The sequence below is a fragment of the Neoarius graeffei genome, chromosome 25 (genome assembly GCF_027579695.1).
Source record: "Neoarius graeffei isolate fNeoGra1 chromosome 25, fNeoGra1.pri, whole genome shotgun sequence".
NCBI lineage: Eukaryota > Metazoa > Chordata > Actinopteri > Siluriformes > Ariidae > Neoarius > Neoarius graeffei.
This window is the reverse complement of record NC_083593.1, coordinates 56,461,039-56,603,087: the sequence shown is the minus strand read 5'-3', so window position 1 is coordinate 56,603,087 and position 142,049 is coordinate 56,461,039. Positions and strand designations below refer to the sequence as shown.

General features: G+C 42.1%; 5 protein-coding genes across 5 annotated transcripts; 2 read left to right on the top strand and 3 right to left on the bottom strand.

Moving 5' to 3' along the window:
• The first annotated feature begins 21,497 nt into the window (after window positions 1-21,497).
• On the top strand, window positions 21,498-37,943 carry LOC132873373 (annexin A3-like). The gene is made up of 14 exons (XM_060908862.1): window positions 21,498-21,599; window positions 21,813-21,853; window positions 23,027-23,062; window positions 26,458-26,539; window positions 26,661-26,755; window positions 26,978-27,091; window positions 27,715-27,805; window positions 27,892-27,971; window positions 28,064-28,120; window positions 33,711-33,804; window positions 33,920-34,015; window positions 34,153-34,211; window positions 34,827-34,949; window positions 37,608-37,943. The coding sequence occupies exons 2-14, from the start codon at window positions 21,839-21,841 to the stop codon at window positions 37,665-37,667; spliced, it is 1,002 nt and encodes a 333-aa protein (XP_060764845.1). The 5' UTR covers window positions 21,498-21,599; window positions 21,813-21,838; the 3' UTR covers window positions 37,668-37,943.
• A 6,017-nt stretch (window positions 37,944-43,960) lies between these two features.
• anxa3b (annexin A3b) lies at window positions 43,961-51,832 on the top strand. Its single transcript, XM_060908861.1, has 14 exons — window positions 43,961-44,044; window positions 44,359-44,404; window positions 45,724-45,771; window positions 45,862-45,943; window positions 46,062-46,156; window positions 46,947-47,060; window positions 47,244-47,334; window positions 47,420-47,499; window positions 47,599-47,655; window positions 48,230-48,323; window positions 48,446-48,541; window positions 48,875-48,933; window positions 50,462-50,584; window positions 51,503-51,832. Exons 2-14 carry the CDS (start codon window positions 44,390-44,392, stop codon window positions 51,560-51,562), a joined length of 1,014 nt encoding a protein of 337 aa, XP_060764844.1. The 5' UTR covers window positions 43,961-44,044; window positions 44,359-44,389; the 3' UTR covers window positions 51,563-51,832.
• Window positions 51,833-58,881: 7,049 nt separating this feature from the next.
• On the bottom strand, window positions 58,882-64,017 carry paqr3b (progestin and adipoQ receptor family member IIIb). Its single transcript, XM_060908860.1, has 7 exons — window positions 63,922-64,017; window positions 62,961-63,172; window positions 62,602-62,764; window positions 61,403-61,558; window positions 60,713-60,910; window positions 60,508-60,598; window positions 58,882-60,044 (listed from the first exon to the last, which is right to left on the bottom strand). Exons 2-7 carry the CDS (start codon window positions 63,143-63,145, stop codon window positions 59,911-59,913), a joined length of 927 nt encoding a protein of 308 aa, XP_060764843.1. The 5' UTR covers window positions 63,146-63,172; window positions 63,922-64,017; the 3' UTR covers window positions 58,882-59,910.
• Window positions 64,018-68,363: 4,346 nt separating this feature from the next.
• On the bottom strand, window positions 68,364-100,810 carry antxr2b (ANTXR cell adhesion molecule 2b). The gene is made up of 17 exons (XM_060908858.1): window positions 100,393-100,810; window positions 95,161-95,232; window positions 94,733-94,804; window positions 92,516-92,597; window positions 90,946-91,050; window positions 88,920-88,988; window positions 84,023-84,103; window positions 83,765-83,825; window positions 83,581-83,679; window positions 81,984-82,053; window positions 78,156-78,234; window positions 77,056-77,151; window positions 76,902-76,958; window positions 75,989-76,081; window positions 75,513-75,689; window positions 74,081-74,161; window positions 68,364-68,923 (listed from the first exon to the last, which is right to left on the bottom strand). The coding sequence occupies exons 1-17, from the start codon at window positions 100,518-100,520 to the stop codon at window positions 68,885-68,887; spliced, it is 1,461 nt and encodes a 486-aa protein (XP_060764841.1). The 5' UTR covers window positions 100,521-100,810; the 3' UTR covers window positions 68,364-68,884.
• Window positions 100,811-110,018: 9,208 nt separating this feature from the next.
• On the bottom strand, window positions 110,019-127,110 carry rasgef1bb (RasGEF domain family, member 1Bb). The gene is made up of 14 exons (XM_060908855.1): window positions 126,844-127,110; window positions 124,179-124,370; window positions 122,497-122,619; window positions 121,330-121,467; window positions 119,056-119,310; window positions 118,362-118,436; window positions 118,053-118,145; window positions 117,756-117,858; window positions 117,584-117,663; window positions 117,377-117,472; window positions 112,050-112,145; window positions 111,824-111,947; window positions 111,000-111,072; window positions 110,019-110,472 (listed from the first exon to the last, which is right to left on the bottom strand). Exons 2-14 carry the CDS (start codon window positions 124,359-124,361, stop codon window positions 110,451-110,453), a joined length of 1,461 nt encoding a protein of 486 aa, XP_060764838.1. The 5' UTR covers window positions 124,362-124,370; window positions 126,844-127,110; the 3' UTR covers window positions 110,019-110,450.
• Between the last annotated feature and the right edge of the window lie 14,939 nt (window positions 127,111-142,049).

The following is a 142,049-nucleotide window of genomic DNA, read 5'->3' as shown; positions in this document are numbered from 1 at the left end:
GTCATTTACTGTACCTATAGGTACCTGTAGTGTGACATTAAAGCTTTTAAAGGGAATTATGATCCATTTTTGGACTTTTAAATGTCACGAGAAAGACATTTCACCAGATAAGGGTTCTATAGGTTCGTACTCGATCCTATAAGCAAGTAAAACTCTTGATCAGTGAAGACATGATGCAGGCTCAGAGTCGCTCAGGTGAGTCGTCTAATCCAGGTACAGTGTGGTCACTTCCTGCTTCTCGCTGCTGGAGAGGAGACGTAAAGCCCGCCTTCGAAAGGTGCAGCATTTTGAGGTCGGAGTGCTTTAAGTCTGATGTTTCAAATCGTCCGGTCGTCGTGATTATCGACACGGGACAAATTATACTTTTAGCTTTTATGTCCAAGATGATTTCCTGGCCTCGTCTTGATCCTAAGTGAGTAGACACCCACCCCTACCCCCCACCCCACAACCCCGCCGTCTCAGAGGGGCCGCACTCGGGTCTCATGGGAAGGCTGTAATCAGCGTGTGAGGAGAATGGGATGAGGAGCAGCATGTGGGTGGGGCTGCATATCTACCACATGTTATTTATGTGTTATCAAACCACACACAGATCCTCGTGTAGAAGAACCTCCAGATTTCCTCGTACTCGCCTGGGGTCAAGATAGTAATGAGCTCACTTTTTTTTGTTTTCATAACAACGATCTCAAAACACATATAATCAAACAGCTTTCAAATATAAGAAAAGTAACGTGTAATAGTGCATCTCATATAACCCCCTCAACTCAATTTCCACACGTACCACTGCACAACGTGAAAAACGTGCAATGAGAATGAATTTCCTCGACGACGGTATGCTTTCGGTGTTTGATCCGCGGGCAAGCGCCGTCTGAATGGCTTATAGCTAAAGAAATGTCATTATTTGTGTAGAATTTTGTCTGGACTTTTACGCACTGTTATGAAACTACGATTAGAAAGAAAGACACGCCCACAGGGGCGGGGTATAGGTACATTATACGACCTGTTCTATAATTGCGGGTACATTTCAAGCGTCGACTCTGTTAGTCATCATCAACTCTGTTATCGTCAAACTGGACACTCCATTAACAGAACTGACGATAACAGAGTTGACGTTTTCCCACCATTTTGTGTCTTAACTCCACATGCTAACCTCAAACTAGCTACCACACGGCATGTATAAAAAAAAAACAGAATGGATTTTAATCATATTATTGGGGTTTTTTTTAAATAAGCAAGAGATTCACTCCAATATCACAATAACAGAGTTGATGAATAATTAATCTGCTGGTGTAAAATCCTCAACATTTTGTTCAAATTAATATGAGAAGAAGCCAAACACACCTCACTGCCTTTCTGAAGTTTCCCGCCAGAGGAAGTGACATCACCCGGTGCAGGTGTCATGTGCATTATTAAAAGTCCTTGTGGATTTTAGGTGGTTTTATAACAGAGTTGACAAGAAAGTTGGAACAGATCAAAAAAATATATTTTTTATGCCTGAAATTTCACATAATACAGAAACTAGACTTTCTATGCAATTGATTTTATCACAGTTAATAGAATAAACCCCCCAAAAAACAGACTGTGAGACCGAATCACTTCCTGTTTATTGGAGTTGAATGGATGAATCAGGAGTTGAAGACAGCCGATAATGTGGGGGGAGGGGAGGGGTGGGGGTCGTTTAGTTAATATTTTATGGATAAATTGGATCTAAAATGTACATCAAGCATCGCTACTGGTGAAAGTTTGTCATAATTTGTTCAAAACTGATTCAGTAAAGTTTTCTTTTGTGGAAAATAACAAAAGGTTTATCTCAGAGACGCAGAATGTACTGTGAATTCTAGAATGACCCGTGTGTTCTAGAGAGCATTTCATTGGACGGAGATAAGATGAATACAAAATGAGTCAGAGAATAATTTCAGTTGTTTTCCCTGAAAGTGAGAACACGTCCAAAATGATTTATTTATTGATTTATTTTTAATTTGAGATTCGGTTTTATTCCACCATTAAAGCTCTGAAAGTCCTTTTGATTAAAGCTGTACAAGTCTGTCAGTCAGAGCTCTCGAGGTTGGTAAGTATGTGAGTTAATAATAATAATGAAGAAGAAGAAGAATCAGGGCGGTTCCTGACATTCAGATAAAGATGTGAGGGTTCAGTCAGGAGTCAGTGGTTCGATTTATCATCCAATGACGTTTTGCAAAAAGCGAACAACTGCACCAGCATTCCGAGGCTTTAAAACGGTGTCTCATATTACACACACCACCAATATTTATTATGTCAGCGTGAACATGATTCAAGTGTGCCATATGCTGGGCTTATCTCTCTCTCTCTCTCTCTCTTTCTCTCTTTTTTTAAGAGCTATAGGATTAAAAACACTCGCCTGGTACCACTTTGTAGAAATGGGAAGATTTGAAGTGAGACTCGCTCGGATGCCAGCAGTCAGGGGGAAAAACGGCTGTTGCATTACAAACTAATACATGATAACCTTTGTAATAAAGAAGTATCATTTGGAGTACAAACGCGCAGCGCGGACAGGAAGTCTGCTAATCTGAAACTCGATGCGAGAGGAAGGAAGGACTCAGGAACCAGCCTTCAGAGCTTTCACCGATCATATTCATCACAGGGCTGAGGGCCCAGACTCATTAGGCCACAGCACTGCACTTAACTAAACATCTTTTCCATAAAATAAATGCTTCCAGGTTAGGCCTCAGCGCAGGCCGCGCTCGCATCTGATCCCAATTAGCTGTGCGAGATGGCGAAGGCCTGAGCACAAGCAGTGGCGATGATGAGGGTGATGATGATGATGGTGGAACATTTTCTCTCCAAGCTGTTTTGTTCCACTGATGTGATCTTTTCTTCTTCTTCTTTTTTCTTAAACAGGGTGAGACTCATGTATATTAGGGGCGTGTCCCAATAACGAATATATTATTCAGAATGAACAGATGCGTTCTAAAGAGTCACAGATAAGAAGCACATTAATCTTTTTTTTTCAAGACTGGAGGTTTTTACTTTTATGTGAATGTCAAAGAGTGAAATAAACACCATGCTGATGTGAATGAAAATTAAGCCTTCCTCTCCTTTAGTAACATCCTGATGTAAATTACACGGCGAGTTGGGAAACAGAACCAAATAAATTTGTTATATCATGAGCAGCTGACAAAAATAATAATGTTGCATTTGCCTAGAAGTTGTAACTCATAATTCCCAACCTCCGACCAGGAAAAACCAAAGAAAACGCCCTCTGGACTCGGAATTCTTCGTTTTCCGTGTTCTTGTGAGTTCAGGAAGTGACGTCAAATCAGTATGGCTGCTCACAGCATCAGCAGTAAATACAGCAGCACGTCTTCCCTGTAAATGACAACGTATTAACTTCAGATCAACCAACATACAGACGGATTCGGTTGTTAAAGCTGTGAGATAGCTGGCGAGCTCGTTGCTAACAAAAGATGAACATGGAGGCGTCTGTGGGTTTTTTCCCCCCTCACTTTATTACTTGAATGCATGGAGGTCAGAAATGACACAATTAATGCAGCATTCATTCAGGAAAAAAACCTGATTTAGGCCACACCCACTTCTCATTTATGCTACACTGCTTTGTTTACTGTTCACGCTGTCAGCGGCCATTTTGATTTGACGTCACTTGCTGAACTCAGCCTTGAGGATATCATCAGGAGTTTTCAGTTATTCATCCCAACAACTCAACTTTTCAATCCCATAATTCCCAGCTTTGGGTACTGAACCAAATTTGAGTGTGATTAGAGCATACACTTTATGTATTGTGGTTGTAGTGGTGCTTGAAAGTTTGCGAACCCTTTAGAATTGTCTATATTTCTGCATAAATATGACCGAAAACATCATCAGATTTTCACAAAGTCTTAAAAGTAGATAAAGAGAACCCAGTTAAACAAATGAGACAAAAATATTATACTTGGTCATTTATTTATTGAGGAAAATGATCCAACATTACATATCTGTGAGTGGCAAAAGTATGTGAACCTCTAGGATTAGCAGTTAATTTGAAGGTGAAATTAGAGTCAGGTGTTTTCAAATCAATGGGATGACAATCAGGTGTGAGTGGGCACCCTGTTTTATTTAAAGAACAGGGATCTATCAAAGTCTGATCTTCACAACACATGTTTGTGGAAGTGTATCATGGCATGAGCAAAGGAGATTTCTGAGGACCTCAGAAAAAGTGTTGTTGATGCTCATCAGGCTGGAAAAGGTTACAAAACCATCTCTAAAGAGTTTGGACTCCACCAATCCACAGTCAGACAGATTGTGTACAAATTGAGGAAATTCAACACCATTGTTACCCTCCCCAGGAGCGGTCGACCAACAAAGATCACTCCAAGAGCAAGGCGTGTAATAGTTGGCGAGGTCACAAAGGACCCCAGGGTAACTTCTAAGCAACTGAAGGCCTTTTTAACATTGGTTAATGTTCATGAGTCCACCATCAGGAGAACACTGAACAACAATGGTGTGCATGGCAGGGTTACAAGGAGAAAGCCACTGCTCTCCAAAAAGAACATTGCTGCTCATCTGCAGTTTGCTAAAGATCACGAGGACAAGTCAGAAGGCTATTGGAAAAATGTTTTGTGGACGGATGAGACCAAAATAGAACTTTTTGGTTTAAATGAGCAGCATTATGTTTGGAGAAAGGAAAACACTGCATTCCAGCATAAGAACCTTATCCCATCTGTGAAACATGGTGGTGGTAGTATCATGGTTTGGGCCTGTTTTGCTGCATCTGGGCCAGGACGGCTTGCCATCATTGATGGAACAATGAATTCTGAATTATACCAGTGAATTCTAAAGGAAAATGTCAGGACATCTGTCCATGAACTCAAGAGAAGGTGGGTCATGCAGCAAGACAACGACCCTAAGCACACAAGTCGTTCTACCAAAGAATGGTTAAAGAAGAATAAAGTTAATGTTTTGGAATGGCCAAGTCAAAGTCCTGACCTTAATCCAATGGAAATGTTGTGGAAGGACCTGAAGTGAGCAGTTCATGTGAGGAAACCCACCAACATCCCAGAGTTGAAGCTGTTCTGTATGGAGGAATGGGCTAAAATTCCTCCAAGCCGGTGTGCAGGACTGATCAACAGTTACCGCAAACGTTTAGTTGCAGTTATTGCTGCACAAGGGGGTCACACCAGATACTGAAAGCAAAGGGTCAAATACTTTTGCCACTCACAGATATGCAATATTGGATCATTTTCCTCAATAAATAAATGACCAAGTATAATATTTTTGTCTCATTTGTTTAACTGGGTTCTCTTTATCTACTCTTAGGACTTGTGTGAAAATCTGATGATGTTTTAGGTCATATTTATACAGAAATATAGAAAATTCTAAAGGGTTCACAAACTTTCAAGCACCACTGTGTGATCCTGATGTGAACTGAAAATATTTTCTAAAGGTCCAGGACTGTCTTTATGTCACCAGGTGAAAGATTCATCTGAAAGGTTCAACAGAGAAAAGTGGCAAGGAAAGGTCAAGTTTACCTCTCTCTCTCTCCCTCTCTCTCTTAGTCTCTAGAGTTCTAAAGAAGTTCTGTTTGGAAATGTTCCTGAAGAAGTAGTATGTTACTGAAGGGTACTAACTGGATCCTCGGCTCTGAACTGTATGACGGTGTGGTGAATGTATTTTATATTTTTGTCTTTTTCTCGTAAAGAAGAAAAGAATTTTCAGAAAAGGACACATGCTGAATTTTGTTTCTTTATTTTATTGAATGTTTCTATGAATCAAAGAAGGAGAAATAAACCTATATTCATTCTTTCTTTATTTTTAAAAAAGTTAATTATTTTTCCATATTCATGGTCATGGCGACTTGTCCAGGGTGTACCCCGCCTTTCGCCCATAGTCAGCTGGGATAGGCTCCAGCTTGCCTGCGACCCTGTAGAAGGATAAAGCGGGCTAGAGATAATGAGATGAGATGAGATATTCATGGTCATTTGTTCTATTAATGTCTTGACCAAAATTCCCCACCAAAATGTATTTATTTATTTAGGTAGGTAGTTAGCTAGCTTTTGGGGCGGCATGGTGGTGTAGTGGTTAGCGCTGTCACCTCACAGCAAGAAGGTCCGGGTTCGAGCCCCGTGGCCGGTGAGGGCCTTTCTGTGCGGAGTTTGCATGTTCTCCCCGTGTCCGCGTGGGTTTCCTCCGGGTGCTCCGGTTTCCCCCACAGTCCAAAGACATGCAGGTTAGGTTAACTGGTGACTCTAAATTGAGCGTAGGTGTGAATGTGAGTGTGAATGGTTGTCTATGTCTATGTGTCAGCCCTGTGATGACCTGGCGACTTGTCCAGGGTGTACCCCGCCTTTCGCCCGTAGTCAGCTGGGATAGGCTCCAGCTTGCCTGCGACCCTGTAGAAGGATAAAGCGGCTAGAGATAATGAGATGAGATGAGATCTTGACATAGTTTTTAAAAATGTTTAAGGATAAAATATCCTTAATTAAGTGGGATTTGGGGGAAGCCATGGCTTAATGGTTAGAGAAACAGTTTTGGGACCAAAAGGTTGCTGGTTTGATTCCCTAGAGTAGCAGGATTGGCTTAAGTGCCCTTGAGCAAGGCACCTAACCCCCAACCACTCTGGCAAGAGTGCTGGTGTACCTCGTGTCTGATTAGCCAAAGAAAAACTGATGTGATTATCAGTTTGGGCATTGAACCGGACCAACTGAATTAATTAGGTCAGTTAGTTTGTTAAAAGACACTTTATTTTTTCATATTCATGGTCATTTTTCTGATTAATATCGACATTTAAAAAACATTTCTATGGATTGCATTTTTTATCTATCTATCTATCTATCTATCTATCTATCTATCTATCTATCTATCTATCTATCTATTTGCAGTGTAATTCTCCCTTCATATTCCTGATCATTTTTCCTGTAAACATTTATTGAAGGTGCTCTGTGATATTTCTGTATAATGATGAATCATTTCCTATAAAAGCAAGCAGTGATGTGACACCGAGGTGAATGTTGAGATCCTGCAGGATGCTTGGTGCTGAAGGTTCATGGCTCAGATGTTCCCCGGGCTGCAGGAGGAACAGAAGGGGAGCTGATCGCTGTAATAAAGTCAGGAGAGACGAATCCTGCTGCCGGACAGCGTCATGTCGGAGGGCTGGAGCTCAGTTACTCACTAATTGTTTCCTGATGTGTTTCTCGGCCTCAGAATTATTAATTACACGCTGATGGAGATCTTTCTCTGGTCTTGCGGTTGGAGCAGTGAGAGGAGGTGAGACCCGGTGGACACCAGCGTCTCGTCTGAGAGGTTTAACCCTCATTACAGCAGAGGATCCAGGGTTCGGGCCCCAACAGCACTGTGAGGGATGGAGACGCTCAGCAGAGTTTCACACGTGGAGAAGAGCCGTTTCCTCTTCACATGTCACAAACAAGCTACTGTGTGTGTGTGTGTGTGTGTGTGTGTGTGTGAAGAACAGGACAGGATTTTAAAAAAGGACATCAGAATGGAAAAGTACAGAAGGGGACAAAGAGATAAAAGAACAAGAGAACATAAAACAGACCAAAATAAAGACAGAATGAAAGAAGACAGGAGGGCATAAGAGGACAGAGGAAGACAGACACAAAACAAATGAAAACTGAACACAGCAAAAGAGGACAGTCAGAATGAAAGACGACAAAAGCATGCAAAAAAGGACAGAACAAAAAAGTATCAACGAGGACAGAAAAGAACAAAAAACACAGTGAAAGACGGCAGAACAGGAGAAAGGAAGAAAGCAGAGACTCAAAGTGGACAAAAGAGGAAAGACCAAAACACAAGAAGAACTAAAGAGAGTAGGACAGGAGAGAATGGAGACAAGAAAGAAGGGGACGGGAGAGAATGAGGAGAGGGCAGAATGAAAACAAGAGAGAATGATGACAGGAGAGAATGTGGACAAAACAGAAAACAGCAGAAGAAGGAGGTCATTATTTATTGTCTGATTCACGTCATTTCTTTTCAGATGTATTTTTTTCTGAGTAATCAGTAGGACATGTTCACCATCTCCATCCAGTCTGCTGCTGCTTCTCCATGGCAACAGAGGAAAAGTTCATCCTGTGCTGGAAAATGTGGAGAAGACGCCATCATGTGGCGGTAAAGCAGCAGAACAGAAATCTGAAAAGAATTAGTTTAGAATTGCACATTGATTTAATTCCAGCTGAATGTTGGTTATGCAGGAAAATGCAGTATTTCGTGTGTGTGTGTGTGTGTGTGTGTGTGTGTGTGAGAGAGAGAGAGAGAGAGAGAGAGAGCGCATTCCTGAGCAAGGATGTTGTTCCAAAATCAAATGAAACACACACACACACACACACACACACACACACACACACACACACACCCCATATGCTTTCACGATAGAAATGTATAAAATCGCCCTGAGCTCATGGAGTTGGAGTTGTAATCCTAAATAACAGCCAGCAGAGGGAGACAAATCACACAGAATTAAAACACTTATGTATTTTATTTGTTACACATAAAGCCCTTCTCTGATGCTGCAGCTGCTGGTGATGTAAGAAACCTCTACAGGAACTGACTGATGAACATGAAACGAAACTTTAAATAAACAGTGAGGAACGAATCCACTGCACTCGTGTTTATTCCACCTGGACTCCCTCAATCTGCTGCTGATTGTGTTCCGAAGCGTCAGTAGCTTCCAGAGTGAAAGGGGGCGTGTCACTCGCAGTTACGGTATGACTGTCACTGATTGGCTGAGTGAATCTTCAGTCTGGATGGAAAAAAAAATCCTAAGCCTTACAGAAAAGTCACATGACCCTTACACGGTATGTGTCATACCCTGAGAACACTGTTCCTGCACTGAAGCATGGTGGTGGGAGCATCATCAGCTTCTCAATCATTTCTCTGACTCCTCCCCCCTTTATCCCCTCACTGACTGAGTGGGCAAGCTCTATCTATCTATCTATCTATCTATCTATCTATCTGTCTTGTTTATATTCCTACTTTATTTTTCCTCTTTATTTTTCCTTTCTTTTACTATTTGTCTTTCCTTCCTGCATTCATTCATTATCTATCTATCTATCTATCTATCTATCTGTCTGTCTGTCTGTCTGTCTGTCTTGTTTATATTCCTACTTTATTTTTCCTTTCTTTTACTATTTGTCTTTCCTTCCTGCATTCATTCATTATCTATCTGATGCTGTAATTGTTTATTTTTCTTTCTTTTCCCCTTAATTTCTTCTTTCTTTCTTGTTTATGTTCTGTCTTTTTCCTCTTTCTACTATTTCTTTCATTCTTTTTCTTTACCCATTTATTTGTTTTCTTTCTTTCTTTCTTTCTTTATTGTTTACATTCCTCCTTTCTATTTTCCTTTCTTTTTACTCTTTTACAATTTGTCTTCCCGTCCTGTATTCATTAATTTCTTTATTCTTTATCTATCTATCTATCTATCTATCTATCTATCTATCTAATGTTTGTTGTTATTGTTTGATTTTCTTTCTTTTTTGTTTATATTTTTTTCTTTTCCTTCTTTCTTTATTTGTTCATTTGCTTTTTTTCTTTCTTTTTTTCTCTCATTCTACTCTTTTATACTTTGTATCTGATTTTGTAGTTGTTGTATGTTACACGTTGTTGTTGTTGTGTACAGTACATTACACATTTCTTCCTTCTTTATGCCTGTTATTCTCTGTTCTACACTCACCAGCCACTTTAATAGGAACCTGTTCTTGGCTGAAGGAGTAGTAGAGTAGCAGAGTAACTTTATTGATCCCCAGAGGGAAATTAAAGTGTCAAGTAGCTTACACAAATGTACAAAAAACACATATTAAGATACAGAGAGGGAAGAAATTACACTAGATCAACATTACACTAAATTACACTAAATCAACACTAAATTACACTAATTCAACAAAGAGCAAAAACTTCTGGTATGGTGCAAAGAAAGTTATTAAAGGGAAACATTAAGTGAACAAATAAGTGAACAAATAGCAAGTGTCAGCCATGATAGGGGGGATGCTTCTCAATTGTCACAACAAAAAGTCCAGTGAAGAAAGTATTGCACAGTCAAACCCCCCCCCCCCCCCCCCCCACACACACACACACACTCACACCCACATACATACACACCACACGTGCACACACACACACATGCACACGCACACACACACACACACAGAGGGATTACAGTGAACAAGAACAGACTTATAAATTTTCACAGTGAGAAATCCAGTGAAAAATGTATTGCACAGTACACACACACACGCGCACACACACACACACACACACACACACACAAGCATAGAAGCTGGAATAAATGGAGGACATGGGTGTTAGGCAGTCCAGTCCCCAATGATGATGTCCTTGTTATCCTTCTGTGTGCTATGGAACAGTTGAATGGCCCGTGGGACAAAGGACCGCCATAGCCTGTCTGTCCTGCATGAGGGGGCACGGAATCTGTGGCTAAAAAGACTCATTTGGTTGGTGAAAATGGTGTGAAGGGGGTGGTTTGGATTGTCCATTACAGAATCCAGTCTGTTCAGAGTTCTGTTCTCTGCTGTTGAGGTGAGGGTCTCTAGCTCCATGCCCACCACCGAACTTGCCTTCCTCACCAATCTGTCCAGGTGTCCAGCGTCCCTCCTCCTAATGCTACCACCCCAGCATGCCACAGCGTGGAAGAGCACGCTGGCCATGACAGACTGGTAAAACATCAGCAGAAGTCGGTTGCAGACATTGAAGGACCTCAGCCTCTTGAGGAAGTAGAGTCTGCTTTGGCCCTTCTTGTAGAGTGCCTCGGAGTTTGTAGACCAGTCCAGCTTATTGTCTAGGTGCACCCCCAAGTACTTGTAAGTGGAGACAATCTCCACATTCTCTCCCTCAATAGAGACCGGCACCACAGGCGGGGTGGATCTCCTGAAATCCACCACCATTTCCTTGGTTTTGGTGGTGTTCAGGTGCAGCTGATTGGTCCGGCACCATCCCACAAAGTCCTCCACCAGACCCCTGTACTCCTCTTCCTGACCCTCCTTGATACAACCAACAATTGCAGTGTCATCTGAAAACTTCTGCATGTGGCATATCGCAGAGTTGTAGCTGAAATCAGTTGTGTACAGAGTGAAGAGCACCGGGGAGAGCACCGTTCCTTGTGGCGCTCCTATGCTGCTGACCACCGTCTCAGATGTAATGCCTCCCAGTCTAACAAACTGGGGCCGCTCGGTGAGGTAGTCTGTGATCCAGGTTACCAGGCCAGGCTCCACTCCCATCTGCACCAGTTTATCTCTCAGCAGCAGTGGTTGGATGGTGTTGAAAGCACTGGAGAAGTCAAAAAACATGATTCTCACAGCACATCCACCCTTGTCCAAGTGAGAGTGCACCCTGTGAAGAAGATACAGAATAGCATCCTCCACTCCTACGTTCTCTTGGTAGGCAAACTGCAGAGGATCCAGTGCATGTTGTACCTGGGGTTTGAGATGGTTGCGCAGCAGCACACATTCTAATGTTTTCATTAGGTGAGAGGTGAGGGCAACCGGTCTGTAATCATTGAGTTCTTTGGGATGTGCTTTCTTTGGGATCGGTATAAGATACGAAGTTTTCCACAATGTAGGTACCTTGCCTTCCTGCAGACTCCTATTGAACAGGTGATGGAGTGGTTTGGCTAGTGACTCTGCACATGACTTTAGCAGTCTTGCACAGATGCCATCAGGCCCAGCCGCCTTGGACTTCAGTCCTTTCAGTGCCCCCCTCACTTGGCCTCTGGTGACTGTAGGTGGTGGGTGTGCTGGGTTTGGGTGTGGGGAGGTGGGTGGTGGGTAGGTTGTTTCTGATAGCAGAGATGAGAGGGCAAGGTGGAAAATGGAGGCAGTGGGAGTTGGTGAGCCAGTTGTGTGAGCTTGGGGACGGGGGGATGTAATATCCATGTCCACACTGGGGGTGGGGGGTAGTGAGTGAGGGGGATGGGAGCTGGCTGAGCAGCCGATGTCCGGGTCATTGTCTGAGTCGTTATCACATGGGGGTAGCGGGGGTGGGGGGGCTATAGGGGTGACAATAGAATTGGCTACCCCCATCACAGAGTTGCCAAACCGGTTGTAGAAGTGGTTTAGGTCGTTGGCCATAGACAGGTCACCATCAGCCATGCCTCTCTTCTTCCCACAACCAGTGATGTTTTTGATCCCCTGCCATGCCTCTTTAGTGCTGTTTTTCATTTTCAATTCCACCTTCCTCCCATATGCCACCCTGGCCTCCCTCCGGCTGCTTTTGAGATCCTGCTGTACATCCCTCAGCTCCGTCAGGTTGCCCTCCTTGAAGAATTTCTTTTTCTTGTTGAGGAGTTGTTTGACATCCCTGGTTATCCAGGGTTTATTATTGGGGTAGCAGCGCACAGTCTTATGGCCCTTTTCCACTACCCTTTTTCAGCTCACTTCAGCTCGCTTCAGCTCACTTCAGCCCGACACGGCTCGCGTTTCGACTACCAAAAACCAACACGACTCAGCTCGTTTCAGCCCTGCTTAGCCCCTAAAACTCGCACCGTTTTGGAGTGGGGCTGAAGCGAGCCAAGCCGTGCCGAGTGAGGTTGGGGGCGTGAGCAGACACTCCCCTGTGCACTGATTGGTGAGGAGGAGTGTCCTCACATGCCCACACACACCCCGTGAGCGCGCTGGGATCTGTAAACACCGCAAACCCGGAAGGAGAATAATTACGAATTACGAGAATTTCTGAAGCCTTATGCGCCTCGCCTCATCTATACGCTCTTGCCAGTATCTGTCCGCGTTGTCGGTGACAAGAAGCCACAGCACCAAGACCAGCCACACTAACGACTCCATGTCCTCCATGTTTATTGTTTACTATTCGGGTCGTGAGACTACCGCTTAAAAGCTCACTGATGTCACTGTTTGCGCTGCTTAACGACATCACGTGACGTCCACCCACTTTCGCTAACTCCACCCAATGTGTCCACCCACTTCCAGCCAGCACGGTTCAGCGCGGTTGTAGTCGAAATGCAACTCCAACAGCCCCGCTCAGCCCGACTCAGCCGCATTTGTAGTGGAAAAGCGGCATTAGTTGGTGCAACAATGTCCATGCAGAAGTTTATGTAATCCGTCGTACATGCTGTGGCCTCCTCCAGGTCATCACTGCCCTGTAGTAAACTCCAGTCAGTGGTGTCGAAGCAGTCTCTCAGCGCCTCCTCTGCTCTGGCTTCTGGTGAAGCCCAATGTGTTCTTCTGCTGTTACTGAGATGCTGAGATGCTTTTCTGCTCACTACGGTTGTAAAGAGTGATTATCTCATCTCATTATCTCTAGCCGCTTTATCCTGTTCTACAGGGTCACAGGCAAGCTGGAGCCTATATCCTGTCTGGCAGCTTGAACTGCTCAATCTGTCCATTTCCCTCTGACCCTCTCTTATCAACAAGGCGTTTGTTTCCACCCACAGAACTGTCGCTCACTCACTCTTCAGTTTTTCGCACCATTCTGTGTAAACTCTAGAGACTGTTGTGTGTGAAAACCCCAGGAGATCAGCAGTTTCTGAAATACTCAAACCTTCATGCTCCACCTGGCTCAAACCAACACCCATACCACAGTGAAAGAAAGTCATACAAAAATTGAGATCACAGTTTTTCCCATTCTGATGTTTGAACATTGTGAACATTAACTGACGCTCTTGATTTGGATCTGCGTGATTTGGTGCATCGTGATTGGCTGATTAGAGAACTGCATCAAGCAGCTGCAGGCGGATTGGTGGGTGTTCCTAATAAAGTGGCCAGCGAGTGTGTATACAGTACGTTATGATCTCTGTATCATTTCCTTTGTATGGCCTCGTTCTCTTTTCATTTCCTGCATGTGACTCAGCCGAGACGACCGAAGGTCATTAACCAACAGATCCTCTCTGATTGCCTTCACACAGGAGACAAAATGATATTGTGATGTTTGAACAGGACTGAAACTATCATTACGCTATTACACACACGTTTACTTTAGTGACGACTGGACAAACGTGTGCTGTCTCTGTCTCCGTGTGTGTGTAGTCAGTAGAGATGGACGAGAACCTGCTGTGCGTGGCCATGTTCAGCGCTGTGGTGTGGCTCGTCGTGGCTCTCTATCTGCTCGTCTGCACCTATCTGCTGTGCACCATGTGTAAGAGGATGAAGAGGAGCGAGGAAGAGGTGGAAAGCTCTGGAACTGAACTGGCAGATGTCTTATAACACTCTTCTGTATCTCGTGGAGGACGACGTGACTTAGTGAGCAGCGAAACTCATTCTGTAAGATGAAAAGGACTCAATAAGAACCGGAGAACTGAAGTCTCTGCTTTCAACTCCAGGTCAGACAACATCCAGGAAACACTTTACACATCTTTACAAACATGAGAGGCGATGAACAAAGGTATACAGGAGTGAAGAGAGAAGAGTCACAAGGTCACTGTGCATGTTATTTTATTTTTTGGTCATTTTGTGAAAATGTGGCTGGATTAGATCTGTGTCCAGATTGGATTCATCCAATTTTATGGCGGATGTTCTCCTGGACATTGTGTGTATCTCATCCCATACTCTCAGCATCATAAGGTTAATGTATATGTTTAGATTAGATTAGATAAAACTTTATTGATCCCTTTGGGAGGGTTCCCTCAGGGAAATTAAGATTCCAGCAGCATCATTACAGATAAACAGAGAAAAGAAATAGAGAACTTCTAGATAAATTAAAATAAATTAAGTATTTACATATATGTTTTATATTTTAAAGCTAGACTGCCTTTCAGATTTTTCAAGTGTAGGTCATGAAAAGAATTTTCCCGACACCCAATTATTTTTGTTTAGTGGACTGAAATCTACTGAATTTGAATCACTGACTTCCATCTCATCTCATCTCATCTCATTATCTGTAGCCGCTTTATCCTGTTCTACAGGGTCGCAGGCAAGCTGGATCCTATCCCAGCTGACTACGGGCGAAAGGCGGGGTACACCCTGGACAAGTCGCCAGGTCATCACAGGGCTGACACATAGACACAGACAACCATTCACACTCACATTCACACCTACGCTCAATTTAGAGTCACCAGTTAACCTAACCTGCATGTCTTTGGACTGTGGGGGAAACCGGAGCACCCGGAGGAAACCCACGCGGACACGGGGAGAACATGCAAACTCCGCACAGAAAGGCCCTCGCCAGCCACGGGGCTCGAACCCAGGACCTTCTTGCTGTGAGGCGACAGCGCTAACCACTACACCACCGTGCCGCCCACTGACTTCCAATTTTATTAAATTAAATGTTGCAGGAAAAAATGTTTATCTGAGCAGCAGGGTTTTTTTCAGTAGAACAATTAATGAATTTAGAGCCACGTGGGAAAAAATTATATATAATATACACAGTTTTTCATCTTTAAACATTTTCCCCCAAAAAATGTCATCACAGAGCCTGAGTGATGAATCAAATGAATCAAATCACTGAAGTGATTCATAACACTGTTTAAAAGGCTGTAGTGTCACGGAAGCTTCAATTAATGAACACGACGTAATTGTCTTTGTGAACTTTTACTGAACACAATGCTGCAGCATTACAAAGAGGAAAAATATAATTGGGCAATACAAACAACCCACATCGGCATATTTTACTTCGGAGATTCATTTCCTAAAAAAAAGACGTCAATGCACACAAGCATTTCCTTAAATCGGGCTTCAAAATAAAAGCACTTCCTGTTCACGTAAATAAAACAAATCAATCAAAATTTAACTAACATTCATTTACATAATTTCTACAACAAAATATAATGACTGCTTGTCTAATATTAGCCTCAATAATTTACAACATCCTCCCGCCCGATGAACAGGTGTTCATATCGATTCACTTATTACTTAACTTATCTCTAATGGATATATCAACTGAATAGGTCTCCGCAACAGACTGCCTGTAGATGTACGAACAGTGCAGGAACGAACAAGTCCATCTCTGCCTGAAAACAACTCAACAATCCTGCCCATTTTCCAGGTTTGCCTGGGCATATTGTCCTCTCCAATCAGTATGACATCTCCCACCTTCAGCGTGGTGGGTGTGGGTGTGTCACACTGGTGAGCTGATTTTAAGTCCATCAAGTAGTCCTTCCGCCAGCTGTTCCAAAGGCTGGTTAACAGCCTCTGCCGGTACCTCCATCTCTTGCCCATGTCCTCTCTGCTTACATTAGTTGCCTTAGATGAAGATATCATAGTCTGTGGTGGCAGAGAGGTGAGTCTTTTCCCAACCAGGAAATGTGAGGGTGAAAGCGGCTGGGGCTCTGATGCGTCATTATGGACATAGGAGAGAGGCCGGGAATTCAGCACAGCCTCTACCTCTGCAAGCATGGTTGTCAGCTCCTCAAAGGTGAGTGAAGCTTTCCCTAGGACCCTCTTCAAACATGTTTTTACAGATCTCACAAGTCTTTCCCAGAAGCCGCCCCACCAAGCAGCTCTCTCCACAATAAACTTCCAGGTGATCCCCTTGTCCGTGAAAAAGTCAGTGAGCTCTGATTTTCTGAATGACCTCCACAACTCCTTCAGGTCTTGGTCTGCTCTTTTGAACGTTTTAGCATTGTCTGAGTAAATAAATTTACACAGCCCTCGCCTTGCAATAAATCTTCTTAAGGCTAACAGAAAGTTTTCAGTAGTCTGATCTGAAACTAGCTCTAAATGCACTGCTCTGGTAACAGCACAAGTAAATAGTGCAATGTATGCCTTCTTAGGCTGACCACTACATTTAACATAGAGCGGCCCTGCAAAATCTACCCCAGTTACTTCAAAGGGTGGGGACTCTGTGACTCTGTCTCTTGGTAATGGAGCTGTAACTTGCTGCACTGGCTTAAGCTTAAGTCTCCTGCAGATGTGACAATGTGCTACCACTTGCTTGACCAGCTGTCTCCCCCTCAAAACCCAGTATCTTTCCCTCATTTGCACCAGAGTGTCTCTAATCCCAGAGTGCATCACTCTCATGACAGTCCTGAGCTAGCAACTCAGAGAATTTGTGATTTGCAGGCAGCACCCATGGGTGCTGCTCCCTGAAGCTGAAATCAGTGTGCTGTAGCCTGCCTCCCACACTAACAAGGCCATTTTCATCAAAAAACGGCTTCAAGTCTCTGATTTTTGAGTCTTTCTTGATATCTCTTCCAGACTTCAGCTGACAGATTTCTTGACTGAAACTCTGGTTTTGTGTCACTTTTACCCAGTACACTTCTGCTGCAGTGAGCTCCTCAGTAGTTAACTCTCCTTGAGTTCTTGGAGAGGAGCGGGCATTAGTTATGAACCTTCGCACCCATGCAGTTATTCTCAGTACTGTTTTCAACCTGCTGTATTTTCCTAGGTCTAACAATGGCTCAGCCTGCTCAATGGTGCTAAGCTGTACTACTGTCTGAAACTTAGACCTAAGCTCCCTGCTTACCTCATCTGCAATGCAGTCCTCATCAATGCTTTCTACTTCTTCTGCAGATGACAGTGAGATGGGTCCACTCCACCATAACTGGCTTTGCAGGAGGTTCTCTACACTCTGCCCTCTGGTGGGCAAGTCAGCAGGATTGTTTTTGCCATTGCAGTGAGACCACAGTTCAGGATTTGTGAGACCTTGTATCTCAGCCACTCTGTTGGCCACAAACGGCTTCCACCTTTGTGCTGTGCTGCGTATCCAGTGAAGAACAATCATTGAGTCTGTCCACATGTTTAACTGATTTATTTTCATGTTGAGTGGCTTGAGAAGATTATTACCTAGCCTTGCTCCAATCAGTGCTCCCATAAGTTCCAAGTGTGGTAATGTCATTTTCTTTAAGGGGGCTACCTTTGATTTGGATGCCACAAAACTTGTCACAATCTCCTTTTCTTTGTTCTCTCCTTGCAAATAGGCAACAGCACTGTACGCCCTTTCGCTGGCATCACAGAAAACGTGTAGCTTGACAGTCTGTGAGTCTGGGTTAATGTCTATTTGGTACCATCTTGGTATGTCCAGCTGGTGGAGCTGTGGCAACTCTGCACACCACCGGTCCCATTTTTCAGCCAGGTCTGAAGGCAGCTGATCATCCCAACCAACTCCCCTCTCCCACAGTTCCTGGAACAGGCACTTGGCTCTGATGGTGAAGGGGGTGAGAAACCCGATTGGGTCAAAGACACGAGCTGATGTCTGTAGTACATTTCTCTTTGTGTTTTCCTTGCCTTTCATAATGTCTAGCAGTCCCTTTAGGTCAAACACAAAGTCATCCTTCTCTGATCTCCATACTAGTCCCAACACCTTCAGTACATTTCCACAAGTGGCTGTTTCTGTTGTGTGCTCCATTCCACTTTCTGTCCACTTAGCTCTCAGTTCTGGTGAATTAGTTATCCATTTGCATAGGTTCATGCCAGCATGGGACAGAATCTCTTTTGCCTTTGTAGTGACTGAAAGTGCTTCATCCACATTACTTGCGCTGGCAATGAAATCATCTACATAAAGACACTCCCTCAGTGCCTCCACTGTCTTGGGCTGCTCTGCTTCATACTGCTTGATATGTTTTCTGATTGTTGCAGCTAACAAGAAAGGGCTGGGTGACACTCCAAATACTACTCTGCTCATTCTCAAGATGCGCAGATCATTTTCACTGTCTTGGGTTGGGGGCCCCTGCAGCCACAGGAACCTCACAGCATCTTTATCTTTCTCTGCTAAAGCTATCTGCAAGAAGGCCTTGGTAATATCAGCAGTAAAGGCTATCTGGTGAAGTCTGAACTTGATCAGCACATCTAGTAAATTAGGGTTGAGATTTGGCCCAGTCAGTAAACAGTCATTGAGTGAGGGGCTACCATCTTCATGTGATGATGCATCAAAAACCACCCTCAGTTTAGTAGTTATCTTATCTTCTCGAAGAACAGCATGATGTGGCATGTAATATATTACAGACTCTGGATTTTCTTGTTTTAAAGTGTTAGCTGGTACATCCTCACAGATGCCTTGCTGCAGGTAATCTTTAATGACGTCGCTGTACCTTGTGTACAGGGTCGTGTCCGTCTTTAGTCTCCTCTTGAGGCCTTCAAACCTTCCCTTTGCGACCCTGAAGTTGTCTGGGAGATCTGGTTTATCAGGTCGCCATGGTAACTCCACTTGGTAGCGGCCATTGTTATGTGTTACTGTCTGTTCAAAGTTCTGGAGTGCCTCTGCTTCTTCTGGGCTCCTAGCTTTCTCGTGGACAATGCCCAGAGACTCCACCTCCCAAAAGGCATGCAACTGTTTCACAATCTGAGTGTCCTCTTCTAGACTGATGTGCATACAGGTCGCATCAGTTACACTGGATGTTGATACTGGTCCTTGCAAAGCCCACCCAAAGCTGCTCTCTATGGCCACTAATGAATTAGTCAATCTCTGGACCTTGCCTGACACAACCTTCCAGTAGAAGTCTCCGCCTATTAACACTGAGAGTTCTGGATCATCACAGCCATCTAGTGAGAAATCAGCTAGTTGTAGACCCTTTCTCTCCATCTCTTCTTGTAAGGGTTTGCCAGGGACCTTTATCACAGCACTGCACACTTGGGGGGTTTCCACAGCTTCAATCTCGATTCTTTGCTGTGAATCCCACACATTTTCCATCCACACCTTCACGACGTTGCGCTGTACTGTTGCAGGTGTGGTGGATCCAAAGGTATGTAGATTTAGTGTCTCCTGTCTTACCACTGGTAATCTTAGTGCCTTTGCCACATCCTCACGAATGAAGCTTCTCTGACTCCCTCCGTCTAACAGGCAGCGCACTATCTTTCTCCCTGCTGGACCACCTGCCCATGCCTTCACAGTTTGGAGCAACACTGTGTTCCGGATGTCAGCTTTCAGTTTTACTGTACTGGACACCGATAATACAACAGTCTCTGTATTGTTATTGCTAGTGTCTGTCTTAGCTTCATTTAGCTCACAAACTGACTGATGATGTCTGCGACCACACAGAGCACATATAACACCTTTAGCTCTGCAAAATTTGGCTATGTGTTTTGGGCCAAGGCAAACATAACATCTTCCCATCTTCCTCAGTTTCTCCTTGTGAGCAGACACAGACTTATCTGGACAATGTTCTGGTTTGTGGTTCTCACTGTCACAATACACACAGGTCTGAGGGGCATTACTAGCTGTGTGCAGTGCCGTTGCTGAAGGTACACTCCACTTCTTTGGTTTGTTCTCACAGAAAGGAGCTGCTTTGCCAAGCGATCTGTTATTGGTCCGAATGTCCCTTTGTGTGATACCTGGTCTTGTAAGCTGTAGTGCTCTCTCTCTGCTTTGGACTTCATTTTACAGGAAACGGATGAGTTCAAACACCTTCCATTCACCACTGGAGTCTGTCTGGCGGGTGTAAGCCAATGCGATGTCTTCAGGTATAAGTTGTAATAGCACTGGGCATAACAAACAGCCATATGTGTCACTATGAACTCCTAATGATTCTAGACTGCGAATTTGTATTTCACATTCATCATAGAGGTGTCTGAGAGCTACTACATCTGCTGATCTCTTCACTGGAGCCAGGTTCAACAGTTTTGACATGTGTGCACTGATTACAATATCCTTTCTTCCAAAACGGCTCTCAAGCAATTCCACTGCTGCATCATAATTTCCATCAGTCATAGTAAGTCCTGCTGCAGCTCTTGCTGCTGCTCCAGTCAAGTAGGACTTCAGGTAAATGAACTTTTCTCTCTTAGACAGGGCATCATTGTTATGAATTGCTGTTTCATATTGAGACCAGAATTCTTGCCACTGGCTTATTTCTCCACTGTATTTCTCTATGATTAGCTTGGGCAGTTTAACAGTCTGTGTACCTGGCGATTTGACTGAATTGATACTTGCATCGCTCACCCGCACACTCACTGGGTCACGTGCCTTCTGAATCAGTCTGGTGGCGCGAGCCTTCCACGTGAGAATGCGGTCCTGGTACTCCTGAGTGTTTGCAACTTCCGTCTCCAGTTCGTCAGTGGCCGTTTCGTCCTCAATGCCTTTGTCCAAGTCTATTAAACTTTCCTCCTTTGTTGACAGTACTGACAGCATTTCACGGAGTTTATCACAGTCGGGTACATCCTTGCTCACCTCCTCCTCAATGCGAGTCAACAGCTTTGTTGTTGAGGCGCGGATTGTCCCCCGCTTCTTCTTCATCCTTTCCATGTGCTCCGTCATTTCTGCATCCAGCTAGCATTAGCTTCCCACTTCAGTAAAGCTCAAAGTGAGAAAAAAAAATATTCCCGGGTTTCGGCACCAAAATGTAGTGTCACGGAAGCTTCAATTAATGAACACGACGTAATTGTCTTTGTGAACTTTTACTGAACACAATGCTGCAGCATTACAAAGAGGAAAAATATAAATGGGCAATACAAACAACCCACATCGGCATCTTTTACTTCGGAGATTCATTTCCTAAAAAAAAAGACGTCAATGCACACAAGCATTTCCTTAAATCGGGCTTCAAAATAAAAGCACTTCCTGTTCACGTAAATAAAACAAATCAATCAAAATTTAACTAACATTCATTTACATAATTTCTACAACAAAATATAATGACTGCTTGTCTAATATTAGCCTCAATAATTTACAACAAAGGCATGCTCATTTCAGAAGGTGATTCACTTCGTGCCTTGGTCGGGTGTTCACCTGGTGTCTAAACATCAACCTGGAAAAGACTATCGTGTGTTTCAGGAGATTATCATCGAGATAAGGTAATAATATGGACTTTTCATGTTCTGGAGTGTAACAGAAGCTCCAGTGCAATCTTTTCTCACTATAGAGAGCTCCAGGTGATCTAATAAATGAATAATGAGCAGAACCTGGTGTTTTTGTGCACATACCAAATCTGAGAAAGTCTTAATTGTTGCCCTGTTAGAAATTTAAAATGTGTCCATCTGTAACGAGTGTCTAATCTCTCACTGCAGGTGTAAAACCCAGCCTCACATCTGGAATGGCTTCTCCATGGGTGAGTTGAAAAATTATTCTGAATTAACACAGCAGTATAGATCAGGGATCTTCAGTCTTATCCAGAAAGAGCTGATTTTCCATCAAAAAACTGAAGAGAAATTAAAGTATATGCGACAGAAAGAACCTTTTTGCCTCTTAGTGGCTGTAGATTTCTTTAAAATCTGATCACTGAAGCAAGATTCTGGTATTTGAAGAAATATAATGTCCCACGTTGGTGGTATTGTTGTTCAGTGAATAACAGGTTCTGTTAGTTATAGTCATATTGTTAAAATGCAAAAGTTTATACACCCTTAAGATAAGAGACATTTTGTGTTTTCAGGATTGCATAAGTTTAAAAAAAAAGAAAAGAAAAACCCATCTTTGAGATCCTTTCAAGATTACATTCATTCATTCATTCATTCATTTAAAACACAGGTTTCAAACCTTGGTGGTGGAGAACCCACTTTCCTGCACCCTTTAATTCCTGTTTTTCTGCTCACACACCTGATCCAGTTAATCAGCATTAAAGTGGGTGTGTTACAGCAAAGGAATGAATGTAATACACAGTTAAGTGGATCAGGTGTGTGTGTGTGTGAAAGAGAGAAAACTTTTGCACACAGCATTTACACTGTACACAATTAAAATCTGTGTGTATTTTTTAAAAGAAAATTTTGAAAACATTTCGTTATTTGTGATAATGAAGGAATATGTGTGAAAGTGAACACTAAATGTCTTGTTGCCGTAAACTTGTTCGACTTCTTTGTCATCGTTTGTTTTGTATGAAGGGGTGGGAACCTCTGATTTAACCCAATGGCATTTGAGGAATGTGTGGCATGGCACTGAATTTAAGTGTTGACTAAAATCTGCATTTCGAATTATTTTTATTTATTTATTTTTTTAATGAAAAGCCAAACCACAGATTCATGTTTGCTTACCTGGGACATCCTGCCATTTTTTTTCAGCTCAATCACCATAGCAGTAAATGTTTAACTTCAGGATCATTTTAAAAAGAATCACAAAGACAAACGCATGATGAGAAAGTAGAAAATATGAAATTGAAGTGATATAAAAATGTTTTACATCACAAACCAAGGATGTGAGGGTACAAACATGAACTGATATAAACATCAGTGTGTCACACATTCAGTCTTGAGGATTCAGATTATACACTCGTGTGTGTTCTGTGTTTCAGGATTTGAGCCTCTGTTTGGACTCGCCATCCGTCTCTGTAAGGACTTCCTTGTGTTTTCTTCATCTTCATTTTTTACTCACAAGCAGGTTATTAAAGGTGCCATAAGTAAAATTTGGCCACTTGTCAAATTCATACTCCACACTCCAAACAGATAGGGGGCAGTATATCAACACTACCGCTGTCATATAATTAGAATTATCACTCACTGAATCCAACGTAAAGCTTTTTAAGTTGACCCATTACCGGGTTTACTGTGAGTTGGTCTAGTGGTTAGCATGTCTGCCTCTTGACCAGGAGATCGTGAGTTCTATCAAAGACCATCAAAAAATGGTACCTACTGCCATCTGGCAAGGCACACTGCAATACAGATGTGAGTAGGGAGTCAAACTCTCATAGTTTGATATGTAGGCAAACTGAAGGGTATTTAAGGTGTCAGGGAGGGAGAAGCAGATGTGAGTTTTTACCAGCTGCTCAAAACACTTCATGATGGCTGATGTCAGCGCAACGGGGTGGTAATCATTCAGACAGGTGACCTCTGACTTCTTAAGGACAGGAATGACAGTGGATGTCTTGAGGGAGGTGGGGACCACAGACTGTCTCAGGGAGAGGTTGACGATCTTAGTGAACACCTCCGCCAGCTGGTTGGCGCAAGCCCTGAGAGCACAACCTGGAATGCCAGAGCTTTGTGAAGGTTGATCCTTTTGCAGGACCATCTCACATTAGCTGTTTCTAGGATCAGCGTAGCCGCCTCCCTGCTCACATGAGGACATATGGTGGGTTCTTTGTTGGCCATATTGAAATGAGTATAGAAGGTGTCAAGCTCTTTCAGGAGAGACGCAGTAGGCTGGACACTAACTCTGTTTTTGGGGCGGCACAGTGGTGTAGTGGTTAGCACTGTCGCATCACAGCAAGAAGGTTCTGGGTTTGAGGCCAGCAGCCAACAGGGGCCTTTCTGTGTGGAGTTTGTATGTTCTCCCTGTGTCTGCATGGGTTTCCTCTGGGTGCTCCGGTTTCCCCCACAGTCTAAACACATATGGTTAGATTAACATGGGGTGGCCTTAGGGTGAAGGTTGGGCTGAAGTGCCCTTGAGCAAGACATCTAACCCCCAACTGCTCCCTGGGTGCTGTAGTATAGCTGCCCACTGCTCTGGGTATGTGTGTGTGCTCATTGCTCACTTGTGTGTGCATGCATGTGTTCACTGCTTCAGATGGGTTAAATGCAGAGGAGGAATTTCACTGTGCTCGAGTGTACATGTGACAGATAAAGGCTTCTTTTTCTTGTCCTTTTTGCAGTGTAATCCACTCCACATGAGTTTGAGGTCAGAGCTGTGGAAGTTGGATTCCACTTTGTCCCTGTAGTCCCTCTTAGCATTTCTAATGGACTTCCGGAGGTCGTATCTGGCTGCTTTGTAGGCATCAGGGTCACCTGAGATGAAGGCAGAAGTCCACGCTTTGCGCTTAGTGTGAATCTCACTGTTAACCCAGGGTGTCTGGTGTGGATATGTGCAGACGGTGGCTTTTGGAACAACATTGTCATTGCACTTCCTTGTACAGCCTGTGACAGAGTCAGTAAATTCATCAATGTTGACATCAGCTACATTCTCAAACATCTGCCACTCAGTTATCTCAAAGCAGTTCTGTCAGACCCGCATCAGCCTTGCTGTCCCATTTGTAGATGTTCTTGGAAACTGTTTTTTCCTGTTTGAGTTTCTGCCTGTATGTGGGCAGCAAGAATACAGAACAATGGTCTGCCTTTCCAAAAGCTGGTTTGTAACAGTCTTTGAATGGGGTGTAACACTGATCCAGTGTCTGATAACCTCTGGTAGGAAAAGTAATGTGCTGGTGGTATTTTGGGAGGACCTTCTTCATGTTGACTTTGTTGAAGTCTCCCAACAGAATAAATGCTGCCTCTGGGTGTGTTCTTTATTCCGTTAATAACACCATACAGTTCATTTAGCGCCGAAGATTTTCCAGCTTGTGGGGGATATAACCAGCTGAGAAGAGCACGGAGCTGAACTCTCTAGGGAGGTAAAAGGATCTAAATTTAATGGTCAGCAGCTCCAGAGACTGGACCAGTGCATTGCTAAGATGGAAACATCCATGACCCATGAATAGTTAACCATAAAGCACATACCCCCTCCCTGTCCCCTTGACTTGCCTGAGCCCTTTGTTCTGTTTTGCTGGTAAACAGTGAAGCCGTCCGACGTGATGACACAGTTGGGCACACAGGGCTCCAACCATCTCTCTGTAAACACCAAAACACAGCAGTTTCTGATGTCCCTTTGGTGATTAATCCATGCGTGCAGCTCATCCAGTTTGTTGTCCAATGACTGAACATTAGCGAGCAGAATGCTGGGCAGAGGAGGCTTGTTGTTTCTCTGTCATGAGTGGCACAAAACTCCAGCACGCTTCCCGCTCTTTGTTTTCCTCAGGTGACACGGGAGTAAACAAAAGACCCAAGGGAGTGCAGCGTCTGTGATATCAAAAGTCAGTTTAAAGTCCAAACTGGCTAACGGTCGTGACTCAAAAAGTGTTTGTCGGTCATACTGAATGTTGTCAGCTGTCCATTGCTAGCAATGATGACTGCTTCATTAGGATGCACAGAAACGCAGATGGGCTGCGAGGCCCACACCAGAGCGACAGAGTCGTCCGCAGCGGTGGCATGAATGGCCTGGTTGAGCTACTATGGAATGTCTGGTTTCATGAGCTCTCGTATACTATTCTCCTCTCCTAATGAAGCGCCTTGCCACAGTAAGGTAAGACAAACAGCGTTGTGCCCCCATCGTGTTGTCTCTCTGGACCTCCAGACCTGATGCCAAGTGGTGCACACAAGTGCCACAGACCTGACGGGTATGTAAGTTGCCCCACAGTGATAATTGACTTGCTGAGTGATGCCATCCATTGGCCATTTGAGTGGCTCTTCCACGTCATCTGGTGGTGTGCCATTGACCCAGTTGGGTTCATCTGCCGCACTGCAACGAAAAGCGCCCTGCTGCCAGCACCTTATTGGCGATGTACTATTAAACCCATAGCTGGAACCCAGGCAGGTGCTACCACTCCAGGTCAGAGCAGACCTGGGAGCAATGGTGATTAAGGAGTAACTCCACTTTCCCCAATAATCAAGTCCTCCCGGACCTGAGACTCACCACCGGTTGCAGTTTAAAGTCACACCCAGGACTATCATCCTGAATGTATGATGGCTCTGTATGTGCAAAAAGAGCCAATAATAAAAAGTAAATAAACACTAAACACATCTTTGTATCTCGGCAAAACAATACACAGATGTCTTTTCACATAATGTCAAAACTGTGATTTCTTCACGTCCTGCTGATAATTTTGTTTACTTTTTGAATGTTTTGAACTAAAATTCTTACCTGTTCTTACATATAGCACCTTTAATGTGCTGCTTGTTGTTCTGTTCTGTGTCTCAGAGTCAAGGAACCGTTAAGGATAAATCGAGTTTTAATGCAGATGAAGATGCTGCTGCTTTAAGGAAGGCCATGAAGGGAATCGGTGAGAGGAATGCTTCAGAAATCCTCCATTATTATGATGTTTGCAGTCACTTCCTGAGTAAATATAGGTGAAGAACCACCGATATTGTCTCAAAGATTTTGTGTGTGTGTGTGTGTGTAAGGTGTCAAAGAGCAGACGCTGATCGACATTCTGACTCAGAGAAGCTGCGCTCAGCGTCAGCAGATCTGTAAAGCGTACGAGGACGCAACTGGAAAGGTACAAACTTTTATCCCTTTTGTAAAAGTAACTGGTGATGGGTTGCTGTGGTACAAGAGGAATAAAACACTCAGGAACATTGTGTTATAGAAAAATCATTAACTTCAGCATGGTAACAGTAACTCCGCTCCATCACACCATCCCATCTTTCAGTACTTTAACAATGTTCATCCAGGACTGTCATTTCCAGTGATTCAGCTTTTCTGTGATGTTGATTTGTAGTCTCTTGCGGACGATCTGGAGGGAGAAACTTGGGGACAATTTGAGAACATCATAGTGGCTCTTGTCACCCCGCCGGCGCATTTCGACATGCAGGAAGTGAAAAAGGCAATTAATGTAAGACCTTTACATTTTTATATTCTCTGTATTGTCTTGTTCTGTGGTTTTTAACAGTAATCAAATACAGTCAGATATATTTACGATCCGGGGCGGCACGGTGGTGTAGTGGTTAGCGCTGTCACCTCACAGCAAGATGGTCCAGGTTCGAGCCCCGTGGCCGGCGAGGGCCTTTCTGTGCGGAGTTTGCATGTTCTCCCCGTGTCCGCGTGGGTTTCCTCCGGGTGCTCCGGTTTCCCCCACAGTCCAAAGACATGCAGGTTAGGTTAACTGGTGACTCTAAATTGAGCGTAGGTGTGAATGTGAGTGTGAATGGTTGTCTGTGTCTATGTGTCAGCCCTGTGATGACCTGGCGACTTGTCCAGGGTGTACCCCGCCTTTTGCCCGTAGTCAGCTGGGATAGGCTCCAGCTTGCCTGCGACCCTGTAGAACAGGATAAAGCGGCTAGAAATAATGAGATGAGATATTTACAATCCTGTTTTCTCTAATTTAATCATGGCATCAATTAAAACATACATTTTCACACACACCAGTAAAAGTGTGTGTATTCCTGATAGTCTCTGTGACTTCACACACTTGTGCACTCTCACTCTCTCTCTCTCTCTCTCTCTCTGCCATCTCAGGGAGTTGGAACCACAGAGAAAATTCTGACCGAGATCCTCGCATCCCGATCTAACCAACAGATCAAGGCTCTGTCTGACGCATATTTACAGGGTCTGTAGTCTGATTTCTTCTTGATTAGATCGTGTGATTATCACACGCTGAAATGTTGATGTAATGTTCATGGCGGTGTGTTCCAGACACAGGGAGAGCACTGATTCACGATCTGAAGTCAGAGGTTTCAGGGGATTTGGGGGAAACTCTGCTCATCCTCGCTGAGGTTGGTGCATTCTGGGAAGTTTTGCATCACTGTCTGATGAAGTTGAATGAAAACGAGTAACGTGTAACGTGAACACTTTGTTTAACTCACAGGGCAAAAGGGACGATAATAAAAACGTGGACGCTGCTCAAGCCAAAGATGATGCGAAGGTAAAGTGAAAGAGAAACTGCAGATATTTGTTTAAATGCTCTTTTCATGTGTTGGAAGCAGGAAATGATGAGGGGTGTAAATCAGGGCAACACCGTGGTGGAGTGGTTAGCACGGTCATCTCACAGGAAGAAGGTTCTGGGTTCAAGCCCAGTAGACGACGGGGGCCTTTCTGTATGGAGTTTGCATGTTCTCCCCATGTCTGCGTGGGTTTCCTCCTGATGCTCCAGTTTCCTCCCACATGAGATGAGGTTCACATGGGGCAGCCACATTAGGCTGAAGTGCCCTTGAGCAAGGCACTGAACCTCCAACTGCTCCCCGGGCGCTGTAGTATAGCTGCCCACTGCTCTGTGTGTGTGTGTGTGTGTGTGAGAGAGAGAGAGATTGTGTGTGTGTAGCACAGGGTGTGTAGCACAGGGTGTGTGTTGTGATGCGTCAGTGCAGTAGTACTGAGGTAGTAGTGCTTGTAGTTAGTGCATGCTACATGCTGTTTCAGCTTGCTACTTTCTGCTTTCAGCTTCTGCCACCAGCTAGCCCCCTTTCAAGGGCGAAAAGAGGAGCCGAGTGCGTAAGTCTCCTCTTGCTGGTACATGGCCTCTCCACCGCCAAGACTCCTACAGTGCCTCCTCTTGGCCACACATGGTAACTGGGTCCTTGCAGGCCCAGGCTATACTGTGGGGGATCTCGGAGCAGCAGTGGGCCCCAGAGGCGCGGTGTGCAGGCCCACCTTAGGGTGGATACGCCCTGACCTCGCCAGCCACAGCCCCAGTTATGGGTAAATAGCCCCACTGCCGTGTGGGTCAGCCTTTTCAGGCACGGCTAAGGGAGCACACCCCGACAGAAAAGCAAAAGTCTTCAATGGTAGAACAGGCAGATGATGGTGGCTGACCTGTGGGGGGCATCACAACGGCTGGGAAGGCGGATGAAGGCTGCAGCAGAGCTGGGTCCCCAGTCATCTTGGTTTCCATGCCACTGGATTTTGCCCCAGATCTGCCAAGGACCGTGTGGTGGCTGTCCGTGCACCAGCCTCCCCACGTTAAACAGCATCACGCACAAGCATCCTCTACAGAAAGGGATTCCACCCTACCATCCAGGATTAAAGTCCTATGGCGATCAGCAAATGGTGACGGGGGCAGGATTGTGTAATCTGGAAGCCCCTAGTCATGAGCTGGCACATCAGGCAGTGGGTGCCAGATACAGTTGCCGGGCTCCTGGACCAAGGCAAAGGAGCCCCTTGGCAGCTGCACCCACGACTGAGCAGCCCTATTTAGGATCCACTCTGCTCACCCCTCATGGGGAAGGGGCTAGAAAAGGTGCCCTAAAAATAGCTTGCCTTACACCACCCGACTGGATTACCGCGTCCAGAGGGAACACCATACTACGGTCAGAAACACAAGCAAATAAACTTTGGAGCCTGGAATGTGCGCACACTGATGGACTACACCTCCAGTGATAGACCTGTGAGACAGACTGCCATCATCGCTAGAGAACTACGAAGATGTCAGATTGACATAGCAGCCCTTTTGGAAACCCGGCGGGCAGACGAAGGGCAACTGAAGGAGGAGAAGGGAGGTTACACTTTCTTCTGGAAAGGAAAACATGCTGATGAGCCTAGGATCCATGGGGTTGGTTTTGCCATTAAGAACCAGCTCATCAGGCACCTCTCTGAGCTTCCTGTGGGGATCAGTGAGCGCCTCATGACCATCCGCCTGGCCTTGACCAACAACCAAACAGCGACTATAATGAGTGCTTATGCTCTTACCCAAGACTCTGATGTGGAAGAAAAAGAGACCTTCTATGCCTGCCTAGACCAAATCCTGTCTAAAATCTCCAGGGTGGACAAGATCATCTTCCTCAGGGACTTCAATGCCAGGGTTGGCCGGAATCAACATCTTTGGAAAGGCACAATAGGAAAGGAGGGCATGGGGAACATAAACTCTAATGGAGTGCTGCTTCTAAGTACATGCGCTCAGCACAACCTCGTAGTCATCAACACTCTGTTTCGGCAGAAAAACAAGCTCAAAGCATCTTGGAGACACCCCCGCTCTAAGCAATGGCATCTCATTGACTATGTCATTGTAAGAGCCAGGGATCGCAGTGACGTGAACATCACAGGGCCATGATCAACTCGGACAGCTGCTGGACTGACCACCGCCTTATCCGTTCCACAATGTCCATCAAACTTAGAAAAACAAGGTGGGTTCAAAAGAAGCAGATCAAACGAAGGCTGAACCTTGACAACCTGAATGATACTGCCATCCAACAGCAACTTCAGGACTACCTTGGGAAAAGCCTTCAGCAAGAGTACCCCGACAACATCGAAGAGCACTGGGGCCTTCTCAAATCCACCATCCTTGACTCCTGTGAATCCACCCTTGGCTATAAGTCTAGAAAACACCAAGACTGGTTCGATGAGCATGACACAGAGATAGAAGATCTTATCTCCAAAAAACGAAAAACCTTCCAGGCCTGGCAAAATGACACAACAAGTGAGGTCAAAAGGATAGCTCACTCTAGGGCTAAGGCTGAAGTTCAGAGTCGGGTGAGGGAACTAAAAAACACCTGGTGGACTGAAAAGGCTCTGGAACTCCAAAGACTTGCAGACTCTGGAGATACAAGAGGATTTTTCAGTGCTATGAGAGCTGTTTATGGCCCCAGCCACCACGGCTTAAATCCCCTGCGCTCAAAGGATGGGAAGACACTTTTAAAAGACAACTCAGCCATCAACACACGCTGGAAAGAGCATTTCCAAGAGCTCTTGAACCGGGACAGCTCAGCTGCACCAGACATCTTGAGCCAGATCCCCCAAATGCCCATCAGAGAAGACCTGGGTGTTCCTCTCACCGTAACTGAGGTTGTCAAATCCATTAGGAGCCTAAAGAACAACAAGGCCGCTGGTCCTGTTGGGATCTCCTCAGAAATCTTAAAGGAAGGGGGACCAAAGCTCTGGCACCACATCCACCAGCTGCTTCTCAAGGTCTGGGAGAGAGAGGAGCTACCCTCAGAGCTCCGTGATGCCCAGATTGTCACCATTTTCAAGAAAGGGGACAAAGCTGAATGTGGAAACTACAGGGGCATCTCACTTCTATCAACAACTGACAAAGTCCTCGCCCGCATACTTGCCAACCGCCTACTTCCACTGTCTGAGGAATTACTCCCAGAATCTCAATGTGGTTTCCGCCCATCCAGAGGAACAACAGACGTGATCTTCACTGCCCACCAGCTACAAGAAAAGTGCTGCGAACAAGGGCTGCCCCTGTACATGGCCTTCATAGATCTGACAAAGGCTTTTGACTCTGTTGACCGCCAGGCTCTATGGAGCTTACTATCAAAGTATGGATGCCATGACAAATACATCTGCATACTGAGGCTCCTTCATGATGGCATGTCAGCTACAGTGCTTAGCAATGGTGGCTCTGAATCTGAGCCTTTCCCTGTGGAGACAGGAGTAAAACAGGGCTGCATCATTGCACCTACCCTGTTTGCCATTTTCATTGCTGACATACTCCATCTCATTGGCCAAGAACTGCCACAAGGGATCCCAATCCTCTATAGAACAGATGGCAGGCTGTTCAATCTAAACAGATTCAAAGCCTAAAGTAAAATCAGGAACACCACCATCATGGAACTTCAGTATGCAGATGATAATGCCATTGTATCACACTCCCCAGATGAACTCCAGAGCATCCTGAATGCCTTTGCCAAGGCATACACAGCCCTGGGTTTGGCATTAAACATCAAGAAGACACAGGTCCTGTTCTAACCATCACCCAACCAGCCCTTAACCCAGCCTACCATCAAAGTACAGGATGCTACACTGGAGAGTGTGGACCACTTCCCCTACCTTGGCAGTCTGCTCTCCTCCAAAGCTGACATAGACTCTGAGGTCAATCACCGCCTGAGCTGTGCCAGTGGAGTTTACGCCAAACTCAGAAAAAGAGTCTTTGATGACAGAGACCTGAGACCCCAAACTAAAATCCTGGTTTACAAAGCTGTAGTTCTTCCCTCGCTGTTGTACGGAGCAGAAATATGGACCACATACAGCAGACACCTAAAAGCTCTAGAACAATTCCATCAAAGGTCCCTGCGAAAAATCCTGAAGATCAACTGGCAGGACAAACGCACCAACATCAGCATCCTGGAGGAGGCAAATATACCCAGTATCACAACTATCATACTGGGTATATTTGCCTCCTCCAGGATGCTGATATCATAATGAAGCACCAACTCCGCTGGACAGGCCACGTCATCCGCATGCCAGACACCCATCTCCCAAAGCAGATCCTGTACTCCCAGCTAGAAGCAGGTCAGCGTGCCCCTGGTGGCCCAAAGAAACGCTACAAAGACAACATCAAGACCAATCTAAAGAAGTTCAACATAACATCTAGTAACTGGGAGGATTTGGCTATGGACAGACATAGCTGGAGGAAAGCAGTGCATGAGGGTGCAGCACACCATGAAAACGAACTCCACCGTGCCACACAAGCAATGCGGCAGCGCCGAAGGGATCACATGGAAAAGGCTCCAGCAGTACCCACCACCTCCACTTTCCCGTGCCCACACTGCACCAAAATATGTGGATCAAGGATTGGTCTCTATAGCCACCTGAAGATCCACAAGTAGAAAACCCTACTGAGAGGACAGTCATACTTGTTTCGAGTGACCGCTGATGATGATGATGATGGTGTGTGTGATTGCTCACTTGTGTGTGTGCATGCACGTGCTACCTGCTTCAGATGGGTTAAATGCAGAGGAATTTCACAGTGTGCTTAAATCTGTGCTTGCGTGTATGTGTGATAAATAAAGACTTCTTTAAAAAAGGGTTAAACTGGGCAGGAGTGCAGGGAGGCAGAGCTTTTACACCATAATTAATTTAATTTAAATATTTAATGTGATGAATGCTACAGAAAAACATATTAAACAACTAAAAGTGAGCTAAAGTCCCACCCCTCCCATTCTAATAGTTCAGGATATAGGAGGCATGACTTCTGTGCTCATTCCTAACAAAAGAGGTGTGGCCTCTGCATCTATTTGACCTAATGAGGAGGTGTGGTTTCTGTGCTTATTATTCCTAATGAAGGAGGCATGGTCTCTATGCTTATTATTCCTAATGAAGGGGGTGTGACCTCTATGCTTATTATTCCTAATGAAGGAGGCTTAGCCTCTGTGCATAATTTTCCTAATGAAGGAGGTGTAGCATCTGTGCTTATCATGAATGACGGAGGTGCACTTTCTATGGTTATTATTTCTAATGAAGGACGCATGGCCTCTGGGCTTATTTCTAATGAAGGAGGCGTGGCCTCTTGGCTTATTATTTCTAATGAAGGAGGCGTGGCCTCTGGGCTTATTATTCCTAATGAAGGGAATGAAAACCCTACTGTATGTTTATTTGTCCTAATGAAAGAGGTGTGGCCTCAGTGCCTGTCAATCCTAATGAAGGAAGTGTGGCCTCCCACTTCTCAATGCCAACACCCTTTTTTCTGAATGAACTGAATAATTTGTGCAATATTAAACCACGTGTATTGTCTTGCATCATATCATAAACCTGCGTGTGTCCGTCTTCCACACTGACCCTGAGGCTTCCCTGCACAGGCCCTGTACGAGGCCGGAGAGAAGAAATGGGGGACAGACGAGGACAAGTTCATCGATATCCTCTGTCACAGGAGCGTTCCTCAGCTCCGACAAAGTGAGAGTCAGACTGGAGACACAAATCTAATTCTGTCCTGGAACAGAACTTGTACAGAAATCTGAAGTGTGTGTGTGTGTGTGTGTGTGTGTGTGTGTGTGTGTGTGATTTAAAGCCCTGGTGGAATATCAGAACCTGAGCACAAAAACCCTGCATCAGAGCATCAAAAGCGAGATGTCTGGAAGTACAGAGGAGGTTTTACTGGCCATAGGTACGACATGGTTTTATCTTTTTGTAAACGTTGCGTTTCGTGTCGATCTTACATGAATATTTTTTTAAACATTAATTTCATGAAACAAGTGTTTTTACTGATAATTGTTTTGAATGTGAATGTGTGTGTCCTTGCAGTGAAATGTGTGACGAATGCTGCAGCTTACATGGCAGAGCTTCTCCATGAGAGTATGACGGTAAAGAACATAAACAGATCACACAGCAGATATAGAGAAAGAAAAATAAATTAAGAAAAAAGAATAAAAAATAAAAATTATATATATTTACAAAAGTACTAAGAAAGTGAGAAAAAATAATCTGGTCAGAACCAGAGAGGGAGAGAGACTCACACACTTCAAAATAATAAGTGAAGAAAATTTCTAACAGAATGTGAAAAAAGCAAAGAAAGAGATTCAGAGGAAAAGGCAAAAGACCAACAGAAAATTAAAGCAAAAAAGAAAGAACAAAATAGTGAGAAATAAAGTGAATGAAGTAGAAAGATAAGTAAACCTTAGAGACACGCCCGTCTGTCCAGCTCAGAGGACACACCCGTCTGTCCAGCTCAGAGGGACACGCCCGTCTGTCCAGCTCAAAGAGACACGCCCGTCTGTCCAGCTCAAAGAGACACGCCCATCTGTCCAGCTCAAAGAGACACGCCCATCTGTCCAGCTCAAAGAGACACGCCCATCTGTCCAGCTCAAAGAGACATGCCAATCTGTCCAGCTCACACTCTCATACAAAGCCAGTAGTGTATCTATACGGCGAGTTGAGACTTGACGTCCCCTGGTTAATTTGTTTTGGTTATTTTTCAGGGTTTCGGCACCGATGAGGCCACGCTGACTCGGATCATGGTGAGCCGCTCTGAGATCGATTTGAAGGACATCAAGCTCGAGTATGAGAAACTGTACGGTCGCTCCTTGTACTCCGATATCGAGGTACATTAGAGCAAAGAGTTTACACAAACACTCACACAAACACTGTGTGTGTAATTCTCTGCCATGACTTCCTACTTTGTCTGAATTTTGATTTAAGGGGCGACTCACCCTTCCCAGAATCCAGTTCATCCATTTTGAAGTCACATGGCTGTTACTCTGTTCATTCCCTGTACAGCAAAACCTCTGCAAATTCATGGTTAATGATCCCTCTGGAGTCCACCTCAAACCTTTTCTTCATTTACATGTCACATGGAAGTTTAGAGTAGAATACTCCTGATATTTTCTTTCCTTTGTGGCCGATTCTGACCGGTTCTGGTCCATTACAGCAGAAAAACCATACAGAAACAGAACGGATCGGTCGAAAGAATTTAAAATAAAACTACTTTGACAAAATATCTATAGTTTCACATTACAGTTTATGATCTACTGAGAAGAGAGTGGACTCAGATTGAAAATTTAAGAGTGCCTCTTCCAGGTCCCTCCCCCTCCACTGTGCTTCAGCCCCGCCTCCAAAGCCCCTCCCTTCAGAGTAGGCTGGCCTGCATGTAGAGGACAGCAAGCACCATGACTGAGGTTGTCTGATAACAGGGCCTGTCCTTAGATGGAGTTAAATACGCAGTAAAGCGCTCGTGAGATGATTTATCTGTACAGACCCATCAATATCAGGACAAACAACCAAACCTGGGCACTTCACACACACACACACACACACACACACACTCTTACAGCAACTCAACAACAACTCAAACCAGAAGCCTTAGCGTCAGAAACAAGCTAACGTTAGCCCGACTGCAGTGTCGCTGTAGCGTCAGATCTGTGTTACGGTGTTACTGTAACCAGTACAGCTGAGATTTGTGGTTAATTATTTTTTTTTAATTAGAAGCGAGGTAATTACTGACCTGTCAAACCGGAACATGGCGAACTTGGCAGCGGGGGGAGGGGCTGCCCGGAGCGTGTGCACGAGCAGTAATGGACACTGTCAGACACTCCTCCTCCTGCCTCTGATTGGTTGTTGTGATTCGGTCGCGGTGGATTCATGCACGTGGCATTCAGAGCACTGGGTGGAGTCAGAAGAGCTCCACCCCCTTTTCACAGATTATCTGTCTCATGTCGGACCGTGAACACAGTGACGGTTTTATAAATACAGTTTTAAAGAGTTATTTTATACGAGTTCCATACTGCAGGGGAAGAGAAAACAATAACGACACAAACAGCTGAATGAAAGGAGAGAACAGAAAGGAGTTAAGAGGAAAAATAAAAAAGAAAGAAAATGAATGAAAAGGGCAAGAAAGGAAAAAGTAAGAATGGAAAGAAAGAAAGAAAGAAAGAAAGAAAGAAAGAAAGAAGATGAATGAATAAATTAATGAAATGAAAAGGGGAAAAAAGGAAGAAAGAAAGGACAGATGGAAGGAAAGAAAAAAGTGAATGAATGAATGAATGAATGAATGAAAGGGCAAGAAAGATGGAATGAATGAATTAATGAAAAGGGCAAGAAAGAAAGACTGATGGAAAGAAAGAAAGAAAGAAAGAAAGAAAGAAAGAAAGAAAGAAAGAAAGATGAATGAATGAAATGGGTGAATGAAAAGGGCAAGAACGAAAGATGGAAAGAAATGAATGAAAAGGGCAAGAAAGAAAGAAAGAAAGAAAGAAAGAAAGAAAGAAAAGGGCAAGAAAGAAAGATGGAAAGAAAAATGAATGAATGGAAGGGCAAGGAAGAAAGAAAGAATTAATGAAAGGGCAAGAAAGGAAGAAAGAAAGAAAGATCAAGAAAGATGAAATGAATTAATTAATTAATGAAAAGGGCAAGAAAGAAAGATTGATGGAAAGAAAGAAAGAATGATAGGGCAAGAAAGAAACAAAGAAAGAAAGAGAAAGATGGAATGAATGAGTGAATGAATGAAAAGGGAAAGAAAGAAAGAAAGAAAGAAAGAAAGAAAGAAAGAAAGAAAGATGGAATGAATGAATTAATTAATGAAAAGGGCAAGAAAGAAAGATTGATGGAAAGAAAGAATGAATGATAGGGCAAGAACGGGAAACGTAAGGAAGTTTGGAAAGGAAGAAAACGAAAAGGACCAGAAAGGGAAAAGGAAAGAAATTAAAGGAAATTTTTAAGAGTCGAATGGGTCTGATTCAGTGAATCGAGTGTCTGATTTGATCTGTCTGATTCCACCTGGATGAATCAGCTTACTGTATTTGACTCTGATAGTGACGATGAAATCCAGCTTCAGTTATTAGATTGTTAATTATAGAATTTTTAATCCTGTAACTCTGTAAAACTTCACACACAGATTCAGATGAACCGGATCGAACCGTTCATTAAAAGCAGTTGATTCATGAAAAAGAAATGACTCGTACCCAAACGATTCCTCTCCAGAGCCGCAGTGATCTTTTCATCCTCCAGTGTGAATCAGATTCAGCAGCGTGAAGCTTCCACACGGTTTCTCTTACAGGAGCAAATCTTTTCATTTGCACTTAAGAATGAATCCAGTGATTGAGAGGAGAAAAGATCTGATTTTTTTTAAACGGAACATAAATCCCTGAAGTACTGAGGCTGATTGAAGGTGTTTATGGAGTGTAAAGTCTCCTGCTGTTTGTCTGATGTATTATTTCTGTGATAGTGTGTGTTGTGTAAAAGCTGTATAAACCTGTGTGTTCCAGTCTGAAACCTCAGGAGATTATCAGAAAACCCTGCTGGGGCTCTGCGGAGCGGACGATTAGGCCTGAGCTCAGAACCGAGCTCAGAACCCACCTCATCACCCTGAAAAACATGGAGGAGCCGAGATGAAGTGATGAAACCACAACACGGTGCTGCTTCCTCAATCTTCACCACAATTCTTTACATTTTTACTCACAAACGATCTGAAAACTCTTGATGTTAGATTATAGATATTACAGATCCTATATGAAGTATGATGTGTGGATGGAACTGATGGATTTAACCCTTTATATTCTCTGCAGTGAAGTATTTTACACTGGGAAGATTCTGAGAAATAAATAAACAAAATTTAAAAACTAATTATTGACTCTGAATTTGTTTACAGCAGACAACAAAAACTGAACAAAATTAGACAAAATGACGGCAAATTAATTTCTTACTCTAATTAACCACAGACTTTTAATCACTTTTCAATCAGCAAATAAGCTCCACTTTTTCTTTCTTTCTCTTTATTTATTTGTTATTATGACTTTAATGGGGCAGCACGGTGGTGTAGTGGTTAGCGCTGTCGCCTCACAGCAAGAAGGTCCTGGGTTCGAGCCCCGGGGCCGGCGAGGGCCCTTCTGTGCGGAGTTTGCATGTTCTCCCCGTGTCCGCGTGGGTTTCCTCCGGGTGCTCCGGTTTCCCCCACAGTCCAAAGACATGCAGGTTAGGTTAACTGGTGACTCTAAATTGAGTGTAGGTGTGAATGTGAGTGTGAATGGTTGTCTGTGTCTATGTGTCAGCCCTGTGATGACCTGGCGACTTGTCCAGGGTGAACCCCGCCTTTCACCCGTAGTCAGCTGGAATAGGATCCAGCTCGCCTGCGACCCTGTAGAAGGATAAAGCGGCTAGAGATAATGAGATGAGACTTTAATGGATTCTTTAGTATCAAACCAAATCAATAAAAATTTGCCAAAAGAGAAAGAAATGGGTAAAAAGAACAAATGAGGATAAAATTCAGAAAAGAAAACAAAAAAATGGCAACATGATAAAATAGAAGGACCAGAGCAGACAGAACACAGTCGTTATTATTTGTTTTCTTTATTATCACATCATTTCTTTTCAGTTTTATTTTTACAAGTAATCAGTAGGACTTGTCCAGCATCAACGTCCAGTCTGCCGCTGCTTCTCCATGGCAACAGAGGAAAAGCTGATGTTGGAAAGTGTTGAGAAGACGCCATCATGCATACAGTCTCACACCCCTCCCATCATGCATACAGTCTCACACCCCTCCCATCATGCATACAGAGTCACACCCCTCCCATCGTGCATACAGTCTCACACCCCTCCCATCATGCATACAGAGTCACACCCCTCCCCCCACTAGGGAAGTCTGACCACAACCTGGTTCTTCTACAGCCAAAGTACACCCCCCCGGTTCAAAGGCAGCCTGCAACAACTAGCTCCATCAGGAGGTGGTCCCCTGAAATGGAAGATGCCCTCAGAGACTGCTATGACATCACGGACTGGGATGTGCTGTTTAGCCCACACTGTGAGGACATAGAGAGGCTGACACACTGTCTGACAGATTACCTTAACTTCTGTGTAGACGTGGTCTCCCCCGCTAAGACTGTACAGTGTTACCCTAATAACAAGCCATGGGTAACACAGGAAGTCAAAGCTGTCCTCAACAGGAAGAAGGCCGCCTTCATGAGCAGGGATAGGGAGGCAATGAAAGCAGCACAGCAGGAGGTAAAACGCTGCATGAGGGAAGCTAAGGACAGCTACAGGAGAAAGGTGGAGCAGAAGGAGAACAGCATGAGGGAGGTCTGGGAAGGTGTGAAAACCATCACAGGCCACAATACAAAGACCAGAGTCGTTGAGGGGACAGTGGAGAGGGCAAACGAGTTGAATGACTTCTTCAATCGGTTCAACCAGCCCACGTCCCCCCCCTCACTGCAGCCATCTCTCCTTCTTCCCTCAACACACCTCCACCCAGTCATCACAGCAGCCCCCTCCTCCCCCACCTCAACACAGACTCCTCTATGCATTACTGCAGACCAGGTCAGAGGTCAGCTGAGGAAGCTCCACTCCAGGAAAGCAGCAGGCCCGGACAAGGTGTGTCCACGACTACCTGTGCTGCTGAACTGGGTGAACCACTCCAACGCATCTTCAACCTCAGCCTGCAGCTGGGGAGAGTGCCCACCCTCTGGAAGACATAATGTATCGTTCCAGTTCCCAAAAAGAATTGGCCCAGCAAGCTGAACGACTTCCGACCGGTGGCACTCACTTCACATCTGATGAAGACGTTGGAGCGGCTCTTCCTCAGCCTTCTCAGACCCCAGGTACAACATGCCCAGGACTGTCTGCAGTCTGCGTACCAGGCAGGTGTTGGTGTGGAAGACGCCATCCTCTACCTGCTACACCGAGCCCACTTGCATCTGGATAAGGGAAATGGCACAGTGAGGATCCTCTTCTTGGATTTCTCAAGTGCCTTCAACACCATCCAGCCCCTATTGCTTCAGGACAAACTGAACAGGATGCGAGTGGACCCCTGCCTGGTCACCTGGATCTCCAGCTACCTCACTGACAGGCCGCAGTATGTCAGGCTGAAGGACATCACGTCTGACACTGTGATTAGCAGCACTGGAGCACGCCAGGGCACGGTGCTGGCCCCTCTTCTCTTCACCCTGTACACCGCGGACTTCTGCTACAACTCGGAGCTGTGTCACATTCAGAAGTTTGCCGATGGCACAGCCATCGTTGGGTGTATCAGTGACGACAGAGAGGAGGAGTATAGGAGCCTGGTGAGGGACTTTGCTGTGTGGTGCAACAAGAACCATCTGCAGCTCAACACCTCGAAGACCAAGGAGCTGGTCATTGACTTTGGGAGGTCCAGACCAAGGTCACGACCAGTTCTGATCGAGGGAGTCGAGGTGGAGGCTGTGGATTCCTACAAGTACCTCGGGCTGTGGCTGGACAGCAAGCTGGACTGGACTTGCAACACCAGACACTTATACAGGAAGGGACAGAGCAGGCTATGCTTCGTTAGGAGGCTGCGGTCCTTTAACATCTGCAGGAAACTCCTGTGGCTGTTCTAACAGTCCGTGGTCGCCAGTGTCCTGTTTTACACCGTGGTGTGCTGGGGGGGCAGCACATCCAAGAAGGACGCATCCAGGCTGGACAAACTGATCAGGTGGGCCGGCTCTGTGGTCGGCATGAAGCTGGACTCTCTGGTGACGGTGGCAGAGAGGAGGTCTATGGACAAACTATTGAACATCATGGATGATGCCAGTCACCCTCTGCACACCGTCATCAGCAACCAGAGGAGCCTGTTCAGTGACAGAATGCTCCTTCCCAAGTGCAGGACGAACAGACTCAAAAACTCCTTTGTCCCTCACGCCAACAGACTGTACAACTCCTCTCTGGGGGGGAGGAGGGGTAACAGGACGACAGAGGATGGGAAGGAGCAGTAGCCTAGCCTAACAATAAGCAATACCGGACAATGTGCAATATAATGTACAATATAAAGTGCAATATCTCTCCTGCCCCCCCCCCCCCCCCCCACACACACACACACACACTTACCCTAACCCCACTTCTCCCCCCCTCTCCCCTTCCTCTCTTCCCCATATCTTATTCTTTTATATTTGGACATGTAAATACTCAATTTTATTTTAATTTATCTAGAAGTTTTCTCTCTTTCTTTTCTCTGTTTATCTGTAATGATGTTGCTGGAATCTTAATTTCCCTGAGGGAACCCTCCCAAAGGGATCGGATCGGTCTAGTCTCGTCTAGTGGCAGTAGAACAGAAATCTGGAAAGAATAAAGAAGCTGTAGTTGTAATACTGAATAACGGCCAGCGGATGGAGACAAATCACACACATAAACCCTTGTTTATAGTTACTGAGAACTTGTTAATATGGATGATTGTCTATACAGAAGCTGATCTCCAACAGTCTTGTACTTATCCTGCAAAGGAACTTCCCAAGAAACTTCTGGACCACCAGGGATAAACATCAATGACCATGCTCCAGGAGTCGTGGATAAATTACTCATATTTGGGCTCCAGAGTAACTCGGAACAAGTCACTGGATGGTTGTCACACTGGAAAGGTGTCCAGAACTTTTAGCAAGCTGCGTGAAAGATTTTGGAGCAACAATGTTCTGAGTACAGAACTAAAGATGTGTATCTATCTACACTTCATGTATGCTCAGAATTCTGTTGTACTGTCGCTGTGTTTGAGATCAGTACTAGGGGAATCATGGGAAGGCAAAGTCCTGAGTACAAACAGTATAGAACTTACTGGAATGTCAGATATGTATACACTGCTCCAAGCTCAAAGACTCTGGTGCACTGGTCATGTTTGCAGATGAGAAGATACAAGACTTCCAAAGAATATAGGCTACTCCGTGATGAAATTGCTGACTCTCCTCATCCAGTTGGGTGTCCAAAGATGTACTAAAACAAGATCTTTCTGTTCTTGACATTCCAATATCTTCATGGAAGGAAGTGACACAAGACTTCTCATCTCATCTCATTATCTGTAGCCGCTTTATCCTGTTCTACAGGGTCGCAGGCAAGCTGGAGCCTATCCCAGCTGACTACGGGCGAAAGGCGGGGTACACCCTGGACAAGTCGCCAGGTCATCACAGGGCTGACACAGAGACACAGACAACCATTCACACTCACATTCACACCTACGGTCAATTTAGAGTCACCAGTTAACCTAACCTGCATGTCTTTGGACTGTGGGGGAAACCGGAGCACCCGGAGGAAACCCACGCGGACACGGGGAGAGCACGCAAACTCCACACAGAAAGGCCCTCGCCGGCCCCGGGGCTCGAACCCAGGACCTTCTTGCTGTGAGGCGACAGCGCTAACCACTATGACACAAGACTTGTGTTGCGCAATTCCATTTCCAGAGGTAGCAGTGTGTCTGTAAAGAGTTACGTTGACTTCTGCGCTAGAAAGAGGGAACAAAGGAACCAGAACACCAGCAAAATGCAATTGTCTCAGAACACAGAGAAGTTCTCTGAGCAGAGTATTTTTAAGCTACTTTTTTAGTTATCATGACATCGAACATGATTGTCGATTACGACACATGTGGCCATGTGTGTGTTACATGAGAACAGGAACTGATGTGTAACTATAAAAGGATAAAACATAAGGTGTTTTATTTTTTAATAAATAAAAAAGCAATCACTGATAAATTACTATGATTTAAGAGAAAGAACACACTGTGTTGTGCTGTTACAGGAAAATAACCTCCGCAAGGGTGGTATGATGAAGCGGAGCTACTGTTACTGTCCTAACATTGATTATTTTCCCATAACATCATAGTAGAGAAGCAAATCAACTTTATTCTTGACTACATGCATGGGGTTTTGTTTTGTTTTGTTTGTTTTTTGGTGGAATTAGTTTTCATTCCACAAAAATAAAATAATTTGCTTCAAGGCATTTAATAACAGCAAATAAAGGATATGGATGGCAAAAAAAAAAAACCACACAAAACAAAAACGAACCTTTTCTTTGTTCCGTCGTTTGCTGGGAGGTGATTTTTTTTCTTCATTATCATCTGGATAAGAGACTGGATGCAGGTTTTGTACCAGAACAGTGCCAAGTTTCCCAAAAGCATCCTAGCACAAAGATCATCGTTAAATGGTAGTGTAAGCAGCACAATGAACACTCTCCCTCCTTGTTAAGATGCTCTTAGTGTTGAGGCTTTTGGGAAACCCACCACAGATTGGTATTTGGAGCTCTCCATCTAAAACAGAAAGGTGTCATTTCAGCAGTTTCTCCTTCAGTAGCTCTTCTGTGGGATTGGACCATATGGGCTAGCCTTTGTGTCCCATGCCAATCAGTGAGCCTTCGACACCCATGACCCTGTCGCTGGTTCACTGGTTGTCCTGTGGATCCTTGGACCACTTTTGTTTGGTACTAACCACTGCACACCGGGAACCCCACACGATGTGCCATTTTGTTGATGCTCGAACCCAGTCATCTCGCCATCACAATTTGGCCCTTGTCAAAGTTGCTCAGATCCTTACACTTGCCCAAGTTGTTCATTTGTTGATATAAAGCTCAATAACTTTAAAAGCAAGCATGAATCATGTCAACCTGAGTCCTTAGGTTAAAAAAAAAGTGCTGGTGAAATGATATTAAAATGTTTTTAAACGTTAAAAGGAAAAATATATAGGTCCAAGATGTAAATCCATAGATATTAGTCCCTATCTGATTAAAATACTTCATTATGAAATGTTAGAAGGAATTACTTTTATAAAGTCTGAATGGTGAATCAAATGAATCAATTCCAAAGAATCGACTCAGTGAAGTGACTCGTAACGCCCAGTGAACGCTGGTAAAGAAGTGCGTTAAAGTCGGAAACTGATTCATTTCCTGTGGTGTTTGGGCGTGTCCCTGAGCTAGAGCAGAAGGAGATTATTCTGGAAAGAAGGTAATAATACTGATTTTTATTAAGACTTTAGAGTTGTCCAGGTAAACACTGAGGATTTGGATGGATGTTGGATCCATTTTGTTTAAGTGTTCATGTTGTGGAGTGGAACAGAAGCTCCAGGGCAGTGTTTATTCCTGTGAGAGTGTTGGTGATCAGAAGACTCCCTCAGAAAGCTCCAGGTGATCTCATCAGAGAGGAATGAGCACAGTTTGATGTTTTTGTGCACAGACACGCAGTATGTGGGAAAGTCTTTACTGCGCATGTGTATGAGGAGGAACGCATCAGATAACAAAGTGTCTAATCTCTCACTGCAGGGGTACAATCCATCCGAGCTGAACATCTGGAATGGCTACTCCATGGGTAGGTTAAGAGTTTTATTTTATATACCAAAACAAAAAACAAAAAACAGATGGTTTTAAGATCTAAACACGTCAACAGTATAAGAAACTGAACTATTATTATTATAATAATTATTATTATTAGTAGTAGTAGTAGTAGTAGTATTGCCACGGTGTTTCTTTTCTTGTTGTTATATTCAGTTCAAATGCAAAAGTGTACACACCCTTAAAACAACAAAACATAATTCTGTTTACAGCAACAACATTTTAAAGTTTGCTTTCACAAATGTTCCTTTATCACAAGTAACAGAAAATGCACAGTCTCCGCATCCTTCCAACTGCAATGAACACCTTGTATAGTGAATTTAGTACAAAGGTTTTCACCCCTTCTGAGCTTCTTGTCATGTCTATTTACATTGATGTGGCTTATTGTCTCATCTCATCTCATTATCTGTAGCAGCTTTATCCTGTTCTACAGGGTCGCAGGCGAGCTGGAGCCTATCCCAGCTGACTACGGGCGAAAGGCGGGGTTCACCCTGGACAAGTCGCCAGGTCATCACAGGGCTGACACATAGACACAGACAACCATTCACACTCACATTCACACCTACGCTCAATTTAGAGTCACCAGTTAACCTAACCTGCATGTCTTTGGACTGTGGGGGAAACCGGAGCACCCGGAGGAAACCCACGCGGACACGGGGAGAACATGCAAACTCCGCACAGAAAGGCCCTCGCCGGCCACGGGGCTCGAACCCGGACCTTCTTGCTGTGAGGTGACAGCGCTAACCACTACACCACCATGCCGCCCCATGGCTTATTGTATTATAAATAATATGATAAATTTAGAAATATTTTCCATGTGTAACTGTGTTGCATTCATTCCTTTAACACACAGCTTGCCAACCCTGGTCCTGTCGAACCTCCTGTCCTGCACACTTTTTTTTTTTTTCTAAAAAAAGAGTTTTCCTGATCAAATTAATCAGTTAATGAAAAGCCCTGATCTGAATCCGGTTTGGTGGAGTGAGGGGGAAAACGCTGAGATTTGGAGGACAGGGGGTTAATTCCAGGACTGGGGTGCACTGAATGAATGATGATGATGATGATGATAATACAGTAAAATATTGCTTAATTGTTTTCTAGAGTTGAATTCGATACAGTAAGTCAAATGAATGAATTGGGGAGGGAACTTTTGCACATTCTGTTACATTTGAAAGGCTGTCATATTATTTATTTATTAGAAACTGATATCAGATTTTTCAGTACAGTTTTTGGCATGCAGATGTGCATGGCCATTTGAGGATTAGGATTACACACACTCTTATGTTTCCTGTGTTTCAGGATGATTTGAGCCTCCTTCTCGACTCCCCAGGCTCGCTGTCCGTCCCTGTAAGACCATCCTGGCATCTTCTTCATCTTCCTTCCTTAGTCATGAGCAGGTTATGAATGTGCTGCTTGTCGTTCTGTTCTGTGTGTCAGAGTCGAGGAACCGTTAAGGATAAATCGGGTTTTAATGCGGGTGAAGATGCTGCTGCTTTAAGGAAGGCCATTGAGGGAATCGGTGAGAGGAACGCTTCAGAAATCCTCCATTATTATGATGTTTGCAGTCACTTCCTGAGTAAATATAGGTGAAGAACCACCGATATTGTCTCAAAGATTGTGTGTGTGTGTGTGTTAAGGCACCACTGAGAAGACTCTGATCGACATTCTGACTCAGAGAAGCAGCGCTCAGCGTCAGCAGATCTGTAAAGCGTACAAGGACGCAACAGGAAAGGTACAAACTCCGCCCCTCCTCCAACACACCCAGTCCTGTCCTTTATCTTTTCCCAGTGCTCCTGAAATCTGGATTCTGATTGGTCAGCAGTTAAATTAAACTTCTATACCATTTCCATGGTAACTGACAGCGTTCACAGGGACGCATACAGCAGACGCTCCACATAATTGGATTTTAAAAATTAGTTGATGTGGTGAAGTTTTCCATTAGATGTTTAGTTCAGGTGTATGGAAGGAGTCTCCAGTGTCAGTGTTTTTGTAGAAGTTTTCTGAGGAGTTTACGCTTTTTGCAGTTTCTCAGTAACGAGTTTTTTTTTTTTTTAAATTCTTTTAAACCTTATTAACTTCAAGAGAGACAGAAAAGACAGATGTGAGGGAACAACTGTTTATAGCTGCTATAACATTAGTGAGAACTTTTTTGCAGATTTTTTTCCCCCACAACATTGAATGTAACTATAAATGGATACATTTTTAAAAAATGTATAAAAATGTAATTGGTGGCAAATTGCTGGGGTGGAAGAGGAATGAAACGCTTCAGAAAAGTGTTTGTTGTTTTAGGACGATAATCAACATCTGGGTGGTAACAGGAACTCCGCTACACCAAGCACATTGTTTTAATATAAAACAACCTTTTATTCCTTCTTCAGGGTTTTATTGCTGCCATGTTAGAGTTCTCGTGATCTTACCATCAAACCTTGTCATGATCCAGAAGTCAGGTTTTCAGCTGCTGTGTTCATCCAGGACTGTCGTTCCAGTGATTTTTCAGTTTTTCTGGGATTGTTGATTTGCAGTCTCTTGTGGACGCTCTGGAAGGAGACACTCATGGACATTTTGAGGACATCCTGGTGGCTCTCGTCACCCCGCTGGCGCAGTTCGACATGCAGGAAATTAAAAGGGCGATTAAAGTAAGAGCTTTACATTATGTTCTGCGTATCTTTTTTTTTTTTTTTTTTTTAAATGGTGCTTGAAAAATGATCTATTTATTTTGTGTGTGTGTGTGTGTGTGTGTGTGTGAGAGAGAGAGGGTGCGAGAGCGATTTAAATGCTGTATGTATTTATTTATAAAGTGTCTCTCTCTGCCATCTCAGGGAGCTGGAACCACAGAGAAAACACTGATCGAGATCCTCGCATCCCGATCTAACCAACAGATCAAGGCTCTGTCTGACGCATATTTACAGGGTCTGTAGTCTGATTCTTCTTGATTAGATCGTGTGATTATCACACGCTGAAATGTTGATGTAATGTTCATGGCGGTGTGTTCCAGACACGGGGAGAGCACTGACTTATGATCTGAAGTCAGAGGTTTCCGGGGATTTTGGGAAAACTCTGCTCATCCTTGCTGAGGTTGGTGCATTCTGGGAAGTTTTGCATCTCTGTCTGATGGATTTGAATGAAAATGAGTAATGTGTGTCACATGAGCTGCTCACTTCGTTTAACTCGCAGGGCAAAAGGGACGAGAATAAAAATGTGGACGCTGCTCAAGCCAAAGCTGATGCGAAGGTAAAGTGAAAGAGAAACTGCAGATATTTGTTTAAATGCTCTTTTCATGGAAATGTTTGGAACCAGGAAGTGATTAGGGTTGTGACCTCTGGACTTATTATTCCTAATGGAGGGGGCGTCGCCTCTGGACTTATTACCACCGCTGAGGGAGGCGTGGCCTTGGTGTTTATTAGTTCTGCTGAAGGTTTTGACCTTTCTCTCACTTTTTTTTTTTTTTTTTTTATTAGCTGTATAATTTAATCATATTAAACTACACCCTGTGTTGCACCTAGTACAGAAATACCTCAGTACTGTATCAGTGTTTGCTGTAAATCATTCACTGGATTTTTTTTTTTATGGTTTCAGGGTCATTAATATTGAACTGCACCTCAGATAAATGAGAAACGCTCCACGATATGTTCAGTATTAGTTCATTAACTTTTTTTCCAGAACAGACTGTGTGTTTATTTCAGCTGGAGTCGTGTGAAAATTAGATTACACTTTTTTATTTAAAAAAAATTTTTTAGTCCCCCCCCCCCCCAATAAACCTGCGTGTGTCCATCTTCCACGCTGACCCTGAGGCTTCCCTGCACAGGCCCTGTACGAGGCCGGAGAGAAGAAATGGGGGACAGACGAGGACAAGTTCATCGATATCCTCTGTCACAGGAGCGTTCCTCAGCTCCGACAAAGTGAGAGTCAGACTGGAGACACAAATCTAATTCTGTCCTGGAACAGAACTTGTACAGAAATCTGAAGTGTGTGTGTGTGTGTGTGTGTGTGTGTGTGTCCCCCCCCCCTTCTTTCTTTAAAGCCCTGGTGGAATATAAGAACCTGAGTGGGAAAACCCTGCAGCAGAGCATTGAGAGTGAGATGTCTGGAAATACAGAGGAGGTTTTAGTAGCCGTAGGTACGACATGGTTTTATGTAATGAAAGCTTTTAATAATTTAATTTGGTAGAATGAAAAGGTGATCAAATCAGACACTGTACAGTTGTTTTGCTGCATTTTTTCCCCCTTTTTGAAGAAGCGACACTGCTCCTACTTTATAAAATGTTGAATGTGTTAAATATTTGACTTTGGGACAGCTTTTAACGTGAATATTTATAGACCCTGGATTAGGGTGTGTGTGTTTATTCTGAAATGGAGAATCTTCCAGATAAGTTGTTTTGTTCTGCTTTATTAAACACGACTGTATAATAAATTAATTACAGTTTAGGACTGATGAATGTGTGTCCTTACAGTGAAATGTGTGAAGAGCGTCCCGGTTTACATGGCAGAGCTTCTCCGTAAGAGCATGAAGGTAAAGAACACAGATTACACAGCAGGAAAGAAATTAATAATTGTCAACAGGTCAGTAAGATGATCGGGTATAAAAAGAGCATCCCGGAGAGGCGGAGTCTCTCAGAAGTAAAGATGGGGAGGGGCTCAGCGCTCTGTGAAAGACTGTGTGGGCAAACAGTGCAATAATTTAAGAAATGTTTTGTTATTCTCAATGTAAAACTACAAAGAATTTGTGGATCACATTTCTGGTCCATAATATCAAAAGATTCAGAGAATCTGGAGAAATCTCTGTATGCGAGAGACAAGGCTGAAAACTGACATTGGATGCCTGTGATCTTCAGGCCCTCAGGAGACACTGCATTAAAAGCAGACACGTGTCTGTAGTGGAAATCACTGTATGGGTTCAGGAACATTTCAGAAAACCATCGTCTGTGAAAACACTTCATTACTGCATCCACAAATGCAAGTTAAAACCAGATATAAACAATATCCAGAAACCCCACCCCCTTCTCTGGGCCCGAACTCTTTTACGATGGACTGAGGCGAAGTGGAAAATTGGCCTGAGTTCTGATGAATCAAAAGTAGAAATTCTTTTTAGAAATCATGGACACCACGTCCTCCAGGCTAAAGAGGAGAGGGACCATCCGGCTTATCAGTGCACAGCTCAAAATCCAGCATCTGTGATGGTATGAGGGGGCGTTAATGCACATGACATGGGGAACTTGTACATCTGGGAAGGCATCATTAATGCTGAATGATGTATACACGTTTCAGCGCAATATGCTGCCATCCAGACAAAATCTTTTTCAGGGAAGGCCTTCCTTTAAGTGGGATGATGCCAAACCACTTTCTCTACATTATTAAAACTGCATGGCTCTGTAGTAAGAGTCCAGGTGCTAAACTGGCCTGCTGCAGTCCAGACCTGTCTCCCACTGAAAACACTTGGCACATTATGAAGCACAAAATACGACCAAGATGTGAGACCCTGTACTGTTGAGCAACTGAAATTGTAGATCAGGCAAGAATGGGACAACATTTCTCTTTCAAAACTACAGCAGTTGGTCTCAGTTCCCAAACGTTTACAGAGAGTTGTTAAAAGTAGAGGTGATGCACACAGCAGGAGAAATGTCCCTGTCCCAACTTTTTTGAAACATGTTGCTGACATCAAATTCAAAATGAGCATATTTAATAATAATTCAGTTTCAACATTTGATCTGTTGTCTTTGTACTATTTTCAATGAAACTTATGGCTTCCATGACTTGCAAATTCACATTTTTTATTTACATTTCACTAAACGTCCCAGCTTTTTTGGAATTGAGGTTGTAAAGAACTAAAGTTGAGTTACTTGAAAGAATAAAGTAAAAGAAAGCAGAGAGAGATCAATAGAAAATAGTGAAAGAAAAGGTGATGGATGAGAATGAAACCTTGAGAGTTAATGAACCCGTCTTTACCGCTCTGTTTGTGTTTTTAGTGTTCTATAGCACTCGTCAGGTCACGGTTGTGTGCAGCTGTTTCCTGGTTAATTATCTGATGTTTATTACTCCAGGGTGCGGGCACTAACGAGGCCATGCTGACTCGGATCATGGTGAGCCGCTCAGAGATCGATCTGATGGACATCAAGGCAGAGTATAAAAAACTGTACGGTCGCTCCTTATACTCCGATATCAAGGTACGTTAGAGAAGAGTTTACACACCCACACCCACCAGGAGAGAGATATTTACTCTGTTACTTCCTCTTCGTTTCTGATTAACTCTTGTGATACACCTGAACATTTACACTCCCTTCTGAACAACTTCCTCCTCTGTCTAGTTTTGAAGAAAGGAGGTACTTTAGGATCGATTCACATGTAGGATTAAACTAAGAATAGGAAGGTAAAGAAAGCAAATATTGTGCAAAAGAAAATTAAAGAAAGAAATGGGTAAAAATGGTGAAAGAGCAGAAGTGTGTGTGTGTGTTGGTAAGAAAGACCAAAAGGTACTAAAAAAGGTAATAAAAATGAAAAAGGGAAGAAATTAAAAAGTCACAGAACTACAAGGTTAACAAAAATTGTCTTTCGATGAATCAAATGTCGAATTTGAATCAGTTTCACTCAGATGAATCACTTATCTGAGCATGATGTTCGATTCTTTTATGGTTTTAAAGTTTAATTCGAAACACTTAGATTAATTACAGAATTTTTAATCCTGTAACTCTGAAACTCCACACACAGATTCAGATGAACTGGATCGAACCGTTCATTAAAAGCAGTTGATTCATGAAAAAGAAATGACTCGTACCCAAACGATTCCTCTCCAGAGCCACAGTGATCTTTTCATCCTCCAGTGTGAATCAGAGATTCAGCAGCGTGAAGCTTCCACACGGTTTCTCTTACAGGAGCAAATCTTTTCATTTGCACTTAAGAATGAATCCAGTGATTCAGAGGAGAAAAGATCTGATTTTTTTTTTTTTAAATGGAACATAAATCCCTGAAGTACTGAGGCTGATTGAAGGTGTTTATGGAGTGTAAAGTCTCCTGCTGTTTGTCTGATGTATTATTTCTGTGATAGTGTGTGTTGTGTAAAAGCTGTATAAACCTGTGTGTTCCAGTCTGAAACCTCAGGAGATTATCAGAAAACCCTGCTGGGGCTCTGCGGCGCGGACGATTAGGCCTGAGCTCAGAACCGAGCTCAGAACCCACCTCATCACCCTGAAAAACACGGAGGAGCCGAGATGAAGTGATGAAACCACAACACGGTGCTGCTTCCTCGATCTTCACCACAACGATCTGAAAACTCTTGATGTTAGATTATAGATATTACAGATCCTATATGAAGTATGATGTGTGGATGGAACTGATGGATTTAACCCTTTATATTCTCTGCAGTGAAGTATTTTACACTGGGAAGATTTTAAGAAATAAAGCTTATTAAAACTAAATTGGCTCTGAATTTGTTTACAGCAGACAAAAACTGATTAAAGCTAGATAATGACAGCAAATTAATTTCATAGTCTAATTAACACTTTGGACTTATAATGGATTATTTGATATAGAATAAATTAACTTTCTTTCAACCAGATGAGAAAGCAGGTAAAGGACAGGTTCCGATCATGCTGAAGTGTTTTATTTCCTTTCTTTTTTTTTTTTTTTAAAGCGCAACAAGAGAGGTTCAGGACAAATTTATTAAAGTGAATGTATAGCAGGTATTAATATTAAGACATACCTTTTAATATTTCTTTCCACCTGTTTTGGTCCTCCATGGTGCCAACATCATTGCACTATACAATTATGCTGAAAACTTCCTTAGGTATAAAAATGCCACAAACATTTCACATCTTCCTTCTCACCACTTGTCCCTGACACTTCAGGAAGAAACACAGTGCGTGTGTGGTGTGAAAAATCACTTGAACACTGATGCGCTGCTGACACAGCAACCAAATCCGTGTGCAGAAAGTATTTTAATTCAGTTTCAGTATTCAGATATTTTACAGTTCATTTCAAAAGGTCAAAAACATCCAACAGGAAGTAAAGCCTGAAACAAAACAACCAACTCGCATTAATACAAGTGTGTGCGGTGGTTCAAATATACACACCCCATGCTCACTGCCCACAGGTCACATTCAAAGGGTAAATCAAGCACTGTTTAAAAAGTATTTGCCCCCTCCCAAGGATGTGTTCGCATGCAAACGGTCCATCTCAAAGAATAACAGATACCAAGGAACATAAACACTCAATATACAGCAGGTACAGTTCAATACAATCCAGAACAATCCTTTATAACTAATATTTGTAACTCAAAACAGATTCCAGCACAAGGTGAACAGCTGAACGTCCAGCGAAAGGCACGTTCAGCACCTGGACGCAAACTGATGTGTGAAAAGCTCAGTAGAAAGAAGTTTTTATATAAACTCACATTCATGCAAAAAAAGCAGATCTTTTTGTTTGACCTTATTTAAACATTCACAGCAAAGGACCACGTGGTTTTGTTCGAAGGTAAAAACAAGACAATGAGGCACTCACTCTCGAAAAAAGAAAAATCAATACCAACAAAATGTCAAATACACTGCTCGACCTAAACAGTCTCAGATCGCATTCTGATTGGTCAGGTGTTGATTAGTTTTCTACAAGTCACAGATTTATATTGTTAAAACACATTGTTTCTATAGTAACAGTACTGCTGATGCGCCAAGTAGTAATAAATAATAGGATTTAAAAAAAAAAAAAAAGTCATTGACGTGGTAAAGTTTTCTCTGAGAAGAATCAATGTTCATTTAACGTTGATGGAAGGAGTCTCCAGTGTCAGCACTTTGTAACAGTCAGTGGTAAAGCTGTACATTTTCCAGGATAGGCATTTACACTTTCGAGTTTCTCAGTAACATGATGTGCACTGTGTGCGCATGCGTTTTTTTTTTTTTACCAAATATGAAAATCAAGTGGTTTCACAGTTGTTCCACAACGTTAAACATAACTATAAATGGTTTAAAAAAAAAAAAAGCTGCTATTTAATAAAAAGGTAGTATACATCCCAGATACATTTTTGATGGAATAATAAATAAACAAACCACATGTTCTATTCCCTTCTAGCGGGTTTTGTTCATTTGGTTTGATAGCATGCAATATTGTTAGCATATCGCTTATCCTATGTGTCTTACGTCACTCTCCCCAATGGAGAATGAGCGTTGAATATGGTCTTCCAGATAAACTTCTGGAAGACTATATTCAAAACTTCTGCGCTAGCAAGCGACTGTGACAATTTGTAAACAAACATGGCCGCCAGGTTTGCTTCGTTAAATAGAAAAGATTGAGAGAATTTTGAAAGAGAAAGACGTGTTGAACACCCGAAAGGAATGTGTATGTATAATAAATAATATTCTCTGGCTTTTTTTTTTTTCATGGTCTATCAGATATATTCCATTCAGCTACTCATCTTTGACTCGTTCAAGATCATGCTCACTGAACGGAATGTATCTGATGGACTACGAAAAAAAAGCCAGACAAGGTTATTTCAACGTCATTGTACAAACACGCCTCTTTGTTCTGATTGGTCCTTACCTTGTCATGCAGCGCCACGGAGAATGCAGGGATTTGTGCATGTAACCACACACGTTTTATGTTGACTGTATTTTGATTCAAAGCCAATCATGCTGATTTTTATTCAAGAGTAAATTAAGTTGATTCTACTTAAAAATGAATTATAAATAGATTGATTTAAAACATTATAGAACTTTGAATCAGGTATAAAATCAGAATAAAGTCTTAAGAGATTGTTTTTAGTTAGCTCAGTGTGGCCTTGGATATATTAGTAGAGCGAGACCTGAATGTATATTTAAAAAAAATAAAAACCCACATCAGCGCCACGGAGGCCACATTGGTGGAGACAAACTTAAAATGGAAAGGGTTTATTCGGAACGAGAGAAAATATTTATGGAAACGAGGTCTAGTATGGCGAGATGTCGGATCACGCTGCAGTCTGACTCACTCGCAGCGGCCTCAGCCGAGTCGCACGCCTGGAGCCGCAGTACTGGCAGCACCCATGTCTTTTTTCAGGGTGTTGAAGATTGCAGGACTTTAGGGGCAAGGATCTCTGGAGGGAGGAGTACCTTTCTAGGTGGCCTTGATACACCTGGCGTCCCAGTCTGGTCTCCCCATATCCAGCATCATGGGACATGCAAAACACGACCAATGTTCCAGCAAGTGGCTGCACCATCTAGGCTCTCACATGATTAAGACCGTCCGCAGTGGTGCTCAGTGCCGCCCCTAAGGACAGAATCGCAGCGGATCAAGGGGAAACAACATTCAGTTGGATAGTGGGTGTGTGGAGTTGTGACCCCATCACCTTACCTTTTGTCACATTGTAAAGTTATGCGCTACGGAAGGTTCAACAACCACAAATCCTATACTTCCAGTCCGGGGAGTGGACAGGAATCCAGCCATTGATGCTAGTGCTGGTCAGCCTCCAGGACAACTGTATGACGATGGATCCTCAAATCCCGTGGGAAGGGGCTCGTCTGATACCAGCACTAAAACCGAGGCACTAAGAAAACCTATTACAACCCCTGGCAAAAAGTATGGAATCACCAGTCTTGAATGAGCACTCATTCACACGTTTTATTCTGTAGAACAAACAGACCACAAACATGATACAATAATAAAGTCATTCCAAAGTGCAACTTCTTGGCCTTCAGAAACACAAAGAAATGAAGAAAAAGCATTGTGGAGGTCAGTAAATGTTACTTTTATAGACCAAGCACAGGGGAAAAAAAAAAATATGGAATCACTCAATTCTGAGGAAAAAAATATGGAATCATGAAAAACAGACAAACAAAAGAACATTCAAAACACATCACTAGTACTTAGTTGCACCACCTCTGGCTTTTATAACGGCTTGCAGTCTCTTAGGCATGGACTTGAGTGACAAACAGTATCCTTCATCAATCTGGTGCCAACTCTCTGATTGCAGTTGCCAGATCAGCTTTGCAGGCCGGAGCCTTGTCGTGGACCATTTTTTTCAATTTCCACCACAAGTTTTCTATTGGGTCGAGATCTGGACTATTTGCAGGCCATGACATTGACTGGATGCGTCTTTCACCAAGGAATGCTTTCACAGTTTTTGCTCTATGGCACGATGCATTGTCATCTTGGAAAATTATTTCATCATCCCCAAACATCTTTTCAATTGAAGGGATAAGAAAGCTGTCCAAAATGTCAATGTAAACCTGTGCATTTATTGAAGAAGTAACCACAGCCATCTCCCCAGTGCCTTTGCCTGACATGCAGCCCCATATCATCAAGGATTGTGGAAATTTGGCTGTTTTCTTCAGGCAGTCCTCTTCATAAATCTCACTGGAACGGCACCAAACAAAAGTTCCAGCATCATCACCTTGTCCAATGCAGATTCGTGATTCATCACTGAAGATAACTTTCATCCAGTCATCCACAGTCCATGATTGCTTCTCCTTAGCCCATTGTAGTCTTGTTCTTTTCTGTTTAGGTGTCAATGATGGTTTTCTTTTAGCTTTCCTATATGAAAATCCCATTTCCTTCAGGCGATTTCTCACGGTTCGGTCACATACTTGTACATCGACTCCAGCTTCCTCCCATTTATGCTTCATTTGTTTTGTTGTACTTTTTCAGTTTTCAAGACATATGGCCTTAAGTTTTTTGTCTTGACGCTTTGATGTCTTCCTTGGTCTACCAGTATGCTTGGCTTTAAAAACCTTCCCATGCTGTTTGTACTTGGTCCATATCTTAGATACAGCTGACTGTGAACAGCCCACATCTTTGGCAACCATGCGTGAAGAGTTACCTTCTTTAAGAAGTTTGACAATCCTCTCTTTTGTTTCAAGAGACATCTCTCTTGTTGGAGCCATGATTCTTGCCAATCCACTTGGTCCAGCAGCCCTCCAAGGTGTGATAACTGCACTGTTTCTAACTGCAGACTAACGAGCAGATCTAATCTGAGGCAGGTGTCAATTTAGGGAAAGGAAATTGACTGGGTGAGTCCTTATTTTCTACCTGAAAATTGAGTGATTCCATATTTTTTTCCTCAGAATTGAGTAATTCCATATTTTTTTTCCCTGTGCTTGGTCTATAAAAGTAACATTTGCTGACTATCACAATGTATTTTCTTCGTTTATTTTAGTGTTTCTGAAGGCCAAGAAGTTGCACTTTGGAATGACTTTATTATTGTATCATGTTTGTGATCTCAGTTTGTTCTACAGAATAAAACGTCTGAATGAGTGCTCATCCAAGACTGGTGATTCCATAGTTTTTGCCAGGTTGTATATGGCTACCTTCAATCTGAGAAGAATCTAGAGCAAAGGAGCGGTTGTATTGTGCACGCTCAGCATTGCGATACTGGGAATTCAGGAACATCAACTAGTTCACCAAGCGAAGCTCAAATTTTGCGGTATTGAACACCACTTTCTCATCACCTCGTCTGCTTGGAGAAATGAAGTGCAGACTGTGGTGGGAGGGCTAGGCTTCCTTAGTAGCAGGGCTAGGAAATCATTATGCGATACTCGCTCATATTCCCCACAGGTTCTACCCTCCCTGTTTGCAGGCAGCCTGGCTACTACAGTGATAGCTGCTTTGTCTCCCACAAACATCTCAGAAACTATTGAGACTGAGCAGTTCTACGACATGCCGCGCGCAGCTATTCAAGATGCGCCTGCTCATAACTTTCTCCTCATCCATGGCGACTTCAACGCTAGACTCTGTCCTGAGAACGTGTGTTTTCCATTCCATGAAGCCACAAACAGAAAACGGTAAATATCTGGATGAACTTTTGGTAGACTACAACCTAATTGCAACTAACACTAGCTTCAAAAAAAAAAACGTCTTGGCAAGAGACTGACTTTCTTGGGTTGGACCTCCAAAGTTAAGCGTCAGCTGGATTACATTCTCGTTAGGAAGAAATGGCGTAATAGCGTCCTCAATGCTGAGATAATACAGCAGCTTCGATAGCCTGGGCTCTGACCATTGTGTAGTATCCATGAGAGTGCGCCCAAGTTTGCAGACTCGGAAACGGAGATTCAAATGTGTCTGCTACAACTGGAAGTGTTTGGCAGCGAAACCTGACCTGCAGGCCCAGTACAGCGCTGAAGTCAGAAACCGCTTTAGTCTTTTGGTAGACGACACTGAAGATCCTACTGCGAATTACCAGAGATTTATAGATGCAAACGCGGCTGCTATCAACGCCTGTGTTCCGCGTAAAGAGAAATCACATAACCTAAGAAGCGCTTTGCATCCTGAGGTGGTAGCTGCCAGGGACAGTCTGAGGAACATCCTAGTAAACTCCAACTCTCGCAGTCCTGTGGAACAGGAGAGGGACAGGCAAGCACTGGACCTGGCCAGGAAAACTCTTTACAAAGTGTACAACTGACTGCAAGCTGAAGACCTGGAGAAGGCCAGTAGCGTGGAGACTGCGAATGCCAACAAGCAGTACAGTGAGGCCTGGGTGGTCATAAATGAAATCAGTGGTCGCAGGGGAGGGGAAAATCGGCACATGGGCGTGTGGCAGGGGCTAGCCCGGAAAAGCGAATCTCCACTTTGTTTTCCCACTTTAAGAACCTGTGGGGGACTGCACCAGTTGTGGATGACCCTGAGGAGGACATAGACAATGTCCTAACAAATCTGAACATTGAAGATGGCCCATTTTCCATAGATGAACTAAAGCGTGCCAAGATCTCTCTGAAACCAGGAAAGAGTGAAGGCCCTGACAACATCCCTCCTGAAGTCATGAAGACCTGTGACCTGGATGATGATGTACTTATCTTCTGTAACCAGACGCTCAGGCATGGCTCCAGACCAGAGCAGTGGTCCCTATCCAACATCCTACTGGTGCCAAAATTGGGGAATCTAACAAACACGGACAACTATCGTGGCAGAAGTTTAACTTGTCATTGCAAATATCTACAACTGCATGATACTAAACCGCATCCGCAACCCCATCAACCCCCATCTTCAGGACAACCAAAATGGATTCTGGGAAAACAGGACGAGCCAGAATAATTTTCTGTGTCAGGATCCTGTTGTACGTCACTCTGGATAAGAGCATCTGCTAAAACACCTGTAATGTAATAAAAGTCTAAACTTTTCTGCAAACTCTTTGACTTTGAATTATTCTGGCTTGGGAGAGTTTCCCCTCTAAAACAATCAAGTAAATTAAAAAAAAAAAAAAATCTCTTATTGCACCGCGTCGTGTTGAGATTCATCTGACACACTTCAAGAGAGATTTGTTTCTGGAGCGTTTCCAGATTGTGTCCCATTTACATACGCTACCGTTCAAAAGTTTGGGGTCACCCAGATAATTTTGTGTTTTCCATGAAAAGTCACACTTTTATTTACCACCATAAGTTGTAAAATGAATAGAAAATATAGTCAAGACATTTTTCTGGCCATTTTGAGCATTTAATCGACCCCACAAATGTGATGCTCCAGAAACTCAATCTGCTCAAAGGAAGGTCAGTTTTATAGCTTCTCTAAAGAGCTCAACTGTTTTCAGCTGTGCTAACATGATTGTACAAGGGTTTTCTAATCATCCATTAGCCTTCTGAGGCAATGAGCAAACACATTGTACCATTAGAACACTGGAGTGAGAGTTGCTGGAAATGGGCCTCTATACACCTATGGAGATATTGCACCAAAAACCAGACATTTGCAGCTAGAATAGTCATTTACCACATTAGCAATGTATAGAGTGGATTTCTGATTAGTTTAAAGTGATCTTCGTTGAAAAGAACAGTGCTTTTCTTTCAAAAATAAGGACATTTCAAAGTGACCCCAAACTTTTGAACGGTAGTGTACATGTAAGATTTAACATCAGTCCAGATTTATTTTTAGCTTTAGAGTGTTTTAGATTAACGATGTAAAAACACTGACAGCATGTTAATGGGAGTGTATGATGGACAAAATTTGAATATGCTTTAAAAAGACAGACTGAACAGCTCACATTCAAGTCATGTGACAAGTTTTCCAGGCAGATTAATAATAATAATAATAATAATAATAAACACACAAAGTATACTGGCTTATTTAACAATCAAGTGCTCAAGTGTTCGATTCTGATTGCTCAGACCCAACAATACTGACCCTTCAGTCGGTTTCCGAATCGTTTCCAAGCAATTTAACCAAAAGTTATTCTCCACATTATTCAAAATGGCACCAAGAAGTTTGTTTCTGTAGTTTTGCACTTGAGCTTCAAGTGTAATGTAGCTAACACACAGCTACCATTTAGAATTTAAAAAAAAAAAAAAAAACACAGTCAATCTTTAAGCCACACCCCTGACATTAGGATGTTTGAGTGTCACATGCTAAACTGGAGGACTTTCTTATTGCTAGCAACATTATTCTTGTAGCTTCAGTGCAAAAATCAAACAGGAAACACGTCCTGAATGAAGTGCATGATCTAAAATCCAGTTCTGCTTTTCTGGATCCTTCTCGTGCTCAAATAACCAGCAGGAGAGGTGCTAAAGCGTGGAGTACCTCAGGTGGGAAGCGTACAGAGTCCCCGGAATTAGCTGTACCTCTGACACGGCTCGCTGTGTCTGTAGCGCGTGATGTAGACGGCAGTCTGGTGCCACCAGTAGAACATCAACACCACCAGAACGTGCCACAGCTGGTGACTGGCACCAAGGTAGTTCAGCTGTCCTGAAACAAACAAAAACAGGACAGTGTTAGGAGACACGGTTGTAGCACACCATTAAAGGTGCCATCTGCATTTTTTTTTTTTAAATCCATTGTATTACCGCAATGACATCACAATTTTATCAATTTACAGTTACGGCTCATTCCTCTTCTCAGTGATCAGCTCTACATCGTCGTTCCCTCACCATCTTCTCCATTTTCTTTTCCTCTTGATGTTAAAAACCCAACAAAGCTGATCACATTCTCCAGTGAGCACAAAGTGTTGGAAAATGACCTCTGACACTGGTGACTCCTTCCATAACTTAAATAAACATCTTTTAACACGGAGTGTATTTGTAGCTGTGCTATGATCAGAGCTGCTGTTATAGAATATTAATTAACACCTTCTGACCAATTAGATTTAAAATCAGGTATGAAATGACTTCAGAACACACACACACACACACACGGAGAAGCGAGTTGTTACCTGGGAAGTAGCGCTCGGGGACTTTACTGATGTAGAACAGAAAGGCTGAGGCAGCGATCAGATACATGACCATGACTCGCGGAAAAAACACCTACAAAAACAAGGTGAAGTCCAACATCGCCTTCATGAACCAGTTAATATTTGAGATACATCATCACACCGTTCCAAAACCCGACCCAGCATGGATTAAAGCATCCATACGGACCTGTACGATCTCAGCGTGGAAGCCTCCGTTGAGCCACACCCAGTGGCAGGCGGGGATGATGCCGTACGCCGCCACAGAGCAGAAAATGGCCGAGCGCAGCGTCTTCCACTCCGGAGTGTGGTACAGCGGGTGGATCTGAGCCGAAAATACAGCCAGGATCAGAGCCAGAACCGTGATCAGGTACACCTGCCTCCAGAACTAAGGGGAAAAGAGAATTTTTAAATTTTTAAAAATATTTTATATATTATATAGGCAATGCAAGGAATTTGATTTGTCTCAAATCATTTTGCTTTCAAAATCAGCAATGATTGGGTTCTCTCTCAGTCAGAATTAAAACAAAAACAAAAAAATAATTCACCTTCTGGACATCTCATAGTGCTAACGAGTAATAAATTCCAGTTTCACCCTGGAATTGATGAGACTGATCAGTCTCAGGCAGGGGGCGTGGCCTAAAGTTACAAGTGATTCAGATCATAAAAATGAAAATTTGTTTGTTTCTTTTTTTTATTAATACTGATTCATCTACTAAACTGGAGCAGCACCGGCAGCACGGCTCCACTGGATCTTTAGGAAGAGGGAGGAAACCATTTTATTTTCTTGTTCATTTGTGTGTGGTGTCATATGTAATGTACACATATTTGTTTATAAACCTAAAGGAAGTAGTTGGTGAGAGGGATTAATGAGTCCTACACCGTCACAGTAGAAGGCGTAGAACACTCCCGGGACGTAGCATCCCAGAATTCCCACAGAGATCCCAGCGTAGTCCAGGGCCAGCCAGCGGCGGCTCGTCTTCTCCGAGCGATGGCAGCAGAACAGGTGATACCCCACTGAGCACAGCATACACACCTGAACACAACAGCACACGATCACCGAGCCGCGCACACACACACACACACACACACACACACACCTTCTACCACATTCATGTTCTCATGGAGCAGATTCATAAGCAACTGGGATTTTTTTTTTTAAAGTCTTTGACGAAAAACTAATTGTTCCACTTGAGTTCTACAGACTGTTAAATCTTCAGTTTATTGAAGTCAAATTATTAATTTGTTGTGTTTTGAAACAAAGATCTTTTATAATGGGCGGCACAGTGGTGTAGTGGTTAGCGCTGTCGCCTCACAGCAAGAAGGTCCGGGTTCGAGCCCCGTGGCCGGCGAGGGCCTTTCTGTGCGGAGTTTGCATGTTCTCCCCGTGTCCGCGTGGGTTTCCTCCGGGTGCTCCGGTTTCCCCCACAGTCCAAAGACATGCAGGTTAGGTTAACTGGTGACTCTAAATTGAGCGTAGGTGTGAATGTGAGTGTGAATGGTTGTCTGTGTCTATGTGTCAGCCCTGTGATGACCTGGCGACTTGTCCAGGGTGAACCCCGCCTTTCGCCCGTAGTCAGCTGGGATAGGCTCCAGCTTGCCTGCGACCCTGTAGAACAGGATAAAGCGGCTACAGATAATGAGATGAGATGAGATCTCTTATAACCAAATTCAATTCAAAAGTGTTTTTTTTAACTCTTCCAGTTTGACCATTTGAGTTTTTATAAAATTTATAAAAATGTAAATCTCAGGTGGACCCTGTGTTATATACATTTTAAAATTCATATTACTATTAACTTTAGGTTATTTCTGTATGAAAGGTGAATTATAAATAAAATCCATCATTTATTTATTTATTCTTTTTTGCCATAGCACCTTCTGATTAAATTTTTTTTTGAACAGTGGATTATAAATTGAGCCCATTATCATTAATAATTATCATTATACATTCAGTTTAATAATGCATTTTTTCACAAATTTTCACCACCTACTTGTGGTTTTATTCAAACATTTGCTTCATGCTGTGATGAAATGAAAACACCCCGATGTTAACTTTTCTGTGTGTGATGTAAAATTCACCTGAAAGCAGAAGAGCCCGATGGAGTAGATGACGTAATCCTCTCTGGAGGCTCCTGCAGCCGGTAAAACTATGGACATGTCGCTCACCCCCAGCACGAAGAACAACACGAAGCCCAGCAGATGGCTCCAGATGTTCACCGTCTCGTTGGACAGAATGAATATGCTAAAATAAAAACAATTAGATGCTAATTAAAACACACGATGTTCCATGGTGTAGTGAAATTGAGGGGTATTTTTTTTTTAAATCAACATGTTGCTGTTGTGCCTTTCAACTTCCAGTCGGTCACAGCGTGCATTACAAACACATCACTTACATTTCAATATAAACTTATTTAACATGTTTCAGGATGGACACACACCTTTTCAGACATAACCGTGAAGGCAGGTGGGCTCGGTAGCCATCTGTAATGTATGGGTTCTCCTTCAGGAACACGGGGATCTGTTCATAGGTGTAGAGTCGGATCCCTCGAGGCACCACAACCGGCCAGTACTGATAGCTGCCAAGTTCTATGTAATGAGCGCTTTTCAGGATCTTCTGAGGCATCGTGGTTCATCACAGTCTCCTTTAGCACTGTGAAGGGGGGGGGCACACCGTCTATAATCTGGCAGTTTAGAACTTCTGTTCATTTTTTATTATCATTTAGACACTGCAGCAATAATAATAATAATAATAATAATAATAATATAGTGAAGTAGAAAATAAGGCAGTCAAAAAAGTTAAATTGGCAAATAATGAAATAACAGTTACAACAACAAGTAATATATATATCAGTGTACAAAAATTGAGAATAACAGTACAGGAATTAAAATAATAGAAAAGAACAATGAAATAAAGAATAGCAGTGACCAAAAGATGAAAGTAACAATGTAAAATATTTTAAAAATATATACTGTATTTTTAAAAAAAAGTTTAAAATTTGAAATTAAAATAATTAAAAATTATACAAAAATAAAAAGCATAATAGCATAAAAATAGAACATTTTACATATAAAGTATAATAGTCAAATACTAATATTCTAGTATTTTAATATATTAACAAAGGGTAATGAGTATACATTCAGGATCTTTTTTTTTTAATACATAACAGACTTTTTATTCTTACCTGAACATGTCATTTAGAAAAAAGTTATATCATAATTAACATTATTTTAATTATTACAGATATTTGTCTCTTTATGACTGTTAGACGTTCTGAATATCTTGTTAGCTAACAAGCTAACTAGCTGAAAACAGCACCTTAATGCGCATGCTCCAGAAATGTCTCCTTAAAATAAATCATTTAAAAATAATAATAATAAATAAATAAAATCAATTCTTACCTTAAGGTACGTACAAGTTTGTTCGAGTGGCTTTATATTTCCACCAGAGCTGTTTTTATTAATACTACATTATTGTCACCCGCCATATTAGCGGCTGTGTTTATATGACGCAAAAATCCTGCGACAAGAAGTGATGACGTGTTTCCGCGACACCGAGCTATGTGAAACTCGGGTGGACTGAAAATATTTGGAGATGCACGGATTAGTTTTAAGATTTATTTGATTAAATATATGTAATAAATCTATTTATTATTAAAGGTTTGTTAGCTTTGAGTATTCCTGTGGCTAAAGCCGGAACCCACCGTGAGACAGGAGGCGGTCAGAGTCCCACAGTAACACAAGCAGCACCATGAATTTATGGTCAGAATGGCATCAAAAATAACAGGAGAAGGACAGCTAGAGTTTCAGTTATCTTTCAAAAGGAAAAGGGTTTAGGTCTGATTCCTGTCCAGATAGTTTAATATGCATGATAATAAGCTTGTTTTACACAGGTACAGATGTAAACTAACTAAAACAAGTAACAGGGTCTGCAGATGATCAACTAACAATTACTAATGATGTCGGATAAAAGCTTTCATGTGCAATCTAGTTAGAGAAATATGAAATGAAAAATTATTCAAACTCTAAAAGTCAGTATTTAGAGGCTCAGGTATCTACAGTAAGTGCTCAAACTTCTCCACTAAAATCTTAATCTATTTCTGTGTGAGCAATTTTCACTGCAGTAGCCAGATCAGTTATACACCAACCCCTGAAATCATGTGAAATTGACCTCAAACGCCTCTCCTGGACACCTGAAATAAACAGAAAGCTGTTCTTGAACCATTTGGAGTACAAACATGCTTTTGGTCTTTTCTGAAAAGTAACACTGACGTGTTTTCCTCCAGCAGTCAGAATCATTAAGTGCTCCTGGCATTGAGGAACAGAAGTTTAAACACACGGATGTAGGAGTTTTTTTTTTTTTTTTTTTAATTTCTGTCTGAATATATTGCTGTGACTTTTTAGCCAGAAAATACAGTGAGACCACATCATGAAGCCTTACCTACTGCAAGATCAAAATTTACAACAATAAAATAGGACATTTTACACGTTTTAATAAGGGTATGTCTTTAATAAGGTGTTTCCAAAAACGACCATTTGGAGACTGAAAGACTGTGAGGAACCACCACATATGTAGGACAAAAATAAAAAAAGGAAAGGGTACTTGTCTTGAATTGTGATCTCTAATGAAAGGTGATGCTATCGAATCCCATATCCAGGTTCACGATCAGTATTACTGACAGAGTAACTAGAGCATAAACACATTTATAGGTTTTTTTCCCTTCTTGAAAATAAACTTAATGCATATAAAAGTCAATAAAAGATTATTATGACAAATAATCCTTCTTGAAACAATAGGGCCCTTTGGACCCCTGGTGGACCCCAAGGAGCAATATACTGTCGAAGAGATGAGTGAAAAAGCAACTCTTTCTGTTTCTAGTTAGTACCACTGGTTGCCTGTTTCTATACCCGTCGATGTTCATCCACCAAAAATCCACCCTTGCCACTTTGTGCACGCTTTGCAAACAATTACAATTGGTTTAGTTTAATTCTTTGGTTGAAGCTGTATATCCTCATGTTTAGAATTTCATTGGCTGCATGAAGCAGCAGTCAGTAGCACAACTGACTCGATCTGAACACCAAAGAAGAGTGGTATGCACTTCTGTTCAGTACAGACTGTCAGTGCTTATTCTAGGATATGGAAGCTCCTATTGGGTCGGTTGAGGTGTCAATCTAAAGATCAGCATTCAGCCATCATTTTGATGCCAAGCTATGACATCTGTTTAGATGCAAACTGGAGTTATGACTGACAGTATGTGGAAGATTTGGTGGCTAATTTGAAATGGTGCAGTAGCAGTCCGTGGGTATTTAGTGCTTTGGAGTAAACATTTTACTGAATTGGATCGTCTGGACCTTTCCCAATGTAACAAGACCATTTTTACCTCGCCCGGGACAGAGTCCACCAGGGGGTGAGGTATTGTTTTCAGTGGGGTTCCTTTGTATGTATGTTTCTTTGTGGGTTTTTTTGTTTTGTTTTGTTAATGATATTATGGGAAAATGGCTGGACCAATCTTCACGAAACTTTCAGGATAGTTGGGCATTGGTCTCAAATAGAACTGCCAGTATTTTGAGGGTCATCTGGTCAAGGTCATCAAAAAGGTCAAAATTGTTTTTTTTGCGATATCTTCCTTTAGATTCATGAGATGAGATGTGTTCTGATTGGCTGAGAGCAGTATGGTGTGTGAATGAGAATCAGAACCATGTTTATTGGCCAAGTATGTTCTCACACAAGGTCAAAATTAAGGTCAAGGTCACCAGAAGGGTCAAAATAGTTTTTTCGTGATATCTTCCTTTATATTCATCATAAGCGCTACCAGGCGAGGTTTGTTTTGCCTGGCAACACTTGTTATTAGAATGTTATCGATTGGTGGATTATTGTATGTATATGAGGCTTATAGTTGAGTTACCTGAGTTTTGTTATTGTTTGTTTGTTGGTTGGTGATCCTGTTCCAGAACTGAGCAGGTTCAAAGTCTAATCTGGTCTTTCTGTTCTTGAGTGTTACCAGTGAATTGCATCTTGAGGTGAACCCTCTGTATTTACATTCCTGAAGGAGTCTCTTGATTGTAGACTTTGACAATGATTGGCTAGGCCGACCTCCTTGAGAGTGTTCTTGACTTGGTTGGATGTTGTGAAGGGGTTTTTCTTCACCAAGGACAAATTCTACACTCCTCCATGGTCTTCCAGGTCTTTTGCGGTTGATGAGCTCACCAGTGTGTTCCTTCTTTAAAGAATGTACCAAATTGTTGATTCGGCTGCTTCTAAAGTTCCTGCTATCTGTCTGAGAGGTCTGGGGTTTTTTTTCTTCAGGCTAATGATGGCCTCCTTCACTTGCATCAACACTTCTTTGGATGACATACTGAGAATTCCCATGAACAACTCCCAAATGGGCCATAACTGAGCTTGAAACCGCACATCAGTCAATTGTCCAATTACTTTTGAGCCTGTGAAAATGGAGGGATTATGTAAAACATGGCTGGCTGTAAATCGTAAATGGTGAATGTAATATTTTTGTTAAAAGCCTGAAATTAGAGCTGAAATGACACTTCAGTTACATATTGAAGTGTAAGATCACACACGAGATCCAAACACATCGAATGCTAAAAATATATTTTATACAAACACAAATATATATAATATTCCATCTATTGTATTCAATGTGTATAATAATTAATTATTTTACATTTTCTTTATTTTATATATTTTTTCAATCGTTTCTAACAAGACAGCCTACAAATTATATACAACATAGAATTATATTAAGTATAATATACATACGTATGATTTTTAGATTTAGATTTTATTTATTGACATGTCAATAATTACAAATTACATTACTCCACTGGCCTGAAAATTGTAAAATAATAACCTAGGCAGGTTAGTGACAGACCTATATAAAAATATACACAAAAAAGGAAAATGTATATACGGTAATTTGTTTATATTAGACATATTATCGAAATACAAATCAGAATACTAATACATTAATAGAATGAAACCAAATTAATTATGAGTAACAAGAAAATGAATGTTAACAGCAACTTAAAAAAAACAAAACAAGAATAATGATTCCAAAAAGCCGTGACTGGTAAATAAGATGATTTAGTTAAAATATATTTTTATTGAGAATTTGGAAAAGCCTCACAATTTCGACACGGGTTCCGTCATTTTGACGTACATTAAACAGGAGTCTGTTCAGTTCCCTTTTAATGCCTTTTTAAACAAATTCCTTATAGATAGTGGAATAACGTTCCAGAACCGTACACCTCAACGCCAAATAGAGTTCACTTGAATGTTAATTCTTGACTCTCGAGGATACAGTTTATGTGCTGCAGAAGAGCGAGTGTTCTAAGAATGAAAATCAGAAATTGCTAAAGAAATTTTACATAAATTGGGAGCAGCCTCCTTATTTACTACATGATTCATCAAATTTCCAATTGACTGGCAAAACATGACATTTAATGGAGAAATATTAGTTTTCATAAATAATGGAATAGCACTTTCCCTAATACTCTTAAATTTAATCTGAGAGCTCACTTTTGTAAAACTAATAACTTGTTTAGAAGGGATTTGGATGCTTGTCCCCAAGCACTTATTCCATAATTTAAATAAGGATGGATTAGTGACCAATACAAGGTAACTAAAATTTTTTTGAGGTCCAAAACGTCTAAGCAAGAACACCAATTGATTTACTGACTTTGGTACAAATATAAATCAATATGATTTTTCCAAGAAAGTGTACTATATCAATAAGCCCCAAAAATTGACTGATTTCTTTTTGCATATCTGTATAAAGAACAACATTTTCATTAATCCAGACACCTTTAAAAACAAACAAACAAACCCAAAAACTTTATTCTCTTTAATCAGCAGTGAACAAAAGATGCAATTATGCTACTTAGCATGTGCTGGCAGATTAAAAACATGAGATTAGTGTTGTGAAGGTCTGGAGAGAGAGAGAGAGAGAGAGAGAGAGAGAGAGAGAGAGAGAGAGAGTGTGAGTGTTTATTTTTTTAAAATTGGAGCATCATCTGGTGTAGTTCTACTGTGTATGAATGATTACCGTGTCTGGGACGGTGACATGTAAGATTGTAGTTTCTGTCATTTAAAAAATCTAACTACAAAAAGATGAGTTCTCATTTTACTAATAAACATTAATTAGTTGTAGTGCTTGCTGTAGTAAAACTACACAAACACAAGGCACACGTGCATAAAATCAGCAGAACTGATCGAGAAAAATGAGAACGTGACTGTAATATAGAATTATATCACACAAACATACTGAAGAAAATCATGTCCAGTCATCTAAAGGCAGAGCACGGCTTATACAAAATAGTGTAAAAAATAAAAAGGCACACAGTGAATGAACTAGTAACTCTGAATCCTCGTGAACTTGATGCAGCGACCCTGCAACACACACACACACACACGTCGATTAAAGTCAAACTCCGATAATGAACTACGAATTAAAGTCCTGTCTCATGTCTCGCTGTTTATCTGTCTCATAAACAGTGAATGTTAATCAGTAAATGTTTTGATTAGAGCATTTATGAGGCTGAATAATGAAGATAAAATGTCTCTGGCGCCCTCTAGTGGCTGACTGCGGTACAATTTCTAACCCCACCCAAATCCAGAGAAACAAACAGAGTACAATTCAAAACTTTTGTCCATTTTATTCTTTCAGGCCTGATAAAATATTTATTTACATCTCAGAAAACTGGGATCAGTCCTGTCTGTAGTGTAGTTTGCTATCAGTACACCCCGCCCCCATTCTAGACTCCGCCCACCAGCCTGGACTCCACTCCCTATAGATTAAAAGAGGAATTAAATAAACCAGAAAGCTGAAAGTGATCTGGATGATAAAAGTTCGAGTTTAAACTTAAATACAGACCATTAATGTGATTTTACACATCCTCGTTGATCACTTTATTAGGAACACCTGCACACAGCCATGTACTTATTTAATCAGCCAATCATGTGGCAGCAGTGCAGTGCATAAAATCGTGCAGATACCGGTCAGTAGTTTTGGGTAATGTTCACATCAACCATCAGAATGAGGGGAAAAAATGTGATCTTGACTGTGATCTCGACTGTGGAATGACTGTCGGTGCCAAATGAGCTGGTTTGAATATTTCTCTAACTGCTGATCTCGTGAGATTTTCACATACAGTCTCTGAAGTTTACTCAGAACTGTGCAATGAAGGAAAAAAAAGTCCCATCTAGTGAGCAACATTTCTGTAGACGTCTTCAAAAACACCTTGTTTTTGAGAGCGGGTCGACGGAGAATGGTCAGACCAGTTCGAGCCGACAGAAAGGCTCCAAAAGTAGCTCAGATATCCACTCTGTACGAGTCTGGTGAGCAGAAAAGCATGTCAGAATGCACAACATGTCAAACCCTGCGGCAGATGGTCTACAAGAGCAGAAGATCACGTTGGGTTCACTTCTGTCAGAACAGAAGAACAGAAAGCCGAAGCTGCAGTGGGCACAGGATCACCAGAACTGGACAAATGAACACTGCAAAAACGTAGCCTGGTCTGTGAATCTTGATTTCTGCTGAGGCTCACAGATGGTGGGGTCAGAATTTGGCTCCAACAGCATGACTCCATGAGCCTTGTATGAACAGTCTTGCATGGTGGGGGTGCTGTAATGCTGTGGGGAATTTTTTTTTTTTTTGTCACACATTGAGCCGTTTATACCAATCATGGATTGAATGCTACAGCCTACTGGAGAGTTGTAGCTGATCATGTGCATCGCTTCATGATGAAAATTTACCATCTTCTAATGGCTACGTCCAACATGATTCATCCAACACCATGTCAAAGCAAAAGTCGTCTCAAACTGGTTTCATGAACATGACAATGAGTTCAGTGGCCTTCACTGACCTTCAGTGAGCAGATCTGAATCCAGTTTGGGGTGTGATGGAATGAAAGATTCGCAGCAAGGAAAAGTGAAAATTCTGAAGTAATCAGGTCAACAAGGACCTTCTGGAATTCATGCCATGAAGAAGTGAAGGTGTTGAGTGCAAAGGGAGGCTCTACCTGGTATTCCATGAGTATAGTGTTCAGAAGAAAGTGTTTGAGTCTATCTATCTATCTATCTATCTATCTATCTATCTATCTATCTATCTATCTATCTATCTATCTATCTATCTATCTATCTATCTATCTATCTATCTATCTATCTTTTTATTAGCTCATCCGGCCAACAGGCAATGAGTTTATCCCATCATGTTCTCCATTGTCTGTCTGGCATTGTCCATATTTCACGAAAATTGCTTCTTCTCTCTCAATTCTTCACTTTTTTTTTTGGCAGGAAGGTAGGTCCACCTGAGGTGCATATGGCTTCTACCCAAATTTGCATAATTGCAATTAATAATGAAGACATGGAGTAATTAATTGATCCCTAATGAGCAGTTTCCACACAGATCGCTTCTTCTCCCTCAATTCTTCGATTTTGATTCTTTCTGGTATGAAGGTAGGGGAACCTAGGGTGCATATAACTTCTACCCAGATTTGCTTCATTACAATTATTAATGAAGTTATGGACTAATTAAGCCTTAATGAGCAGTTCAACAAAAATCGCTTCTTCTTGGTCAATTCCTCGCCATTTTGGATTCTTTCTGGTAAACAGGTCGGTATTCCTAGGGTGGATATCGCTTCTATATATAGCTTGTATATAGTGTATAGAGCTCGCAACATTTATTGCGCAAGGTGGCTCACTTTAGATCGTTCCTTCTGGACTAGACGGGGCCGGAGTGAGAATACGCCGTCATTGACGGTCTTGTTTATTCATTTAAGCCTAAATAAGGTGTCTGTAGTCAGTATGTCCTGATAGGATCCTGGATTTATGGAAAGCTTCCATTAAGAAGCAAACGTCAGACAGTGAACATATGGCCCTTTTCCACTACCCTTTTTCAGCTCACTTCAGCCCGACACGGCTCGCGTTTCGACTACCAAAGAACAGCACGACTCAGCTCGCTTCAGCCCTGCTTAGCCCCTAAAACTCGCACGGTTTTGGAGTGGGGCTGAAGCGAGCCAAAGCGAGCTGAGTGAGGCTGGGGGCGTGAGCAGACACTCCCCTGTGCACTGATTGGTGAGGAGGAGTGTCCTCACATGCCCACACACGCCCTGCGAGCACGCTGGGATCTGTAAACACCGTAAACCCGGAAGAAGGAGAATTACGAGAATTATGAAGCCTTATGCGCCTCGCCTCATCTATACGCTCTTGCCAGTATCTGTTGGCGTTGTCGGTGACAACAAGCCACAGCACCAAGACCAGCAACACTAACAACTCCATGTCCTCCATGTTTATTGTTTACTATCCGGGTCGTGAGACTACCGCTTAAAAGCTCACTGATGTCACTGTTTGCGCTGCTTAACGACATCACGTGACGTCCACCCACTTTCGCTAACTCCACCCAATGTGTCCACCCACTTCCAGCCAGCACGGTTCAGCGCGGTTGTAGTCGAAATGCAACTCCAACAGCCCCACTCAGCTCGACTCAGCCCAACTCAGCACGGCACGGCTCAGCCGCGTTTGTAGTGGAAAAGCGGCAATAGTTGTTTTTTTTTCTTTTTTATCAGACATCTAGTTTTTAGGTTTGTTTACCTGACATGTTTCGACGTACGACTGTCGTCTTCCTCAGAGTGTCAAAAGGGGCGGAACAGGTTAAGAACAATAAAACACAGAAGAAAGAGAAAAAACAAACCAACAAACAAGAACACAGGGGAGTAGTGACATTACCATACATCAGAGGAATAACGGAACGCATTCAAAGAGCAATGAGGAAACACAACATTAACACACCTGTCAAACCACACACAACACTCCGTCAGATCCTGGTTCATCCCAAAGACAGAATACATCCGGACAACAGATGCAACACCATATATGAGATTCCATGCCAATTATGCAATAAAACTTACATCGGGGAGACAGGAAGGAGTTTCAACACAAGAAAAAATGAACATAAAGAGTGCGAAAAGGAGACAGCTACAAGACAAACCCGAACAATAAAAGAAAAGGCACAACAGGAAAATTATAAGTCAGCTATAACAGATCACTGCAAAAGGGAAAATCATATTATGGACTGGGGGAATGCCAGAGTCATCCGCACAGAAGATAATAAACATCAGCGCTGGATCAGGGAGGCCATGGAGATCCGTAAGCGAAGTCTGAGGACCATCAACCGGGATGAGGGAGCATACATGCTCTCCCATACCTGGAGTGCCATCTTGCAAGGGATGAACTGACAGTAGAAGCCGTGACCGACCTGTCAATCCAGACAGGAAGGCCACGCCTTCGGAAACATCAGCTGATTAAAGATGCGTCACCAATAACATCCGGTGACACTCTGAGGAAGACGACAGTCGTACGTCGAAACATGTCAGGTAAACAAACCTAAAAACTAGATGTCTGATAAAAAAGAAAAAAAACTAACTATATTTAATATATGACATAATGAACATAATTGAAAGACAGTGAACATGTCTCTTTAGCAGGGAATCGGCCGTCAGACATTCTGTCGCATGTCCCAGACCCGGTGAAATGTAACTGAATTGTCTTGGCCAGGCCTAAGGGTCCCATCTGCATCTCATCATTGCTGAGGAGTGTGCTCCCATCACCCAATCTAGCATCCAGCCAGAGCAGGTCATGATATATTCTTTTACCATATTAACATGCCATTGTGTGTCATGCCTGATGTAAAGACTCTCGTCTCTGCGAGCCTACCACACAGATTTAATACTTGTCATTTTTAGGGCATACCTAACAACATGTTTTCTTTCTCTCTCTCTCTTCCCCCCCCCCCCAATCTGTCCCTCTGAGTTACATGTTGATCCTGGGATTGAGATGCTGGCCTCTTCTGCCCCTCGGACCTGCTTGATCCATCCTGGTGCCCTGTGTCTGGTCGGAGTTTTATCGCACCGCTCCTGTGAAGGACGGCCCCATGAGGACAGTTGAGGGTTATACCTGTTAAAACTGTTAATATTATAGTCAGGCTGTCTGTTGTTGCCCAAATGAGGATGGGTTCCCTTTTGAGTCTAGTTCCTCTCGAGGTTTCTTCCTCATGTCGTCTGAGGGAGTTTTTCCTTGCCACCGTCGCCACAGGCTTGCTCATTGGGGATAGATTAGGGATAAAATTAGCTCATGTTTTAAGTCGTTCAAATTCTGTAAAGCTGCTTTGCGACAATGTTTATTGTTAAAAGCGCTGTACAAATAAACTTGATTGATTGATTGATTGATTGATGAGGTCAGAGGTCACCAGCCACACTGAGCTGGACCATGCAACAGAGTCTCCTCACTGATGTTTATGTGTCTAGGAACATCCAGTTTACTGACCCACTAGCCAGACTTCATTTTAATGAGCTCCACCCAACCTTCCTTTCATTTCTCCTTCCTGTGATCCCAGCAGCTCCGGGAGAGAAATGGAGAGAAATCTGCTTCAATAGCTGCACTGTCAGTTGAGCTGTGATCTCACTGCTGCTTTAAGTTCAATTAGTTCTGCTGTTGATCACGCCACAGGCTTCGGATGTTTCACTTCAAAAAGACCGAACAGAAACTCACCTTGTCATGCGCTGTTGGTCTCATGACAGCGACGCGGTCGTACTGTCGCCGTAGCAAAGCTGCCAGAGCGTCGAAACGGCCCTGAACATGCAAACAGAAACACGATGTTACAGTACAGACAGTGTATATTCACAATCACGTCACGGTGAAGTCACACCGCTGGTGAATAAACACTGAAGGTCACTAAAGTGTTATTAGAACAACACAGATGGGCCATTCTCAGAAAATGTGACGTTCAGTTTTAAGCATGAAGGTTTTTTTCCCCCTCTAAAATCATTAATCCTGGCCCTCTAGTATACATTTATTTTAAGAAAGAATTTAACAGAGCAGTAAAAAAAAAAAAAAATTGAGACAACTTGTCTGCATTTGCAAAAATTTTACTGAGCCCAAATATACCAAAATGTCATTACCACCATGTGTCAAAATGAGAATTGGTGAAATATGAATGAAAAATAATTCCTTTGTTTTTAATTTTTTTCACTTTTCTTTCTGAAATAGTACCTCTATACCTTCACTTTTTATTGTAGAAAATATCATGATCTTTGCTTCAACGTTTTTTTGGTGTACAGCCTAAAATACATGCGCAAGAATTTGTACTTTCTTGATGTCTTTACCGTTACCCAAAAAGTAAAATCATGCTGTAACTCAGGGCTTTGACAATAGAGGGCGGTGCAGTTACATGAGGAAGGACCAGGATGTTGAGTAGCCATTTTGAAAAAAAAAAAAAAAAAAAAAAATCACTGGTGCATGAATGTTGGAATCCAGGATACTGATCAGGTAAATATGAAAATTTCAAGATGTTAGGGAAATTAATTGTCTTTGCCGTTACCCCCAAATGATAAAGATAATGACGCTGCATGTTGAAAAAGTTTAGTTAGCCAAATAGCAAGTGAGGATGGGATCATAAATGCATAATTTATCTTTTTTTTCTACACTCGGTGACCCAAAAATGCCATGTCTTTCCCGTTACCCAGTGTTGTCTTTACCGTTACTCTATAGGATAACAGTAAAGACATTATGGGTAACGGTAAAGACAACAACTGGGCATTATTCTTTTCACAAGAATGATCTCTCTTGCTTTGTGAATTCATGAAATATGCTTTTTTTTGTCTATTAAATATATTTACAAGGATTGCAACTAAAATTAGTGTATACAAATTTTTTTTTTAAATGTCACATTTTCTGAGAATGGCCTAGATGAAGGATGTCTTACTAGTTATTATTTAATGTTCATAGACGTACCCATACGCATATAATGTTCCGAAAACCAACACTGCTGTGGTATAAGGAGAATAAAACACTTTTCATGGAACTTCATGACTTTCGGCCTGATTATTTTCCTTTAATAGCACAACACTGAGTGTTTTCATTCCTTTCTGGTTCTCTGAGAACCTCACAGCATGGATGGAGTGATCAAGGTGTTCTGACTCACCTTAATCGGGGTGTACCATTTAGATGGAGGTGGAGGAGGATGTGGAGGTGGTGGTCTGCGAGGAGGTTTTACAACAGATTCCTCCAGTTCCTCCTCCTCAGGCATTGTGACCACAGCGTTTTTGGCTTTCTCCAGTCGCGCTCCTTCCTCAGTGGAACCTTTTCCTCCCCAGCGAACCTGTCACGAGAGTGGAAGTGTTTAGTCTGTGCTCACGCCAGGATTTTCCAGCGCTCCAGCCACAGCTCATGACTCGGAGCAGTACAGTCTGAGACCAGAGTGAAAATCTGAGGTTCTGGGTTTTTTTTTCCATTTAAAATGGGAAATTATGGACATGGACCATGAAGTGTTTGTATACTTCTTAATTTAAGTGACATTCAAGTCAAAAGTCACATGATCTTCAAAAAGCATCTGGAGAATCTGGATATGTTCTTAAATAATTTATGAACCACAAAAGTTAGAAATGTTGGCGTTTTTACCTCCATGCGTTTGATCCCACCGACTCCTCGGCCTCCGTAGTACGACGCATCCACAGTGGGCCATTTCTTCTTCTGTAGGGGGTCTTCCTCCTCCTCCACACACACACACAATTTTTTTTAAAGTGTGCAGTATAACACAAACAGTGCTGTTTTGAAAAGCTCTAGAGAGATCATAAAGACTGATCTCTAGCAGCTACATAATGATTTCTGAACTTCGGTTGAATTCAGGACTCTGATTGGTCACAAGTTGTTGATTTTAACTGAATTAATTAAGACGTTATGGTTGCTATAGTAACAGCTAATTCGCAGGGACTTGTATAGCGAATGCTCCACATAAACAGATTCAAAAGTGTGTGTTATACTTGATATGGTGAAGTTTTCTGTTTTCTGTAAGGAGTCTCCAGTGTCAGCTGGAACCAAGTTTTCCAACATTTTCAGGACAGGAGTTTACGCTTTTTGGAGTTTCTTGGTAACATTACAAGCTGGTTTTGTTTGTTTTTTTGGTCTTATTGACTTTAAAAGAGAGACTGATGAGGGAAAGACTGTTTATAGCTGCTATAACATCAGTGACAACAGGAACTGACTTTCAGAGAACATGAAATGGTTAAAAATGACGTCGTCAGATACAGGAGATATCTTCGTTCATACGGTTAAACGGTCACATGATGCCTTCGTACTGAAGATGTTGGATTTTTTTTTCATGCACTGAATACAGTGTTTGTAACTCTTAAGAAGCGCTCTGATTTTATACTTGCTAAAACTGATGCTGTGATACCAGCGCCATCTAGAGGTCGTCCACTCCAAAATATGAACGTGACCATCGTTTTCTTGTCGTACAGAATCTATTTTGACATATTTATAAGTTGGACAGAAGAATATACAGGAGTCTGAATATCCAGGTTTGGGTACTTACGATGAGCGGAGGAGGTGGAGGAGGAGGAGGTCGAGAGGGCGGAGGATCTTTAATGACCTGTCAGATTGACAAAGCAGAGTCGTAATTATAAAACGCTTGGCTGCTGCTGTTATTGTCATTGAGAGAGTCAAGGAAGTTTGACTGCGTTTCTCACCACGGTGCAGCAAAGCGGCCAGAACCACCACAGCAGAACCAGAGCCACGAGCAGCAGCAGAACCAGGAGAACCACAGCCACCACTATGCCACTGGACTGCCATAACGTATACACACGCGCACACACAGAGAGCACACGTTTCAGATATTTCACAGAGTGATTCTCATTCTTTTGTGACTGTTGTCACAGGATGTATCTGCTGATGTAGAATTATTGGCACCATTCAAGTAGAATAAACTACAGTACAGGGGGAAAAATGAAATTACTGCTTACAGACTCCTTACAGGCCAAACTTTTTGTTTAGCATTATACTAATCTATTTTTATATATTTTGACATTTAACTTAGCTTACGAACACTCGCTTGATAATGGTGTCCGAGTGGCACCGAAACGTCGCACTCTTTTTTTTTTCCTTTTTCTCTTCCCCTTAATTTTTCTAAACCTTCACTTTATAAAATTTTTTGCACCAAGTATTTCAAGCAAGGGTGTCAATACTTTTGAAATCAACGTTTTATAACTTGTGCTCTAAAAAAAAAAAGGTTTTTGCCTAATTAGGCAGTTTTGCACATTTTCATCAATTCTCAAGTCATGATTTTTGCTATAGCATATTATAATCAATGATGCACAATTATTGGCACCCCTTTCAAGTACTGTAGAATAAATGGATATTTAATGTTTTTTTATCTTTTTTTTTGTTTTTTAGTGTCTTACACACATTTCACACATCTTCAGTGCTAATTATATTCATAAATATGCTATGTATTTCATATACTAATTCTCATCCATTTGCCTTTTGCTCCAGAATTATTGGCACCCTATTCAAGTCGACTAAATTACAAGAAGCGAATTGGTGCCAATATTTTTGAAACCAGCAAGGAAAAGTTTTATGTTTGACTAAATATTGAGCTCAAATTAAACTATACAGCATCCCCATATACATATGACTATGATGTGATGAGAAACGGATACAGGAGTACAGATGGTTTAATAACGGGACTGTACTGTACAAAGTGGAGGAAAAGTGTGATTAGTAACACACTGAAAACGTGCAGGAGAGATTAAATAATCTGTAATGACATGGTACTGTGTGTTATACTCACACACGTGGTGGCGTGGATCGTGATCGGACTTGAAATGAAGGAGTGGCCGTGATTAAAGCTAATCAGCACTTCGACTGAGCTGTGGAGAGAGAAACAGCCCGGAATCAGACGTCTCCCTGCTGAAGATCAGACACGGATTCTCGTACAAAATCCTGTCACATGATTTCTTACACACACTAATGCCACAATCAGTTTTGTTAACAACTTTCACATTTTATTTCAGAGACTTTCTCAGGACAACTGTATAAACAGGAGTTGGCAAATACTTGAGTAATTGTACTCCGTTACTAGACTTATTTTGGTGTAATATATACACACACACCGGCCACTTTATTAGTAACACCCATCCATCCACCTGCAGCTGTTTTCTGCAGGTCTCTAATCAGCCGATCCCTCGACAGCAGCACGATGCATCAAATCACGCAGATACAAATCAAGAGCTTCAGTTAATGTTCACAATGTTCAAACATCAGAATGGGAAAAACTGTGATCTCAATTTTTGTGTGACTTTCTGTCACTGTGGTATGGGTGTTGGTTTGAGCCAGATGGAGCGTGAAGGTTTGAGTATTTCAGAAACTGCTGATCTCCTGGGGTTTTCACACACAACAGTCTCTAGAGTTTACACAGAATGGTGCAGAAAACAAAAAACACTGAGTGAGTGAGCGACAGTTCTGTGGGTGGAAACAGGGCCGTAGCCAGCATTTTAAAATAACCGAGGTCTGTGATGCACGCAATTTTCGACATATTTAAATGAGAGGGGTGAATTACACGTCACACAAGAGATCTATTCCTGAAATTACTTTTAATGGTGTTTGAACTGAATATCATCAGTTTTGAAAACAAAAAAAAATCATGTATGTGGCAAGAGTAAGAATAATTTAAGCTTGTTTAATGGTTTGATCTGGCCCAAGCAATGAGGACAAAACTGTGCTGCTTTGAAAATGTAAATGTAACAGCTTCATGAAAGTGCGCTGATGGTTACCATGAAAAAAAAGTGTCTACTGCACTGTGTTCCTCCCCTGAGTCGCGCGCTCATTCGGTTTTGTGTTCTTGGTCTCAGAGCCACACGAAACAGACACAGAAGACAGAATCAACGTTTAACATAATTAACAATGCACTTTTTAGGGAGACATTTTAATGTTATTCTTTATTTTTTATCCAGGTGAATATTTAGCGTACAAATGTATTTTCAGCTCTTAAAAATGATGGCAGTCCGGACCTCGGTGGCCTCATAGCTGGCTACGGCCATGGGTGGAAACAAACGTCTTGTTGATAAGAGAGGGTCAGAAGGAAATGGACAGATTGAGCTGTTCAAGCTGCCGGGAAGGATACAGTAACTCATGTAATCACTCTTTACATCCATGGTGAGCACAAAAAGCATCTCAGCAACAGCAGAACATTGGGTTCCACTCCTGCAGCCAAGAGCAGGAATCTTAGAATCAAGAACACATTCCTATTAAAGTGGCCAGTGACTTGAATATTATTGAAATTGAACATGTGAATACTCTTATTTAATTACATTCCCAAGAAAAAAACCTTTATACTCCTTACGCTTTTATTTAGACCTCCAGACACGACACTTCAATCAAATAAGCATCCAATCATTTCAGATCAGCTTCAGGTGAACTCGAGTCAATTTATTTGTACAGCGCTTTTAACAATGACATTGTCACGAAGCAGCTTTACAGAAAAATATAGATTTTAAACACAAATTAATAAATGTATGCCTAATGAGCAAGCCTGAGGTGACGGTGGTGAGGGAAAACTTACAGAGATGACATGAGGTTTATTAATGTAAGAAAAAAAAAAAGATAAATTATTCCAATTCACCCCGTGTTACACCATGTCGTTAGCACTATAGCGATCCTTTGCTAGCATTAACTGTTTATTTTTAAAGGAAATAAGTTAGCCTGTTTCCCTTGCTAATGCCACCTGAGCTCTGTTTGTGCATTGATGGATTTGGACAAATCAGGGATTATTAAATGCTGATGATGTGGAAAATAATAAATTGAAACTGATGTAAATCAAGATTCCTGATCCTGAAATCCCTCATGTGCCCAATTATCACTAATGTGAGCTAGTTTATTAGCAGTTAGCTAACTATTCAGCAAGCAAAGTGTGTGAGCAAAGGACGGCGTATTCTGGAGAGCAGGAGGGCATACCGGTATAGGGCTTTGTTGTAATTTGCATATAATGCATATTCATAGATAATTTTTTAATGAGGTAATTAGGGTGAAGGTGTGGGGTTTTTTATTTTTATTTTTTTTTCTGAAGAGGAATAAATAATTATTCTCGTCTCAGTGGTTTATTACAAAAATATTGTTCTGGGGAACTTTAGATCATTTCATTTTCCATATCTGGGACATTTACTGAACATGAGTAATAGACAGCTGTTTATCTTTATCCTCTAAAATATGGCCACAGATAGCGATGAAGTAAAGGAGCTTTTTTTTAGCAACACTTTATTAAATATACTGCATTTATAGCACTGTGGTGTTGAATAAACAGATTATAAAAGGGTCAGTTTGCTAGAAAGGGAATCAACAGCACTGGCACAAACTGTTACTCACTCAGGATATTATTATTATTATTATTATTATTATTATCCTAATGTTGTTAGGATGCTATTTCACCCTCAGTTTTCAACTAATCATCACCAAATTTCACATGAAGAATCCCTCTGGGCTGAATCACCTTGCTGTGACTTTTGGTGCTGATCCGGATCACTGATCTGGAATGATCCATGAAAAACGGGATTTTTTTTTATTACTTATAACTCTGTCAATTTTCATGACTGAAAAAAAATCAGTTTTTTTTTTTTAAATTCAGGGCAGCAGGTGGCAACTTTCTCACTAAGCATCATTCTCTCTCTTACTTTTCCGGCTCTATAGGGTACGGTGACCAGATGTCCCGGTTTGTAAGAGCTAGTGCAAATTACTGTGACTTTAATCATCATTTGTATCTAGGTTTTATCCTCTCCACATTCACTGGATATGAGCAATCACGCCCTGATTGGCTCCTCTACTACTAGGATATCAGCTCATATACTGTGAGTAGAGAAAAACAAAATGGCTGAGCGTGTTACTGAACCAACTGAGGACGAAATAAAAACTCTACTTGAAAAGATAAAACCCCAAAAATACAAAAAAAAAGCAACAAAATATGGAATAAAAATATTTGATGCTAAAAACATATCTTTTTTTATTTTTCAAGAATTATTATTATTATTATTATTATTACATTTTTCACAAATTGCTCCTGTCATTTTGCCGGTTTGTTTACTTTCTAAGTGGAAATGATTTTGTTGGATGTTTTGTATAAAATTTTTATTTATTGAATTTGCAAAAAATAAAAATTGCTCCGTTTCTCAAAATCCAGTGAATGTGGAGAGAATAAAACAGTTATTCCACTCAATCTCGTCGTACACGGATTATATCAAAATATCAGCTTATGTACGAATCGATCTCATGGAATAACTGTTAAATATGGTATTTATGGAAGGAGTCTCCAGTGTAGCTGTAACTTTAGGTCTTTGGTGGAAAAAAAGAGAAAGAAGTCTAAAAGTTGACCTCAGGCATCATGCCACGGTAAACTGAAAATCACTCACACACACACACACACACACACACACACACACACACACACACACACACACGCGCGTGCACGCTGTTTATGGGTGCAGTCTGTCCTTATCAGTGCTCTCATGGCTGCACACTGAAACCCAAACAGAGCACAGAGGATTTTATCTCCCCCTCCACCCCATGTGAATGCCAGCTCTGTACAGCTGCTGTTTGCTAAAACAGGAGCAGGAAGAAGAATGTTACTCACTGTCCAACTTCGGTCAACAGTGGAGCCGGACACAGCACATAAGTGTCCTTCACAACGCTCGGCTTTTCATCTAAAGAGGAAAAGACATCAGCGTGAGATCACTGCAACCAGCGGCTGAAATTTAATAATGTGACGCTGTTAGGTCTCTCAAACAAAGACACGATTCACAGAAAACAGGGCAGAGTTTCCCAAAATAGTACAGATTAGCATAAAGGGGTAAAATGAATTAAAATGAGACTCAAGCAACTTAATCTCTACCGTGTGTGTGTGTGTGTGTGTGTGTGTGTGTGTGTGTATATACAGTTCTGTGCAAAAGTCTGAGGCACGTATAAAGAAATGCTGCTGACCAAAAAAGGCTTAAAAATAATGAAATTAAACGTTAACATTAAAAAAAAATACTATAAACAGTAATCAATAAGCCATAATACATGAAACAAAGTCAATTTTTGGTGTGAGACGACCCTTTGCTGTTAAAAAAACCAACCAAACAAAAAACCTCTCCCTCACATCTCTCCACACATTATTTATTGTTCCTGCTGCACTGCGTCCCGTAGGCACTGTAATGTTATGTTGTGTTGTGCCCTGTGTAGTGAGCGTCAGCAGTGAATCAGAGGCCTAAACAAATCGCAAATTATTCCTGTTTTAATCTGAAACTATACAGTTATAAGAAAATATTTATGGTTTACTTTTTCCAACAGAATATAAAAGTTACAAGGTGTGTGTGTGTGTGTGTGTGTGTGTGTATTTTTTTTTTATTTTATATTGTATAATAAAATATTAAATTTAGAACAAAGATATTCATTACATAAAATTTACATACATGATATAAATTTAAAAGATTCTTTAAAAATATATTTTAAAAAAAGGTAGTAAATAATTCACAATATCTTCATGTGAAATTCTGGAAAAGTCAAATTTATTTGTTTAAAATAGCCAGTGATGTTTATTCGTGAATTTTTCTTTATGAGAAAATGGAAGTGTCAACATATTATTATTATTATTATTATTATTATTATTATTCATCTCATATTATTATTATTATTATTATTATGAAACTTATTATTATTCATCTCATATTATTATGAAACTTATTTTTACATTTTTATTATGTATTATTATTATTTAGATTTATTTTTTAAAATGAAGGAAAAGCGTGACTTTTTTTTTGCATTTTGATGCAAACTTGTGCAGATGAAAATCAGAGATCATACACCTGAGGACTGATGATTTCTCCGATCCTTATTACCATAAAACAAGCTGCATATTTAACCAATTTATTTACGACATCATAAGTGACCTTTATTATACTGTAAGCTGCGGGGGAGACATACAGTTTACAAAGATGAAAAATTCCTCGAAACATTTTCACCGTCAATATTAACACTACAAACTCCTCTTTTCTACATGATGGCTCTGTGTGTCACTGAACACAACTTCCTGTTAAGGATTAAACGACCTAAAATTATCATTAAACCATATTAATGACGTGTCGTTTTCCTAAACCCCGCCCTCTTCTACAGGATTTATTAATGTATTTATTTTCTAATCTTTCATTTCTAATGTGTGTGTGTGTGTGTGTGTGTGTGTAACATCTTACTGTAGGCTTCCTGTTGATTCACAGACAGTGTACAGACCACGCCCTCTGAGCTCCGCCCCTGAGTAAAGCCCCTCCCTCTTAGAACAATGTTATAGGATTCTGAAACAGAACGTTCCATTTCAGTTTCAATCATCAACATTGAATTTATTTATTTTTTTAAATTCCAGAACTTTCCACAATGTACCATTCACACAAACACTGGAAGGCTCGACGTTAAAGATCTCTACGCAGGACTTCTGTAAAATCTGGAAATAAGAAGTCATATTCAGACAGCAACCGAGGAACGGGATATGAGATGCTGATAATATTATATTGAAACTCCAGATATTTTCTTGATGATTTTTTTGCAAACACGAATATCATGCAACAAATCGCAATACAATATTTGCTCCGTATCACTCAGCCTTTATGGGTTTTACTGTAAAAAAAAAAAGTTTCTTACAGAATTCACAATCGACTTGAGCGCCTGGAATCCATCCAGAACAGGAAACACCTGATCTCTGCTGTCTGCAATATTAACCAGCTGGAGAGAAAATATCATCATCAACTCTCACCATACACACACACACACACACACACACACACACACACACACACACACACACACACAGAGACAGAGAGAGAGTCAGTCACCTCCTCCACAAACAGCACTGCTGCCTCGAGCCGAGTCTTAAATCGATCTTAATGATGTGACATCCGGAGAGTTTTCAGCTCCCACTGATGCACAGCAATCAGGAAATGCACGGCTGCTGCAATCCAATTACAGCCTCAGATCAAATTTCACTCCGGCCAAATGTTTATCCAGTGTACAGTTGAGTGCTAAAGTTTGTACACCCTTTGGGAGAACATAATGGACACAAAGAACTGGATTTAACTTCCACCAACAGGCCTTTTAGTGTGTTCAGTTTTCATAGAAGTTTCTATATCATCAAACAAAAATGGTCAAATAATTAGGGGAGAGCGGGGAGACTTAGGATGAGTTTTCAGCTTTTGTAGATTGTGTGAAATTCTTTGCAGGTCGCGTCACATTCATATTGTATTAGGAGAGTATTTATTCTACTCTCTTACCACAACAATATTTCTCAGCTCATCACGTATACTGAAGAAAAGCAGAAAGAAAGCACAACTTTATTCATCACACACTTGTGAAATTTCCTCTCTGCATTTATCCCATCTGAAGCAGTGAACACACACATGCACACACCCAGAGCAGTGGGCAGCCATGCTAACAGCACCCAGGGAGCAGTTGGGAGTTAGGGGCCTCGCTCAAGGGCACCTCAGCCCAAGGCCGTCCCATATTATCCTAACCTGCATGTCTTTGGACTGTGGGGGAAACCGGAGCACCCGGAGGAAACCCACGCAGACACGGGGAGAACATGCAAACTCCGCACAGAAAGGCCCTCACCGGCCACGGGGCTCGAACCCGGACCTTCTTGCTGTGAGGCGACAGCGCTAACCACTACACCACCGTGCTGCCCAGGCCTTCAGGATTCACTTTCTCTCTCATTATTTTTGCAGGGAGACATGGAACAAAAATAAAATACTACAGGTTTAATTTTAATAAATTATTATTTTTAATTTAATCTTTATTTAACCAGGAAAGACTCATTGAGATTAAAAATCTTTTTTCCAAGAGCGTCCTGGCCAAGACAGGCAGCAGCGCAGTTAACAAAGCGGAGCCAAAACGTACACCTACACACACACACACACACACACACACACACACACACTCAATAATTTACAAAATAAATTACACAGTGAAGACATAATTTAAAATTAACCAACCAAAAGTTCATTAAAAATCAATATCCCAAAAAGTCAGGCAAAGCAACTACCGTACAGCTCGATGTTTCGGTCTGCAAATTGTCTAAAATCGCATTAAATACATGTACACTACCGTTCAAAAGTTTGGGGTCACTTTGAAATGTCCTTATTTGTGAAAGAAAAGCACTGTTCTTTTCAATGAAGATCACTTTAAACTAATCAGAAATCCATTCTATACATTGCTAATGTGGTAAATGACTATTCTAGCTGCAAATGTCTGGTTTTTGGTGCAATATCTCCATAGGTGTATAGAGGCCCATTTCCAGCAACTATCACTCCAGTGTTCTAATGGTACAATGTGTTTGCTCATTGCCTCAGAAGGCTAATGGATGATTAGAAAACCCTTGTACAATCATGTTAGCACAGCTGAAAACAGTTGAGCTCTTTAGAGAAGCTATAAAACTGATCTTCCTTTGAGCAGATTGAGGTGGGGTTTACATTAGACCGTATCAGCGGATCATCAGATTAACGTTTTTAAAACGATTAGTGTGCACACAGCAACACCAATACACGATTTGCGTGCACACAGCAACGCCAATACACGGATACGCTCGGCTCCGCAGGCATCCTGCGCTCCAAATCACTCCGCCCTGAACAGCGAGTGCCCTCTGGAGGGTGCGCACTCCGGCCCTGCGCAGCTCACAGAGCGCGCGAGTGAAGTGCACAAGCAGTGATTTGGGACTGAGCCGCTGTGTGTGTGATCTCAGTGCATGTCGGGCATGCGCGTCACTTACCACTTGCAAGTGGAAGGATGGCAAGCCTAAAGACAATCATAACTACACAATGGGCAGTATTTGCATCAGTATTTGCAGTATTTTCATACTTTTATACTCTTTAATGAAAGGTGATACAAGGCGGAAGTCCGCGCCGTTTTTCAGCAGTCACGTCACATGACCAACGCCAGCGAATCAGGAAGGTGGATGTCACAGTGACGTCGTCCAATGACGACGCCAGCTAGAGCTCAGCACAGCGTATCCGCGTATTCTGAATGTTTACACAGCACCGGACCAGACACGATCTAGATTGAATACGTGGACGCTGGCGGATTCCCGTTTCCCGGCGTTTCCAGGTGTTTTAATGTAAACGGACAGTGCATCCGCGAAGGAAACGAGACAGATACGGTCTAATGTAAACTTGGCCCGAGTTTCTGGAGCATCACATTTGTGGGGTCGATTAAATGCTCAAAATGGCCAGAAAAATGTCTCGACTATATTTTCTATTCATTTTACAACTTATGGTGGGAAATAAAAGTGTGACTTTTCATGGAAAACACTAAACTGTCTGGGTGACCCCAAACTTTTGAACGGTAGTGTAATGAAACCAACTCATTAAGTGTCGGGTCAGTTTGTATTTTATTCTTAAACCCTGTCCCATATGAACTGTATGAACACACAACACTGGTACAGCGATAGAAAAACATCAGTTTACACAAAACCTGACTCGACAAAACGGTTCCATTCTCAAGAAGGAATGAAAAGATTCATCCTCATGCAGGGGCACGCCCACATTTTTAACGAACAATTTTAAACCATTTTATATTTGTAAACTACAAAAAAAAAAAAAAAACTAACATGATGATGTCAGTCCTGCGTACTGTGACATGTGCACCCAAAGGCACGCCCCGGGCTGCACGCGTGTTGAGCGGACTCCAGCACATGCGCCATTAACAACGCGCACCTGAACCTAATTAAGGAGCTATACATGCGCTATACCGTATGTGCACCTATATAAAGACTGTTTCGACGCACTACCGGTGCGAAGTATTACACTACATCAGTATGCATTACTGAGCCTTGTTTCCTATTTCCTGATTCTTGTGCCTGTTCCTCGTTCCTGTTTTTCACTCTGCCTTTGATATTCTGTTTGTGCCTCGCCCGACCCTTTGCCTGATTAATGTTTTGGATTTTAGCCTGCTGATCTGGATTGTTTGCCTGTGTGTTTTTTCACATTTGTATAATATCTCCATCACTTTAAATAAATATATACTTCTGCACACACATCCGCCTACCTCATATCTGACAGATGAACTGTCCCAACTCTCCTCATCTGGACATTTTGAAATAAAAAAAAATCCTTCTGAAGAATCTAAGTTTAATACATAATCAACAGTTATTCCACAAAATCGAGTCGTACATGAGCTGATAGCCGACGAGGCGCGTAGCACCGAGTTGTCTATAATCCATGTACGACGAGATTGAGTGGAATAACTGTTTTATTCTATCCACATTCACTGGATTTTGAGAAACAGAGCATTTTTATTTTTTGCAAATTTGATAAATAAAAACTTTATGCAAAACGTCCGAGAAAATCATTTCCGTAAACAAACCGGCGAAATGACAGGAGCAATTTGTAAAAATGTGATGATAATAATTCTTGAAAAATAAAAAGATGCGTGCTTAGCATCAAATACTTCTATTCTATATTTTGTTGCTTTTTAAAAAAAATTTGGGGGGACAGGTTGTTTTTGAGTCGAGTTTTTATTTCGTCCTCAGTTGGTTCAGCAACACGCTCCGCCATTTTGTTTTTCTCTACTCACGGTATATGAGCTGATAGCTGAATAGTACAGCAGCTAATCAAAGCACACAATTGCTCATATCCAGTGAATGTGGATAGAATAATACTATATCTGGTAACTCGAAGCTACTTTAATTCTTAACAAATCCCCAGTTCTCCAGCGTACGGTACATTACACCACAGAATGGAGGTAAAGTAGAAAATGAAGTTTTGTTTCATTAAATATTGAACTGCACAAACCTTACTGCAGCGTCCAGCTTCATGACTCCAAAGGAAGTCGGTTACTCTAAGGGGCAAATTCTAACTTCTGATCTAATCTCAAACCTGATTGGTTGAAATTAATTTATATACAAGCCGTCCCAGGCCTCCTCGTCCCGAGTCTCCCCGTTCTCCCCTACTGTAGTAAGCTTATGCGTGTTACTGTAGTTATATGTTCATTAAAAGATTAAAATTGTTTCAGTTTGCAAAAACAAACCTGAATGTGATTTAAAAAATAATTTGATAGCTCACTTATCCAAGCAATGTTACTTTAAAGGGAACCTTTACACCTAACTGCACATTAAACATCGAAAGTAACAATCCTACACAACTACGTCTCCAGTAAATTAATCTAAATTAGGCGAGTCAGGATTTACACGCATAAACACCATATTAATTATTTACACCAAAGTGGGTAAACGGTGAATGCTTATTTGTATTGTTTATACGGTGATTTCACTGACTGTTACTGTGAAGGCCGAGAGAACAACCGGCTAAAGAAATCAATAACCTGAGCATCATGGAATGGTACAGAGTCTCATTTTACACACACAACTGTTTACATTTAGAGGGGTTTGCTAATTTATTACATTTATTTACTTATTCAGCAAAAGAAAAAAAAGTTTGAGGAAATGTCTTCAGGCAAACTATGTTCTAAAAGATCCAATTATTTTAAATTAGGAGGGAATATTTATATCATACTTAATAATGAAATATCATCATTATGATGCATCAAGACGTACTTGTAGGACATCGAAGTCAGTCACTCCGACACAGTAAACACGGGCTCCATACTGTCTCGCCAGATCAGCCTACACACACACACACACACACACACACACACACACACACGCACACACACAGAGAGAGAGAGAGAAAGAAAAAAACAGGACTGTATTCAGAGGAAGTAACTAATGTCAAAAAGTTACATCAACATTTATATGGGATCAATCAATCAATCAATCAATCAATCAATCAATCAATCAATCAATCACTTTATTAAAGTGTCAACCTTATATCTGGCCACAAGTAGCCAACTAATTGGGGACACTAGTTATAAATAAATATGAATAAAATCTGGAATATATATCTCTAACTATAATCTTAAATATAAACGATAAATCTTAAATGTATACTATAAAACTTAGAAAGTCCTAACTGTTATTCTCGACCAAAAAACTATTTTTTTAAAGATCCTTGATTAGAATGGAATATAGATATAAAGAAAATATTAAATTAATATATACTCATCTATAATCTTAAAGGGGAACAGAGGGCAATATATAGAGTAAATATAACAATAAAACACACATTAACGAACCTTATTCAAGACTTAGAAAAGTTTTTTGTTCTAAGGTTGGAAAGTTATAGTGTTTTGAAAGTAGCTCGAGCAAACTATTTCCGCAGTTTGAACAGCCCGCCATGATATTAATTTTATCCAATCAGAATGCACGTTCATTTTCTCTGCGTAACACTCATGACGTATGTATGTGCCCAGTTGTGTTGGCTCATTGAGGTTGGGAATAGCACGTGTGAAATACCTGTTTCTGCCTCTTGCGACGATTTCGCAAGTCCACGGGTGGCGCCTATCTCATTGCAGCAAATAAATTCTGCTGGACTCGTGAGCAACTCCACGTTACATTTTCCGCACGAGCACCACGCCGTGTCACCTGCACACAGACGCTCTGCCCCACGCTCGCCATGCCCATGGTCAGCATCAGTCTCATCCTCGCCGTCATCCGAGCTTTCTTCTCTTATTTCATCACCGGAGTCGAGAGTACCTCTCCTAGGTTCAAACTGGTACCCTTCTAAGCCATAGCCTGCTTGCAGTGTGTCTTGCGGGATCTCTTCGTATGATTCGACAGAGCTGTCGCTTTCACTTGATGCGCCCGACGCCATGATTATACGCTTATCTCCTCTATTTCGGAGAGTTCCGCTAGTGCAGTGGGTAGCGCTGACGTCATGGTCTTTTAAAAATGGCGACTCTTGTGCGGTTTAGCGTGTAAAGTATTATATTTACAATTACCAAGATATTTCGTTGTTTTCTAGTATATAAATTTGATAGAATACTTAAGAATACGTTACTTTGTCACATCAGCAACTGTATATATTATATTTGGTACCCCTTTAAATATATATAATAACATCTTAATTCAATATTAAAATGAATAATATATACTCTAGGTAAAACTCATCTTCAAATCCAGATCGCAGTATTAAATTCTATATTAATAATAAATAAATAAATAAATAAATAAATAAATAAAAACCTGAAAGAGCAAGGGGTAGAAAATATGGACTAAGACAAAAATCGCATTACTGCACTGGCAGCACGTGTAGTTTATCATTTCATCCACACTGCCAGATAAACAAAGTGTCTGGCCACAGTTTAGGAAAAAAAAAGTGCTTATGTTAAAGATCAGAATTACAAAATCGTTACTAAGACACACATCTGTTTCACGTCTGTCTCACACGCCACCCTGCGCTCTTATGTAACTTTTAAATAATGCTGTAGCTACGTGCGACGTCTCAGGACTGAATGTGCGCAGATTTTGTATTAAATCTTCACTATGTGCGGAACCCGACTCTGAATACGACCCGTAAACAATAACAGGTTCCAGGGTTAGGGGTTACAGAGCATCACAAAAATAGCTTCAGCTTTCATCTCTGAGACAATTGCGTTCAAAATGTGGAACAGGAAACTGGTCTTCTGTAAATCCAGGAAATAATCCGACTCGGGTGTGGAACTGAGGTTGAGGAAATGCTCACCTGCTGCACTGCGAGCTCTTGTGGGTACACGCTCAGTTTCCCATCAGTCAGGGCGATGATGATGCTCGATGCTCTTGTGCTCTGAGCTTTCATCTGCTCTATAACCTGAAAACAATCATGAAATCACGTTTCTATATGGGTCATTCTAGAATCCGGGGTATATTTCGCATAATCTTTTGTTATTTTCCACAAAAGAAATCTTTACTGAATCAGTTTTGAACAATAATGCAAATTAATATGACAAACTTTCACCAATAGCGATGCTTGATGTACATTTTAGACCCAATTTATCCATAAAACATTAACTAAATGACTCCCCCCACATTATTGTCTGTCTTCAACTTCAATAAACAGGAAGTGATTCAGTCTCACAGTCTTTTTGGGGGGTTTATTCTATTAACTGTTATAAAATCAATTCCATAGAAAGCCTATTTTCTGTATTATGTAAAATTCCAGTCATAAAAAATAATTTTTTAAAATCAGTCTCAGTGTTCTTGTCAACTCTGTTATAAAACCAAATAAAATGCACAAAGGCTTTTAATAATACGCATGACACCTGCACCGAGTGATGTCACTTCCTCTGGCGGGAAACTTCAGAAAAGCAGTGAGGTGTGTTCTGCTTCTTCTCTCATTAATTTGAACAAAATGTTGAGGATTTTACACCAACAGGAGATTAATTATTCGTCAACTCTGTTATTGGAGCGAATCTCTTGCTCATTTTTTAAAAAACAATAATATGGGGGCGTCGTGGCTCAGGTGGCTGGGGCGCCGTGCCGTGGGTCTGGGGACCCGGGTTTGGTTCCGACCCAGGGTCATTTCCCGATCCCTCCCCGTCTCTCTCTCCCACTCATTTCCTGTCCTGTCTCTGCACTGTCCTATCCAATGGAGGTGAAAAAAAGCCCAAAAAATATCTTTAAAAAAACAAAACAATAATATGATTAAAATCCAAAAAATTCTGTTTCTATACATGCCGTGTGGTCGCTAGTTTGAGGTTAGCGTGTGGAGTTACGACACAGAATGGTGGGAAATATCTACTCTGTTATCATCAGTTCTGTTAATGGAGTGCCCAGTTTAACAATAACAGAGTTGATGATGACCAACAGAGTCAATGCTTGAAGTGTACCCGCAATTATAGAATGGGCCGTATATCTGTAACATCACATCCTGGCGTGTTTTATTGCTCTTATACCACAGCAATTCGCCAGCGATTACATTTATTTAATATTTAGAATATCGACACATTTTTACCATCAATTTGTTTTTGTTTATACTGTATTTACATTTATGGTCCAGCAGTTATAAACAGTTGTTCCTTCACCAGACACCTTTTTTTTTCTTGCTCTTTTAAAGTTAATAAGACAAAAGTTACAGCTGTACCTCTGACACTGGAGAATCCTTCCATAAATTCTACATAAATTACAGAAAACTTCATCATATGAACGAGCATACAGAAAGTTCGTCATACAAGTCCCTGTGAATGAGTTGTTGCTATAGAAACTGTAATGAATTAATCACTGAGTGCATTAATAACAAATCACATAATTTCTGACCAATCAGAATCCAGAATTACCTCTTTCAGTCCCTCGTGCATGTAGGTGTCACCAGCAGGTATGATTTTACTCAAGCGCTCCAAACCTGTGTCTATAGCAGCCCTACGAGGACAGAAGAAGCATCAAAAGATACGTAGGTTTCACTGAGGAAACACGTGTTGTGCTTCATCTTTAGAACCAGATCAAGCGTTTTAGCCCTGCGGGAGTGGAATAAACACCTGTACACACTCAGTTTCTCTTAAAAACACACTCAACGACCACAAGGCATTCAATTACACCAAGCTTCCATCCGCCAGCCTGCAGTCAGAACAAACCTCAGCACAGGAATTTAATACAAAGACTTCAAAGTGTTCCAGCCGAGTGTCACAGTTTACCTCGCTATCGACTTACAGCTTCACTTTTTCAAAAATCCTCACATTAAATCACTCGATAATTCACGAATTAAGTGTAAGAATTAAATTCCATAGTGTTCATATGGATTTGTGAACAGAATCACTTGATAGTGTTTCACTGAAACATTGCAGAAATACCAGCTTTTCTGATTTTGTTCTTTAAAAGATCTCAGCTCTGCTGTTTTAAAGCAGCAGTTTGTATTTTTTAGGCATCACTGTAAGGCGAACTGCACTAAATTTGCCAAAGAAATGCTGACTGAGAAGCCAGGGTCTTCCTTCCACAGGAAAACCTCCCCCACTTTGCTAAAACTTCAGACATTACCTGTACCGGGTGTCCTTTTAAGGAAACTAGGTGGAGCTAAACACAGGAACAGGGCTAATTTCAGGGCCAGAAAAAAAATGCAAACAGAAGCCTGAAATGAAACTAGCCAGATGCATGGCAAACTTACACGAAACATTAATTATATGATTAAATTAATAAAGTCTATTTTAGAAATTGATCATTATCGGTTTAGAAAAGTTTTAAAAATTACAAATTGCACCTTTAAATATTTTCCACCCTATTAAACATACATTTTCCTTGTTTATACAAGTATAATAATAATAATAATAATAATAATAATAATCCTACAATTTCAATGAAATCTATGACAAATGACACAAATATAATAAAATAAAATAGTAATAGTTTTTTACAATGTATATGATTTTAGTAAATAAGCACACATTTTCCACTTCAGTTTTAATATTTAAGTTTAATTTTACTAACGGTTTTATTAATTGATTGATTTAATTAATATTTATGTAATTTTCATTGTTTCCTTGCAGTTGTACATATTCATTCATTCATTATCTCTAGCCGCTTTATCCTTCTACAGGGTCGCAGGCAAGCCGGAGCCTATCCCAGCTGACTACGGGCGAAAGGCGGGGTACACCCTGGACAAGTCGCCAGGTCATCACAGGGCTAACACATAGACACAGACAACCATTCACACTCACATTCACACCTACGCTCAATTTAGAGTCACCAGTTAACCTAACCTGCATGTCTTTGGACTGTGGGGGAAACCGGAGCACCCGGAGGAAACCCACGCGGACACGGGGAGAACATGCAAACTCCACACAGAAAGGCCCTCGCCGGCCCCGGGGCTCGAACCCAGGACCTTCTTGCTGTGAGGCGACAGCGCTAACCACTACACCACCGTGCCGCCCCAGTTGTACATATCATGATCTTAATCAAAGTCTGCCAGCAGCCAATCAGAGCAAGCCTAAATCAGAGCCTAATGATTGATAAAGCACAGCAGCCAATAGAAATAGAGTGGGCGGGGCTTAGAGCAGCTGCAGTTCTCTAAACAGCGAGAGTCTGTAGCAGTGTCAAAGCTTGGCAAAAAAAAAAAGTTTTAAAGTGAGTTTGTAAATCAAATTACCATTAAATATTTACTCCTGGGCCATTTTGTGAAAAATATATTGAATAGTTTTGAAAATATCAGCTTTGTTTGTTTCCTAAAAGCTGTCCACAGATAAATGAGTCTCAATTATAAACGTGGATATGAACAAATTTATTCGTAATTAATTCACAGTAGTGGGGGCCCCCCGACTTTTGTATCCTACAGCATCACAGTAGACCTCCCCGACTTTTGTATCTTTGTGCTTTGCCTTTTATGGAGTTTTGTGGGCGTGGCTACATGTAAACCAGCTGATTATGGCTGAGTGGGGAAAAAAAAAAAAATCAGTGAAGGTTTTCTAAATCTGGCTGGTTTGGCTCGGCTGCATAAACATTTGCACACAATTGTATAAAACGGTTGACAGATGAAGCACAGTGTGAGTGTGAGTGTGAACACACACCTGTCTCCGGTGAGGGGGAGAATGATCTCTGCGTTTGAAGAGAACACGATAAATGAAACCCTCATCTTCGGGCTGCGAAATAAACCCATGTGGATATTAGAGAGAGTGTGTTAAACTCGGACTGGCCTTCACCAGACAGCATGCATACAGATTATATTTAAAACTATAACAATACGTGCTAGCATGCAATGAAGCCGGATAAATGACTACTGTGGTCAAGTGGGGTTTAAGGCTTCGTGTACAGTCTGCACACACACACACACACACACACACCATAAAACATCTGATGTTAAACATAGTACTCCGTTATTAGTCTTATATTTAGCGCACACATGCTCCCGGGTGTGGTTTTGCTCCATTTCTCTGACGCTCCAGTCTGAGTCCTCTCTGAAAAAACAGTAAAGCACTGAATCTCTGAACCCGTTTACCTTACAAAGCGATTGGTTAGCTGCTCCACAAATTCATATATCTCCTGCCAGTTAGTGGAAACACTGCCGGACCTGGAACAACACACACACACACACACACACACACACACACACACACACACACACACACACACAGTGTTTGGGCTGTGAAGTAAACAGGTCCATAAAAGGGCTCCGGAGTTTCACAGAAGGCTCGAGTCTCAACAAAAGAAAGATGGAATAGATACACAGACGTGTGAGAGTGACAGAGAGAGATAGTAGGAACAGGAAGAACAGAAAAAGAGAGAGAATTTACAGTAGGTGACAATGAATGGATAGAGAGATGCTGACAAAGACAAATAAACATGACAGAATAATAAATTCTTCTGAAGGAAACAAAGGTCATCAAAGCTTCTTTGGATAGTTAAAGAGTTCACTGCTTCCTAAGTTCCTTCTGAGACAGAGAGATAAATAATAAAAGATAACGACAGAGATGAAGACAAAGGAAAAAAAAAGATACTGACAGAGAGCTAGAGAAAGAGAGATTAAAAAGATGATGAAAGGGCAGAGCAAGAGAGAGAGATTTACCGAGAGAACAAGTGAGAGAAGAATAGAGACAAATAGAGGGAGAAAATGAGAGAGACACCAAGAGAGAGACAGACAGGGAGGGAGATAGACAGAAAGACAAAGATAAACAGAAAGAGCGAGAGAGACCGACAGACTGGTACTGAGAGAAATACAGAGATATGCAGATATGTACTGAAAAAGAGATAGACAGGTAGTGAGAAAGAGAGAGATAATCTGCTAGAAAAAGATGGACAGACAGTGGGAGAAAGACAGAGACCTGCAGGTATGGAGTGAAAAAGAGACAGGTATAGATTGTGAGCATTAAGTATCTGTTATTAGTATTGTTTATATCGAACATTATTGCCAGGATTTATATAGTTAGTACCGCAAGCTGCCCGAGTGGTTAGTGTGTCCGCCTCGCAACTGGGAGGTCTACTCGCGGTCAGGTCATAGCAAAGACCATCATAAAAATGGTACCATCTGCTGAGGCACACCGCAATACAGATGTGAGTAGGGAGTCAAACTCTTGCAGTTACTAGAGGACCAAGCCCCCACTGTAACACCAGCTGTTTAATAGGAGAAAGGCCAAGGGCTATAGAAATGGAGATCAGCACCGCCCAATGTGCCTGAAGGGCCTGGTTAGTACTGGGATGGGAGACCGCCTGGGAAGATCACATGTTGCCACAGGAAGGACTAATATAGTTACTGTATTATTGCACTTGTTTTTATTAGTACTATTATGAATGAAAACACCTGAAACAACAATACAACAGCACACACATGTAAGGGGGGCTGTGCCAGATGGAGGAGGACGGAGAGGAGGGTCTGTAGGGCGGGGAGGAGGACGGACAGGAGGGTCTGTACGGGATGGGGGAGGACGGACAGGAGGGTCTGTACGGGATGGGGGAGGACGGACAGGAGGGTCTGTACGGGATGGGGGAGGACGGACAGGAGGGTCTGTACGGGATGGGGGAGGACGGACAGGAGGGTCTGTACGGGATGGGGGAGGACGGACAGGAGGGTCTGTACGGGATGGGGGAGGACGGACAGGAGGGTCTGTACGGGATGGGGGAGGACGGACAGGAGGGTCTGTACGGGATGGGGGAGGACGGACAGGAGGGTCTGTACGGGATGGGGGAGGACGGACAGGAGGGTCTGTAGGGTGGGGAGGAGGACGGACAGGAGGGTCTGTAGGGTGGGGAGGAGGACGGACAGGAGGGTCTGTAGGGTGGGGAGGAGGACGGACAGGAGGGTCTGTAGGGTGGGGAGGAGGACGGACAGGAGGGTCTGTAGGGTGGGGAGGAGGACGGACAGGAGGGTCTGTACGGGATGGAGGAGGACGGACAGGAGGGTCTGTAGGGTGGGGAGGAGGACGGACAGGAGGGTCTGTACGGGATGGAGGAGGACGGACAGGAGGGTCTGTAGGGTGGGGAAGAGGACGGACAGGAGGGTCTGTAGGGTGGGGAAGAGGACGGACAGGAGGGTCTGTAGGGTGGGGAGGAGGACGGACAGGAGGGTCTGTACGGGATGGAGGAGGATAGACAGGAGGATCTGTAGGGTGGGGAAGAGGACGGACAGGAGGGTCTGTAGGGTGGGGAGGAGGACGGACAGAAGGGTCTGTACGGGATGGAGGAGGATAGACAGGAGGGTCTGTAGGGTGGGGAGGAGGACGGACAGGAGGGTCTGTACGGGATGGAGGATAGACAGGAGGGTCTGTAGGGTGGGGAAGAGGACGGACAGGAGGGTCTGTAGGGTGGGGAGGAGGACGGACAGGAGGGTCTGTAGGGTGGGGAGGAGGACGGACAGGAGGGTCTGTACGGGATGGAGGAGAATAGACAGGAGGGTCTGTAGGGTGGGGAGGAGGACAGACAGAAGGGTCTGTAGGGTGGGGAAGAGGACGGACAGAAGGGTCTGTAGGGTGGGGAGGAGGACGGACAGGAGGGTCTGTAGGGTGGGGAGGAGGACGGACAGGAGGGTCTGTAGGGTGGGGAGGAGGACGGACAGGAGGGTCTGTAGGGTGGGGAGGAGGACGGACAGGAGGGTCTGTAGGGTGGGGAGGAGGACGGACAGGAGGGTCTGTAGGGTGGGGAGGAGGACGGACAGGAGGGTCTGTAGGGTGGGGAGGAGGACGGACAGGAGGGTCTGTACGGGATGGAGGAGAATAGGCAGGAGGGTCTGTAGGGTGGGGAGGAGGACGGACAGAAGGGTCTGTAGGGTGGGGAAGAGGACGGACAGAAGGGTCTGTAGGGTGGGGAAGAGGACGGACAGAAGGGTCTGTAGGGTGGGGAGGAGGACGGACAGGAGGGTCTGTAGGGTGGGGAGGAGGACGGACAGGAGGGTCTGTAGGGTGGGGAGGAGGACGGACAGGAGGGTCTGTAGGGTGGGGAGGAGGACGGACAGGAGGGTCTGTAGGGTGGGGAGGAGGACGGACAGGAGTGTCTCTAGGGTGGGGAGGAGGACGGACAGGAGGGTCTGTAGGGTGGGGAGGAGGACGGACAGGAGGGTCTGTAGGGTGGGGAGGAGGACGGACAGGAGTGTCTCTAGGGTGGGGAGGAGGACGGACAGGAGGGTCTGTAGGGTGGGGAGGAGGACGGACAGGAGGGTCTGTAGGGTGGGGAGGAGGACGGACAGGAGGGTCTGTAGGGTGGGGAGGAGGACGGACAGGAGTGTCTCTAGGGTGGGGAGGAGGACGGACAGGAGGGTCTGTAGGGTGGGGAGGAGGACGGACAGGAGGGTCTGTAGGGTGGGGAGGAGGACGGACAGGAGGGTCTGTAGGGTGGGGAGGAGGACGGACAGGAGTGTCTCTAGGGTGGGGAGGAGGACGGACAGGAGGGTCTGTAGGGTGGGGAGGAGGACGGACAGGAGGGTCTGTAGGGTGGGGAGGAGGACGGACAGGAGGGTCTGTAGGGTGGGGAGGAGGACGGACAGGAGGGTCTGTAGGGTGGGGAGGAGGACGGACAGGAGTGTCTCTAGGGTGGGGAGGAGGACGGACAGGAGGGTCTGTAGGGTGGGGAGGACGGACGGCACAGCCACTCATCATACCACACTGTAATATGAGGAACACAATCTCCTCCTGGCCTCTCCACACCCTGATAATCGTCTGTTTAAAGCAGCACACTGACAAGCCTGAAATGCCACATGTCCCATCTGTCTAATAACACTGACACTTCAACCGTGAACCACACGGCCCCCGAATACAACAAATAAAAATACACTTCATCATCGTGCTAAATGAACTCAGTAACACCATTAACTTTTACTGTTATTAATCTCACAGGATATATTTAGTAAAGAGATCTCCCTTACACTATTCAAAATGCTAAAGCAGAGAAAAAAAATATTTGGTGTATAATAAAACTATAATTCATGCAAATCAAACAGTATGAACTTAAACAGTTTTGAAAGTAATACAATTTCCTTTTTTTTTTTTAATTAATGAAAGAAAAAACTCCTGCTTCCCAAGAATGAACTTTGGAGTCATTTAGGTGTCCGACTTTAACCAATATTCATACTTTATTTATACTTTTTATAATAATAATAATAATAATAATAAAATGATGAAGAAAACTTTTATTAAACATTATCATTTGTCTTGTAAAATACAAAAATATAAATATTTTAATGCAACGTAAGTGGGGAAATTCAACAGTTTTTAAAATAATGCATTTTTTTTTTCAATTTATGCTAAAACAAATTCATACTTCCAAAGGATAATCCTGATGTCAATAATGACAGTCTATTGTACATATTTCATTATCATTTGGCTTGTATTTCATCTCATCATCTCTAGCCGCTTTATCCTGTTCTACAGGGTCGCAGGCAAGCTGGAGCCTATCCCAGCTGACTACGGGCGAAAGGCGGGGTTCACCCTGGACAAGTCGCCAGGTCATCACAGGGGATTCACACTCACATTCACACCTACGGTCAATTTAGAGTCACCAGTTAACCTAACCTGCATGTCTTTGGACTGTGGGGGAAACCGGAGCACCCGGAGGAAACCCACGCGGACACGGGGAGAACATGCAAACTCCGCACAGAAAGGCCCTCGCCGGCCACGGGGCTCGAACCCGGACCTTCTTGCTGTGAGGCGACAGCGCTAACCACTACACCACCGTGCCGCCCTGGCTTGTATTTACATAAATATAAACAATTATGCTAATTTCTAAAAAGTTATGCAAATATTTTATTTAATAATACAGTCTTTTTATAATACATTATTACTGGGGTAGTAATAATATTAGTAGTATTGTAAAAAAAAATAAATAATGATTTTCATTATAATTTGCTTGTAATACTACTGCTCTCGCCTCACAGCAAGAAGGTCCGGGTTTGAGCCCCGTGGCCGGCGAGGGCCTTTCTGTGCGGAGTTTGCATGTTCTCCCCGTGTCCGCGTGGGTTTCCTCCGGGTGCTCCGGTTTCCCCCACAGTCCAAAGACATGCAGGTTAGGTTAACTGGTGACTCTAAATTGAGCGTAGGTGTGAATGTGAGTGTGAATGGTTGTCTGTGTCTATGTGTCAGCCCTGTGATGACCTGGCGACTTGTCCAGGGTGAACCCCGCCTTTCACCCGTAGTCAGCTGGGATAGGATCCAGCTCGCCTGCGACCCTGTAGAACAGGATAAAGCGGCTAGAGATGATGAGATTATTATTATTATTATTATTATGGAGTGGGCGTGGTTGCACTCACCTGTCCAGCACAAAGTATAAATCGAAAGCTCCATGGCAGGACCCGTCCTCTCCCCGACACACACACCACACACACCCAGCGAGCGCGCACAGGCGGAGGAACCCAACCGCGGCGGCGTGCGCGCGCATTTCTCCGACCGGGACACACCGGACGTGCACGTGCACCTTGCAACGGAGTGGCAGGGAGAAAAACAACCGGAGCGCGTCGATTTCACTAAACAACACGCCGCAGCCAATCACATTCTCTCACTCCAGCGGCGCGCGCTTCCAAACTAGCCCCGTTACCATCGTTACCATGCTGGTCATTTTTATTTTTATTAAAGAATAAAAGTGTCCCGCTGAAGCGGAGCCCTGCACTCCATCCCGTCCCGTCCCGGGCCGCTGCGTGTGAGTGCGGAGCCGGAGATCCACCGCCGGGATTTCTCTCTCTCTCTCTCTCTCTCTCTCTCTGTGTGCGCGCGCGAGAGAGAAACCACCAGAGCAGCGCCCTTGGACGCCCTGCGCATGCGCCAAAACAGCTCCCTCTGCTGTGGTGCTAAGCGATTAGCTTTAAAGCTGCTGTATGTGCATTTCCACACTTTTACTCTTCATTAAAACAGCCAACGTTAAAGTTGTACTCCATCCTGAAACACAATAAACATGTTTATACTGAAATATTTCTGACGTGTTCTGTGATTCTGGTGCTAATTTATTGCTTGGTGCTGTATCCGTGTTATTCCTGTGAGAAGACGTTGTTGTTGCAGTATAATGGAGTTTAATACAGGAAAGAAAAAAACCCCTCAAATGATCACAAACATAAGGGATAACAGTCAAGTTTTGGTGTTTGCAGCTGAAAACTTTTTCTACCGATAGTCAACGTCATATTTGTCAGAAACCCGATGTGGATGGAGTGGAAACTGTGTTAACGCTGTTCTCAAATGGCCCTTTTCCACTACCCTTTTTCAGCTCACTTCAGCCCGACACGGCTCGCGTTTCGACTATCTAAGAGCAGCACGACTCAGCTCGCTTCAGCCCTGCTCAGCCCCCAAAACTCGCACGGTTTTGGAGTGGGGCTGAAGCAAGCCAAAGCGAGCCGAGTGAGGCTGGGGGCGTGAGCAGACACTCCCCTGTGCACTGATTGGTGGCGAGGAGTGTCCTCACATGCCCACACACGCCCCGCGAGCACGCTGGAATCTGTAAACACCGTAAACCCGGAAGAAGGAGAATTACGAATTACGAGAATTATGAAGCCTTATGCGCCTCGCCTCATCTATACGCTCTTGCCAGTATCTTTTGGCGTTGTCGGTGACAACAAGCCACAGCACCAAGACCAGCAACACTAACGACTCCATGTCCTCCATGTTTATTGTTTACTCTCCGGGTTGTGAGACTACCGCTTAAAAGGTCACTGATGTCACTGTTTGCGCCGCATAACGACATCACCTGACATCCACCCACTTTCGCTAACTCCACCCAATGTGTCCACCCACTTCCAGCCAGCACGGTTCAGCGTGGTTGTAGTCGAAATGCAACTCCAACAGCCCCGCTCAGCTCGACTCAGCCCAACTCAGCACGGCACAGCTCAGCCCAACTCAGCCGCGTTGGTAGTGGAAAAGTGGCAAAAGTTCCACGATGAAATGCGGTTCTACGATGCTGAGTTATATTAGTCTGGCTAACGCGACTTCAAAGCTCTGCAAGCATTTGGTCTGGCAAAGATATTAAGCCTAACCGTTTCCCAAAGTGCGTGGTTGAAATGCCTCAGTTTGCTACTGGTCGAAGCCAGAAAAGGCTGTGACGAAGCTTAAACCCAGGGCCGGCTCTAGGTCTTTGGCTGCCCTAGGCGAGATTGAGTTTTGGCGCCCCCCCCCGCCCCAAGAAAAAAAAAAACCCTCTAATAACATCTAAATAACACTTTAATCTAATCACTCTATTCTATTACTATTAAACAATGTACAGTGCATGGACAATAAACAAGAAGTCATTTTTATCTTTTTCATTATTGTTATTATTGTTATCATTATTAACATAAAGTGTCACAAAGTAAAATGACCACACAAATTCAATACATATCTCCATATAATGGGCAAAAACTCTTCCGCACCCTGTTCAAAGTGTAGTGCATGGACAATAAACAAGAAATTATTTTTAGTTTCTTTTTTGCTATTAAAAGTTAAGTCATCTCTGAAGAATTAACAAATTAAATGAATAAAAAATTCTACAATTCTAAATTGTGCAAACTTAAGCATCCTGTTAGGACATCAATGGGCTGTATTTTCAAACAAAAGTGCTATTATGGGTACTTTGTTATTGCTGTTTGCATCTAGTTAGCTAGGCAGACATTGATTGATTCAGGCATCTAAAATATTAATTTGCCACTATAATGGTTGATATGAGAGATTAGATCAGACTTACCTCTACTTGGCTCTATTTGTTTCTTCCTGTAGCCTTCGTTTACGCCCTTGCTCACCCGAGAGTTTGGATTTCTTCATTTAAGCACTTGTAGTCTGGGCTACTTTTTGCAGTGGATAGCCATTCTCATTCCCCGATGAACACCGCTCCCCCCGCCCCCCTTATAACCTATCATTGTGCATTTATAGTAAGCATAAGGAAATCACCGAGCACTACTGCGTAGGCTACACTTGTTTTTCAACCTTTTTGAGCCAGGGCGCACTTTTTTCAATAAAAAAATCTCAAGGCACATCACCAATAGAAAATGTTGACTGAAACTAAAACGCTGTTGCCAATATTTACAATATACAGTCATTCTATAATTTTCCACGGTACACTTGGTGATCTCTCACGGCACACTAGTGTTCCGCGGTACTAGAGTTCGGCAGCACAGTGGTTGAAAACACTGTACACCACTGATGCACTTGGTAACATATCCATTCAATAACTCCATCCCTCCTTTTTGGTGGGGTTTTGGTCGCCCTTGGCGCCCCTGGGCACACTTTGCGCTCTAGGCAATTGCCTAGGTCGCCTATAGCAATCGCCGGCTATGATTACATGGCCAAAACAGAGAATAGCCGCAGATGCGCACTTGCGCGCCCGAAGACACGAGCGCTTATTGTTTCATGATTAACAACCACCACCACACCCCACCACACTTTTTTTGACAAATCGCACCCTGACTACATGCTTTGCTGTACAATTAAATTAGGCTAAGACATTATAATGCTGACTCACATCACACATCACACATCACATTATCTCTAGCCGCTTTATCCTTCTACAGGGTCGCAGGCAAGCTGGAGCCTATCCCAGCTGACTACGGGCGAAAGGCGGGGTACACCCTGGACAAGTCGCCAGGTCATCACAGGGCTGACACATAGACACAGACAACCATTCACACTCACATTCACACCTACGGTCAATTTAGAGTCACCAGTTAACCTAACCTGCATGTCTTTGGACTGTGGGGGAAACCGGAGCACCCGGAGGAAACCCACGCGGACACGGGGAGAACATGCAAACTCCGCACAGAAAGGCCCTCGCCGGCCCCGGGGCTCGAACCCAGGACCTTCTTGCTGTGAGGCGACAGCGCTAACCACTACACCACCGTGCCGCCCATAATGCTGACTCGTTTTCAGAATAGTGGAAGTCATAATTTTTCTCCCCCTGTTTCTGCGCCCCTGGATGGATGCAGTGCCCTTAGCATTTGCCTATATTGCCTATGCCACGGGCCGGCTCTGCTTAAACCAATCACATCACTCTTTCCTCTGACGTATGTGACGCGACGGGGCTAACTGGTAGATTAAACTCTTACCGAAGCCGGTCGGGAGCAAGGCGAAAACGTCCTTCCTTTCAATAAATACCTCCAGGGCTGCTCTTTGCTCCCTTTTCAATGAGAACTTGCTCCATGTTCGTAATGTTTCTAGTGAATGAACCGCTTCTGGCATAGATTCTGTAAACAATCTATGGCTTCCGGTCACAGTTCTACTACGTCAGTGCCTTGAACACGCCTCTACCCAGGGCCGTTGGAGATGCTCAAAGTTGATTGGCTCCCGATTTTTCGGGAGCTTGGAAGAGCTGTAGATAGCTTCCCTTGCCAGACTAAGCTCGCAACAGGCCCTCGTGTTGCATCACACTTAGGATGGGCGGGCCCAGGCTAGAGTTATATTACAGTAAAGACTCGGCGCGATCTATGAGACAACAAGCGTGACTGTGTTTGACTAATTTGCATTAGCTTTCAGAGCTGATCTGTTTGAGCAGATTGTTCAGATGAGAGAGCCAGACAGAGTAAAGGACTAAAGCGCCGCTGCATCACTGTCTTTAGATAGAGATGACGCAAAGTCTAAATCCCATTACACCACGGTCTGCATGTCATCAAACAGCATTGTGGGTAATGTCAAAAACCGTTAACCAAAGTCAAAACAGGGCAACATGGCCATGAAAAAGTTAGAATTTCATTACAAAATAAATCTTTTGCACAATTTATGATGATGCATTGATTAGTATAGGTTATCGTATGGGGCCGAGTAAAATTAAGGATTAATTTCAAAACTTTAAAATCACGAGTGAAATTGATCCTTAATTTTACAAGGAACCATACGATTACTTGTTTATAATATCTCATCTCATCTCATTATCTCTAGCCGCTTTATCCTTCTACAGGGTCGCAGGCAAGCTGGATCCTATCCCAGCTGACTATGGGCGAAAGGCGGGGTACACCCTGGACAAGTCGCCAGGTCATCACAGGGCTGACACATAGACACAGACAACCATTCACACTCACATTCACACCTACGCTCAATTTAGAGTCACCAGTTAACCTAACCTGCATGTCTTTGGACTGTGGGGGAAACCGGAGCACCCGGAGGAAACCCACGCGGACACGGGGAGAACATGCAAACTCCACACAGAAAGGCCCTCGCCGGCCCCGGGGCTCGAACCCGGACCTTCTTGCTGTGAGGCAACAGCGCTAACCACTACACCACCGTGCCGCCTTGTTTATAATATATAGGGCCAAATTCATACGAGACTATCTTGCATGTTTGAGTTGTTTCTAAAGCATTCCTTGTTTTCACAAATCTCTCGTTTTCCCTCGAGGGCTTTTCGTGATTCTTGAAAAGTAACATCTTTCAGGACCGATCCCAGATATTTCTCTTGTCTCAGATGCCGATCCAATGCTGCCTGCATTACTTTAAGAGAGTCTGGTTCGTAGTTTTCCCCATTTTCTTTTCTCACTTCTGCATAAAACTGCGATAGCACCTTGTCTAACTCTCAGCATTCATATGCCACTAGAGAGTCGTTTATTTGTCTTTCTGTGGCCCATTTCTTAAACACGGAAAGGCAAAAATTTGTACTTTTTTGGTATTTTCATTTTCGCTTGCAGCTTTCAATTGGTTTATCATTTCTTCATCAAATATAGCAAAACACAGCATTGCTGAGTCAGCAAAGTCAGCCATTTTGTTGACAAAATTTGCTAATTTTTGTAACTGTAACCAAGCAACAAACTAGCCAATAGCATTTCAGAAATACGGCCCCGTGTTAAGGAAAAAAGCCCTCCTTGATTGACCAATCAGAATTGAGTAATTTGGCCCTATGTATTATAATAAGTATAGGTAATCGTATGGGTCCGAGTAAAATTAAGGATTAATTTCAAAACTTTGAAATCACGAGTGAAATTGATCCTTAATTTTACGAGGAACCATACGATTACTTGTTTATAATATATAGGGCCAGATTCATACTTCGGAAGCCATTCAAGTTCACAACATTTGTCATTCACGTTTTCTGAACCAATCAGGGCGCGAGACTATCTTGCACGTTTGAATCAGTTTCTAAAGCATCTTTCATCATGACATGGTGACACGACACAAGGATTTTGAAAGTGGTCTACAAAATTTTATTGGAACTTCTTTACAAAAGCCATTTTGTTGACAAAATTTGCTAATTTTTGTAACCGTAACCAAGCAACGAACTAGCCAATAGTATTTCAGAAATACGGCCCCATGTTAAGGAAAAAAGCCCTCCTTGATTGACCAATCAGAATTGAGTAATTTGGCCCTATGTATTATAATAAATATTAGCATGCAAGTTATTTGGGGTGGATTTTTTTTTCCTTTAATGAAAGCAGCTAACAGAACATTTCACTGCTCATAAACTAGACTAATTGTGTCTCAATCGCAAGTCAACACAAATGGTATCTTTTATCGATGTTTTTATAGTACAGTGTCATGTTTCAGATGATTGATTAGGATTCTGGTTCACACAAACATTAGCTAAGTTAATCAGCTAGCTAGCCTAGCGCACAGACTCAAAGTTTCCCGTAGCACATTGTCACCCTGTACTTTGTTACCTGATTGGTCTAATGCTGATTACTTGATATCACAAACCCATACAAAGCCCCACCCACAAACTATTTTTTTTAGACGTAAAGCATTTTGAGAAATTCTCTGTTTTAAAAGGAAACTGTACAATTAGCAAATGTAGTAAATTTAGTACTAAGTTCTTATTCACATATTTGGGCCAAATTGCCAAATGCATCCAATCAACATCCAAGTGTACTTAAACATTTAAAAATAATGTTTTTATGTTCAAAAGGATGCTTCAACTGACTCGGCTCAACACAAAAGAGGAGTGAGAAGGGAAAATAAACCTTGGCTTCCCCACGCATGTGCAAACGTGTCCTTAATTTAAAAAAAAAATTGGAGAGGACTGAGGAAAGTAATCTGAACAACTTATTCTGTTCTAGATACACTTCTATGCTTTATCTTTGATACCATCATAATCCAAGGTCATGCTAAGCTCGAGAACATGTAATGTCTTATTTCTTATTGCTAGCTCTTTCATCTCCTCATTCTTATCTCAAACTTTTACATCAGTGAAGTTTCCAAGTAGTCAAGCTCCTCAGGAAGTGGTGCTGCTGTTCATTCTTTATCCTGAAGGTTAGAATTTGTATGTTTTGTGTTGTTAAATTAATTCCTGCAGACAGACATTTTTGATCAAATTCCATTTTCTGGCACATTCCTGTGCCACGAAAGATTTCTGAGCTTCAGCACATGGCAGGCAGTTTGCCAGAGAGCTGGAGAAAAGCCAAAAGAAGTCCAAAAACAAGTGCAGCACTGCTAAAATGAGACTCTCTTTCCACTCTAAAACAGGAAGAAGTGAAGGAGGGATTCGTTTTGTGGTGTAAATGCTCTTCTCACATTCCCACAAGAAACTAAAGTGGATCTGTTAAAAGACTGACATTGTGACCGAAGCGAGACCAGAATGATCAATGGGCACAGACATTATTGGTGCCACTCAGCACGTTGCCATGTCAACCCTGTTCCTGACCTGGTTCTGGACTTGAATTTTAGTCCATCCTTTGCAAATCTATACCACTGTGCCACTGGTAATTTATGGAAGCAGATTTTATGTATTATAATATAGCAATTGGTGAGCTTAGCTAAGACTTGAAAAATGGCAAACCAGTTGGAACCTGGAAAAATGGTAGTAAACCAGCAAGGTCTGCAAAAAAAAAAGTGAGCCAGCTAGGGTTTGTAGAAAGTTAATTACAACCGATGCCATGAGATGCTTCCATACATCTCTGTCCATCGTTGTGTTCTGAATTTCTTAAGTGGATTCCAGGTTTGCATCACGCTTCAGAACATCAATGAAATCAGTGCTCTTCCTTCCATGATTCAAGTGACCATGAGTTGGTATCCATACCACTAGCTTGGATGCTTCCTTATCTGCATGTTGAACACAGCTAGCCCGAGTCTCCTACTAACTATTGTGTTGGTTATGAGCGGGAGCTCTCCATATAACTCCATAAATTGGTCACATGACTTCAGCAGTTTATTGCAGGCAGACCAGGCCAGAGCTCTTCTTACTTGCATGCCCTTGTCTGAGCTTTCCATCCAAGAGCTGCTGATACTTGTAGTCACTGACTTCTTTGATGACTCCACCAGAAACTGACTTGAGAGGTGTTTCTTTAGAATAATGATTGAATAACATCACTTCTGTCTTCTTAGCATTCATATGCAGACTGACTTTAGCAGCTTCATTCTCTACTCTGGTCAACAGCTCCTGTGCTTGAATGATTTCTTGAGTGAGGAAAAAACTCATGATGTGATTTGTAAACTAGATAGAACTCGATGCCAACGGTGTCGATGGGGACGCCTCTGCCCAGTAGACTACACGCCTTATTAAGTTGTGATTTGGGGATGGACATTTGACCTCACAGTAATCTTGACCTGGTGAAATTACTTGTATTAGCCTTGGAGATATTGTGTTCACAAGGTTTTCGGACAGACATTTGACCTCACAGTGACCTTGACCTTAGACCTTTTGATCTCAAAACCTAATCAGTTCATGTTTGTCCTAAAGCACACAGATGGTGAAAGTTTGGTGAAATTCTTTTCATTAGCCTTTGAGATATCGCGTTCACAAGGTTGCAGGACGGACGCACGCACAGATGCACGGACGGACGGACGGACGCATGGACAGACGGACAACCCGAAAACATAATGCCTCCTGCACCTTACGGTGGCGGAGGCATAAAAAAGAAAAGAAAAAGGCAAATCAGATAGGACGTGAAAAAACTGGTGTGCTAGTAAGAAAATGGTAAGCAAGAAAGGGCGTGGGCAGCAGGGTGGTGCAGTGGTTAGTACCGTCGCCTCACAGCAAGAAGGTTCTGGGTTTGAATCTCATGGGTTTCTTCCCACAGTCCAAAGATATGTGAATTCGGTCAACTGGCTACTCTAAATTACCAGTTCAGGTGTAAGTGTGAGTGTGATGGTTGTTCGTCTCTGTTTAGTCCTGTGATAGATTGGTGACTTGCCCAGGATGAACCCTGCTTCTGGGATTGGCTCCTGCTTTCCCCATGACCCTGACAGATAAGCAGATGAGCAGGGCCTGAATGAAAATGGCAAGCTAGCTCGGACATGCAAATTGGTGTCCCAGCCAGAGCCTGTAAAAAATGGCAAGCTAGCCAGGACTGTAAAATTGATGACCCAGACGGGGCTTGCACAAAATGGTAAGTCAGTTAGGACAAGCAAGACAGTAAGGAAGCCAGCCAGGGTCTGCAAAATTAGCTAATCAGAAAACATCAACCCAGACAGGATGTGCAAAATAGTGAGCCAGCCAAGTCTTGCAAAATAGTAAATCAAATAAATGATGAGCCAGCCAGGAGCTAACTGACAAACAAGACCGGATGGCACACACACATTGGGTATCATTTAACGATGATCTACATCTAATTACTGATCAGAGTTAAAGCTGCCTAAGTGTGAAATGACTGAGCTGCATTGGGACCTTCCTAAGATATCTAAAGCCTTGGTCACAACCAGCCGTACGTGCTCCTACGGCCAGTCTACGTGCAAAAAACGCAAGAAACGCACAGAGGGCGCACATGAAACGCACGGAGGGCGCACGTGTGACGTGCTGATTTTCGAGCCGTAGACTGGCCGCAGAGGTTCTTTGTCATGTCAAACTCTACAGGCGCTTACGGTTTTTTCAGGTTGCAAGACAAACTTATGGCCAACGTGCGTCTTTCTCCACGAACAAAAAAACCGCAGCGATTTGGGAAACGCCAAAAATCGCAAGGCCAAAAAAAATCGTACGTCCGGTTGTGACCTAGGCTTTAACGATTAACCTTTCAGAGTAAATACCTTAATTTGCATAATAAAAAAAAAAACACAAGAGACACCCGAGGCATAATTATATGTTTAGATTTTCTTTATAAGGCAATGTTCAGATTATATACAAGAGGCCACCAAATCCATACAAAAACACTTAAATGACGTACAGAACATAGAAACAAAACACACAAATCCATTTTACAGCTTACACGGCATTAGAGAAGAGGTCAGCCAGCGACAGGCTCTTCATATTATTATACAGAAGATTATCACACGTCATTATAACACTTCATTAAGCTTACACACACTGCTTTACATGAGGTACATGAGCTGAGATGAATATATTTCTCTAATACGGAGATGATACTGTGACGAGAATCCAGTCTCATTATTCAGTACGGGGAAAATATTATACAAAAAGTTTTCATATAAACAAAACGCTTTGTGCAGTGTTTCACTTCATTTCAGTTCAGTCAGGTCCGACTCTCCCAACGCTCCCAAAAATCGCGATCTACATCCTGCTGAGAGACGATCTGCAACACGGACATATAATACAGAACATCAGAAAATGGAGTATTCATCTCATTATTGTCCTCAGGTTATGGTTTAAACATTAAAATGAGCATTTGTGAACTTTTAGCTGATCAGTTAAGACATGTTCGGCGTCCTGTAGCTTTGTACTGAGGCTAACATACCGTAGCTAACAAGTACTGTAAGTTTATCACGGCTAGTTTAGGATTGTACTCATTAGTTTTTCTAACACTACTCGGACATTAACTAATTCTGTATTTAATAACAATCGCAAACAATTCCACCAAATCTGAACTGATTCAAGATGGCGCAATGACATTTTTTTTAGGTTTGTGATGTCATAATGATGTGATAATGTGCCAGAAACAAGTTCACCACATGCTTCAATGCAACACGAGCATGTGAAGTTTAAGCTAACGTTTTACGCTAAACTGCAATGGTGCAAAATCAAAACACATCAAACATGTCTGTACTGATTGAGTAAATTTGCGTGGAATATGCGTGAAATTTGGAATATTCGAGTCCTCACCTGAGGGAGCGGCGTGTATCTCTCTCCAGGTTGTTCTCTGGTCCTTCGCTCTCGTACGATGCCAACTGCAGCTCTGAAACATCAGTCAGAACTGTTACGTTAACACGCTCATTATAATATCGTTTCTATAGTAACAGCGCATTCACAGGGACTCGTAAACGGATGACAAAAATCGCTTTGCGCTTTCTGGGTAATGTATAATTACAAAATATAAAAAATGTCATTCCGGTTGGGAAATTTGCTGTCATGGAAGAGGAATTAAACAGTCTTGGAGAGATGCTGCTATAAGAATTATTATATGGTACCAGCTACTTCAGGGAAAATCATGCGCTCTGATTGGTTCTTTGGTAGGAAGTATTTTCCTGTAATGCCTGTGGGCAATTACGGACTTTCTTTCCAAGGCGCCGGCTTTCAATGTTGCAAACAAAAACAAAACGGAAAAAAAAAATTTAATTGGAAATCAAAAATGCCCAAAAGACAAACAAGAGTCAGCGAGTTATTCAAGAAATGAGCAATGAAGAGCGTTCACAAACAGAAATTCGGTTTTGAAACCGCTAGCTGTTTATTCTGCATGCGCGACTCGACTACGTTACAAATATAACGTGGCTGAAAGCAGCGTCACGCCTCATTATAATCAGTGTCTGTTTTAATCTTAGAAATAAAAAAGCCAAGTAATTAATAATCAACTACAGTGTGTCATTAACAGTACCAGCGCTTCGTCGCACCACCTGTTCATTTTCCTTCAACCAGCACAACACAGACTGCTTTATTTTTCATTTCTTTAGCATTTCAGTAAAAAAGAAAATCAACTTTTTCCCCCTCACCATCGTCTGTGAAGACGGACACGCTGATGAGGTACTGCAGAGTTTTTCTGTCTCTCTCAAACGGACAGATCACCTGCCTCCACGCCAGGAACTCACTCACTTGCTTGGCCACTTCCCAGAATTTCTGTCAGTAAAAATAAAAACAGGTCATGAAGTGCTGAAATCAGAAAATAAAACTATTTTCATATATAAAAAAAAAAACCCACAATTTTTGAACTCAACTTACCTCAAAGTTGATGTGTCCGTTGGGCAGTCGACTGGCGCAGCCCTCGTTAAGGAAGTAGATATCCTTAATGAACAAGCTGAAGAATGGAATAACAATCTGGAAATGTTTAAAAAAAAAAAGAGTAGACAGGAAGTAGATTAGGATACACGCTTCAACACCTTCGCTGTAACGCTTACAGCGTTCACGGAGCTTTAGTCTCGATAAATATGGTCTTTTGTAAAAATAAGGTTCTCATGCACAAGTTATTTCTTCTTCTAGAAAACAATCTGTTCAATGGTTTATTTCGACCGTGTGTGTGCAGAAGCAGCACCATCATGTAGCGTCACTGTTCACGCTCTCCCTGTGGATCTCATGTCCATCTGGTGGATTAAAATCAGCATCCACTAGATGGCGCATCAGAGCCAAACTATTCCTGACCACCTGGATTCCAAGTTGAACTACAAACTAGGGCTGTGTACCGGTACTGTACCGTGAAAATCGATTCGGTACAGGTCCAAAATACCGGATCATGAAGTACCGGTACTGTACCGATATAAATTTACACCAAGTATCTGCTTATTTTGTGACTGAAGATGCGTAAATCCTACCACAAAGACAAAAATTTAGTACTGGAAAAGACGTAAAATGCCGCGCTGAAACTTGAAATCAGAGCCATCTTTGATTTGAGATCCTCTCGCCACAGTCTCACGAGACATTGCGAGAGCTTGGCTGATCCAGCGTTCTGATTGGTCAAAAAGACTCAAAAGCAGGTCAGCCATTTTTCCTTTGCTGGCATTGGCGGCCTTTGTTGCTTTGTGTAATTTTGCCGCGTAAGTTAAAGGCCGTGGACTGCGCGTAGTCTGTAGTACTCTAGTGTAGTCACTTCTCGCTGTGAGACAACTTACGACTTTTTGTCCCAAGTTAACTAATACCCTGTCCACACTAGGGATTTTGTACCGATACGAAACTACTTTCGTACCGCAACACCTGTCCACACTAGCAACTATACCGGTACTGTAGCGGTATAACTGTATCGGTACGAAACCCACAAATGTATGGGTTTCGTACCGGTACAGTGTCGGTACTGTAGCGCTTCGCTGTAGTGTGGACAGACGAAGCGGTTCTGTATCGATACAAATATAATGCGCATGCGCAAAGTCACACACCTCAATCGATGTCTTCGCCAAATAAAATAGTGAAGAACGGAGATTCGTTTTCTTTGTTTCTTTCTCAACTGCCTCGCGCGTTTTATACGATTCGACTGAATAAATGACCACCAGAAATACAGACTGTACATTGGCAACAAAAAGCACACACACATTGTTTCATCCGTACGGAAGCCGAGAGAGGCCCTTCATATAATCCTTTTTTTTAAATTCATCTTGTTATCCCGAGATAACGACATAATTAATTCAGGATCTCGAGAAAACAACACAACTAATTCGAGATCTCGAGAAAACAAAACCGTTATTCCGAGATCTCGAGAAAACAAAACAATTATTTCATGATCTCGAGTGAACAGCTGAGAAATGGTTCATTCAGGTGCGCCAAGAGACTTGTGATATGCTGACTTCGGGGCTATTTCTCATTCTGTATAGACGCAACTTTGGTCATTAGAATGTCTGGAATAATCGATCACCTAATAAGGCAATATTTTGATCAGGGGTTGACACAGGGAGAGATTGCATTAAGTCTTTTAATAAGGGATAATTTCAAAATTAGTCCGTGGCACCTCCGCAGAAGACTGGCCCGGCTTCGTCTCTACCGACGCAGATACAGTGATCCAGCTGAGATCATGAAATAACGGTTTTGTTTTCTTGAGATCACGGAATAACGGACGCCATATATTCTTGGAAGGAAGTTACTTGGTAACCACGGAAACATTTCGCGCACGCGCATTTCAACTACCGTGAAAGAAAACCGCAAACATTTCTCGCTAGTGTGGACAGATGCACTAAACTGTACCGGTATACTTTGTATCGATACAGTTATACCACTATCGTACCGGTATAAGTGTGAACACAGCATAAGTGTGAGACTGAGAGGGTGACTGAGAAGTGAGGTAGGAAACCTAGTTATGTTCGGTTTTCTTTGAATAAAGATACTGACAAGCTGTCAACAGTTTATTAATGTTTCTGTCATTATTGAAGAAGTTCTATGGGCTGAGATTTGTGCCAGCAGAATTAGGATTTGAATCCTTTACATTTGAATTTGAATAGCTGAACTTGAATGGTTGCATTAACAAACTGAATTTGCATCACAATTTGAAATGGAATTTCGCTATTTGAATGCTTGTATTTAGAATCTGAATCTGATCATTTGAATTTGAAATTAATTGGTTTTCAATCTTTAAATATTCAGATTCAGTTCTCATAACTCAAATTCAGTTCTTCAAATTCAGTTTCAAGTTTCTGTGACAAACATCCGGGTTTGAAGGAAGAGCAATCGAGCACAGACACGCAGGATTCTTCTTTGTTAAGTTTCCAATACCTCATTCGTATGTCGCTCATCCGATACCATCGCTGCACACCGCTCGCATGTTGTTCACCACCTCTTCTTCACGTTTCTTGGCCGGCTACTACTGTGGTCAACAACGCGACCGCTGATTGGCCAAAGAAGAATCCTGCGTGTCTGCACTCGATTGGTCTTCCTTCATACCCGGATGTTTGTCACAGAAACTTGAAACTGAATTTGAAGAACTGAATTTGAATTATGAGAACTGAATCTGAATATTTAGAGATTAAAAACAACACATTTCAAATTCAAATAATCATATTCAGATTGTAAATGCACACATTCAAATAGCGAAATACAATGTCAAATTGTGTGATGCAAATTCAGTTTGTCAATGCAACCATTCAAGTTCAGCTATTCAAATTCAAATGTAAAGGATTCAAATCCTGATTCTGCTGGCACAAATCTCAGCCCATAAAGTTCAGAAGAATTTGTCAAATTGTTCAGGTACAGGTCCAGACCTGTACCTAAACCTCTGTACCGGTACCTGATGTTACGTTTAGGTACGCAGCCGTACTACAAACTGTTTAGCGATTTCATGCTAACCACACTGACGAGCTCCGTCTCTAAATCCTTCCTCTGTCATCATGACCATCGTCTCAAATTGAGAACTCCGACCTGGCATTACAAATCCACACGACTGGGACGCAAACCGGAGCTTTCACTGGTCTGAAAGCGACATTAGAGGTTTTAAATAAGTGCTCAAACACTAATGGTACGAGGAAAACTAGTATTCAGTAAAAGTGCAGAATAGTAAGACTGCGATTTGAAACAGCGCTAGTTTGTTTGATTCAGTTGCGGCGGCAGTGTCACATGGTGCCATATCGCCTCGACTGTTTACTGCAGCACAAAGATGCGTAGCGTTAATTTCTGAGCACGTGCACGATCAGTGTTCCAAAATTCCACAGGTTACGCACAGCAGTAAGACGAAACACTCGGCCCCTAAAAGGATTTCAGGGATTTCCGTCTCGATCTTGACTTAATCTTGCTTTAATTTGGACTCGACCTCCGTAAGGCTCAGATCTCAACTAGTTCTGGTCTTGAACTTTAATATGGTGATCTTGACTACAATCTGATTACTATTCCTACAGTCATCTTACTTTTACAGTACATGACCTTTTAATTACTACGTAGTTCTACATATTATACAGACCTGAGTGTTTTCCTGTGAAATACACCACTGGTATTTCTCATCCGAGCTCCATCCGGGACATGGAGAACCAAAACCCGGACATAAATCTCTATCAGTCACTCGTGAGGAAATCAATGAGCGAGTTGTTTTGATAAATTTGAGGACTTTTTGTTTGTGAATGTGTCGACATAATAAAAAGAAAATCACACATTGGTTTGGAGATATGAAGTTTATCTTTTCGTGTTGAAAAACTCGCATTTTTCGTACGAAATCCATCGCGGATCTGAGTGACATATTTAAATAATATTGTCTGGCTTTTTTCATGGTCTATCAGATATATTCCATTCAGCGAGCATGATACTGAACGAGTCGAAGATGAGCAGCTGAATGGAATATATCTGATAGACCATGAAAAAAAAGCCAGACAATATTATTATTATTATTATTATAATTATTATTATCCATACACATTCCTTTCAGGTGTTCAACGCATCTTTCTCTTTCAAAATTCTCTCACAAGCTTCCGTATTTAACGAAGCAAACCTGGCGGCCATGTTTGTTTACAAATTGTCACAGTCGCTCGCTAGTGCGGAAGTTTTACGTCTCCGACGTGTGGCGTCATGTTGTCTTGACAACCTTGCAATATCGTAAACCATATTCAACGCTCATTCTCCATTGGGTAGAGTGACGTAATACACGTAGGATAAGCGATATGCTAACAATATTGCATGCTATCAAACCAAATGAATGAAACCCGCTAGAAGGGAATAGAACACGTTTTTATTCCATCAAAAAAGTCTCCTGTGTGTATAATAATTCCCGATATTTCACTCCGATGACGTCACTGCCAGTGTTTTCCCTCTGACTAGATGCACGTTGGCAAAATGGCGAACCAGTTCAAAATTAAAATTCTATTCATTAACTGGTGCATTTTTTTTGTGGATGTGTCCATATAATATAAAGAACATTACACAGTGGTACGAAGATATGAAGTTTATCTTGGTGTTGAAAATATTTTCACTCGTTCACTTCACTCACTTGTGATATCTATACTCACCACTCGAAGATAAACTTCATATCTTTGCACCACCGTGTAATATCCTCTATATATTTATTATATATTCCTGTTATTTTTGACTACCTTTTATTTATTTTATTTTTGTTTTCCTCTTGTCTTGATCTGCATTTTAAATGTATTAAAGCTGATATATAAATAAAAGATGATGATGATGAATTATTATAAAGCACTAATATTTCTATGATACCCAATATAGAATGATTCAAAACATTACTTAATGTCTACAAACACTGATTTATTTTTACATTTTAAAAACAAGTGTTTTATTTATTCAAAAACACAATATTTAACACTGAAAGATGGAAAACATGTTTCAATTACTTTATATACAAACTATATAAAGATGAGGTATATAATTTTAACATAAAGTCAGCTGTATCCAGTCAGATTGTAATTATTAAAAAAAAAAAAGATTAAAACAATGATATCACAATATCAAGAATGACACAATATATCACGATATCGATTATTAAATCAGAATATCGTCCGGCCCTAAATACTGTTCACTGAAACAGCTTTACAGCATTCCTCATTCCAAAACCCGACCCCAAACCTCCAGCAGGAATCCCGAGAATGTGTGCGTGCGTGCGTGCGTGTTAAACTGCGTTTAATGAGTAAACCTACCTTTTCTCTGGTGGTGTGAGCCGTAGCTGATCTCTGATTGGCTCCTCGCAGTGCAGTACGGTAGCTGTAGAAGTTATTGGATGGATCCATTTGATGCTAAAATAATGAAAAACAGACCAAACGTAAGATTAAAAAACAAACAAACAAACAAACAAACAAACAAACAAACAAACAAAAAAAAATTCAGAACACAAAGTGGCGTCTCACCTCCAGGATCTCGAACTTGTCCGTGTTGACTTTGCCCCAGGTTTTCTTCAGCCTGGAGACGGGACTCATGTTCATCCCAGCTGTGTATTAAATTCCAGTTTAATATATGAGTCCATGTGTTTTATTACATGTTTATAAGCACCTAAGTGTGATGTAATAAAGCATCGCTCACTGATTATTGCCATTAAGGAGTTAAAGTTGCCGATGTTGAAGCATTCACGAGCCACGTCGATGAAAAACTCCAACACTCGAGCTCTGTGCTTCTTCTTCACCGGCTAAACCACACACACACACACACCACACACACACACAGAAGGGGGCGCCACAGCATTAATAACAGCAGAAACAAAAAGGAGGTGGAGATTTCAGAGAAATGATGCCGTGAAGTCATTTTGGCAAAACGCTGGTGAAAAATCGTTCCGAAATCAACACCACATCTTCACAATGTTTTTCACATGAAAATACTCACCAAGCAGATTTCTGTGGCCACCAGGTAACTGAGGCGGTTAAACCACTCGACGTAGGCTTCCAGGTTACTGACTCTCCTTTTACTGAAAAAACTCTGCGTCAAACAAAATAAAACATGATCAGGTTGTTTCACAATCATGTCAAAGGCAATATTGAGAACAAATGACTCAATCAATACTGAATAAATTTGGCATGCATCCAAAATTCCAAATATCTGATTAAATACCGTGATTAAGTTTGTTAATCTGTTCGTTACGCGTATTAACCCTCCCGAGCCGGGTTCTGCGATCTGAGATGGTTAAAGCCCCACCTTATGGTTATCAGCAGGTCTTTTCTGAACAAACGCCTGGACGAACTCCTCCGGGCCGATGTAGCCGAGTCTCTCCTGCAAATCAAACACAACAAACGAATGAGAATCCTTTGCTCTGATTGGTCAGAAGGGTGAGGGTTCATTTTGACAGTAGTGCAACCGCAAATCTTTAACTTTTCCGTTACGGTTTCTATAGTAACAGGTTTCTATAGTAACAGGTCATTCGCAGGGAAATAAACAAACATCTTTCTGTAAGGAGAAACCTTTTTTTTTTTAAAGTTTATGGAAGGAGTCTCCAGTGTTAGCGTTTTGTATCAGTCAGAGGTAAAGATACGAGTAAATTTTACAACACGGTAAAGACGGATTTTTATTGCATCAGTGTGTCAGTCATATTAATCCTGTGTCCAACTTCCAACTTGGAAAAAAGAAAATGCCCCACTCGGACACTTTGATGCCTCTTTTCCACATTTACGTCCCACTTTGTAGCTCGAATGATCCGAAATCGAAATGATGTAACTTCGTATTCTTTTAATATACTGTAACTAACGACACCCCAAGTGTTAGCGGTTTAGTTCCGTTATTGTTGCGGCTGTCATACAGTGCAGGTTTTCATTCATGTGTTAATATTAAACTAACGTTAGCACACCGTCCCGCGATCAAACACCATGCAGGGTTCGCAGGGTTCCCCACTCACCATCTCGATGTGCGTGAGCTGCTGAGCGAGAATAAACGGGTCGTCACACACGTTCAGGATACACTCCTCCCTCCGCACGTGCTGCTTGGCCTTCAGAGCTGATGGTTTGTCTCCCACCGACACTGACGCTGTCGCTGATGACGATGACGCCGTGACCGCCGTGCTGGACGTCACCAGAGACTCCTCATACTGTCCCAGGATGGTGAGTTTGCGCAGGAGTCGCTGGATCAGACGCTGCATCGCTCTCCGAGACAACTACGGAACACCAGAAGCAAAGTGAGGACTTTCTTTACACGAACGCTGAACTACATACTGTACTGAGAAATCTCACTGCACAGAAACAGCAGCGTGAAATAATAAACCACCTGCCTGTTATAGGAAAATAATCAACAAGTTACCCTGTTACCACCTTAACGCTGATTATTTCCCTTTAACGCCACGTCCCAGGGCACTTTATTCCTCTTAGACCACAGCAAATCAGCAACAATTACAATTTTCTGTTCATTAAACACCATCACGTCATACTTTTTATCCGTTTATAGCTACATTTACCATTGTAGAACATTAGTTCCTGTTCTCGCTTGCACTAGAGCAGCTATAAACAGTCATTTCTTCATCAGCGTCTCTTTTAACATCTCTTTTGATGTCTAAAAAAAAAAAACCACACACGCAGCTTGTCATGTTACAGAGAGACCGCGAAGCGTAAACTCCTCTGTCCTGAAGATGTCAGGAAACAAAGTTCCAGCTTCACTTCTGACCCTGGAGACTCCTTCCATAAATGCAAAATAACCCTTTATTCTCCTTTCAGAAAACTTTACCACATCAACGAGGACACGTGTTTTTTTTTCCTTTTTAAATCTGGTGATGTGGATCATCCGCTGTGTATACATCCCTATGAATGAGCAGTTGCTATAGAAACGATAACAATGCTGTAGATAATTAGAACAAGTGCATTAATATACACTACCGTTCAAAAGTTTGGGGTCACCCAGACAATTTTGTGTTTTCCATGAACAGTCACACTTTTATTTACCACCATAAGTTGTAAAATGAATAGAAAATATAGTCGAGACATTTTTCTGGCCATTTTGAGCATTTAATCGACCCCACAAATGTGATGCTCCAGAAACTCAATCTGCTCAAAGGAAGGTCAGTTTTATAGCTTCTCTAAAGAGCTCAACTGTTTTCAGCTGCGCTAACATGATTGTACAAGGGTTTTCTAATCATCCATTAGCCTTCTGAGGCAATGAGCAAACACATTGTACCATTAGAACACTGGAGTGAGAGTTGCTGGAAATGGGCCTCTATACACCTATGGAGATATTGCACCAAAAACCAGACATTTGCAGCTAGAATAGTCATTTACCACATTAGCAATGTATAGAGTGGATTTCTGATTAGTTTAAAGTGATCTTCATTGAAAAGAACAGTGCTTTTCTTTCAAAAATAAGGACATTTCAAAGTGACCCCAAACTTTTGAACGATAGTGTAAACCTGCACTGCAAAACCCGTTAAGGTCACTGAGCTCAAAAATTTTATTGAAACTGATTGCGTAAAAATTTTTGAGGTAAGTAACTTAAATTTAAGCTAAGATTTCTTAAAAATTACAATTAAGTGTAACTAGTGTAATTTTTAAGAAATCTTACCTTAAAAAATTTAAGTTACTTACCTCAAAAATTTTTACATAATCGGTTTCAATAAAATTTTTGAGCTCAGTGACCTTAACAGGTTTTACAGTGTGTGATTTATGTTAATTAGCACTTTTCTATTGACCAATCAAAATCAAGGAAGTGTAAATTACTTTGCAATACACGTTTCGGAAATATCGTTTTATCTTTTCCTACGTAAACACTCGTTTTGCTTAAATGTTACATAAAAGTATCAGGTTTCAGCTCTTCAGCATTTTTGTATCAGGATAATATCGTGATATTTTTGACGCATCACTCATCCCTACAACAGTACATTCCGGACTTCTCCTGCGTTTTATCTCCCAGCTCACAGGAAACCAAACCCTCATGTCCACCAGCACCAGCGTAATCTCTTCACACCCCTGCTTGTGTGTCTCATTCGCTCGCAGATAAAATCGCTGTCCTCTCGATTCTAACGCATGAGCACACAGACATCTGACTGGCTGCGTTGCTAAGCGACAGTCTTAAAGAGAGAGAGAGAGAGAGAGAGAGAGAGAGGGAGAGAGAGAGAGAGGGCTTGCTTTCAAAAGGTAATGATGTCATCATCCTCTGAGACATCGTCAGAAATGAAAGAGACGGTGCTGACCTCATCCCCAAACGCCAGCCGGTGCGTCATCTCTTTCAGGCTGCGCATCATGCGCTCGTCCCGGAAGTCGTACGGAAACGTCTCCGTCCACTCGGTGAGCAGCTGCACGATCTTCGGCGCGATGTCGCGAATTCGCTTCTGCAAAATATCCCAAGCAAAATAAGAAGCAGTTTAATAAACCAAACACACACTACGAGAGAACGTTTAAGTTGATTATTTTCCCAATAACAGCACACCCTGAAGTGTTGTTCCTCTTATAAACCCCTGAACAATTTGCAAATTTTTCTTTTAAAATAAACGACTAAATATTGTACTTTTTATCCGTTTATAGCTACATTTGTGGACATGTTGTGGAATATCTGTGGAAAAAAAGTGTTTCTGATTTTTGGCGGAAATAAGAAAAAAGATAAAACAAATAAAATAATCAGCAAAGAAGTATCAGGCTTTTGAAGTATCAGGAATTTTTTCCCTTTATAATCCAATCAAATCTGGACAAATAAAGGCAAAGCTCCGCCCACACAATTATAACATTTCTACTCAAAAATATGCTTGACTTACGTAAAGCAAAGGCTCTCGATTAATTATTTTACACAACTCTCGATACAGTCTAAGACATGAGTTTAATCCCGTCATTTTTTGATAATAAAAATGTATATTGAAAAATATTTTATGCTAATTTATGTACTAAATTTGAATATATTTGCAGTTGAGATGCCCTTGAGCGAGGCACTGAACTCCCAATCGCTCCCTGGGCGCTGTTAGCATGGCTGCCCACTGCTCTGTGTGTGTGTGTGTGTGTGTGTGTGTGTGTGTGTGTGTGTGTGTGTGTGTGTGTGTGTGTGTGTGTGTTCACTGCTTCAGATGGGTTAAATGCAGAGAGGAAATTTCACAAGTGTGTGATGAATAAAGTTGTGCTTTTTTCCATTGAGGTCGATATTATTAATAATTGTTAATAAATCAGGCTAAAAATGCTTCTATAATATCAGTCTAGTCGTATTAATAGTAACATTATTATTGTGTTATTATTGATAGTGATTTCAACATAAATTCAATCATAAAATAAATTAAACCCATTCATGGACATATTTGTGAGTATAAGAGCTTTGAAATAAACAAACATGCTTATATTTCTGTAATAACACCGACAGCAGCTTGTTCCGTCTTTACCTTATCGATCTGAGGGTCGCCGACTCGGTGGTGCTCCACACACAGGTAACACACTCGGGACATGAGCTCAAACGGATGCAGGAAGAGACGCGAACTCAACAGGAAGGTGAAGATGTACGACCTCTGAAACATCGCAAAAACAAATCCACGTTAAACACGTAGCGTTAAAGAGAACAACAACAACAAAAAACCCTGAAAACATCACTACAGGTGATTAAAGACTCCTCAGTGCATCATGATGCTCGCTGGAAACAAAACAGCACAAGCTTGAAATTGTACAAAACTGCTGTTGAAATATAATTCGGGTGCCAAGTATAGAGAAAAATAAACACGTTATTCACTACAACACACCGATCTTGATCAATATTTAACTTTTTCTGTGATTTTACCAACAAAAAGATCGAGTAGTAAAAGCTCTCTTCACTCAGTGACCTGTTTATTGTGAGTAATCATAAAACTGGAAACCTTTTTTCAAAAATGATACACATTCATGATCACAGTGTAAAAATATTTTATCCGTAGGATAAATTTGTTAAAACTAAGATCTGTGGAGTCAAGACAGAAAAAAGAATCGACTGTGGAACCGCATCATGGCTCGCCGAGTTAAGATCGAATCAAATTGTTCACTTCTTAGCAAATTTTTTTTCCCATATTTAATCATAAAGAGTGGGTTCCTCCTACCACAGTGCTGCTGAATTCTGGATTCTGATTGGTTAGTAGAGGAGGCGTTGATTAATTCTCTATAACAGCAGCTCGGACAGTTGCACAGGTTTATATTAATGTGCTCATTCTAACAGACGGTATTGTTTCTATAGTAACGGCTCTTTCACAGGGATGTGTACGGCAGACGCTCCGTATAATCGGATTTAAAAAGTTGATGGAGTTGGAGTTTTTCAGTTATGGAAGGAGTCTCCAGTGTTAGTGCTTTATATCAGTGAAGCTGTAACTTTAAGTTTTCCGACATCTTCAGGACGCTTCGGTAACACGACAATCTGCGCTTTGTTTATTACACTGACTGGCCACTTTAATAGGAACCTGTTCTTGGCTGCAAGAGTGGAACCCAATGTGTTCTTCTGTAGTTGCTGAGATGCTTTTCTGCTCACCACGGTTGTAAAGAGTGATTTATATATGAGTTACTATATCCTTCCTGGCAGCTTGATCTGCTCAATCTGTCCATTTTCCTCTGACCCTCTCTTATCAACAAGGCGTTTGTTTCCACCCACAGAACTGTCACTCACTCACTCTGTTTTTTGTTTTTCACACCATTCTGTTTCTGAAATACTCAAACCAGTCCATCTGACTCAAACCAACAGCCATGCCACAGCGAAAGAAAGTCACACAAAAATTGAGATCACAATGTTTCCCATTCTGACGTTTGAACATTGTGAACATTAACTGAAGCTCTTGATTTGTATCTGCGTGATTTAATGCATCACGTGATCGGCTGATTAGAGAACTGCATCAAACAGCGGCAGGTGGATGTGGGGGTGTTCCTAATAAAGTGGCTATAGTGTAACTGGGAACAGGAACTATCTTCTGTGGACGTTTCACAATATTAAATGCAACTGCTGCAGTATAAGAGAAATAAGACTCTTCACGGTGTACTGTTAAGGCATAATAATGTGAAGAGTAGCTCCACTTCAGTTGTTTTTTTAGTATTTATAAGAAGTCCAGCTGCTTACATCTGGTGAATAGTCCACAGTCGGGACGAGGTGCTGTATGAGAGCCTCGAGTGATCCGGATACGAGGTTGCTGTCGTGGTATCTCAGCCCACCGTAGCGCTCCTCAACAGGTTTATAGCGAGTATGTCCTCCCCCATACGGGTTCTGGGGAAACTTGGCGGCGAATGGTGTCGTCTGGGGCATCCTGGAGTCCTGCAGGACAAATTAACATCTGTCAATACACGGCTTCTAGCATCGAGTTTCAGTGTTGAAGCCTGAGCTTCCTGTATGTGCTATTACATCTCTTAATGATGTCAGGGGATTAGAATAAAAATCCAGCATTTTATTTGCTTTTGAAACAGGAAGTCAGACAGGAAGTGTTTAGCAGCCAGTAGTGTTTAAGCTATGCAACACCTCACCCTGAATCTAAGTGGCTTATTTATTATAAGATGATTTTGGAAGGGGAATGAACACACACACATATCTGATTTCCAAATGAGTGATGGATAGAGAATAACATAAAGGAAGCACTTCAAGCACAACTACAGGAACAACGTACCGGTAGTTTGATGCTAACGAGTGGCGACTGTAGAGCGATATGAAGGGGTGGGACTAACTGAGGACGCAAACAGGATAAGTACAGGGTGCGTCATCGTAAAAAGTTTTTCTGGAAATTATTTATCAAATTAAAGTAAGAATATTGACAAATCACGATCAATGTTTACTACTTTATTAGGTACACCTGATACAGATCAAAGAGCTTTATTTCACATCAATGTTCACATCAAGCATCAGATCTGATCAGATTTCTGGTTTGTGTTTCAGAAGCTGAAACTGGATTTTCATGCACAATTCTCGAGATTTTGCAGAGAGTGGTGTGACAAACCAGCCCTGTGATGACCTGGCGACTTGTCCAGGGTGTACCCCGCCTTTCGCCCGTAGTCAGCTGGGATAGGCTCCAGCTTGCCTGCGACCCTGTAGAACAGGATAAAGCGGCTAGAGATAATGAGATGAGATGGTGTGACAAACAAAAAACATCCAGTTCTGATGCTTAAAGATATGCTATCACTTTAGAGGTCTAAGAAGAACAGGTGGACTTCTTAGAGCTAACAAGAAGATGATGGCAACTCGAACAACCACTCTTTACAGCCGTGGTGAGCAGAAAAGCATCTCAGAACGCGCAACTTTGAGGCGGACGCACGACTACGACAGCAGAACAGTTCCACACCTGTTGGCTAAGAACAGGAATTTGAGGCTGAAGTCAGTAAAGACCCAACAGGCTCGCCGAATCAGGAGGGATGAAGATTGGAAAAAGATCAGGCGACGTTCTTCTAATGTGTGTATCCATGTTTATGTAGACTTTAAGTGTCTTGCCATTTTCGGTAACAAAACACACACCTTTGTTAGTACTTTACTGGTAATTATTAACCACCTTCGTCTCCTTCATGAATGACTTCTCATAGGGAAACCATTTCACAACTAACTGCCCTGGTGGGATTGAGCAACGTTTACTGAAAAACTAATATCCTAATAGTACACACATTAATCACCACGGTGCCAAACATTCTGCTTTCTTATTTCGAAATAAGTTTTAACAATGATAGAAAAACTGTTTAACATGATGAAGGAACTTTCAGGAAAGAAAAAACCAGGTTTAAAAACACAGCCAGCAGTCAGACAGGGTAAATATTTCTCATAATGACTGAGTGATGACTGACTCATCCGGAGAGGCTGGAAATCAGCTGCAGCAAAACAGGTCTGAGAAAAACAAAGCTCAGGAAGAAAGAACAACTCTTATCAAAGCCGAGAACTGATTTTATATATATATATATATATATATATATATATATATATATATATATATATATATATATATATATGAGTGATTCCACGCTTATGGGTACTGAAATGGGGACATGAACTTATTTTAAAAATTCACCTAAAACCATTTCTTTTTTTTACCATCAGGTCACAAAACATGTAATCTTTAATGAATGATATGTTAAAAGATAACTTTAATTTTCTGAGATGTAATAAAAACATATTTATATGCCAAAGTCAGAACGTAACAGAAGTGTTGTGGACATATATATTCTCAATTTTAACAGTGTAGAATTACTTTTTGAAACATAGGAAGGTGATGTTTTAGCAAATATAATTAATAAACATGTGTAGTAGAATAAACATACACATTCTTTCAATAAGATTAACATGGTATATAGCTAGATTGTAATTAATTTGTAACAGACGCGAGATGGACAATCGTAACAGAAGTAATGTAACAGACATCATTTTGGAACTCATAGGCTTGACTTTGGCATATAAATATGTTTTATTACATTTCAGAAAATTAAAGTTATCTTTTAACATATCATTCATTAAAGATTACATGTTTTGTGACCTGATGGTAAAAAAAGAAATGGTTTTAGGTGAATAAGTTCATGTCCCCATTTCAGTACCCATAAGCGTGGAATCATTCATATATATATATATAAGACATGAGGATGATATGAATGAGGTTAAAGGTGCTTTACTCAACATTATGGCATTGCATCCAGACCCTGGGATAACTAGGACTCCTACTACTATTACTACTTCTTAAAATTCTATAACTAACTTTGTCATGATTAGAGCAATTCAAATATATAGCATCTTCAAATAACAACCATTAAACCTGTAAACTTACCAAGAAAATAATAATAATAATAATTTAAAAAAATCACAGGAACAAATCCTTGACTTAAAGTTACAAAGTAACCCGAAACCGACAAAAAAAAAACAACGCAGCTCTGCTTAAATCCCGCAAAATCTTCACTTTGTTTCCAATCTCCCACTTGAAACAAATCAAATCCGAGTTGATTCTGAGTTGATCATAAACTCAAACTTGGTGTTTTTCTGACTCCCATTGTTTGAGCCCTAAGCGGAGAACTCCCCAGCTCCAGCGCTCTCACTGCGGGGAGCATTAAGAGGGAAACCAGGAAACAAGGTCCCGCCCATCATACAGTAACACACCAATCAGCTTCGAGAACAGCAAAGCTGGGACGTGTCCAGAGATCTGATTGGTCCGCCGGACGTCTATCACTGTTCAAAACACTCGAGTGGGAGTTTGTGGAGAGAAAAAGAAGCTGCTTTTTTTTTTTTTTTTTAAGCACAAGGTCTCAAAAAAGTGATGAGACCTTGATGAGACATTTTGTTCTCATTCGAGTGTACAGCACAATCACGACAATTCGAGTGAGGATTATTTACATCCATAAAAACGGTGTTGTTTGGAAAATAATCAGCCATTTTATGAAGAGCAGTGTAGAAGGTTCTCTGAGGTACTTTTCAGTCCTCAGTAAAGCTTCAATGGATCATTCATCTCATCTCATCTCATTATCTCTAGCCGCTTTATCCTGTTCTACAGGGTCGCAGGCGAGCTGGAGCCTATCCCAGCTGACTACGGGCGAAAGGCGGGGTACACCCTGGACAAGTCGCCAGGTCATCACAGGGCTGACACATAGACACAGACAACCATTCACACTCACATTCACACCTACGCTCAATTTAGAGTCACCTGTTAACCTAACCTGCATGTCTTTGGGGGAAACCGGAGCACCCGGAGGAAACCCACACGGACACGGGGAGAACATGCAAACTCCGCACAGAAAGGGCCTCGCCGGCCACGGGGCTCGAACCCGGACCTTCTTGCTGTGAGGTGGCAGCGCTAACCACTACACCACCGTGCCGCCCCTATTTATACTGTTATCTAAAAATATGTAGTCCAATAGTAATGTAAACAAAATAGCATCTTTGTACACCTTTCAACAACATATCTACACTCAGGGGAAAGTTACAACAGATTTAGCGACAAGATATCTATCGTAGCCGATGTGTAAAGTTTCACAGAAGTTCCTTCGTTACTTCAAATAATACAATAAACAAATTTATTATATGGCACAAGCTACTTGAGGGGGCGGCACAGTGGTGTAGTGGTTAGCGCTGTCACGTCACAGCAAGAAGGTCCGGGTTCGAGCCCCGTGGCCGGCGAGGGCCTTTCTGTGTGGAGTTTGCATGTTCTCCCCGTGTCCGCGTGGGTTTCCTCCGGGTGCTCCGGTTTCCCCCACAGTCCAAAGACATGCAGGTTAGGTTAACTGGTGACTCTAAATCAGGGCTTTGAACCGGTTCAAGGAACAAAAACGAAAACCGGGAACTTTTTCTATTTCACATGGAAAAGAAACGAAACCAGAAACTTTATTATTTTTTATGCTCCGGAACAGAAACGCTTATTAAAAATAATGGTAACCGGTTAATACCGGTTTTTATTTCGTTCCTCAAAGTTTCCATAGCCTACAAATAAAAAAGTCATTCTTCTCCTGCGCAAGTTTCTATGACCCGCTGAGGTTCACTTCCTGTGTGACGTTCTCTGACTGAATGGAGAGAGCGGGAGGGTGGACTACTATCACATCTCCACATCTTAAATAAGAGGTAAATATTGCAGTCTATCGTTATTCAAAAACATTAATTTCAAACACGATATCAATATATTTGTCCACGTTAATGAGAGGCTCGCGAACATTAAATGACGTTAACCTCTGTTAGCCTATCAATGCATAGGGCCTGACTAGCCTTTGGTAACACACTAAATGAATTATCTTTCATTTTTGGCACTTTTTCTGTTTGTGTAGATGGGAAGACATACTGAGAATCCAAATCGCCAACATTTGAAATAATAATTGTTTTGAATTATTTCTTGTCTTATTTAATGAAGGTTGTAATAGAATTAGCCTACATTTGGCTTAAGCTGGATGAGACAGAGAAATAATTTTATAGCCATTTGTTAAACAGCTGACAGGGAACGTAATTAACTGTTCCGGGAACGAAATTTTTTTGTTCTAACCGGTTGGGGAACGTCTATTTAATGGTGGAACCCAAAACCGGAAACGTTAAAATTCCGTTTCTGTTCGGAACGAACCAATAGGAAAAAAATTCTGGTTCAAAGCCCTACACTAAATTGAGCGTAGGTGTGAATGTGAGTGTGAATGGTTGTCTGTGTCTATGTGTCAGCCCTGTGATGACCTGGCGACTTGTCCAGGGTGAACCCCGCCTTTCGCCCGTAGTCAGCTGGGATAGGCTCCAGCTTGCCTGCGACCCTGTAGGACAGGATAAGCGGCTACAGATAACGGATGGATGGAAGCTACTTCCGGTAAAATCGTGTGCTCTGATTGATTCCTTGGCGGGCAGAATTTTCCCGTAACGCCTGTAGGCGATTACAGACTTTCTTTCCAAGGCGCCGGCTTTCAATGTCGCAAAAAGCAAACAAAAAAAAAAAAAGATTCATTAGAAATCAAAACGGAATCAAAAACATCCAAAAGACAAACAAGTCACCGAAGAGCATTCAGAAATCGCTAACCGCTAACAAAATTCAGTTCTGAAACCACTAGCTGTTTATTCTGCATGCGCGACTCAACTACGTTACAAATATGATGCGACTGAAAGCAGCGTCACGCCTCATTATAATGACCATCTATTTTCATCTTAGAAAAAAAAGCCATGTAATAAACTCCTTATTAACCTCGCTTGCTTGGTCTTTACAGAAAAATATCAGACCGAGGTCTTTTTGTATGGACCAAGCCATACTGTCAAGACCTTGGTTCAATATTTTCCCGTAAAGACCGTGCAAATGCAGGTAATAAGTAATTAATGATAAGAATAAAATGCTCAATGTTGGAAAATAATTAGCAACAGGATGGCGTGACCAGACGATGTTACAAAGTGTTTTATTCCGCAGTATCGCTCAGACTACACAATATTTTTGCCCTTCATGATGGTCACCATGTCAAATCAGACAGTCATAGTGCCATAAATTACTAGCCTGGGCCCGCCCATCCTAAGTGTGACGCAACACGAGGGCCTGTTGCGAGCTTAGTCTGGCAAGGCAAGCTATCTCCAGCTCTTCCAAGCTCCCGAAAAATCGGGAGCCAATCAACTTTGAGCATCTCCAACGGCCCTGGGTAGAGGCGTGTTCAAGGCAGTGACGTAGTAGAACTGCGACCGGAAGCCATAGATTGTTTACAGAATCTATGCCGGAAGCGCTTCATTCACTAGAAACATTACGAACATGGAGCAGCAGCAAGCCTTTGACACAGCGGTAGATGCTGTATTGAAAGCATTCAACGGGAAGTTCTCATTGAAAACGGAGCAAAGAGCAGCCCTGGAGGTATTTATATTCTTCCTGTTACTCAAGCAGTTTCCGTCGCGTCACATACGTCAGAGGAAAGAGTGATGTGATTGGTTTAAGCTTCATCACAGCCTTTTCTGGCTTTGACCAGTAGCAAACTGAGGCATTTCAGGGAGGCGGGTCAACCACGCCTTTGGGAAACGGTTGGGCTTAATATCTTTGCCAGACCAAATGCTCGCAGAGCTTTGAAGTCGTGTTAGCCAGACTAATAAATTACTGCCACATCTTCATCGGACAACTGGCAACACTACAAGTCTGATGCCGACCAATTATCGTTCATGTCCTTGCATGTCATTGGGAAGGAGGGTCAAGAAACTGTCAGTCATGGCGATCAAGAAACACACTGTAGGAGTTTGTCAAACTACCGGTAGGCGACAAAACACAAAAACTTCTAACATGCTAGACTTTTCATCGAGGTGTACTAGGGCACCCTAGAAGCCATGTCACTGTCCTTCAATTATGTCACACTAAAAGACCAATTCATTGTTCCTGATGTTCATTTTCAGGCCCGATACTGGAAATTTGTCTGCCAATTTGTCAAAATTTGGCTGAATTTGTGTCGTGTGATCCTGGGATAAGTTTTTAATGCTATAATTTTTACTATTTATCTGTTTGGTGTTACATTCAGTGTTCTGGAACATCCATGTAAAATGTTTGTTCTTGTTCTCACTTACATTATAGCAGCTATAAACATCCAGTCCCTCACCAGCTGATCTTTTTCTCTCTCTTGAAATTAACACACAGTAAACGGCACTGTCCTGAAAACCTTCTCTTACAGAAGAAAACTTACACTTACAGCTTTACCTCTGACTCTTACAAAGCACTGGCAGTAGAGGCTCCTTCTTCTTCTTCTGGCTGCTCCCGATTAGGGGTCGCCACAGCGGATCTTTCGTCTCCATCGCTCCCTGTCTTCCGCATCCTTCTCTACCACACCTGCGACTTTCATGTCCTCTCTCACCACATCCATGTATCTCCTCTTTGGCCTTCCTCATTTTCGTTTGCCTGGCAGCTCCATCCTCAACATTCTCCTTCCAACATGCTCTGCATCTCTTCTCAGGATGTGCCCGTACCATCTCAGCCTCATCTCTCTTAGCTTCATTCCCAAGCTCTCCACATGTATTGTCCTTCTGATGTGCTCGTTCCTTATCCTGTCCAACCTTGTCACTCCACCTCCACCTTTGCCCCCTGTCTCTTCGTTAAGCATACTGTCTCCAATCCATACATCACAGCTGGTCTCACTACTGTCTTATACAGCTTACCTTTCACTTTTGCTGGGACTTTCCGATCACAAATGACTCCCGAAATCCTTCTCCACCTGCTCCACCCTGCCTGCACTCTCTTTCTCACCTCACTATCGCAGCCCCCAATTTCCTGCACAGTTGACCCCAGGGACTTGAATTCACCAACTTTCTTTACGGCTGCTCCTTGCATCTCTGACACTAGAGGCTCCTTCCATGAATGTTAGTTAAACATTAACCATCTCCTTACAGAAAACATAGCTATGGCTTAAATATCCATCTTACACACCCCTGTGAATGAACTGTTATTACAGAAATGATAACATGTTAGAAGGAGCACATTAATTTAAACCTGTGATTTGAATTTCTGCCAGAATTATCATCATAGCTGTACTGTTATAGAAAATTAATCAACCAATCAAAATCCAGAATCAACAGTGCTGTGGGATAATTTCAGATATTTAATAATGAAAAAAAATCTTTCCATCACTCATTCTGAATGTGATATAAATATCCTATAATAAGTGGCCTGCTCATATCGTCGAGTTACAAGTTTTTGCACTCAGCTGTACGTCCAGTGATCACATGGTAAACCTGTATGAGTGGAAGATATTGTTCTCTGACTCTAATCTTGTAAACAGGATGCTTCAAAATCCTAACATACTACACCTGGGCGTAGTACATGAGTATTATTAATAGAATTAGAGAAAGCACTGAAAGCAAACCTGTAAGGAACATGAAGCTCGTCTCAAAATTGGGTTGCTTTTTGTTCTTGGAGTGTTTTAGACGGATATAAAATAGTACAAATACAGTCATATCGTATTAATAAATAGTATAAAATTCAGTTGGTTTTGCAAAAAAAAGAGAAGGGAATCCATTAGAGGTTTATATTCTTTCTTGATGGTTTTATATATAAGTATTTTGTGTTTATTTGTATGTATATGGTTAGATTAAACCTACAATACAATATGGTTTTGTTTTGTTTTTTAATGTGTTTGATGGTTTTTAATGCGAATTGAAGCTTGATGTATAATGGTGGACCTAAAGGACTTCTGTAATTTTCATAATTTTGATAATTGTGTGTTTTATCTGGTCTATGATATACTGTATAGCATTCATAGTTCATAGATATTCCATGAACCACCATTACAACACAATTCCAACCTCATTATAAACCATCAGACACCATTACCACTAAACTAGAACTCTAACTAAACTGGAAAAATGAGTCAGAACAGATTAAAACCATCAGATCCTGATATTTTGAAACCATTTATCCGGGTCAGTCTGAACCAACGCTAACCAGCACAGACCAACAGGAGATTTTCTGCCAACTTGTGCTTTTTTCTGCCGAGAAGCTCAAAACCATCAACACCATCAACACTCCCGTGATGGGTTTTTTTTTTCAGCAGCAGTAGGTGTGGTCACTATATCTGTCTGTGGAATAGTGGGAGTTTTTATTACATAAACCCTGAATCATGTAAACACCAGCAAGCGTTCTGGAAAAGCGATGCTGACACAGTCAGTGGGCGGACTGCGTTTTGAGCCTGAGCCTCTTCAGCTCCTCCACAAGAATAAACCTCCCCCTGAGAGGCTGTTATTGAACGATGCACAGCTCGCCCACACCAGCCAGAAGGCACCTGAATGATGCTATAAGAGGATTCCGGTTTGAGCTTGATCTCAATAACAGCCCTCATGGACAAACTCCAGGTGGATCCCACCTACTGAGGCCCGACCTCGGATGTAACCTCATGTATGTCCGTGTGATTATGCCTTGTTTCATATATAAATAAATTAAACGTTGTGTAATGCTCAGCTAACTCAGTTACAGAGGCATAGTCTTTGGAGGACGTAAGAAAGGAAATGAAAAATCAATACGGCACATCACAAAGTGTTTTATTCCTCTTATCCATACCACAGCACTTTGCCAATGATGATCATTTGTTATTTATTCAACAACGTCACACTTTGCCATGATGGAAAATTTAATTACATTTTTATCTCTCAATGTTACAACACTGAAGACTAACACTGGAGATTCCTTCCATAAATGTAAAATAAACGCTTCCTCACAAACTGTTGAACGGTTATTCCACAAAATCGAGTCGTACATGAGCTGATAGCTATAGTCTACATGCGACGAGATTGAGTGGAATAACTGTTTTATTCTAGCCTGGCAAGCCAGACTGAATGTGAATATTTAGTCTGGCCTCGCTCGTAGACATTTTCGAAGGGTGTGGTAGGAACAACCCGCTGTCTTTCAAACTGTCTCTGTGCGTATAGGCCAACGCTCTGACCAATCAGCGCAACAGTGACTGTGACGTAGTCAGAGCGACAGAAAGCAGTGGGGGAGGCCTTGAAATAAATAATTTTTCAAAATGCGTATTAATTAATAAACAGGTTCTAGATATTAAGTAGTTTGGAGATAATGACCACAAGTTTGGAGTCTGTACCACATACTTAACATACACTCTTATTTTTTTCAAGTGTTTTTCAAGGGTTTGCTTAAACTGTGTTTGAGAGTTTTTATTTAGTGGTGTTTGGTGAAATAATTTCCCTTAAATTTAAAATAACGGGAAAATAAGAAACAATCAAAAAGTAATGTTTCAAAGCTGTTTATTAATTCTTCGTACTGCACAAACTAGCCCCATCCTTTTGGCTACGAGCGGAGCCAGCTGGTAGATCAGACTTTTGCCATAGCCGGTCAGCAAAACAGCGAAAACGTCCTTCTTGAAAAGGAATGAGCGGAGAGCCTCTTCCTGCTCATGTTTCAACGAAATCTCCAAGTCTAATTCTTCTAAAACTGATTCCAAAGCGGAGTCAAACGTGTGCTGTTCTCTAGCCGTAGCCATCTTTCCTGTTGTGCTTTCTCCAGCGTCGCGTAGCCTTGTCGTCACTCCTGCAAAAGCCCGCCCAAAAAATCCAAACAAAAACCTTGCGTTGTGATTGGCGGGCACGATTTGATGCCCAGGGTGTTTTGTTGATATGGTGCGAGGCTAGACCCGCTCGCAGGCAAAAAATATTTTTGGCCGCTAGGCGGGTGGGTCTAGTTTACTAGGCTAGTTTTATTCTAGTATCCACATTCACCAGATTTTGAGAAACCGAACCTTTTTGCAAATTTGATAAATAAAAACTTTATACAAAACGTCTGACAAAATAATTTCTGCTTAGAATGTAAACAAACCAGCGAAATGACAGGAGCAATTTGCGAAAAATGCGAAAATAATAATTCTTGAAAAATAAAAAAAAGATATGCTCTTACCATCAAATACTTTTATTCCATATTTTGTTGCTTTTTTGTATTTTGGGGTTTTGTTTTCGAGTAGAGTTTTTATTTCGTCCTCGGTTGGTTCAGCAACACGTGCCGCCATTTTGTTTTTCTCTACTCACGGTATATGAGCTGATATCCTAGTAGTAGAGTAGCCAATCAGAGCGTGCAATTGCTCATATCCAGTGAATGCGGATAGAATAATTCACCGTATCAATAATCCATGTGTGAGTTGTTGCTATAGAAACAGTAGCATTAAAACAAATTCAATTAAATTAGCACTTTAATCTGGGCGGCACGGTGGTGTAGTGGTTAGCGCTGTCGCCTCACAGCAAGAAGGTCCGGGTTTGAGCCCCGTGGCCGGCGAGGGCCTTTCTGTGTGGAGTTTGCATGTTCTCCCCGTGTCCGCGTGGGTTTCCTCCGGGTGCTCCGGTTTCCCCCACAGTCCAAAGACATGCAGGTTAGGTTAACTGGTGACTCTAAATTGAGCGTAGGTGTGAATGTGAGTGTGAATGGTTGTCTGTGTCTATGTATCAGCCCTGTGATGACCTGGCGACTTGTCCAGGGTGAACCCCGCCTTTCGCCCGTAGTCAGCTGGGATAGGCTCCAGCTTGCCTGCGACCCTGTAGAAGGATAAAGCGGCTACAGATAATGAGATGAGATGAGACCTTCTGAATCAGATTTAAGAATCGGTTTAAAAGTTTGTAACATTCAGTGAATAAAAACCGCTTCGTTAATCGTCACGTTTGAAGCCACGGGTTAAATTTAGAGTCTCAGATGAGTGTTATTTATCCAAGAGCTGTCTTGTTCAGCTGTATAGGACGTATTGTTCTGACACAATAAACAAGAAAGGAATAAAAATTCCAAAAATGCACAACAGGGAAATTCCATGGGGACGGTGAAAACAAAACCTGTAGCTCGTTAGCAGCGAGCGCTATACCATCTGTAGCACTGACAATGGATCATTCTGGAGAAGGGGTGACACTGAGTCACTGTTTTCCAGTAAGTGTGTCTGTGACTCAGACTCCCCCCGACTCCCCCGTAATCGTTTGACCTTCAGACACAGAATCTCTCTGTGCACAGAGCTGCTCATTTCCCCCTCCGAAACACTTCTGATGTCCACGCCAGATCCCAGACCCCAGACCACTGCTGCAAACACGACATCAACATGAACATCATGCTGGTTTTTTATTAATATTTCCAGCAGCTGCAGCAGTCATCTGGAGCGAAGTCGTCAGTGTTTGGTAAATCTCTCAAAATAGCACTCTCCATTTAAATGTCATTCCAAAGAAAAGTCGAAAGACTGAGTCATTATGATACTATCGGTTACCTCATACATCAGCAACAACACAAGGATTGAATTCAATAAGGACTGAAACACTCCGAGTCATGCTCTTCCAGGAAAATAAACAACAACAAGGTGGTGTGATAAAGCTGCTGACTGTTACGATCAATAACAGCACATCCTGAAGGCATGGGCGCCGCCAGGGGGGGAAAGTTAGAACAATTCTAGGGGCCCAGCACTGCCATGGGGCCCTTTAAGGGGCTGATAATATGCTTTTAATGATTTTAATAAGACTTTTGAAATAACAACAATGCAATATTCCATCTGGTAAAATGAGCTAATTGAACAAGGTTGTGGCGGCACGGTGGTGTAGTGGTTAGCGCTGTCGCCTCACAGCAAGAAGGTCCTGGGTTCGAGCCCCGTGGCCGGCGAGGGCCTTTCTGTGTGGAGTTTGCATGTTCTCCCCGTGTCCGCGTGGGTTTCCTCCGGGTGCTCCGGTTTCCCCCACAGTCCAAAGACATGCAGGTTAGGTTAACTGGTGACTCTAAATTGAGCGTAGGTGTGAATGTGAGTGTGAATGGTTGTCTGTGTCTATGTGTCAGCCCTGTGATGACCTGGCGACTTGTCCAGGGTGAACCCCGCCTTTCGCCCGTAGTCAGCTGGGATAGGATCCAGCTCGCCTGCGACCCTGTAGAACAGGATAAAGCGGCTACAGATAATGAGATGAGATGAACAAGGTTGTCTATTTCTTGAGTTCTTCAACATATTGTCATTTAACCCTCCCCCTTTTGCGAAATGGTACGGTCCAGTTCTGGTAGAAGCGCGATGCGTTAAATCTGTGTGCTGATCAGTGCAACGCTACTTGCTGCTGTGTCGCGGTGCAGCAGCCAGCCAGCCAGCAGTGGAGTGCGTACAGTCTATGATCGCTAAATATGAAGAGTGGCTGTCAAAAACGTAAAGAAAGGCAGCTGAAAGCTGAGAGGGACCGGAGAGGCAGGCAACTGGTCACTCAGTTTTTCCCAAAGAAAGGTAGCTATTGCTCACATGTGTGTTCAAAATATTAGCGAATGGTAAATGAACAGTATGAACGTGGTTGGATTAGCCTATCAAGAGAACACTTTTACAGTTTGTACAGTGACATTTTTTCCATTTTAATAACTGAACTGAATAGTGCAATTGTGACGAGGGTGGGCAAAGTTGGGGGGCCCAAAATTCTAATCTTTCATGGGGCCCAAAATTTCTGGCGGCGCCCCTGCCTGAAGGGTTTTATTCCTTTTATGTCAAGCCAATTTATCAATGAGTACATTTTCTTTTAGTAATTAAAGAATAATCTCTCATAATTTTTATCCATTTTTAGCTACATGCAATGTTCATGTCACTAGGCTCCATGTACAACTGATTAAAAAGTGGCATTGATATTTGTTGCTGCAATAAAGATCTCTGGATTGATCTCTGTAAAGCTGTTTTCTGACTGCATTTCTAAATTTTTGTCTTATTCAATTTTATTTTATTTGTATAATGCTTTAACCATGGACATTCTCACCAAGCAGCTTTACAGAAAAAATAGATTCCAGATATAAAGTATATCTATTTATATACGGCCCATTCTATAATTGTGGGTACAAGTGTTGACTCTGTTAGTCGTCGTCAACTCTGTTATTGCTAAACCGGGCAATCCATTAACAGAACTGACGATAACAGAGTTGACATTTGCCCTCATTTTGTGTCGTAACTCCACATGCTAACCTCAAACTAGCGGCCACACGGCATGTACAAAAACAGAAATTTATGGATTTTAATCATATTACTGTTTCTTTTTAAATGAGCGAGAGATTCACTCCAATATCACAATAACAGAGTTGACGAATAATTAATCCCCTGTTGCTGTAAAATCCCCAACATTTTGTTCAAATTAATGAGAGAAAAAACAGAACATAACTAACTCACTGCCTTTCTGAAGTTTCCTGCCAGAGGAAATGACATCACTCGGTGCAGGTGTCATGCGTATTATTAAAAGTCTTTGTGGATTTTGTGCGGTTTTATAACAGAGTTAACAGAGTTGACAAGAACATTGAGACGGATAAAAATATATATTTTTTATTACTGAAGTTTCATATAATACAGAAAATCGACTTTCTGTTCGGGTGGCACGGTGGTGTAGTGGTTAGCGCTGTCGCCTCACAGCAAGAAGGTCCGGGTTCGAGCCCCGTGGCCGGCGAGGGCCTTTCTGTGCAGAGTTTGCATGTTCTCCCCGTGTCCGCGTGGGTTTCCTCCGGGTGCTCCGGTTTCCCCCACAGTCCAAAGACATGCAGGTTAGGTTAACTGGTGACTCTAAATTGAGCGTAGGTGTGAATGTGAGTGTGAATGGTTGTCTGTGTCTATGTGTCAGCCCTGTGATGACCTGGCGACTTGTCCAGGGTGTACCCCGCCTTTCGCCCGTAGTCAGCTGGGATAGGCTCCAGCTCGCCTGCGACCCTGTAGAACAGGATAAAGCGGCTACAGATAATGAGATGAGATGAGATGAGATGAGATGAGATGAGATGAGATGAGAGACTTTCTATGCAGCTGATTTTATAACAGTTAATAGAATAAGCCCCCAAAAACAGATTGTTAGACTGAATCACTTCCTGTTTATTGGAGTTGAATGGATGAATCAGGAGTCGAAGACAGCCAATAATGTGAGGGGTGGGGGGCGGTTTAGTTAATGTTTTATGGATAAATTGGGTCTGAAATATACATCAAAGCATTGCTATTGGTGAAAGTTTGTCATAGAATTGAATGCCTTTATTCTCACTGCACAAATGTACAATGAAATTTAGTTCGTCATAGACGAGCAAAGCCGCTGCGTACTTGCGCGCCACCACTCTTGGGCACTTCGGCCCAAGGCCATCCCATGGTAACCTAACTGCATGTCTTTGGACTGTGGGGGAAACCGGAGCACCCGGAGGAAACCCACGCAGACACGGGGAGAACATGCAAACTCCACACAGAAAGGTCCTCGTCGGCCGCTGGGCTTGAACCCAGAACCTTCTTGCTGTGAGGCGACAGCGCTAACCACTACACCACTGTGTGTCTCGGAGACACAGAATATACCCCGAATTCTAGAATGACCCGTGTGTCAATACATATCAACTTATTAACTTGAATAGAGATAAAAAGAGGCTGGTGAAGGAACGACTGTTTACAGCTGCTATAACGTAAGTGAGTGTATTTCAATGTAATCACTGCACAAACAGACAAAAAAAGCACGAACTGTCAATTCTGACTCAGTGAAAAATTATTGTAATCTTTGACAAATTTGTGGTGTACAAGGAGAATAAAACATTTCATGTCTTGCTGTTTTTGGAAAATAATCAGCATTGCATCATATTACAATGATACTGCCTTTAAAAATTGTTTTAAATGTTTAAATTGCAAAATTTTCCCAACTTTTTGTTTATTTCTTATTCTTTTTTGGAAAGCTGTATGACCAACATGGTTTGAAAAATGTTTTGGAAACATTAATAAATAAATAAATAAATAAATAATAAAACACAACAAATGCCAAATTCTCACTTTGTATTCAGATTAATGAAACTCAGTTTGTCTGGATCACGAAACACTGATGTCTGTGCGTGAAAAACAACCTCAGTGTTATAAAACAGTGATGATATTTTACTTACTAATGTCACTATAGTTACTGAATAATTCATAGCAGTTAGTAAATAATATACTTTAAGATGAATAACTGAAAAATAATTGTATAATGTTAGGAGATCAACATATCACTGTGACATCATTTTCTTTATTTCATGCTGAAAAAGATAACTTATATGTCTATCTATAGTCTAAATATACGTATACACACTCACCGGCCACTTTAATAGGAACTTGTTGTTGATTCTCGGATTCCTGTTCTTGGCTGCAGGAGTGGAACCCAATGTGTTCTTCTGCTGTTGCTGAGATGCGTTTCTGCTCACCACGGTTGTAAAGAGTGATTATATGAGTTACTATATCCTTCCTGGCAGCTCGAACTGCTCAATCTGTCCATTTTCCTCTGACCCTCTCTTATCAACAAGGCGTTTGTTTCCACCCACAGAACTGTCACTCACTCACTCTGTGTTTTTTGTTTTCTGCACCATTCTGTGTAAACTCTAGAGACTGTTGTGTGTGAAAACCCCAGGAGATCAGCAGCTTCTGAAATACTCAAACCAGTCCATCTGACTCAAACCAACACCCATACCACAGTGACAGAAAGTCACACAAAAATTGAGATCACAGTTTTTCCCATTCTGATGTTTGAACATTGTGAACATTAACTGAAGCTCTTGATTTGTATCTGCGTGATTTGGTGCATCGTGCTGCTGTCGAGGGATCGGCTGATTAGAGAACCACAGAAAAAAAACAGTAGGTGGATGTATGCATGTTCCTAATAAAGTGGCCAGTGAGTGTCCCATTTGTGGCACCAAACTTTATCTCATCTCATTATCTCTAGCCGCTTTATCCTTCTACAGGGTCGCAGGCGAGCTGGAGCCTATCCCAGCTGACTACGGGCGAAAGGCGGGGTTCACCCTGGACAAGTCGCCAGGTCATCACAGGGCTGACACATAGACACAGACAACCATTCACACTCACATTCACACCTACGCTCAATTTAGAGTCACCAGTTAACCTAACCTGCATGTCTTTGGACTGTGGGGGAAACCGGAGCACCCGGAGGAAACCCACGCGGACACGGGGAGAACATGCAAACTCCACACAGAAAGGCCCTCGCCGGCCACGGGGCTCGAACCCGGACCTTCTTGCTGTGAGGCGACAGCGCTAACCACTACACCACCGTGCCGCCACCAAACTTTATGAAAGAATGAAAAATCTTGACTCTGCACATGCGTTATTCCAGTGGTCAGAAATATGACCTGTCTGGGTCAAATATTATCAGTGTTATCATCACATCTGGGAGGCGTGTCTGTGTTACATGTAATATACCATGTTTATCTGGTTATATATCACAGCATGGCTCAAAATCTCAGCTCTGATTGGTCAAAATGCGTGCAAGACGTTTATATAACAACAGGACTTGGACAGTTCCAGCTGTAACACAAACAATAGATTGCAGCATCATATTACTGCCCTTGTTCTACTACATTCCCGTTTCTATAGCAACAGCTCATTCACTGGGGCTTGTGCAGTAGACGCTCCACGTAATAAACGGGTTGCGTTATAAATAGAGTGTCGTCTGACAAAGAAAAATATCATGGAATCATTGATGTAGGGAAGTTGTGTAAGGAGACAGATGTTTGTTTAACGTTCGTGGAAGGAGTCTCCAGTGTTGGTGCTTTGTCGTAGTCAGATGTAAAGTTTTTATAGAAGAAAACAGTTCACGCTTTACAGTTTCTCAGTAAAATAACATGCTGTGTTTTTCAGGGGGGGGGAGTTTGGTGATGACTGGAACAACTGCTTACTGCTGCTTTAACGTAAGTGAGAACAGGAAGTTGTTACAGTAAGTTGTCTCATGGAACATTAAATATAATGATAAACTGTTAAATTAAAAAGCACAAGATGTCATTCTGTCATAAGTTCAATGTTGTAACAGTAAATAAGGAAGTAAATAAGTCAGGTCATGTGACTAATTATGACCCGCCCCCTCATATAAAAATGATTCCCTGTAATGAAGTCAATGTGTAATTTGATCTACTTTACTCTTCAGCCACAAACACATCATTAAGCCATTTATTGCTTTATAAAAAGCGAATAAAATGTCCATTATGTTTTGTATTAAATCGGTTGAAGTGCTGCAGTAGTTTCATCGAGCCACTGATGTTTAATTAACTCCCCACAGCGAGGGCTGGTGTGTAAACCCTGCAGGGGTGAATTGAACACGCTATGATTTTTGGCTGGAGTTTTA

Coding starts and splice junctions, on each gene's coding strand:
- LOC132873373 (XM_060908862.1), top strand. Junction 26,540..26,660: donor GAAGGCCATGAAGGGAATCG/GTGAGAGGAATG, acceptor TGTGTGTGTAAG/GTGTCAAAGAGCAGACGCTG. Junction 34,950..37,607: donor CCTTGTACTCCGATATCGAG/GTACATTAGAGC, acceptor TGTGTGTTCCAG/TCTGAAACCTCAGGAGATTA.
- anxa3b (XM_060908861.1), top strand. Junction 45,772..45,861: donor CAGGCTCGCTGTCCGTCCCT/GTAAGACCATCC, acceptor TCTGTGTGTCAG/AGTCGAGGAACCGTTAAGGA. Junction 47,500..47,598: donor CTCTGCTCATCCTTGCTGAG/GTTGGTGCATTC, acceptor TTTAACTCGCAG/GGCAAAAGGGACGAGAATAA.
- paqr3b (XM_060908860.1), bottom strand. CDS start 63,145: ATGCCTCAGAAGATCCTGAAAAGCGCTCATTACATAGAACTTGGCAGC. Junction 60,911..61,402: donor ACGCCTTCTACTGTGACGGT/GTAGGACTCATT, acceptor TTTTCCCCTTAG/TTCTGGAGGCAGGTGTACCT. Junction 60,599..60,712: donor TCCACGCTGAGATCGTACAG/GTCCGTATGGAT, acceptor TTGTTTTTGTAG/GTGTTTTTTCCGCGAGTCAT.
- antxr2b (XM_060908858.1), bottom strand. CDS start 100,520: ATGCGCGCGCACGCCGCCGCGGTTGGGTTCCTCCGCCTGTGCGCGCTC. Junction 95,233..100,392: donor TTATACTTTGTGCTGGACAG/GTGAGTGCAACC, acceptor GTGTTGTTCCAG/GTCCGGCAGTGTTTCCACTA. Junction 83,680..83,764: donor TTCCAGTGTTTGTGTGAATG/GTACATTGTGGA, acceptor GTTCTGTTTCAG/AATCCTATAACATTGTTCTA.
- rasgef1bb (XM_060908855.1), bottom strand. CDS start 124,361: ATGCCCCAGACGACACCATTCGCCGCCAAGTTTCCCCAGAACCCGTAT. Junction 117,473..117,583: donor ACAAGTTCGAGATCCTGGAG/GTGAGACGCCAC, acceptor TCATTATTTTAG/CATCAAATGGATCCATCCAA. Junction 111,073..111,823: donor GTCCGTCTTCACAGACGATG/GTGAGGGGGAAA, acceptor CTGATGTTTCAG/AGCTGCAGTTGGCATCGTAC.